Source organism: Xenia sp. Carnegie-2017, unplaced genomic scaffold (assembly GCF_021976095.1).
Source record: "Xenia sp. Carnegie-2017 unplaced genomic scaffold, XeniaSp_v1 HiC_scaffold_6, whole genome shotgun sequence".
NCBI lineage: Eukaryota > Metazoa > Cnidaria > Anthozoa > Malacalcyonacea > Xeniidae > Xenia > Xenia sp. Carnegie-2017.
The window spans coordinates 2,115,326-2,252,309 of record NW_025813526.1 but is presented as its reverse complement, the minus strand read 5'-3'; the positions used below and the strand labels follow the sequence as shown (position 1 = coordinate 2,252,309).

Sequence of the window (136,984 nt, the reverse complement as noted above, 5' to 3'; positions counted from 1 at the left end):
CTTTTCTTTGAGTTCAACTGAACAAGTTCCAATGACGGTATATTGTAGCTCGAAAATGTGTTTATCCCCATGATTGAATGATTGATAAATTTTATCATTATATTCATCAACTATAAAGCATTATGAACGAATAAACATGCGTTTTCTTTGGGACATATAGTCTCTTTAACGCATGTTTCTTTGAGATTTTCAAGGTCAGTAGGAGTGTGATTACCTTCACATAGTCGATTAAGAATCTCTGCAAAATTCTTGCTTTTTCTCTGCCGCATGATTTCATCAAGCTGAAACATTCTGAAGTATTTTCTCCAAAGATTTGGAGCAAGAATATTGTAAGAACTTAAACATTGAATATCTGTGAATATTTAACCATCCATATGTGAATATTTAATTGCGCAAAATAGTTTATTGGATTTCTTTATCAAATTCAAACTTGATAAAAGATTTCTCTCTCGATTTTTGATTTAACATCTTACCTAAAGATCGATATTCGTTATCTTGCAATTCATTCAAAATAAGTGATTTGCTAATTACTAGGTACAGAAGATGGTATACGCAAATTTTCTGCAAGATGGTCAAATGCTTCGTTTAAATCTGGATTTGTATCACGCATCCCTCGTTCTGATCATGTCGTTTATCATCTTGTGTCACTGTTGCAATGTTATCAAAAGCCAATTTCCAAGGTGAATTGACGTCCAATTTCATTTAAGTCATTACCCCGAACAGCATACTGCTCTATTTGCTCGCTAACTCATTCATTTTTGGCCTTTGAAAATATATGATACAATAAACATTGCACATTTTCTCAACACGCCCGAAGACAAGAAGGGTTATAATTATTAATTCTCAAAAAGATTGTCGGTGTATTAAAAGATGATCGTATCGCAAGGATATACTGACGTCCTGAAACATCAAACTTTTGTAATAGTTCATCAAAAGTGATGTCTTTACCTTCCTTAAAACCATTCGGTTTTTTTTTCAATTGCTTTCCACAGTTGTTTGCCGTCTTTTTTAAAAATTGGAGATGTGTCTTCATCAAGTGGATAAGGAATCTGAGTACATCTCATTGGTGATGTGGATTGTACAACCTACAAATATTTTCAGACTTTCTCCTGCAATTGTAAGAATGCCTGTGTGTTTGTCTATATACCACATGAAGTATTTCCCAATCATTTTTGAATTTGCTACAGATAATTATACTGTCAATATATGTCACAACTTCTTCATCTTTATCAACACCAAACACTGGTGCATTTTCAAGCCATATCAACATACGAATATAACGTGACCCCACTGCTGGTATTCGACTCCATAAAACCAATCTTTCATCATGCCCAACGGAGCAAGTTCTCTTCATTAATACATCTTTTAAGAAAGTATAAAATACATAATCAAAATGTCGTGCACCGGTTCTGGGTCACTTTGCATGAGTCGATACCTTTCCTATCAAGTAACATTGTCCAATTTTTCATCACTATAATCCTTGCGATTAATAAGTTCCCAAGAATTTTTTATAAATGACTCCATTTTGTTTCTGCTGATGAAAAACTGCAAAATAATGATGCTGGTCCTAACTGTCGAATCATAGCAAACAATTCCTTTCTGGCTCGTTCAAAATAAGGTAGTGAACCCCTGAGGGTTTTTAGAAATCTAAAACTATCATCGTGGTTCATTAAACTTTGCACACCTAGGATAGCTTACGAATCACTTGATATAGCAGACATAGATGAGATGAACATTATATACGACGTTGTCCAGAAAAAAATCATTGCACTATATGAAAAACACTGCAGGGTTTGTTTAGTTATCCTGTGGTTTTTAAGTGACAATTGATGTATTTATAACTATATATTATGCAGTCCAAAAATGTTGTTAAACCATTCAAACAATACTGTAAATAAAAGTTCTGTTTAGTTATGTAAGGTTTCCAAGTTGACAATTGATGACACATTTTCTGCTATTTTCAAAAAGAATCTTATATGATTTTCAACGAATGAGTTAATGTCTTGATATAAAATTGAGTGATAAAAGTTTACATAAACATTTTTTTACAATAAATGTATGAATTATCTGACTTGTCACAGGTGAGTATTGATCTTGTTGTCCTTGTGTAATTAGAAATCATCGTACCACAAACTGCCACAACGTTGGCCAGTTCCATTTTAACAATAAAACACCAAACTTTGAGATATTATATTTAAATAGGCTTGTATATCAAAAACACCAGCTGTGTTTTTTGACGTTTTTTTGCTACCACCACTAAAATCGGTACAGTTGATGAATTTGAATAAAATGAAATAGGAAGTAGAAATACCTTTGTAATCTTATTTTATTTTCCCAAACTAGCAATGAACTAACCAACACACTAAACGTATTGTTCGCCAACTTTCGCACATCCAACTATCACGGAGGACTACGACGTACAGACAGAAGAACACTATTTCAATATAGCAAAGTGGTCACCGCTCCCACAAAAACTAAAGAGAAACCCAAGAGTTTTAAAAAGAACTGTTCTGGAATTACTTTCAGTTAAGTGCCATTACTCTTGGCTTCAGGGTATTCACCATAGCGATTGCGCTTTTTAAGGCAATATTAATAATATCCATGAAAAATTTCTTCAATTCTTTCGATTTTTATCTTCTATCAGCGAGAAATTATTTTGATCGACCGACTAGTATTTTTCAATTTCGTTAGACATTTTTTCTCCAAAAATATCAGTTTCGACACGTCATCAAAACAAGTACTTTTGGCGGTGCTTGTACTTCGGGATATGTCTAGAGAATGTTGAACTGTATAGACTCGGTCGCCAAGAAAATCGACTAAAACTCGTGCATGCTGTAATAATTGCTTTTTTGAAAATAATTCAACTTTCCAGCAAATGAAATGTTTCATTTTATTGGCCAAACACTTCCTAGTTTGGCTAAAAAAGTCAGTAGCACTTTTTAAAAGAAATTGGCCATGGTATTTCCTATTTTTGGCAGTGGTATTTACAAGAAATTGCACTGCTCTGAACCACTCAGAGCTGAGAATTTTTTATGTATATTAGGTAAGTAAGTTAAATGAGAAAACCTTCACAAGAATGTAATGTCATGTACATAAAGTGTATAAAGTGCGTTTTAAGTATGGACGGATTTAGCATTGGGGTATCAAGGGGTACTTTGGCTAAAGGAAGTGTAGGAAGTAGCGAGACACCACATTTACTCCTACAAAGCAGATATTTTGGTTTGATAATTGGAAACACACTGAATGAAATTAATTTTCTAAAGAAATGAATAGAAAATTTGCTGAAAAATTTGCATTGTAGGAGCAAAAGGTCGGTATGGCTTTGCTACAGGGTGTAGGGGTGCCAATTTCCTAACAAAATTCTAATATACAAAACAAGCAAAAGCAATTGTGATGGGAGTCAAATGCAAAACACTTCCAACAATCTCTAATCATAATGAAGAGTTAACAGAATTTTAAAAGTCGGACATGCTTCGGAAACCATACAGTAGCCACTGAAATCTAATGGAAACTAAAGCCTCCCTGCAAAACCACAGTATATCCATGACTGGTTTTTAGTACACAAAAAGTCATAATAGATGATCGCTGCTGCGTAATGAATATAAGAAAGGATTCATTCCATCGACACTCTTGAAAGTTAAAGCGCAGGCGTAGAATTTTAACTTCAAAACGGTAAAACAAAATTTCCATAAATGATTCTTAGTTGAGTAGCAAAATGATTTTAACAAATTTGGGCACACTGAAAACGAGCTTGCGATTCAAAATGGCGAGAAATTCAAAATTGACTCATAAACCGACTTTAAATATTATCTAAAGGAAAAAAAATTCTGTCTAACTTCATATCCTGGAGAGCATTTGAATGTATTTATTTCTCAATAAATAATTACCTTAAGTTCTTTCAAGGCTCTTCGTTGTTGCTCCTGTAACTGCTCCAAACGCCTCAAGATATTCTAATAAGAAATAACAGATAATTCTAACACAACTACGTCATACATGGTGTGTAGAAGTGAAAAGTTAGGGAAAATGTCGCTATGTTCATCAACGCGCAAGATTTGTGAAAACTTTAGGTAGTAAGAATGTTGGATTTTAAAAGGTTTCAGTGACAATACAATATTGTCGCAAATAAATAACAAGTTATAAAGTTAGAATTTTGCTGTTGAGAAGCTCCATGAGTACGCGAACGCCCAACTTTCAAACTGAAGACGAAAGTTTGCATACGCATTAGGCAAAATTTCCTGAAGCCTTAACAACTTAATGTCGACAATGCTTGCATTACATTCGCCAGGGGTTTTTAATGCTTTTAAACCATCAAAACAAACATCAAATAGCATTGTTGTATGCAAGCGTCACTTCCGGCAAATGGCTTGCTTTTGTTGGCTCACAAATATTTTTTCCGGTCCATTATTTTCCGTAATGGACCACGGTCCAAAACGCGTAATTTTGCAGTCAAACGTAAACAAACTTCGTGAAGCAAACAGCAAAACAAAAAAAAAGAAATGAAAATTGTGTCGAATTTGTGTCGAAGGAATAATATTATAGCGCGTTCAGACTGAGTACCCTGGCACGGTGCTCAGGCACGAGCACCAATGGGAACACAACTTTTTGATGCTGCCTGCGTATAAGTGCATATACAGCTCTGGGCTCAATAAAGAGAGGCAGTACGCAAGTACGGTGCTGGGGCAATGCAGACCTGCCAACCCCAAAGAATACAAAACCTTGAGATTAATGCAGAAAAACCTGGAGATCTGGCAAAAAAACTGGATATTTCTATTCTTGTATACGACATATTTTTAGATTGATTTATTAGGCAAATGGCAATGATTACCTCAAGTGTTATGCACAAAAATTTTAACTCAACAAGACACATGTACTGTGTTTGCAGAAACCTACTTGTGTGCTCTATTATACAGTGTAGTTGCCTTTTTTGACGACTGTAAAAGTTCATTGTCGGATTTCCACTTGTAGCAAGGGATAGTGTTCTCAGAATAGGCTAGTTTCATTGCCAAAATGTTCGACAGTATCCCATCATTGTTCAAATAGGAACGATTATCAGTTTTATTTTTGCGCACAATACTGAAAAGCCGCTCCTCTTCGGCATTGCTGTGTGGAACAATGAGCACTGCCTCCGCAAATCTTAACAGATTCCGAAATCTTTTCATTGACGTTCCAGGTTGCTTCATTTGTCCAATGAACCACCATAAAACATCTACACGATAATGGAACACCTCGTTTCCATTAGAATCAATACATTCAAGTACTTTGGCAGCTTTCCATGCTTCGTCCCCAATTTCAGAGTCATTAAGTGTTTGATAATTGCAAAATTCTTCATAAAGGGTATCAATTGGCACTTCCTTAAACATTGTGCTGTACCTATCAAGGAAATACTGCACACACTCCCACTCCACCATTATCCGCTGAGAGACATCAATCCAAACTGCATTTTGAACCAACTCATCTTTCAATGGAAATTTCTTTAAAATATAGCTAAACGAGTTTTCAAAATAGGAATGGGCAGCAGCATAGAATTTATTCACTGAAGTTTCTGTAATGTCTCCCTCATTCAAAAGCCTAGAAAGTGTAGGCTTAGTAACACCACCAAGAAATATTGACTGGTTTGGTTTGAACATTGCATCGTTTGATAGGTCAAGCTGTTTATGTTCTGCATCTTCAATAAACTTAGGCTGCACAATACGACTTGCAATCTTTTTAACCAAACGCAACATGGCTTCTCTTAACACCTGGATTGTAGGTTCGCTTCTCTGCAGTAGCTTGTTGAATTCTGTGAACAGCTGCATAGAAGCTTGATGGAACAACAAGACAGGTTCCAAGATGGGATTTGAAAATGCAGATTCCAGTGTTTTGAACCTTTGGTCGGAAAAGTTTTCACTCAAAAAATAAGCCTTGAGAGTCGGAAATTTCTTTAAAGCTCTTTCTACGCAACGCTCCAAAGAAAGCCATCGTGTAGACGTGTAGACACATGCTTCAGGAATTTTTGGTAATCCTGGTCACAGAATTCAAAATATTCTGATAGTTTCCCCTTTCTTTTCTAGCTTTTCTCGAACCAGTAAAATAGGTCAATCAATATATCTTCAATATTAATGCCAAGAACGTCTGTAAAGGCATCGTTTGCTTCAGTTGCAGCAATGTGTGCCAAATGGCAGGCACAACCAGAGATAAAGATGTCAGGATTCTTATTTCTACGACCTGAGGCTATTGAGTTATTGCATACAATCATTGCATTAGTGTTATCAACAATTAGGCTGACTGCATTGTGCCAATGCATGGAAACATTCTGAAATTTTTCATCAAAAACAACAAAAATTGCCTCTGCTTTTCCACAGTCTTCACCTCTTGTAGTACACGTATCATAAAAATGACTTTCAACTTGTTTTGATCGATTCATATCAAATATACGAATCGTCACAGGATTCACTTTCTCTAACCCAGTGTCACTTCCTCCATCTATACCCAAACTGAATGGATGGTTCTTGCAATGTTCAACTAAATATGTATGACAGTGAAGACCCAGTGCGTTGTTGATAATGGCAGAAGATTTTGTACGACCTGAAGCATATGATGCAGCAATTTTTCTATCAGGGAAAACTTCTTTGAATAGTGGACCCAGATGATCAGCCGTTGCAATTGGAAGATTATGCTGCACTAAAAAGTTTGTCACCATGACCTCTGCTTTTATTTGTAGAATCTGTGCCCCTTGCAATGTGTTGTGAAATCAATTGGGTATTTTTAGCAGCATCAACTCTCTTTTTATGTGTTACACATTCACAATGCACCTTAACGTCTCTCAGGCCTTGGTGACTACAATTAATATCCCTTGCACAAGGGATGCAGTGAAAGCTGAATCGATCGTTTGAAACTGGTTTTACAGGATAATTTTGAGACCACAATGGATTGAATTTCACTTTGTACTTTGCAGAGCCATCGTACTTCTTACTAGCTTTGCTTGTACTGCATTCTTGTCTTGACTCTGAACCTGAATCTGCATAATCTTCGATGGAACTTGTTAGAGAATTTCTATCATCATGATTACAATTTCTACCATCAGATTTAGTATCTTTGTCGAGAGGTCGGGAAAAATACAGCAAAGGCGGGAGTCTCCCAGCGAAACCGGGAGAATTGGCAGGTCTGGCAATGGCAGCAAAGGGAACACAAAATTTTGATGGTGCCTGTGTATAAGTGCACAGGTCTAGGTACCACGAAGAAAAGCAGTGCGCAACTACGGTGCTGGGGGAAGGGCACCAATGTGAACAAAATATTTTGATGGGGCCTGTGTATAAGTGCACAGCTCTTGGTACCACGAAGAGAAGCAGTACGCAAGTACGGTGCTGGGGCAAGGGCATCAATGTGAAGACAAAATTTTTATAGTGCCTGTATATAATTGCACAGGTCTGGGTACCACGAAGAGATGCAGTACGCAAGTAAGATGCTGGGGCAAGGGCATCAATGTGAAGACAAAATTTTTATGGTGCCTGTGTATAAGTGCACAGCTCTGGGTTCCACGAAGAGAGGCAGTACGCAAGTACGGTGCTGGGGCAAGGGCACCAAAGTGAACACAAAATTTTGATGGGGCCTGTGTATAACTGCACGGGTCTTGGCACCACGAAGAGAGGTAGTACCCAAGTGCTGTTCTCTGGCACGGTCACCAATCTGAACACAAAATTTTGATGGTGCCTGTGTATAAGTGCCCAGGTCTGGGCACCACGAAGAGATGTAGTACCCCCAAGTATGGTGCACGGCACCAATGTGAACGACGACACCTGAGTAACGTGTACAGAGAGGCACGTATTCAACACATTGTTTCAACACATGGTTCCCCTCCTTCTCCTAGGTCCCTGATTGGTTGATACCACTCGTTTAAAACAAGCTGGGCGTACTGTTTCATTGAACATTTTGATTATCCATCACGGCATTTTACCAATTCCTCTGGTTTTCCAATCTATTCTGCATGTGCTGCAACGCAAAGCGTCTTGCTCCTGGTTTGGAGGCCATTGCTTGAAGCCTTGGAACCTTTCTCTGAAGTTACCGTCTCGCCGAAACGTCCATAGTTTGGGGAGGGGAGCTAAGGTATTCATAATAACAGGAAAATTAACTTCACTGATGAGCGTCTAACGATGAAAATTTTTTGAGTGGATTAAACAATCTAACAACAACACAAGCGTCCTGATTGCAAACATTGTCGCAAAGATCGCACTATACTTAATGAATAAATGAATGAATAAATGAATGAATAAATTATGAATGAATTAATGAATGAATGAATGAATGGTGTGACTAATTAAAGGGGGTTAAATTAGACAATTGACACTAATAAACGCGTGGCCCTAAACAGGATGAAAATATACAATAGATTGAATTATATATATGCAGAGACTTTCGTAGAATTAAGCATAAAAATTAAGCTAAATTTCAATAGACTTTAAAGTAAACTGACTCTGAAGATGACTACCGCCAAGGTTGTCGAAACGTCAGTCAATATCAACCAGAACAGTCCTCCTCCGAACTCTACTAATCTGAACGATTTACATCCACAAACATCAAATATACAATACAGAGTTTAGTGACAAATGTTGAGAGAACTAAAACATTTGCTTCAAATTGAAGAAACACAAGAAAATCAAACAACAAATAAAAGTACTAACTAACTTCTTTCTTACCTTAATAACACATCTTTCGCACGCTGCAATAGAGCCGGCTAAAACTTAACGATACTATTGGCTAGTCTCTCGACAAACGGTCGATTTCATTGGGTTGCAAAACACGATTGATGGAGCCATATCACTCTGCTAAATCTGCATCGAAGTCGTGCACACCTAAAATGATTTTCATGGTCCGACCATACCCATTTGACGAGCAAGACGCTGTGTGCCTTCACGAAGAAAGATGCAATTGATTCGTGTAACTATTTTCTTCATGCGAAAGCCATGGTACCATATACCATCATCGGAGAAAAGTCAAATATTATTTAAGAAATAAAAGATGTTTACTGTGCTTGCACAGGCTTATGCAAACCAATGAGACCTTTAGAAGAACTCGAGAGCAGATCACTGCAAGCCCAGACTGAAGGTAGAGGGTTGCACATGCTCGAGCGTTCTCACAAACGTCTCGGAGGTTTGCATAAGCCAGTGCAACCACGAAAATCATCTTTTATTTCTTTTATAAAATAACAATAATGCAAAAAAGACAGACATTTTAAATTTTCCTCTAAAATGTATCTATGATCGATTTGGCAATTCTTTTTGACTGATTGATTGTTTAGATTGATTTGATTGGTTGAGCTCAGATATGTTTTGCACTGGCTAATGCAAACTCAGCCCTAGACTAATCAGCGCACGCCTTTCATTGTGTTTATTTTACAATGTTTTAGATTAAACAGTGCTTAAATGATTGGTAGTAAATGGCGTTTTTCTTTAATTTTTGCAATCACACATTCATTTCATTACAAATGAAATCTATTACTTTTGCAATGAGAGATTGGAGAAAAAGGATCAAATGAAGTGCCTGCATTTTCATTGTTTTCTATATACATGTAAATAACTTTTCCCTACAATGTAAATACAATGTTGAAAAAATAGCAAGGAAGGCTCATTGATATGTACGTTGTATAGCACATGTTATTATATATCTAGCGCATATGTTATATATTATTATGAAACTCGAAGCCTATATAAAGGAAAGCGATACAATACCCTAATATAACATTGAAATGTTATTTCATTGCATTCTTAAATAATGTTTTACTCTAAGTATAATCATCTACTCTTTGTAAAATTATTTATTGGTCAAACTTTTAACATTTCCACTGACATTTTATGAAGTCATGCTCACCTGACAAATGTTAGCGCGTTAACAATAGCAACACCTACCTCCACCGCAGGGACAATGCCCATACTGACTTCTATCTGCATGAATACGGATTTACCACGTGCTGCAAACCCCATATCACATGCAAGCATGAACTTATGACCTCCTCCTCCAGCCATACCCTCGACTTTGGCAATGGTTGCCTGAGGAAAATCACTGATTCGTTGCAACACTTCCTGTAGGTCTAAGAGTGGCTCAAAGAGACGTCTTGCCGCCGCTGGAATGTCCACCAGCATGTGCATATCTACATGACACACAAAGATTTCTGTATGAGCCGATTGGAACACAACCTTCGCGGTACGGTCTTTCTCGAGCAATTCAGCTAACCAATTGAAATCATCGAGCATCGGTTTTATTTGGACGTTAACTTGAGGAAAGTGAAAGTCACCCAAGAAACTCCTTCTTTTACTTTTACATTAAACGTCTTAAATCCTTCTTACGCCATTTTCAAAATACCTTTGAGATGGAATGTACAAGTAAGAATTAGTGAGAAAATTGTTGGTGTCGACAGCCTGCCAAGTCTGGTCGAGCTATATTTAAATTCGTATACTATATAATCAAGCTTCTTCTAAAATGATAGAAGATAGTGATAACATCTTCTTTGCTTATTGATATGGATTATTCATTGCATCTCAACTTTTTACAAGCTTCTCTACAAATGACAACTGGAGCAAGTGGTCAGCGTTTTTTCAAAGTGGTGGTGATTCATTATTTTCATAATTTGCAGAATACCTGCACACTTATTACGTTGCACGATGTATGAACAATGCTTCCATTATGTTACGTAAAAGCTAGAAGAGCATGATTGGTAGTGTATGGGAACAGGGGAAGTTTTATGAAGATTTCCTAACCTTTTTCTAAAAACAGATGAATTGAACTTAATCTACGTGAATTAAAGCCACATTTATTTATATTTCATTTCATGCTCATACAAGTTGTTAAGGCAAACCTTATACAAAATGCGGTGAAGCTAGCCGTAATTTTTGTCTTCCTGCACAAATTTTTCGCACAAAATTATAAGGAATTTGTCAAGAAATTCTTCCAGTCAATTACTAAAAAATATTTGCAGTACATTAATTCAACATTTCAATATAAATTCGATTAATACAATGCACTATTCATATTCAAAAGCATTTTTTCGCGAAATGTTTTTCCCTGCCACGCAACTGTATTAAAGAAATTTTAATGCTTTCTAAATAGTGTGCAAACAGCGATTGCAGTCTCAAAGAGCTGGTTCTATGGAATGCCAGAGCTGTCTTATGCCATAAAACTTTGTTACGTCTTGTTGATTTATCATTATATGCGGTCCATTCGTCATTATATGCAGTGATCGTTTCATTGTATGCGGTCCGCCATCATTATTTGTAGTGATACTTTTGTTATATGCAGTCCATCTGTCATTATATGCGTTCCATTCCTCATTATATGCAGTGATATTTTTATTATTTGCGGTCCATTTGTCATTATATGTAATGCACTTTTCATTATACCTTAACTTATTATGTGGTTATTTTGGTATGTTGTTAATTCATTATGTGGTTATTTTGTTATGTAGTAATTTCGTTATGTGGTTATTTCGTTATGTAGGAATTTCGTTATGTGGTAATTTCGTTATGTGGTTACTTCGTTATGAGCTTATTTCGTTATGTGGTAATTTCGTTATGTGTTTAATTCATTATGTGGTTATTTTTATTTCTTCGTTATGTGATGTCTATGCGGCCATGGACTGCCAACATTTTTTGTTTGGCAGATCGACTGCAAAGTAGCATTCCCTCTACGATAACAAAGCACACTCTTTACAACGCAGAGCTAGGACTGAAAAAGATCAAATTTCAGCTTACTGACAATGAAGAACAAGTAGCAGAAAAAATATGTCTGAAGAGAGCTGTCTGATGGGGGAGACTATCGGATTTCCTCTACTTCGGGATGGTGGTGGTTTCGAGATACTCCACTGCGAATCAAATTGCCGGCACTTGACCATGATAAAATGTCAGTGGTCGGTCAAACAACTTAAAGCAAACTTTGGCAGTCAATCTAAGATCTATGTAAGACCAATACAAAAAGGTCTTTCAACAAAACCTCTCAAACCAGAACCTGTGCTTATTGTTAAACAAGTGTGCCATGGATGTAACAAAGACTTTCTCATGAATGAGTTACGGTCTCACTTGTATACTTGTACCGCTGGACTTTCTAGCTCATCTGAATCCAATACAGTAGATGCTAGTAGTAATACTGTTTTGCCTAGAAGAAGTCAAGAACCGAACATTAGCAGCACAAATCATCTACCTGATGATGTACAAATGAGTTTAAGTAAATCAAATGCAAGCAATATCATCATGCAAGAAAAATAGATTTGACTAGGGTTTACTTGAAAGATGGTGACAATGGATGAAATTAATGGATTAGAAGACATATTTTTTACTTTAGAAGTCCAATTTTATGAAGAGATAATCCCAAAATTGTTGCAATTCTACAGTTGCTGGATGCAGTTAATTGATATTGTGGTGATTTATTAGTTTTACTTCATTTTTATGTTCTTTAAATTCTAGCTAGCACAAGATCGAGGAGGTCCAAGAAAAGAATTTTTCCGTTTGATTGGTTATTAATAATAATAACGTATTATTTCTATTGAATAACCTAACATAGATTAAAAGACAATTTGCATGAAAAATATTGCTAGTTTGGACAACTGGCTTTAGTGATAGTGGCAAAGCCCGCAGTAAAACAGTGGCATACCCAGCTGGATAATTGGGGGTGGGGGAAATATTTGCATGTTCATGTTCTACTGTATTAAATTCATTTGAAATCAATTTTCTTTTGCGGATGATAACATGCTTAAATGAATACTGCTCCCTCCAAATCATCAAGCCTAGATACACCACCACTGCAATAAAACAGGAAAGAGCACTAGATATGTACACATACGCCTTCATTTAATACATTTAAAAGTGTTTATTTCAAGGATGACAAAATTTCTAAACTTTCTGGAACATAAATGCCAAAGTCCTTGTCTTCAAAGAAGAATTTAGTTTGTTATCAAATGTATTTTGTCACCTCCTTTGTACATAGTATCTTGCTTTCTTTTAGCTCTCTCGGTGGTGGGGGTCAGCGGCAACACCTTAACCCTCGACCAGCTAAAAGCAAAAATTGGTCTTCATTCATCCAAAAAAATCTTGGACTCGTGACTTTTGCCTTTTAACTGAAAGTAATCAAAACAGAATGGGGCATTTGAATTTATGTGTGGAGAAGGTGGTGGATATTCACTGCCTCTTTGCCTGATTCCTACCCCATCATATGGATACAATGTCCCATACAATAAGGATATGGTTGGTTCCAACAACAGAATTACATACGCCCAATGAAACAGTCATTGCCTGTTGAAAAAGCTGATTGGCAAGAAGTGTTAATGGTTAGCCCATCGCGACTCCGTCGATTTGGTCAAAAAATTGTACGTTAAAATAGGAAATGAGTTTGTGAGGTGGCAATGAAAAAAGTTGTTTTAGGTCTTGTTTTTTAATGATAATGTCGGGCTGGTGTGAATAAATAAGATCTAATGCAATGTCTATGGTTTCGGATAAAGGGATGTTTGTGAAAAGACTTTGGACGTCAAAAAAAACACGAAGTAGTTGCTGTTGCTGTGGTTTTGGGTGTGTAGTTCGTTAACAAAAGTAAAAGAGTCTGATGTAGTGTAATCATTGGGTATGACAGGGTTAAGTAGAGTGCATAAGTACTTGTAGAGATTAAAGTTATATGAGTTGGTGGACGACACTATAAGTCGAATGGGAGGGGAATTATAGTTTTCTCTATGATTATGAAGTTTGAGGAGACCATAAAATCGAACTGCTTGTGAGCCTCTAGGGAAAACTGAAGAGTATATATGGTTGTCTATTCGCCGTTTCGGAAATGGTAATTACACTGCGAAGACTAGTGACTAGTTGACAACGCACGTTGCATTGTGGTATATTTGAGGGGACGCTTTGCTTTACTAGCTCGTAAACAACTTTGTTTTTTACCTGGGGAATTTATTTCGGTATCATTGTTAGCAAAATACTGAATAGTTGGAGTTGATTTCTGACTGTAAAATAATAAATATAATGGATGAACAGCATAATTGCGCTGAAAAAGATCGAGTTTGCCTTCATTCTGACTGTGACATTGTATTAACTGAGGATGACATACCTGGTACCAAGCTCTATAAGCCAGTCGAACAGTGCTCGATGGCAATATTAAAGAGATGGCTTTCGTGTCGTGGAGCTAATATTACTGGGAAAAAGCTTGAGCTTGTGAACAGGTATGTGGATTTTTTTTATCAATTATCAAATTATGTGCGACTGTGCAACCTCTCAAACGTCTTAAAATAATTGCTTATTAATGTATCTTTTCAGAGTAAAGAATTACATTAACAATGGATTGGATGGACAAGTTGTTGACCCTGACAGTGGAAAGAACTATCGAAAAAAAAGGATCACTCTAAGTACTCCTCAGACGACACCAGATGAAGCATTTCCCATGTCTGGATTCCAAACAGATCTTTCAATTTTACCAAGGGTGAGGTATGCCAACATTTGGAAGTTTCTGATAGATGATGTTGAAGTTAAAAAGCAAGTATCTACTGAAAAACCTCTCGTGAAAGGTTATAATTTCTTCAAGTCTGGCAATGTTCAACATGTTCTATCACAAACAAGAAATGGTTTATATTTTATAAAAAGCAAAGTGCTACCTTCCATGAAAAAAGATAGTTATATAGTCAAAATAACAATGAATGAAAGATCTCTTGTGCAAAAAGCTTTCTGTGATTGCCCTGCTGGAATTGATGGACGCTGCAATCATGTAGCTGCTACATTGTTCTTGCTGGAATCTCTAGATTGTTCTTTAAATAAAGTAAACAATTTCGGCTTGCAAAATTCTGTTACTCCTTGCACTTCAAAGCCTTGCACTTGGAATATTCCTAAAAGAGCAGCTAAAGCTTCCACAATACAGGACATGAAGTTTATAAAGCATAGTTATAACAAGGAAAAATTCAAATCTGCTGAGCACATCTTAATCAAAAAAATTCCAGAGAAACAAAAACCATCAAATGAGGATCTACATTCTTTTTACAAGAAAATAAAGATTCTGGAAGCTGAAACAGGAATGAAGACTGGTTTGAGCTTCATTATTCCAAAGCCAAATGATGAAAATAACTTTGGGACTTCTGAAACTTCTGACTACAATCCTTCATATAGTGCTCATTTAGATGGTACAAGTATGCAGCTGGTTTCTCCAAACAAATATCTACCAATGTCACTAAATGAAATAAAAGCCAGGAGTGAAAGGGTTAAGAAAAGGTTGCTAGCATCAGTGAGTGACCGCGATCGCATAATGGAACTTACTGTCAATCAACATGAGTCAAAACTTTGGTATGATGTTAGACAACCTCGTATTATAGCATCAAAAGTCAAAAGAGGCTTAATAAAACCAACAATAAGTCCTACCAACACCAATAACTACCATACACCAATTCAAACTAAAGCAATGAAGGATGGAATTGAATCAGAAGCTGGCATACTTAAAAAATATGAATTAATTTCTGGAAATACTGTTAGGAAGGTGTGATTTATCATTTCCTCTACTCATCCTTTTCTTGGGGCATCACCTGATGGAATTACAAATGACAACGTACTACTAGAAATCAAAAAGGTCACCGCCAAAGAGAATGAATCTTTCATGGATACATTGTGCAGGTTGTACATTTATAAGAAAAAAAATGGGAAACTTTGCATAAATAATAATCATAAGTATTATTACCAAATGCAACAACAATTGTTTTGTGCTGGTGGAAAAGTGTGTCATTTTGTTGTTTCTAATGGTATTTGGGTTCACATTGATGAAATTTGTTTTGATGAAGTGTTTTGGAATAAGACTCTTCCTAGATTACAGCAATTTTATTATAACCATGTTTTTCCAGAACTTGTATATCCCAATATAAAATTTAATTGTGAAAGGTGGGGCAAAATTGTTCAATTCCCAGCCCAATTGTAATATAAAAGTTGTATTAAATATATTAATTTGTAAGTAATGATCATAAATGTTCAAATTTTGTAATTTTACCATCCTATACACAGAGTTCTATTTACAATAATACAGACCGCAGCATTTCATTTTGTCCAAATCTGATACATTGTGTCAATATTCAACTACCCTAAAAATAATTATGTTATTAAAGGCGGCCAGAAATTTGATATACAAACTACTACAATCCATATGTCTGAGGCTATATTCGCAAGAGAAACGGGCATTGAGCGATCAAATATATGCCAGTTTTTTAATCTTTCCATGCACCTTTCTACATGAATTCGTAAACATGCTATTTTCTTGTTATGTTTGCTTTCTTCTGCAGTAAATTGAGATTTTCTTTTGAGAAAATGAGGTATAACAAGTGATGCACCAATTTCTGCTAGTTCATCTTGTATTAAAAACCCTTTATCAGCCATAACAGCATCACCATAATTTAATTTTTCAAGATAACCAGATCTTTTTATTATTTCAGGATCACTAATTGAACCTGAGAAAAGGTCACTGGCAAATGACACAACACCATTTGGTGTAATTCCCACCAAAGCTTTCATTGTGGAGTGAGATTTGTAGCTTGAATAGCAGGCTGCCTTATTGTTCAGGCTGGAGGGTGATTCCATTGTAATTTCAGTGCAGTCAATTATTGACACAACATCAGGACATAGTTGCTGGAATTGCAAAGGCATAACTGACTGAATGAGTTGTTTGCTAGGCCATTGAATACATAATGGCTCAAGCTCTTGTCTCATGAATCTTAACCAACTTCGCACAATGACAGAAACAGTGGAAACAGCAACCCTAAAACGATGAGCAAGATCTTTTTCTAGTAATCCAAGTCTAAGCCTTAAGAGTACCATAGTGAATTCCTGCCACTTTGTTAACTTTCGTTGATGGCCAATTGCTCGCCCAGAATTTGATGTATTGCTGTTTGTTTGAAAAACTCTATAATGAATTTTGTGTGTTTTGTCTTTCAATAGGTCAAAGCACATTAGGACATGGCTATAGGTAGGAAAGCAAGTATAAAAAGCAATGTTGTCATTGGACATTTTATAATTATCAAGGTCAAATTGAGGCTCGTTGTTTAATTTAAATGTGAGCACCTGCACTTGTTCTTTCAATTGTTTCACTTCCTTTTCTAAGACAGATATATTCCTGTTCTTTTGACGAATCTCTGCCCCTCTGGACTTCAACTTTCCAATCTCTTCACGTAGAGATAAAACATATCTCCCGTTTTGTTGGAATACTTTCCCAACATTCTGTATGCACAAAAACTGAAGACTTTTAGGATTTGTAATACACGGGTTTCCATGACTTTCATCATTTTTTTCAGAAGATCACCTTTGAACATTGCCAATTTCAACATTGCAATTGGAATGATGGCAACCACTATCTTCCGTGTGTCTTTTGCGCTTTCGTTCATGAAAATAAATATCATTTTTTACAATGTCCCTTCTTGTAGCAAGTTTCTTCCTTCGTCCATGGAAACAGTGATGGCAACTGGTTTGTAAAAGATCTTGCTCCTCCAGGAAAATGTGCACCGCAAATTCTCGTACTAGAAGACAGCAACTTTCAGGGGCGGATCAAGCTTCTGGGCTGACCGTGGCCCTGTGACGTAGCGAGCGCCTTCGGCGCGAGCCAACGCTAGGGGGGTCTGGGGGGCATGCTCCCCCAGAAAATTTTTAAATCTAGACTCTCGGAAAAGCGAATTCCGGCATTTTTAATGTAGAATATAACAATATATAAGTGATAATCTCATCTAAAAAAAATTCTAATATCGCCATTTTTTAATTCTGTTCGGATAGAAGAATAAAAATTTTACTTACCTTGTGATGTCTGATGTAAAATCAACGCAGTTTCCGTACTTTTCTGTAATCACAGGATTGTTGCCACAGGAGTGAGAGAAAGATGAAGCATGTTATTTTTGCAGTGAATAACCAAAAGACAGTTCACTACAAAAGAAAAATTCCCCATCTTTGTTGCCCCATCAAATGGTCTTTTTCGAAAAGCAGCGGGGATGCCTTTTGTAACAGCCATAAAGATGGCAAGACTAATAAAAGCAATGTTCAAAGGTGGTCTTCTTCCAACAACAGCAAAGATGTTTATCCAACAATCGTAAAGATTGCAAGATTAATTAAAGCAATGTTCAAAGGCGGTCTTCTTCCAACAGCGACAAAGATGTTTATCCAACAACCGTAAAGATGGCAAGATTAATAAAAGCAATGTTCAAAGGTGATCTTCTTCCAACAGCAGCAAAGATTTTTATCCAACAATTGTAAAGATGGCAAGATTAATAAAAGCAATGTTCAAAGGTGGTCCTCTAAAAACAAAGTAACAAAATGATTTTTGGTGGATGGGATTTTTTGATCTGCCAAATAAGAAGGTGGCATCGCAGCACAACAAAAGATATGGACATAGTCAATTGCACTCCCATCAACAAAATGTCTTGGATATATTGTACAATTGAACATTTTAGCCAACGAATCCCAATTTTCTTTCACTTCAGCATCATTAGTAATTGGGTAGTATGACTGAATAGCACACTGGATTACTATGGGCAAAGCAAACATACACATCAAGGATGAAAAGGTGTAATTATTTGCTGTTTCCACTGCTTCTTGTAAAACTGCTGCAATTTCATTCGCATTTTCTAAAGAGGTTAGAGCTGCATCGGATATACACATGGCAAAGGCATTTTTAAGTGAAGTGAACGCACCATTTTTATGCTGGGACTCGATGACAGGATGGGTAGAATAGTATTTTGCATTTTCAAACATTTCAACACTAGTTAGGAATCTCAAGTAAATAGAGAGAGTCTCATTCCCAACTAATGCAATAGAACATGCATTGAACAGACAATTCCCATTGGCTAAAGTACTAAAAGAAAAATTAGTATTTAAGTATTAATGGCTGCTTTGTTATTCCAAGCTATACCTGGAAACAAATTTGCTAGACTGACTCTGACATTAGAATAAATAAGGGTAACCAATACAGTTAAAGATAGACTAATAATATTGAAATTGAGAAAGTTATTTTGTCTTTGTGTTACTTTGGTAACATCATGATAAAGTCAAAGTCACAGGCAGGTAGTCTAAGATTTGGAACTAGTCTAGGCATGTCGAACAGGATTCAGACGACTTATTGATTCCATCTGCTATAGCATCAATATTCTATATAACCCGTGAAAGAAAGTAACAGTTATTCAAAATGATATGTTAGTTTCTTTAACCAGGGGATAACATAAAATGCCAGGAATACAAGGATAATACATTATTGATTGGGTTAAATTTTAAAAAGGACTAGCTTTGACTAATATTGAAGTAAAACATTTTTTTTAACAGACAGTAACAATTAAAATTATTTAGGCCGTACATTAGACAGACTGAGTATGCAAAATAATGACAGCTTTAGACATATATTTTACATAATACACTAAATATGAATAGCTGAAAATGAACGGATTGATCATATATTTCAGGCCAAGATGTCAAACGTAAATAGAAATATAAATTAATACCCCAATACATGTAAATTCTTACCTAACAGGGACATTGGGTCCTGATCTTTCAATTTGGCTTTCAGGGAACTGCATTTTTGAAAATAAACAAGTTCGTAGCATAATATCGCCAGTAGAATTTATACGACGAAGCCTTTCCTCGTTGATTATTTTAATACAGTGTTGTCTCAAGTTAGACAATTCACCAGAAATAATTTTGCAAGCGTTCTCTTGCTGAAAGGTTTGGACGAGCTTTTCAAGAACATCGATCTTTTCAGAAGTTTCCATTGATCCTAATCGCTGAGTAGAACTAGAAGTAGCGTTTTTTCAAGTCGACAAGAACCGAGCTATTGCATATGACTTGTATTTATTGCGCAATCAAAATACATTCACCGTGGCTCACCGTGGCGCACATGACCAAAACGTTCCCTGTGATTGGCTTGCAACGCTGCACCGTGGCTGAAGGTTACTATATTTAGCAACTATTGCGAAATTTTTTGAACGCTGACCGTGGCTCTTCATTCTGAGATTGCAGGTTCGAATTTACAAACATATTCCGAGCATATTCATGGCGTATTCGGCAAGATTCGAGACGCTTTCGGTGATTTTACAGTTCAGAGTTTAATTGGATGATAATACTATTTTAACAAGACGTTTAATTTGAAGTTTTTGTTCTGTTAACACAAATTTTTGACAAAAAATTACAATATTTATTCAATTTTTGCTTTTGATCGAATTTTGCTGTATTTGAGCAAAATTTTTAATCATGAAAAAGTCAACCCTGGAAAAACTTAAGTGGCAGAATTCTGACCGTGGCTCAAGCCACTTTCGCCATGGCCTAGATCCGCCCCTGACTTTAAGTTGTCGTTCTTGATCAAGATGTCGTACTGTTTCCGAATATTGTGATCGGTTGGAATTCGATGAAACGACAGAGAAGGAGAATTACGCCAGTTGTTATTACAACCAGGTACGCAACAATTCCACTTTCCCATATCAAAAAAGAGGTTTGTTTTATAATTACAGCTATAATTAAATGCCTTACTCGATTATTTATGTGTACTGTAGTTGTTTACGAGCTAGTAAAGCAAAGCTTCCCCTCAAATATACCACAATGCAACGTGCGTTGTCGTCTAGTCACTAGTCTTCGCAGTGTAATTACCATTTCCGAAACGGCGAATAGAGCCTTGTTTTTTGAGATTCCGAGAAAGCGTTGCAGTCTGCCTTTCTCTGAGTAGAGTGGAGTCATTATCTAATGGTTTAAATTTAGGTTTGTTGTTAATTATATTTAAGCATGCATTATTATATACCTTTTGTCCATAATAACTACTCAATTTCCTTTGTCTGGTTTCAGTAGAATGATGTCCTTGTTGTTTTTAATGTTCTTTAAGATGCGGTGTTTTTTGAGATCAGATAGTGAAGGACGGTATGATGAGGTGTAACTTTGTGCGATGTGTATGAGTTTGTTCTTGATATGATTATAATCGTCATTGTTTTTCAGCTTGTTAGTGTTGGTGTAGTAGATTCGTTCGAATGTGGAGAGGATGTCGTCGTGGTTAAGTTTCGGAGGCTTAATGGAGTAATAGAGTCAATTCTTTAGGAGATCAAGCTCTTCAGGTTTGAATGTGTGCGAGGATAGGTTAGTTACGGTTTCTTTATGTGTGAAGGGAAGTGTCTTGTTTCTTGTAAGGTTTCTCAGTTTCTTGTGGTGGTTGTGTAGAAGGTTATTGATTTTCTTGTCGACGTTTTTGGTTAAAGCTTTGTTGAGGATATAAAAGTCATTGAGATTTAAAGCAGTTTTTTAGCAGTTAACTTTTCCAATGTTCAGAAATCAGCTAAGGAAACCTTTCCTTCATATTTCTGTGCCAAGTCGTAAATAACGTTTCCATTATTTTGGACGACAAATTTCTTTATAGCAAACATGTTTTGGCATACTTTATGCCATCTTCAGTGCGAAGTGAATAAATATAGGAAGTGCACATAGTCAAATGACCTGTAAATAGCAATTACTACTTTAGCAGATATTATTCATTTTCTTTGTAATTTTTTTTCTTTGATAAAACCTAACACAAACATTTTATAACACCTCATTCAACTGTAAATAATTATTCATAACTATTCGATGCTTCCGCTTTATCACTATAACATATTATCATGTAAACTTCTTATATTTTTTCACTTCGCACTGAAGATGGCATAAAGTATGCCGAAACATGTTTGCTATAAAGAAATTTGTCGTCTATTTTTAGAAATTTGTTGTTTGTAAGTAAAATTATTGAAGTTTTTATATCTTAAGTGGAAACACCATACTATATTTTTATATTAGTAAACATAAACATTAAGATAAAGTTTTGTTAATTTAAATTGATTGAAGTTTTTTAGTAGCTAGTGTTTGTATAGTTTATTTTACGAACAAGGAAAGTCTAGGATGAATGGTAAGTATTAGCAATTATTTAAACAAAAAACCCGAAATCAACAAATGTGTAAATGTGATAGGTATTTATTATGATTATAACAGAAAATTCCAAAGTTATTAAGAACAAGAGAAAACGGCCGTATCAGCAAAAAATTAAGTGTTCTGCATGTAATAAAGAAATGTTCAATGATAATTTTTCTAAACATAATAATTTCACTAACAAAGGAAAGGGCAAAATTATCAACATCGTTGATCCGTCGCCATAAAGACTTTCATTTGCGTCGTGCAGTGTAAGTTAAAATTTGTTTTGAAATTCATAAAAGTACAGTAGCAAAGGACTTGTTATATAAAGTCTGTTTTAAACTAATTTTTAGAAAAGTATGACGTCTTTAGAGTCAAGCAGCACCAGCCTTAACGAGATAAATGAAACAGCTGTCGTTGTGTATGAAGAAAAAACAAAGAAGACTTGGAGTCATGTGCTGTTTCAGAAAATCCCTTTACTGTAGAAGACAACACCCCTGGTACAAATGAAATAGCAGAATTTGAGGCAATGGTAGATGATAATATAAACGAACAAGTGGAACATTGTGTGGCTATTGAAGAGCCATTATTTGTTGATGACGACACTTCTGTTAACAGTCACGTCGTGGGATTTGGAGCAGTAGAAAATATTTGTTTGCTGAGCGATGATAGTTCAAATGAAGAGGTGGACGCTAAGACTAAAGCATGTAATACAAATGTCATTAGTCTTTCGTTGGTTCAGAACAAGAGTACGAATCTTTTAATACGAATCTTTCAATTGTCATTTATTCATCTGTTAAAAGCAGATTTTTGTATTTAATTTACTGCATGTGTCTTTTTTACAATGTCTTTATACGTTTAGGCTGCACAAAGTGAAAAGTCATCAAACTGTGATTCAGATAACCAAGAAGATATTACATGGCTCACTTGTGCAGGAAAGTTAAGAATTCTATCACAACTTTTTCATCAGTGTGAGAATATTCTTAATGAAGTGATAATAGACACGTAAACGCGAAGCGCTTTTCAGAAAAAGTGAAGCACATAGCAGAAAATACAAGATTTGTCTGTGAAACTGATAAAAATAGTTATATTGTCATCAACAAAGTACAGCGAGATGAAATTGAAATTGGTTGCCCAATTTTAGAGGAAAGCACTAAAATTATATGTCATGATTCAAGTGAAAGGCCACGAGATATGAATGACGATCACAAAAAGTTTCTCATGCAACAAGGACCCTGTTAACGTAGATTGAAGTCTTTTCTTGTAAATCAAACAAAAACCAAAAATAAACCTAACAAATTTAATGCATCCTGGTATGACTCTTTCCCTCATCTTGAGTACATTCAGCGGGAAAATAAAGCATATTGCTTTGTACGCACATTATTTCCAAGTGGGCCAGGACGAGAAAAAAGTGATCCAGCATGGATAAATGGTGTACGATCAAGGAAGAAAATGAGGAGCGTTGATGCAAACCAGAAAGGAAAACTTCATAAACACTAAAGTAGCAAGTTCCATCAAGCTGCTCTGGCTGATTTTGCTCGTTTCTCAATAACATCTAGCCATATGAATGCAATGATGAATGCGAAAACTACGGAAATATTGCTCCAAGACAAAGCAGACGAAGAAAAAAACAAGGAAATTATGTTGATTCTTCTTTATGTGGCTCGCACTCTTGCAAGGCAATCATTGGCATTCAGAGGAGGCAGCGATGACAAGGACAGAATTTTCATTCAGATTGTAAATGTTCTCTCAAAACATTGTCCTGCTCTCAAGCTTTTACTGGATGATCAGCGCCTCAGGCCATAGAGTACAACATGTACAAGCTCAGAGGCACAAATGCTTCATTTGCTGGCTCAATCTGCGAGGGATGAAATTTGTGCTGAAATTAAGTCAGCCGGTGTATTTTCTGTGTCTTCAGACACTACACCTGATACATCGAATGAAGACAAGCTTATCGTTGCTGTAAGATATGTCAACCAGTTGGGCATCCCACGCGACAGACTGTTCTAAATGAAAGAGAGTCTTAATAAAACTGGTGCTACAACAACTAAACATGTCATAAAATCTATAATGGAAAATGAAATCGATATAGATATGTTTGCATTTTAAACATACGAATTCACAACATCAATGTCTGGACGACTTAATTGTGCTCAAAAAGTATAGCAAGAAATTTTAAAACGACATGTGCCTTACATCCCTTGCCAGGGACATCGGTCTAATACATTCAACGAGCATTGTTGCAAACATAGCTCAATAATTACATCAATGTACGAAGCTCTAGAAGACGTATATGTGTTTTTTAGCAAAAGCACAAAAAGAAATAAAATTATAGAAGAAAGTTGCAAAGATGTTGAAAACAATTTCGAAACTTGTCAAAGACGAGATGGGTTTGCAATTCTGAGTCCATTGATGCTGTCTGGAGAAATTATGAGGCAATACCAAATGCTATTGTGAAAGTTATTAAAGCCCAAGATGTAGAATCAAAAGTAAAAGCTAAAGGCGATGGAATAAAAAAGAAATTTCTTAATTTCGACTTTCTTTCTGCTCTTATGGTCATGCGAATCATAATAACAAAACCCAAAATCCTAACCAAACAACTGCAGGAGGAGCTAAATATAGTAGATGAACTTAACCTGATTGATGCTACAGTAAAAACCTTAGACAAATTCGAAGTAACGAGAACGGATTAGACTCGAAGATAGAGGCAATGGTTGCAATTGGAACCAAAGTAGGAATTGACGTAATGGCAGAATACACTCGTCATCATCGATCAAGAAAGCCACCCAAACGAATTGGCGAGCATTAGGAAATAAAAACAGAAATATCATTTAAATATTTCTACCGAAAGGAAATGTACTTGGTTCTAGACTCACTTATTATCGAGTATACAGATAACATTAAAGTTTGCATCGAACAGATAAAATCTCTTAAAAAGTGCTTTCAGCTGCCGCTAAAAAGGCCAAGGCTGAAACAGATAATGAAATGTGTAGTCTTTTTCCACGGGCGGTGAAAGATGTTGATGCAGAAATAGTGCTGTTTGAGTTGGAAATTTTCAATAATATTGAGTCATCACAACTTAAATCAGAACCCAAATCCCTTCAAGACATTGCGTTATTTGCTTTCAAACGCAAAAAAGTCTTTCCAACGGTGTGCAAGGCGTATCAACTATTGCTGACCGCTCCAGTGTCTGTAGCAAAAGATGAAAGGTGTTTCAGCATGCTTAAGATAGTCAAAAACTGCTTGAGATCCGCAATGAAAGATACGCGATTAAGTGACTTAATCGTTCTTGCATGTGAAAAAGATCTTACGGACAATGTTGACTTAAATGGTATTTTAAAAAATTGGGCAACTGCAAAGATGCGAAAACTGCCATTAAAGATTAAATAATACGCTAAAGTGCGTTCTGCCACAAGCAAACAACATATATTACAAAATACATGTAGATCTGTTCAATCAACCCAATATTTTATTATTGCATAAGTACTGTTCCATATGATCTGCAGTGCATCTTGTGTCCTTGCAGGTCAATTTCATCCCCAGCCCCTCTCCCCATTAAAAAGGTGCTAGTTTCGCTCCTGGTTTCATGAGGCCGGTAAGCAACGTAATATTGTTTGTTATTTAAAGTGTTCAGTGCTCAGTGAAACTTTACTACAGCGAGCGAGTTCGTTGTAACTTAAAACTTGTAACGAGGAAAAGCCAACTGAAAATTACACTGTATGCTAAAAAGACAATACAATAAGAAAATATGACGAGAAAATATTCAAGCAAAAACTTTTCTTACATCGGAAGGTAAATTTTCAAACGGTGTCCGACAGTGTTTGTCTTTTTTTTTGTCATTTCAGTGGATTTAAAGTACTTTTTACAGAGCGATAGTCATTTTCATCGATTTTGATACTGCTTGAAATACTAAATGGTTGTCATCTCGATATCAATAACTGAATATCCTTAAAGACTTTGATATGTTTTAAAGGAAAATCGCAGCTTAAGAGCAGATAGACTGTGTGTGACAAAAATATATAGTAGCTATATTTAAGATGTTTTCATTCTATATGTAAATTTTGTTCAATGAAAATTCATACCAACAAATCCTTTTAGTTTACTTGAAAAACGTAATAATACTTTTGCACTGAGGATGATGTAGAATTGAAATAAATACAATTCAAAAGATTTTCTTCATGAAGATAAAACTGACTAGTAAAATGAAATCAACTGAGGTCAAACTAAAGATCTAGGATCCAAAAAAATACAAATTGTTTATAAACACGCGAGAAACACTAGTGATGACGAATGATGACGACAAATATTTTTTGGTTTCAATTTTTGGCTACAGTTATCATTCCAGTTATTTAAATATTGAGTTCACTGTCTTTATATAACTCAATGGTCGAGAGTCTTTACATCGCTTTGTTTTTTAAACCAATCAAATCGTGGTTTGATTTCGTTCATCACGAAAAGGAAATTTCGGGTATTATTCAACGAAGTGATATATTTATGAACAAAAACTATGACTTTTTTTCACATTTAATTTCAATGGAATAGATCTGTTTAGCGTTGGCAAGGTGTAAAAACCATTGATATGTATATTACATGTATCACACATTTCCAATATGGTGAATGCAAAAATTTGAAGCCGGAAGTAGACAGCTATAATTAGATGCGCCGTCATGTTGAACAGTCACACTCATAATAATACTCTATAGTAAAGAACCACCATGGTCTTTCAACGTGCATCAAAAATTTTTTTAACACCATTTAAGGGATACTATCGCAAGAGAATGCTTCTAGCTTCACCTTGAAAGATATTTTAGGGTGCATTGGTACAATGCGCTCCAAAATTCATTGCTATCGTGGTTCTTTACTATAGATTATTATTATGAGTGGGACTGTTCAATATGGCGGCACATCTAATTAAAGCTGTCTACTTCCGGCTTTAAATTTTTGCACTAACGATATTAGGAATGCACGTCCTTGTAATATACATATCAATGGCTATGGCCAATGATTTAGAACCCAATCCTCTAGATGTCTGCTATCTACAGAGTAAGGTGAGGCTACGTCATCTTGAAAGATGGAAAAAGCAAAAGTCAAAATAAAAAATAAGTCAAAACAAAGTTTAAAAAACCCATCCTATATAATATTTTAAGTATCAAACCTAGACTATCAACTTTGCGACTCTCAGCAAAAGCAGATATTAGTCGCAATTATCTTCAGTTTTGCCACCTTTCAAGATGGCGGCTTGCCTGACTTATTACTTTACAATTTCAGCGGAGTCAGATATCTAGTAGATTGGGTTCTAGGTCATTTGCAGTGAACTGTAACATAAACTGGAACCAAAAATCCTATAGTTTTGTCCCCTGATTGGTTGAAGCCAAACATGCAGCTAAATTTTAATCAACTCCCCCTGAAATAAAACGTGCTTTGATCATTGGCTTTGATTGTTTTCTTCGCGACTGACTGACGTTCGTTTTGGATTCTTGCAGTTAAAAAACGTGAAAAAATTATTTGTTTTTTTGACAGATTTTGTTCTTTAAAATAGCATCTACCATACTTAGTGTATGCTAAAGCAAGATATTTTTGAGGAGAAAAATAATCGGCAAGAATCGAGGACGAAAAAAATACAAAAAAGTATTTCAAAATTTTGAGGATTTTATAAAACTAATAGTGTATGATTCACGTCTTTGTACGGTTTAAAATAATCTAGTGATACCTATATCTTATTTGTTAACCTACAATTTTCCTTGTTTATTTATTGTTTCTTTTAACAATACATATATGTATTGTTAAAGGGCCAAATTTGGCCCCTCTTTAAAGGGAAAAAATTGGCTCTAAATTATGGGGCCGTTCTGGGGTCAATATTTTGGCCCCATTTTGGGGGCTAAAATGGCCCTTTTCTTTTTACTGTGTACCAAGCTTACCGGCTCGTTTTATAAACGTGTTTTTTTCCTTTCTATCTTTTTATACTTTACACAGACAGCATAAGAGCTATATGTTATGTATTTAAAATATAATCTTGATTTTATACGTTTACATTATTAAAAAAAGCTTTTTAAAAACTCTTTTTGCGAGGATCTTGAACGTTTCTTAATGACACTGAGCTGTATACATATTTGTATTGTGTGTAATTCATGGCATGATAAATGCTTCTACGTATAAAAACGCATTTTTCTCTTTTGCAAATGGCTCAATTTTTTCTAAGCCTTGTAGGTTTGTGTATTTAACATGGAAAAAAAAAATTTTGGTGGTTTGAACGTTTGGCTATGCCTGGAACTTTCAAAAACTCAGAAAAAGCAACAAAAAATCGGGCGGACATTTTCTGATTTTGGACTTTGCTTTCAAATTTTTCAGGAATACTATGACTTTTAGCCAATTTTTTTCGACAATCTGTAAATTCGACCAATATTCTTTAAATTTAATAGTATTTTGGAAAAGTAACACAAAGTTTACTTTTAAAATTTTATAAATATAAAAATTCCATTTAGTTTACAAAAGGACTAGAGCGACCTGCATGGCTGCCATTCATCTGGCTTCAATTTCCCCCCTGACTTATCGTTCCAGTTGTTATTACAGTTCACTGGTCATTGGCTATGACGGTCAATAAATAATAAGAATAAAATTTGGAGTTTTCTGTCCCTTTGAAGACAGCCATGAAAGATCTACGATTTATCAGAAAAATAAAAGGAAACACTTTGCATTCACTTGATCAGAATGCACAACATTTCCTTTAGAATAAAGCCAGCGAGCGCGATTCGACAACCTTTTCGTTTGATTGTTATATTAATAAATGCACTCCCGTTCGTGTACATTCCTTGTTTAATATTTGTGGAAGGGGCTGGAACAAGTCACTTCTTATCTCACAAGTTCCACTAACCCTTTCCAACAGTCAGTGCCATATATACGCTATATACAATAATAACTAAGTGCACAAATAGTTTTTCCTCGGTAGCTTCCCAGCAGCCAACCAAACTTAACTCAATTTTTTTCATAATACACAACATACGATTTACATTCTCGAACCTCTTTCTTGAAGAGCCTAAAAGAAAAGACAGAGAATACACCATTACCAACCTGGCATACACGTGACCACGTGACAAAAACAGCATTCACTCGGACAAACAAATCGCACAAATTATACGGAGAATTATTACATAAGCGTTCATGTTGAGAAGAAAAAGTGTTTTTTCGCGAGGAAGTACGATGTTTAAATAGTAAAGATAAATCCTTTCGTATCGGTTATGTTATTACATGTACGCTAGTGTAATAACAATCCACATAATTTGTTCGATTTGTTTGTTCGAGTGAATGCTGTTTTCACTACGTGCGTGGTCACGTGAAACGAATATCCAGGGTGGTAAAGGTGCATTCAGAATGAGTACTTTTAACCTTTTGTACCGCAAGATACTTTTTCTTATAAGTTTGATTAGGTTTCTATCGAGATTACTATTGTGCACAACGCACAATTAAGGGTTAATTCGCTTTTCCTATGATACAACAATGAACTAATGTTGATATAACAATAGAAGTATATTTGTTGATGTAGATCTTCCAGGTTAGTAAAGTCCTGAGAAAGACTGTTGGTGTTGACCTTTGTGACAACCTTAGCGATAGTCACTTGAGTCAAGTGTGATCTTTTCAGTTGGTTTTATTCTAAGTTGGCATGGCAAATTGGGATAAAACCCACTGTTTACTCCTCCCTTGACTCTGAAGACGACTACCGCTAAGGCTGTCGAAACGCCAGTCAAGATCACCAACAACAGCCTTTCTCAGGACTCTACTAACCTAGACGATCTACATCCACAAACGTGTAACAAGACTCCCGTGTTAAAACCAATCATTTAACAATAGACATATGTTGATAAAATGATGGACAACGTTGATATTATAATAAAGAGAATTTGGTATAAAACCAGGGAAAGTAGTATAGCATCAAAGCAGGTGGTGTAATTGATTTTGTAAAAAGTATTTCTCTTATTTTAAATCAAAGGTATAAGTAAATCATCTATTGTTGTTTGAAAGAGATTTTTGAGTGCATAGGCTGGGGAAAAGAAATTCTTCGGATAGGTAATTCGATTTTAAGAACATTTGCAATATAAATGATATCACTTGGCGTCGTAAAAAGTTAAACACATGTATTGAAGATATATAGTGTTTTGATGAGTCGCCATGTGGGGTGAAAATCCCATATAGTTAGAAGTATTCATGTTACTTTCGTGCTTTGTTAAGCATCAACACTTTGATGTACTCGCCCAACACGGCTGCTTTGACAACACTTTATGGCTTTCAATACACATGTTTATAATATACAATAAACGTTAAAAAATTAAACTGTTCGGACACTATTTTGCACTAAATTTCAATAATACTTTAAGGTGTGCATACTTTGTGCACAGAATAGATAACGTTACAGAAGGGCCACTGTCGTCGGAGCCTTTGAATATCTTGTTGTCAACTTTTAGCCCGCAATCAGGCATCGCCGCCATGTTGGCAGCAAGATAACTCCAGCAAGTTCGTAATAGAAAATATAGTAATGAGAAACAGTTCGGCGCGTCCTCGACAATTATATGGCTATTCCATTTTTGTTTTGTGTATGCCATCACGAGCAATGTCAAAGAAGGTAATTTTGACAACTTAGGTCGAATCGTATCGTTAGAATACACGTTTTAGAGTGAAAATTTGTTATTGTGGTCTGATGCTTTCGCCGACTTGCCAACATTCAATCATGGTTATGCTTGTATTACGAGTTACAATGAAAAGGATCATCAACTTTGTCTATGGAATTTTCCTTGTAGTAAGTTTGTACAATGTTACAAATGCTTGACTTTAATGTACTTTCGCGATCTTTTATTAAAAGAGGAAAACTCGCGATTTGCAAATTTGATGCCGTAATAAATTCGCATTCTTAAAAAAAGTTTGACCAAATATTGCAGTGGAAACTGTGAACATGTACGGAATGGAACTGGTATCATGTTAAGACTCTTCAAGATGCTCTTTCCAACATTCAGATTTTTGGTTGTGACTGAGAAGCAATCCACGAAGGTGTCTTCAAGTTGCATAATGTAATTTAAATAGCACGATGAAGGAGCAGTCAGCCCACCAAAGTTGAGTTCTTTATATGCCTTGAAATAGCAAAGCAAATTGCCATCATTGTTTATGTTATTTGAAGTCAAAACGTTCATATATTGGAGACAGCTGTGGATTTTGAAAGCTTTGCTTAGCAAATATCCTGAAACATAGGCAGCAGCATTTTTGAGGAATAAATTGTAGCTAATATTTTGTTCTCGGTAGTGATTTTCACCAATAAACAGTGAGTCACTTGGAGCTTTTGCATGAGTAAGTGGCATACTAAATGGTTTCGGCATTGAAAATTGTGTTAGCGGAGTGTCCATATCTTTAGAGCAGTTTCCTTTGGAAGAGGTCAAAAGTGAACTGAAAAAAAACTTTCGAAAAGCTCTGATAAATTGTATTGGCGTGGGATTGTCAGAATTACCTCCTTGCTGGCGTATTGTTCCAAAAAAATTCTCTAAAGCATCTGTGTTTAATCTTCTGGTAAGCAAGAATGCAAAATTATGTGAGGCATGAAGATAGGTCCAGAGACAGATAATAGCCTTTATAGATATAAGCCATCCCTTCAGTGATTTGATTCTGCCTGTGATGTTTTTACCATCTTTTACAACTTTGATTCCCTGGATAAAGGACATTGCTTCTTTGAGAAAAGCAATGTGATTATTGCTGTTGCTTATTGCACTTCTTTGTTCTTTTGCTAATTTCAGTGTGGAACTATTGACGCAATCGAAAAGCAAATCAAATTTGAAAAGCAACTCAGCTGTAACCAAGGCTGATGGTGGTAGTGCTCCAATTGATGAATATGTGCAAATCGATGCAGCAACGGTGTGGCTGAATATTTGTGTAGCATATTTAACTTGAAAATTAATCTGAAAATTAATGCAGCGACAGCGATGTAACGAAAATAACAACATATATATATTAATAGAAGCAAGAGGACAATTTTATTTCCTTACAACGCAATCAATACTTTAAATTATCTAAAACATGACAAATATAAGGAACATATAGTTAAGAGCATCTGGAAGTTAGCTACAATCATACAATATAAGAATTTTCCCAACACAATATGACATTGGCATTAAATACAATTGCACAAGTTTGCAATTTCTCAATGAACATTTATCGAGTGTTCGGGATATGACTAAATTTGTCTGAATTCTAAAGCACCAAATCCAATGTCATACGAAATATCTTTTTTAGTGTAGCACGTCCGTTGATAAATTTCAAATTGTTCCTTCTTGTTTCTGATATTAAAGACGTTTGTAAAGCGCTTCTCCGCTTCCGTTCTTTACAAATAAATAAATACGAATAACCTTGACCACACGGCCACGGCACAGCATTTCTCATACAGGTCTCAATAGAATTGTACACATTGGTTGTACATGAAAAAGCATAAAAATATGTTGATTGTATGTTCCCATTTCAGCACGATGCTGAGGGTAGGTCTTGATTGCCTTTATTAACCACAGCTTTGATTTGGTCGTCTCAGGATAAATATTTCAACTTTTCAAGTAATAACGCCAAGATTTTTGAATTGTACATTGCTACCCTTATTTAGTGTAGCAAGTTTATCTTGCTGCCAACATGGCGGAAGTAGCGCATGCGCATTAAAATTTAGGACCGCATTTTTCGCTAAGTGGCCCTTCTGTTATCTATTCTGTGCTTTGTGTAACGATCGTGTTCTCCTTTTTACGTCACTTCCGGCGCTGAGTCACCTATATTTAAGACCGAAAAGTCCATGATAATGAATTTTCCAAGTATCAAATATATTGCATATGTTCTTAAAATCGATTTAACCATCTAAAGAAGTTACTTTCCTGACGCTGATGTTAACATTTTAATAAAAATGTGAAGAATACACGTCCCAGGATAGCCAAATTCTAACTGACAAAAAAAACTTACTAATAGAGGATACCTTTGCTCTTGCACTTTGCGCTGATGCACCAGGTTCCTCGGATTCGGTGATATCTCTTGACACGACACAGAGAAACTCTGCTTGATCTTCAGCACCATATTGGTAATTACTACCCACACTTATCAACTGTTCAAATTTCCATCCATCAGGCAGTGAAGAGACCATCTGGGTGAGCTCATCCTCGTGGTACTGTATGACTCTGTAGACATGCTTTGTTGAGGTCTTCTAAAACAAATGAAGCATTTAGTGGCAGCAAGATACGCTGAGACTCAGCAATCTATTGTACATCTATTGGCGCAATTGCCTCTTATTCTACCCAAATTATTTCACATCAGAAACTTTCAGACACGCTGATCAATACATTTTGTAGCAATATACGATGCAATACGATTGAGATTGCATAGAAGCGTGCCCAAACACTCACAGTTAGCTCCACGGAAAAATTCAATGGTTGAAAATGGGTGAACTAGGTACACAATGACTGCGGGTAGATAGTACTATCATCACAATGACCAAGGTCATAAGGTATCATGCAGAAAATGACAACAGTCGAATAGAATTGATGTATTTCAAACTGTGACCAGATAATACATTATAAAATAGAAACAATAAAGCGCGTGCGGTGATTGGTCTAGAACCGTGTTTTCATCAGTGAGCTCAATAATTAAATAAGTGGAATGATAACTGAAGCCAAATATTGAAGTCAAAAAAATATCAGTCGTCATCATTCGTCCTCACTCGTGCGTTCATAAATAATTTGTACTTTTTCGGATCTTAGATCTTTAATTTGACCTCAGTTGATTTCATTATACCAGTCAGTTTTATCTTCATGAAGAAAATATTTTGAACGATATTTATTTCAATTCTACGTTATCCACAGAGCGAAAATATTATTACGTTTTTCAAATAAACTAAAAAGATTTTATTCCAAAGCCATCATCAGAGTAATATATTAATCATAACATATTAATCCTAACATAATATATTAGACATAATATATTAATCCTAACACAGTTTTTAATATGCACATAAAAAACATGTGACTTGGACGAGATTTGAACTCGCACCTTCGGGATACTAGTCCTGTCGGGCTACCAAACCCACAGGGATTGGAGACGAGTCAAATCTCTTTTAAACTGCGTATGGACGAGAAATTCTCGCCACTATAACAGTTTACTGGATGGCACTGTGTTTCGACTTTATTCCAAAGCCATCATCAGAGTATATCCATAATACATTAATCCTTAAGATCCCCTTAGATCGTCCAAGTCACATGTTTTTCATGTGCATATTAAAAACCGTGTTAGGATTAATATACTAAAAGGAATTGTCGGTATGAATTTTTATTCGACAAAATTGACATACAGAATGAAAACATCTAATAGCTACTATATATTTTTGTCACACACAGTCAATCTGCTCTTAAGCTGCGGTTTTCCTTTAAAACATATTAAAGTCTTTAAGGATATTCAATTATTGAGATCGAGATGACAACCATTAAGTATTTCAAGCACTATCAAAATCGATGAAAATGACAAAAAATTTTCACTCTGTAAAAAGTAAAAATGCTAGTTATAGACTGAATACTTTTAATGAAACTGGAAATTCAAGATTCTTTTTTCTTCGGAAAAACAGTTTATTAAATGCATTGAAATGACAAAAAAAAGACAAACATTATCTGACACCCCTTGAAAATTTACCTTCCGATGAAAGAAATTGTAATTGAAACAACAAGAAATAATCAATGTAAGAGTGAGAAATAACAGAACAATATTTACTATTATAAGGCATAAGTGTCTTTTAGTGTACTATAATGAATCAATAATGTTAAATGTCAATGGAAGACACATCAATAATTTTTTTTTTTTGGACATCATCATACATTATAATGATGTCTGGTAAAGACAAGAGGTTAGATGTAAGTTCATCTCGTGACACAGAGCGAAGATCAATATCTCGTGGAATAAACTGCAAACTGCGGTATCTTGTCAACATTCTCATTAAATATACACAAACTGATTGTATCTCCTCGCTTTTTTAAATTCTGACAAAAAACTTTCAAAAACCACTGCTTCTTACATGAAGCAACCTTCTGAACCATGTAACAAAGTCCACAATGAGCAATGTGTTGTTTTCTTGACGTTTTCTTGCAATGTGACGACTTTTTTCCCACATTTAAGGCATGTTACGTAGGGTGAAATGGACTCTACTCCAAGTATAGTCACTGGCAGTTCAATTATTGATAAAGTATGAAGGTCTTGTGCAAGTTCTTTGGTGAATTCTTCAACTTCTTTGTAAGAAAACAGCTCTGATTTTTGGGGTATTCAAATACCTGCTTCCTGCGTTATCTTGTTTTAAGCGAAGATTCTGCAATAAATAAGTAGAGCTTTCTTCAAGACAATCAATATAGTGCTTCCACAGATCGAGTTGGATTGACGCAGTTGTGTCCACAATTATAGCATCTTGCTTTTTCAACTGACGATTGAAGTTTCTGGCTGTGGTATTTATAATATTGCTTGCAGTGAACTTAGTTACTTTGGGTATGACAGTCACCAGTTGCTCTTGTGATACTTGGCGTAATGATGCAATGGTGCAAGTAGATGAGGATTGTAGTTATTCATAGTCAAATGGAACTTCAAGGGTGGTGAGAGTAATTAGTGTGGTTTTACCAATAACAACATCTGCCATATTTGTTGGTGGTTCTATATTGCGAAATTTTGACTGGGCTTTTTTCAGTTTGGAACTCTTCTAAGGTGGCTCTTTTTTCTGGTGAAAAGCAAACAGCATTAGTAGTTCCAGTTAGTGTTTGCAAAATCATGTTGAAGTACTTGGAAGTCCCACTTCCAGACACTTTTACAGGTGATACTGCATGCAAATAACACAGCATATCCTGGTTTGAGCTTTTAGTTGGCGCTACAAAAAATATGATGGAAAAACGAGCATTGAAACACTAAAATTTATTTTGAGAATTAATCACTCATTGAATTTTGAAAACATAACTAAACTGAACATAATATAAATAAACTATTACTTACAATTTTGCTCAGTATTCAGAACAATCTTTAAGGAAAAGAAAAGTAGCCTATTAGTACATATGTCATTTACTATATTATCTAGTATAGATTCTGTTTTGATACGAAACATACTAATAGTCTGTCGACCTGACAGGTTTAAGTGCCAAAATATGAAGTTAAGGCTATCTTTTTCTATACGCAAGCCAGGCAAAACGTTCCTATATGACCTTCCTAAAGGAAAATGGTTTTTATTAAAACGTACCTTTTTCAAACAGTGCAAACAAACGTTTATAATGGGATTTTGAAAACACGAGGTTGAATTTCCAGACTTGCGAAAATAATTCTTTCCAGGAGTTCTTCCAAGGTTGAATTTCCAGCAGTTCTTTCGGACTTATCAACATCTATCCATGCTTTTGGAAGAGTTAAGCCCTGGCTCTTATGAATTGTTAGAGCCCAAGCGAGTCTTAGAGGCAGCTTTTGCCTCTCATGAAAACCAGTTTCAAACTACCAAGAGACTGTGATTGGACATATTGGAACACAAAATGGTCTGTCTACATTATAAGCATGACCTCTATAGTTCTCAAACTTAATCATGACTGCAATAGGCAAGTCTGGTGGTTGATGGTTGTCCTGAAAAATAATATCAACAACTGTCTCTGTAGCGTCCAATACAGTCCAAAGCTTTGACCTTTTGTATTTGGAGAACATGTCGGAAAAATTCTTGGTATAACATTTTCAGGCAGCTTTGCAAGTTTGACTTTTACTACTTTGTACGTTGTAGCAAATTGGACGAAGTTCATACTCAAAACGTCTTGTGAACTATCACATTCATGACGATTGGCGTATATATCAAGAAGAGAACGATTAGTGCATGACTCACCTTCTTGAACATTTTCACGCACTATATGTGAACCATTTAGACTTACTGGAATCACATTAAATGATGAACTGTGAAGTTTCAGTGACAACAAATGATGCATCGTCACTTGCGCTGCATAATCTCTTTCAACAAGAGATTTCCTGACGATTTTTAACAACTGGATGAGGCTCACTATTAACATCTACATTTTGAACAACAAAATCGAATGCTTGCGTTAATAAAGGAGATCTTAGTTCACCATTAGCTGCATGTTTCGTGAGATATTCCACACAAGCATAGTGATGGATTACAACTTTGATATCGCAAATTGGCTCTCCATCCTTGGAGTTGAAGCTGTTGATGATTATTCAACCTTGCATCGTTCGTTTAGTTACAACCTTTGTCCTGTAATGATTATCACCGTGTTTAATGTGAATTTTTCAAATTCTAATTTTGTCTCGGCACGATGTTCAAATGAAAAATGAAATCGACATTTCAATTCTTCTTCGTTTGCCTTTTTCGAAGACAGTCACTTGTGCTACAACGAGTGTGTCGTCGAGCCATGTTTACAAAATCTTCATAATCTGATTGTTTCTCATGTTCAGAGATATCTTTATGAGGTCGTCGACATGGATGAACCTCAGGTCCTATCCAAATGTCTTCATCTGGTGGATTTGAATTAATGGTTGATAATAACCAATCAACATACTGACGCACAGTCTCAGCAGCTCTGTGACCAGCTTCAATGTCCTGGTCTAGTTCTATTGTATCAGAATAATCATTTTCATCCTTAAATTCATGTGCTAAGAAACCTTTTAAGGCAGTCTCAGAAAGTTGACACAAACCTGGGTAATTTTTCAGCTTAGCAGTTCCGTGAAAATGTATACTACCTCTACCTTGGTACTCATACCTGAACCAGTGCCATTTTGCCCCATATGTTTCATAATGCCAATGTTTGATAAAGCTTTCTAATCTCTGTGTGAAAAACCAATCTACAAAATGAAGATTTCTTATGACATTTTGTCGCCTTGTCTCATTGGTGGTGTGAGAACTTTTACAATCAGCATTAGCGTTAAATAATGCATGTAACTCGGGCCAATGCATATCTACTGAGGAGAAAGTAAAAAATAATGTTGGCGATCGAACATTTGTAATAATGGCTTTCAGCTCTTCTCGAATCTTATTCCAGTAAGCATTTGAACCTGAAATATTTGCAACATATCTGGAGAGTTTAGACATAAAAACATTAGCACTGCTACTGGCAGCCATTTGACGCAGTTTATCGATGGTGAGATGAGCTTCACCTGGATTTTGCCTCAGGAATATTCTACTTTGCTGTAAAAATTCGTTCTCTTTCAAGCATATTAAAAGCCCAATATGAAAATCTTAGGTGATTTGCAAAACGGTATACCCATTTGCCATTAATAATTTCAGCAAACTTTAGAAGATGCTTTATTCGTTCTTGAAGAGGAACTTCTCTTAAAAGTTCTTGATTTGTACGATCACCTTTTCCATCAGGAAATAATGTTGAAAAAGCCATTGTAGATAAATGTGACATTTGATATTCATTCATTGGCTTATTTTCCACTGTAGGCTATGACATTGGGTCATTTGCACAAAGCTTATGTTTAACAGCTTCAACTTCCTGTTGTTGCTGTTTACCAACAGGTTGATTGATTGATTGATTGATTAAACTTTATTAAAAAGAGGGTAACACGTGACACAACAAGTGTGAAAAACTTGTGGCCCTCATGAAAAGGTGGTAAAAATCTACTCATATATATAGAGTCATTCTAAACAATATCCTCAGAAGGATTATCAGTAGGAAGACACATATGAGGTGAACAGTTCAGCTCTGAATCAAAATCATCATTAGGCAACAGTCGTAAGTTCTGGTGGTGCACCATTTTCAGGCAATGAATTCAATGCATGAATATTAATTAATATTTCTGAATAATGTGGATTATGGTCTTTAAGCCAAACTAAAGCATTATACACTTTATGTTTTCTTACTATCACATCTTTGAATGTGTTGTCTTTGCCTTTTACTTTGATACTAACTACAGTCAAATCTTTAGGATATCTTGGCAAAATTTTTGCAAGTTCTGTGATATTTTGTGGCAAGTTGATACAATGCCCTGAATAACCTTGTTGACTACCAGGTTTAATATAAACTCTCATAATTGCCAATGCCCGAGCAATTAACATTTCCTCAACCCGAGTTAAATTTTGCAGTTCATCTGGGACAGATGAAGGTGTCATTACATTTTCAGGTGAAAATCTTTTGGGATATTTTTTGTCTCTGGAACATCGTGAACACACACATGGTGACCTTCATTTGGATTTCAAGGACTATGCCTCCACAAATTGTACATTGACTAACAATATGTTCCACAGATTTATGAAACTTGTCCATATTATCCTTGGCCCAACATTGCTCTTCTATACCATCATAGGTTGTATGGTCAAATTTATTTACATAATCTTCTTGATTTATTTTATGTTTAGATTGTGGAACTTTAGTAGCCTAGTTTTGTTTTTTAGAGTGTTATCTTTATCAAGTCTCATTTGTCTTTCGATGTCAGTTTCTGCAGACCTTTTTTGTTTTTTAGAGTGTTTATCTTTTTCAAGTCTAACTTGTCGTTCAATGTCTGCTTCACCAGACCTTTTTTGTTTTTTAGAGTGTTTATTCTTTTCAAATCTGACTTGTTGCTGAGAGTCTGTTTCCTGTGATCTTTTTTTTTCTTCAAGACTGTTTATCTTTCTCAATTCTGAAATGTCTGACTCTGTCAGTTTTCTCTGACTGTCTTCTTTTCTTAGACTCACATTTTTTTAAAGTCTTATTTGTCCCTCTTCATCAGTTTCTTCAGATTTTTTTCTACTTCTAATGACTTGATCAGTTCAACAGTGCTTGGATAGCTACTTACATGAATTGGTACAATTTCAAACAAATTGACAAGTTGTTTTGTTGAAAGACAACACAAAAATTGTTCTAGCTCTAAAGTAGAAGAAAATATAATGACAACTGCTGTGCCATTAGGATCTGGCAAGTCATATAAGTCTCTAGCATGAGAGTGAAACATAAAGAAATAATGTTTTATTATTGCCATCATATAGCCTTCTAATATTAATAGAGCATAGCTATGTTTCATGAATGTATTCAAAACTGCTGAAAGAATTGTGTGTGAGACTCAACAACACTGTCAGTTATTACAAGACCTTGAAGCTCCTGTTCATAATTTATAAATCAAATATGTTTTTTCTTTACTTCATGCAGTTCAGTATGTTCTACCACTACGTGTAGTGGAATATTTTCTACCACCATGGGTAGTTGAGTATGTTCTATCACCATGGGTAGTTTAATGTTATTTTGTGCCTCAACAGGCTGTACCACAATGGGTAATTCAATGTTCTTTCGTGCCTCAACAGGCTGTACCACAATGGGTAGTTCAGTGTTATTTTGTGCCTTTAAACGCTTAATACCAAAGGGCATATTGTTTTCAGTGGCCACATTGGGCATTTCAATTCCATAAGAAAAGGAGCTTTTACAACGTAAAATACTAACAGTTTTAGGAAATTGTCTACAGACAAAAGTTTATCCCCTGTATTTAAAGAAATTAAGCCAGTATTCAGAGCTTTTAAATTTAATTTGTCACCCTGCACTAAGATATTTTTCACGGTTGTTTTGGACCATACAACAATTGGTATATTTCGGCTGTTAAAACTGCCAATAAACTCATAAAGGCATATTGCTTGCCTCTAGATTGAACACTAAAACGTTCATCGCCTTAATGTAGATCACCAGCGATTTGTAAATTAACCATATGTTTAAAAAATTCGTCATTTCCGAGTTCAATTTAATACATTTAAAAGCGCATGGAACATAGATACTGCGTGCGCATTGCAAATCTTGCTTCCCGCGTACGCTCCCTCTCATTCTGTAAAAATCCCCCCCCCCCTTGAAAATCCTCCGACAGACGGACAAAAACAAATCAAGATTTCACCAGCATATAAGTCGGGCGAAGGACTGGGCCGAGTCATCTCGCGATTAGTGTGCTGCCTAACTGACGCTAGGCAGCAACCAGAAGAATTTGAGCAATTTCATTGGTCGAGAGCTATGATCTATAAGAGGACGTACGCACGGAATTGACGTCACAGAAAATTTCATGTTTATAACAACAAACAATGGGCGGATATATTTGAAAATTTATCGCAATACCTCCTTAAATGGAAAAATAAAGATATTCACAAAGACCTAGTTAAGGCAGTTGACGTATTTGAGCAAAAAGAAAAGAAAAAACCCGGTTTTCAAACAATAATTGATTTGTACTTCGTCTTCGATAACAAAATTTCAACAAAATTTGATCGGCCATTGCTTGTTTATTTTGTTAGCCAATCACATTTTATCACGTGATTAAGCTAGCCAATAGCATTCCTTCAATCCTATAGGCACGTCAGCGTGATTTTTGCAAAATCAAGACTTTTCAATGTTCCAATTGTTGGGAGACAAAGAAAACTAACTGTTTGACGGTTTAACTTGGGAATTTTTTTGATTTTATTGTATAAAACAAATAGATAACATTTAACCGTTGTCTATACAGTTATAGATACACGAGTATGACGTCAATTGTGATAAAAACCAAAAAAGTGACCACGAGCCGCCGGGGCGACTCGTGATCTTGCACTGATCTGCTCTCGAGTTCTCCCAAAGGTCTCCTTGGTTTGCTTAAGCCCGTGTAAAAAGAGTAAACATCTTTTATTTCTTAAATAATAAGCAATTTTGCTCATGCAAAAGAAGACTTTTTGGGATGAAAGTTTGTGAAACGAAACTGTTCCGCATTCAACCAAAATCTTTTCGTCTCAGTCAGCCGTAAAATTTGAGCTATTTCGTCGATATGCAGTCCTAGAAAAAACTATTTCCACATAACATTCTTTGTCTTCTGTGTCAGACAAATAAAGCATTGAAAAGAGCGAGATCATCATCCTAACAATCGATTAATAATAAAATAGAAACTAATTTAATTAAATCATGCCATGTTTATTTTGAGTTTTGCGTTTGGTTGACGTCATCATTTCAATTTTTATGCGGATCCGACCACCCAAACTAGCACAAAACATATACGGATTCGTTTTTAAACACCGTAGACAGCGTCTCCAAATGCATACGGATTCGATGGATCCGATACACGTGCTAGTGTGGACGGAAGGCCTAAACGTATCAAAATGCATACGGATTCGAACGAATCCGTGTTAGTGTGGACAGGCCCTAACAGAATGCACATCGCAATTTGCGAAGCAGCAATACAATTTTAAGAAGTGAACTTGCTCGGGAAACAGAAATATGCGAAGTCCAAATTGTAACATAAAGATAGCAACATAAATAAATATTATGACAAACATGAATACAAAGGAGTCAAACGCTATTTTGCTTTTACTTGCCATGTTTACATGTAGACAGTAAACAGCAATGTCACAAGGCTTTGACTTTTGCTTTCTAGTCAGGCTGTGATCCTATCAAGCAGGGGCTGTATTGGGGTAATATTTAGGAATCTGTAACAAAATTTAGGAGGGTGAGGAATATGACTAAACCCACAAATGGTTAACGTTGTAAGGAAAATATTGAGTTTGCAGAGAAAATAACAAAATGAAGCGCTCTGCTACGTTTCAACAGTTAGCCATTTTAAGTGAAAATACAGAGCTCTCCACCAGTTTGCTTTAAAACAATGTTTGCATTTGATATTACTAAAGTTTCATGAAGAAATTTTAAGTGTAGATAATTGGTGTTTGCATATTTGTTTACCATAAATTTAAATAAGGTATAGTTGTCAACCCAATAAGTTATAGTGCTGTCGCAGTGTCGCATGATTGCATAATATCTTGAATCAAGCTTCTTCGATTTAATTGTATCACATGGCTAGCCTTGAGTTGAACGTGTCAAAGACAATGAATTTACACATGACGATAGTACTTTTCCATAACTCAGACAAGGCATTAAATACTTGCTGAAGTATTTGTAGAATTTATACCAGGAAGTATCGTCAAATGTTATCATTATGCACTTGCAGTCACTGTTGTCAAAGAGCATCATCATGAAAAAATGACTATGATCAAATGGTCCCATCACATATTTGCACTGTGACTCAAATATTAGATTTCAGCCCCCTAAACAAAATGCTTACCACTCTAAGCCCAATATTAGAAAAACAAATCATTGATAGGGTTGAACGGAGTTTCACTGGGCAATGTTTCAAAAAGAATTTTTGCAACCATTGGCGTCAATCCTGTCTTAATTGGGGGGGGGACCATATTCATATATTCTGCTATGCCTGGTTAATTTCTTTTCAAAACAATTTCATTTTCAAAAGAAATCAGCCTGGCATAACAGAATATAAGAATATGGTCCTCCGCAATTATCGCAGGATTGACGCCTATGTTTGCGATAGTTATGTTTTTCTCACATTTTGTTTTATTTTAACACATTTTAGTCATATGCAAAAACTGCAGATTTTGTCAATACAAAAAATTTGCACAGAGACTGCTTTCATATAGTGTCATTATTAAAACAATGAAAATGGCGAGATGGTTGACGAAAAAACATATCACCTGATTTCGCAAATGATGACTTTTAATCTTCTCTTTAGTTAATTGAATCAATTCCGTTATATTGTAGAACTCTGCCTCCTCTAGAACTCCTACATTAATAAATATTTTCATTAATATAACAGCAATGTATCCATTAAATAGAAATGACATTTGGTGACATTCTCAAAATATAACACGAGAAAAAAATTTGCGCTCTTTCGAAATAATTTACAAACTTTATTTATTACGCAATATTATGTATAAGCCATGAGAATAAAGCAGAGAATCGGGTCCGATTTGGTAATGAAAATTTCTGGAGAAACTTACTTTTAGTTACTCCTGCTAACAATAGTACAAACTTTGGATCAAATTCAATTAAAGATCATGATGATAATGAACTATAGATTATGATAATTGTGAAAGTTGATTACAATGAATGAGGGATAATGATAATAAATAAAGTATGACAATAGTGGATAGAGGATGCAATACAATACGATACGATACGATACGATACGAAACAATACGATACAATAAGATACAATACAATAAAATACAATACAATACAGTACAATACAATACAATACAATACAATACAAGACAAGACAATTCTAAGTATAGCTATTAATTAACGAGTAACGTTTCGTCCTGTAAATGTTTTGTTTTGATTGGCTCTTAGAACACTTCTTTGTTTGAGTTAGCAATCAGGAGGGTATTTCTCGAAAATAAATTGCATCGATGTTTCGCTTTTTTGCACTAGTATTTACAATAAATTGCACTGCTTTTAACCAATGAGAATTGAGAAATTTTTTCAATGTATATTATTAAACAGGAAACCAGTATAATTCATGAAGCAATGGGGTAAACATTGTCAAATTTCTTAGATTTGATAAACATACGGGCAGCAAAGTTCTGTACCTCAGTTAATTTACCAAACAATAGTACATTTTACTCAATACTTAAGGTTGGACAACTGTTGTAAGAAGTGAATTTTTGCCCAAGGCGTACTTTGCCCTGTTAACCTGTGCCAAACTTGACATAACTAAAGGATGAGCCTGTGGCGTGTGATCCAAATGAAAGTTTAGAATCTAAAAATAGACCCAAAACTTTGAAGTTAGTATATTAATTAAGGTGTATAGTTACAAGTTAGATGACGGAAGTTAGCGTATTAATTAAGGTGTATAGTTACAAATTACATAGGAGTGTTCTGGATCAATGGCAACAAAGAGGTTGCATCTTTTATTAGTGCTGTTGTACGGTTTGCTGTGTGTGATGATGTTCCATAAGATGTCGTGGTCAATGTTGCTGTCTTTAAGGGTCCAAATAAGCTTACTGAGTTCGGTCGAGTTTCGTAGTTTTTAGTGGCGGAAAGAGGCAGTGTGATTTCTAAGTCTAGTCTTAAATTCGTTTTCTGTAAGTCCAATGTACGTCTCAATGGGCAGCCTCGATGGTGCTGAGACATGCGAACTCGTAGGAAGCTACCTCCTTTCTCAACTACAACACATCACAACAGACATAGGAATTTATCGAGACGACGCACTTGCCATTTCAAACACCACACCAAGAAAAACAAAGAACATCTTCAACAGCAATGGACTATGCATAACTATCGAAACTTCCTTGACATCACGACTTCCTTGACACCACCTTCAATCTTAACAATTTCTCATGTCAACCTTACACAAAGTCCAACACTTCTCTTCAATACGTCCACAGCGCCATTTGACCAAATAACTGCACCATACCAAAAAGCACTCGACGAAAACGGATACCGATACACACTAAAATTCGACTCAGACACTACTACCAAACGAAAAAACAGACTTCGACAAAATATACTTTGGTACAACCCTCCATTTAGCTAAAACGTCTACACGAACATTGGCCACAAATTCCTTTCATTAATCGACAAACACTTCCCCATAGACCATAAACTGAGGAAAATATTCAACCGTAAGACCATCAAACTCAGCTACAGCTGCATGAACAATATCGAACAAATAATCAACAATCATAACAAACATGTACTGAGAACATCAGACAAAACTAACGACAACACCGCGACCAAAAAGACACGTACAAAAACCGTAACTGCCGACAAAATCAAAACTGCCCACTTAACGGAAACTGTTTACAATCGTCCACCAAGCGCAAGGACAATAACACAACGTACATTGGATTAGAGAAAACGAATTTAAGACTAGACATAGAAATCACACTGCCTCTTTCCGCCACAAAAAACTACGAAACTCGACCGAACTCAGTAAGCACATTTGGACCCTTAAAGACAGCAACATTGACCACGACATCTCATGGAACATCATCACACACAGCAAACCGTACAACAGCACTAATAAAAGATGCAACCTTTGCATCAAAGAAAAATTCTCTATCCTCTGCCAACCATCCAAATCATCCCCCACTAAAGTTGGTATAGTGCAGTGCACTCGCCCCAGCGGCTCGAGGCCACTTTTTGTTTTTATCACAATTGACGTCATACCCGTGTATCTATAACTGTATATACAACGGTTAAATGTTATCTATTTGTTAAATGTGTAATCACTTAATACAAAGATTGCGGCGCGCGGTCTGTTCTGTAACGATGGAATGGGCAGAGTTGTCGTTTGTTTATACAATTTAAGTGATTTATTGGGCCGCCTACGTCCGAGGTCAATGTTATCTGCCGAAGCGAAGCTGCGACGGATAATATTGACCGAGGTTTAAGAATTCTTGATATCATGTGGAAAACGAATTTAATAATGGTGTTATTATTCCCCTCAACTAACTGAAATATAAAAACTGATAAATGTAAAACTTTCGCTAATTTGTCGCTGAAACAAAACAGTTTTTCAAGTTCTTCTCTTTTAAATATGCTGTAAATATGTTCAAAACCAGCTTCGTCGCTTTTTTAGTGTTTTTGACTTCTTTTTTGCTCAAAAGCTTTTGCTTATCGTTCTTAGAAACTGTGATAAACATCGTTGTTTTGATTTTTTTCAAAACCGGCTTTTAATGGCGTCCATATTTGTAGAAACTGTTATATGTAGGTATGAAGTCATAATTGCAGCTATGGAGAATTATCTGCAGGTAGTTGATTAATCACAGCCGAGAATGCTCGCATAGTGAATAATAATTGATGATAAATGATAAAATTAGATAAGAGATGATGAGGTATGATGATGTTGGATTAGGGATGATGATGGATGAAGGATGATGGCAAATGATGGACATATTTTTAAATAGATTCAAAAACTAGTGACCATAAATCTATATGACGAAAAGTTTCAATAAATTTGCAATACAGTTAAGGAATACACCTCCAGAATTAAGATTGTACTTATTAACTTTGCTAAAATGTATGAGTAGGATTCCTTTGTGTCAACATTCAAGAAGCACATTGTACAAGTATTCCCCTTGAAACAGGCAAAATATATATTTTCGAAAACATTTGAAAGATAATGAAAAACATTAATGAATACAACATAAATTTATTGGACCAAAAAAACCTCAATCCAAATTTATTGTGTCATCATGCATAAAATATAGGAAAAAATATTGGTTTGCTTTTACATCATTATTACGTACATTTCTTCAAATATCAAATAATATTTTTTAAGTATAATTCTGTTGGAAAATGTGAAGGGTAACTTTATTCAAAAAAAGAAATCAGTTCAAAGCATAATTCAATGGTACTATACTTGCCTCAATAGATGCATATGACTTGTCAAATGCACAGAAGCTTAAGCCTCTAGAACCGTTTATAAATTTTGTGGTTGATTATTGTAAATTTTGTTGGATAATTAATTGCTGTTAAAGTAATTGATAGTAAATAATAGCACTATCTTTTTTCAGTAAATCACATTTTCAATTCTCATAGGTGGAACATTGTCTTTTGAGCACCTATTTTCAAAAGCAAATTGACAGATCATTTTTGCTCCCATTGACATAAAAGTCATATAACTGGTGACCTAATCAGTTGTTTTTTGGTTCAATACATTAATCATAACACTTACTTTAGCATTTTATAAACAAAAGTGTATCAATTATTTTGATACAAACTGTACATCTTCGCAAACACACATACCTTGCTCTGACATTCCTGAGTCAATAATTAATTTACCATGTCTAAGATAATTTAGTATGGGAGAAAAATATTTTGGATCCCTATCAATCAAATACGCCCCTTGCTCGTCCTAAAATACGCAAAGAATATCAAATAAATATATGCCTCAAGTATTAACAAATAAAAAATAAACGTGAAACAAGTTGAAATTGGTAGCAGTTGTGCTCGTGTAATTGCATTGTAAGTTGAGCTATGTGCAAAAATCATTGTCATACTTTGTCTGTTGGTAGCTCGGGATCCTCCATAATTAATCTTGAAAGAAACGACTTTGGATCTCTGGATAACGTCGTCTTTGTCGTCAAGAAATGCGTACCTCCCACGTTGAGTTTAATCCAACTTTTTGAACGCTTTCTCCCACCTTCTTGATCAGAAGTAGCCATGTTTTCGACTGACCTGCAGGAGACGCTTCACCCGAACACCGCCAGAGAAATTTAGGGATGGTTGTTTTGTTTACTTATATACTTCGTTAGAGCACAATGGCCTGTGATAACGCTTTCGTTCGAAATTGCGAAGTACAACTTTTAGTCTGATTGGTTTAAATATATAGAGACTGGCTTATTTCCTGTATTTTTTCACGGCTGTCGAGATAGATAGGATATCATATTTCTACTCCTGGTAAATATGATCCTCAATCCTGTTATTCCTGTGTGTTCAAATATTTTATCAGTATGTACTGGAAATTTATTAGGAAATTACTACAAGAATCTAAAGTTATTAATTTTCTCTCCAAGTTATCAATCCAAACAAAATTTTAATCACCACCAACTGAATCCATTCGAAAACACAGTTCCATCGAACAAAGTGAAAGCAAAAATGACAGAACGGGAGAAAAATAATTAAAAACAAATCGGCATTTTGTTAATGGAAGTAAGGATCTAGTCTGACGTTCATGAAAAGATGCTCATGTTTATTTTACTTACTGCAATCAAGGTTGCCATGTAGAGAAAGTTTTATGGCGAGGATTTCAAGTTATGGCGTGCGTATCAGCCGGCATAGAAACACGGGAGAGAAAGCCTGCATATATGACGTAAGTAGATTTTGCTATAACCACAAATGGACAAACGTATATTCGTGCAATCAAAACGTCAAGAAAATATGAGACTTTTTCTCGTTCCAATTTTATCATAAGATTCGAGAACAGGCGTGTAAAATTTCCTAGGTAATTAGGATGCAACGTAGCCACGTCTATGAACAATGAGATTATCAGTGCGATTAAATTACTGGTATGATCTATGATGTAATACAAATACAATACTTGGAAATTGACGCCGCGTTATGTCTTCCTAGAAAAGGCATTACGAGGAAGTATGGCAACATAACTTAAACGCCAGATGCACGGTGTCTGTCTTTTGACTGTGACGAAAAATTCAAAAAGTATAGCGCTGAAATGGTTTGTCGGTTGATAAATCGCGTTGTTAGATATGATATGAACGAAGGTATTTATAAATATATATATTAGTTTCATATTAGACTTCACCATGTATGTAAGGACTATCGTGGGATTATTATGTGATGGACATTTCAGTGGGATTTATGAAGTAGCATATTTGAACTTATCGATGATAAAATGTGATAATAGATTACTTTCTTATGAACAGACAAATTTTACGAATGCAGGATACAGACTCGCAACTAATTAGACTCGATCTCGGTGTTGAAAATTAGCAGATGATAACAAAACCCGTTGCAATAAAATAAAATAATACTCGATGATAAAATAATACCCTAAAGTAAAACCTAAAGCAATTCAGCAGGACGTTTGAGGAGCAAAACAACCTTAAACGCGGACGTTTCCTTGTTCTTATAGAAATGACTTGAATTTCTATACTATATATCTATAATATTAATACTATATGTGTTAAAATAACACTAAACTATAAACACATATTTACCAACATCAACAGTTACTCGAGTTTTGACTGAAACTGCCGTAGAGAATATTTATGTAGAATAAGGGAGATATGAGGTTCGGTTTTAAATTTGGATAGCATGTATCGTCGTTATATACACAAGGTCGTATAGCTCGTTCGTCTTCCTGCTGTAGGAAGAAATGATGAGGTCATTAATGATTACACATAAAGCTTTTCATATGAAAGAGAACAATTAAGCATTGCTCAATGTCATTTGCACAAAACTCTTTAGTTTGATTACTTGGAAAAGCCAGGTTTCAGTGCACGTATTGACTTACTTTTATTATTGTTTCCTGTAATCTAACTCTTCTGGGAAAACCCCCTGACTGGCATTCCACACCTGACTCGAGAACTGTTGCACGTGAGAAGAGTAATGATAGTTTGTAAGAAAGTTAGTTTCAAGTCGATGTCTGTCCAAATAACGCGAAAAAATTACTTGTCAACAAATGAGCGTTACTATGTTGATATGTCATTGATAATTAACATAAAATATTACATTAATGCGGAGGTATCGCGTTGTTATAAATTCATATATACATTATATAAAAAGAAAGGGAAACCAATGTGTAGAGATTGGAAAATTGGAGGAATGGCTTTGAGTGATGTTTGATGCATTTCACTTTCTTTAGTGTGGTTTGATTTTTTCAGTTTCGTTGTTTAACGAAACGAGGAAAAGCTAAAGCGAAACTAGGAAGTCACTAACACTGCAACTTTTGTCAACTATAATTATATATTGTTCTGACTGCTTGCCAAATTTGCTTATTCTATGGCATAAGAACGTGTGGAAAAGATGGGATTACATTTGTGCTCAGTTCACACTGTGTATTTTGATTTTCTGGGGCATGCTGAAACGTTTTTAGTCGCTTGTCTTTCGTTTTGTTCTCGATGATGCCAATGAACCGTGGAGTTAGTGAAAGATCAATCGTTATTCCGGAACACGTATTTTAAACTCTGAAAGTCATTTCATTTTCATTACCTCTGACATTATTGACTCAACTGAAGCTAGTAAATCACAGTACAATTACTTAAATCTTTGAAGACATCGTGCCATTGTCTTCATAAAGTTGCTCTAGCAACCGCAGAGTTTACCAGGAACCAACGAGTATAGTTCATGGAAATAATTTGCGTATAACTGTTGAATGTTTCATTTTACCAAGCAGTTTACTTCACACACTTAAGTAAACACCTTGTTGCTCGCTCATTGTATTTAAGTAAAGTATTTCGCGATATTTGCTATGGTATTCGATATGAATATACGGTTTTGCATGAAACGTTTTAAAGATACATTGGCAACCAAAAGCAAAGGCAAGTTACAAAATTGAATGCACTAAAAGTATTTTCCAAATGATTTTTGCGTTTCCATGATTCCCAAGACAAGTAACCACGATACTTATTTTTTTTCTTTCTTTAGAATTGCGTCGAAAAGAAAGATTAAATGAATATTATTCGCGATTACAAAGCCACGATTGCATAAGCAATCTCTTTCGGGTATCGCTGGCTCGTGTTGAAGATAGTTGCTGGTATTGGGGTACAATAAGCAACAAAGAAGCTAGTTTTGTTCTTAGGAATTCTGAAGAGGGGACATTTTTGCTCCGGGATAGCTCAGACTCACGATATTATTTCTCGCTTTCCGTGAAAGTCCACGAGACTATTTTGAACATTAGAGTGCTGTATTCGAATGGAAAATTTATGTTTGATTGCTTTAAAACTCGACTAAACGACATTCCGAAATTTGATTGTGTTATCAAATTGATAAGCTACTACGTTGCAGTTAGCCAAACGGAGGACGGACGAAGAATTTTGACAAAGAGTGCGGAACATGGTGAAACAGAAATAAGGCTTCAAAAACCGAGGTTCAGTAAAGTGCCATCGCTTGAACATTTGTGTCGACGTGTGGTTAATAGGTCGTGGAACAAGGATGAACAATGCTCCCTTGCTTTAACTAGAGGAATCGACAAATATATAAGACAATATCCATACTCCATATGACATGTTGAAATCAAAGGAACGAACTTACTATGTTCATTTACACGCAGATTGTTAATTTACTCACAGAGCGTTGGAATGGATGTTTTTCTGAGAGTAGAAGAATCCTAAACGGAGCAGCTGTCGAGAAGCACTTTCACTTGTTATATGCATTCAAAACTTATGACATCATTGTTTCTTATTTTATACGAAATGTTGCAATTAAAACTTTAACGCGGTACTTCCAGCTTTCGCCCTATGCGGAATAAATAATTACAAAATTAGGGTTGTTTTAGAAATATTTTGCCTTCATATTATCGCATGGAACAAAGTTTATTGAAAAAATGTTCCGTTTGCAACCTTTTTCCTTAAAAAGCCATGCACCATCTCGTCCTTATAGTCTATCCTTTATATCGTTTATGTACGTTGTAATTATCGATGTTTGATTTATTTATTAATTCAATGCTAATTTATTTGTGTATGTATGTATAAATAAATTTATAAAGATACTTTATTTTGAGGTGAACGTATCTCGATCTGCTTTTGAAAACATCAATGATTTGTCGTTTTGGCCATGACAAGTGAAAATCTTTTTTTGCAATCTTTATTTGTGTAGGTCTCGAATTGAATTTTCAAACAAGTCATATCGATAATAACTAATTTTCACTTTGTATTGAATGATGACATAATCTTCTTTCATTATCGTTTTTCACAAAGTTAATAGATGGCCCAAAAACGCATTAGTGAAGTTAACGGCTATCCACTGACGTAAAATTTTTCGATCAAAAAAGTGAAATCTGCTTTCTTGTAGAGAAAAAAAGCGCAATTCCTGTTAGAAGTAAATCATTCCGTGCTGTATATTTGAACATGATCTTCATCAACGTTTTAGTTACGTCATCTGGTTTGTCGTTGACGTTTAATCGTTCACTAAGTGCATCGCCAGATCATTTCTTAGTGACCCTTGTGAAACAAGGGAATAGAAATAATAGTAGCTATACCAATCTAGTAAACTAGTAGAATCAGAGCAAAGTAGACGAGTTTATGTCGCTGTGGTAAATAATACTAGGAAAAATAACCTTTTATTGCTCAATGTGGCATTCATGCTACTTTTTACGAAGACAAGGATGAAAGATGTATTTAGTACAAATCAATTTCGAAAGCCTACTTTAGATAAAATAAAGTCAGATATTTTAAACCTTCTAGGCAATTGCAGCCAATGTTGTGTACACGGCACTCTTATAATTGTAGAAAATACGTGTAGTTACGCAACACGACATATATTCTAAAAAAACGTTGTCTGCTGTTTTGTGCAGACAGCGTGGTTAATTCAGTCAAGTTCGTTACGATCTCAGATGTAATGTGAACCTGACAGTGTACTAAAATTTGGCAAAATCGTGTTTTTTATTTAATTTTAAGAAATAAATGCAATCACATGAGAAGAACCATTTGGCTCTTCTTTCGACAACATCATATGAGTCAAATAATCAAGGGTTAAATTATTTGTCTCTGTGCCTGTTAATTTTTTAAAGGAAAGTTCTAGAACATCAAATAAACAATAAATGTTTAAATGAGAACAGTTTATTAAGATTCGTGGTTGTTTTGTATCAGCGTCTTTAGCGCTTTTTATGACGTGTAGATGATATAGCAACTACGGCGCTCATTCTAGGGAGGTGTTCATTCGGGGGCGGCACTCAAACAAGTAAACACGGTATATGCTTAGTACATTCACATCGGCTCTAGCCAACAGATGATGCATTGAAACATTGGCTAAGTACACAAAAGATTAAATGATGAAAATTCTCTTTAAGCAAGCCATATTTTAATACTTGCGGAAGATTACCAGAAGCTAATTTACCTTTTGACGTAGAAAAGGATGTCAGTTCACATTCTAATCGCTTGTTCTTCTGGGAATTGTAACGCTCATTGTACATAATTCCCGTGGTGCAAGATTCGAATGGGTAAATTAATATATGAAAAAAGCGTTTGAAGATTTTTTTATATTTGAAAATCGTGGCAATTTTTCATGGGCTTTCGCTAGCCTTTAACGCATGCTTTTGCAAATCATAAGCTATTTACTTTTTAAAGATATAATTCGAGAGGATATTTCCCAGGATTTTGAGGAATTCCACGAAAAATCAATTGGATTTTTAAGACTTGTAGAGATCATTTAATAATTTTTGAGATTGTAAAATTTTCTAAGACTGTGTGGGATTTTTTGATGTTTTCCCAATTTGTACGAAATTTTTTGAAGTAATATACCCTTCGCAAGATTCCAGTACTGCCATTTGATGAACTTATACATTTGATACTTAGTCCTAAACTGATTGTTTAGATGAAGCTGTCTCCAACAATTGATAAAGTCAGACTGAAACCAAAAATTATATGATACAATACAGTTGATTCTTGCGTTAAATAAAACAATAATAAATTGAAAAGTTGACACACAGGTGAACTACTTGGTGGCGACGCCGAGCATAAGTAATTAAAGAATTTAAGAACTTCGAACTACGTACTATATGTGAACAACGCACATACTTGTCTTGTGCGCACTTAAAAACTTATAAGAATGGCAAATAACTTCCGGAAGACGATAATAATTTCTTTATTTCATTCATAGCGAATTATAATATCAAAGCTTCTACAATCTTATTTATTGTGATTATGGCTTTGGAATAGCAGAGATGGTTCAGATGTCGAATTACTTCGATTCAGATCTGATACTTGCCATTCTAGAATGTGAAATGTTGAACGACCAAATCGTCGCTGACCTCTAGGCGTCGCAGGAGCAGATTGAAGTATCCTTTCATCCTTACAAGGTATGCAATGATCAGAATGAATTACGTCATTTATCGATGGTATTTCCAGCGAATCTGAAGCAACTTCAATGACATCATCTGCTTGGGCATCAGAAATATCAAGAACGCTCGCAAGTGCGCGAGCCTGATCACCAGAAGTCTGGGTCAATAGCAAACAAGATTCTGGCGCAGCCATGCGATGACTATCTGAGGGAGTGTGGGTTGACCCATTCACACTTATAGGCTGACCATTGATTGGTCTTTCATTTGATGCTGAGTTTGACTTCAAATCAGATACAGCGACTGCTCCTCCAGGTCGACTTAGAAAACCACGTGGACTCGAAATAGAAGGTGACGCCAATGAAGGGCGACTAATCGGGTACAACTGCTGCGTTGGCGCAGCCATTACCGGAAGTTCCAACAATTGCGCAATACGTTGTAGCTTTATATGACGTAATGATGTGCGTCTACGATGTAGGCGTTGTTTGGCAGACATGCAACGGATGTAGTCATCGAACATGAACTTGGCAGTCATGAAGGGTCTACGAGGACCACGCGTGGACCTCGCAAAAGGCTGGTGTATTGTTATGAATAAGGAGCGACTGTCGTACTTGTCAGGTGAAATTTCTACATCCTAAAAGAAAGATTTAAATATTGATAAAAATATAACTTTGGAACCTAAGTATCCATAGACACAAACTTATTGTACGAACATCAAGAAAAACACTACGTCTTTAGACTTAATTTACAAGTTGAAGCATGCACTTATATTGCATAAATTGCTTATGTCACGTCCAGTTAAAAAGTACAACTAGTTAATAGTAATAGCATCTGATTGTCAAACACAAAAAAGGCAACCCTGAAAGGTCAAGGAAGATCCGATTTCTCACAAAATATATTGCAAGTGTTCTTAAATCCTCAATTCTAACAAAATCAATTATTTTCCCGATGCTGATGTAGGCACTTTAAACAACTTTCAATTTCTGATAATTGACCATTTTGACAAAAAAATGAAAGCAGCAGGAATCGCACCTACATTAAATCGACAGTGAATCTATGGCGGATCAAAGCTCACTTGCGGGGTGCAACATTGTTCAAGCTAAAGGTGCCAGGGTCTCGGGATATGGTAGATTTATAAGCTAACAAATACGTAAGCGAACATTGCTTAATGAAAGTGCTATTAGTTTTTATGAATTTTTTATAAAGTTAAGTAAATTACAAATCCTAGTTGTATAGCAATACAATGCTCCCTCAAACAAAGCTTCATGAATTATGTATCCAAAATTGCCAACGACGAGTGAATCAAGGGCAAAACATGACAAAGGAAAATGTAAAGGGACCGGTATTTCAAACAAAGATTACGTTTTCCCAGGATATGCAAAATCTTAAATGAGGTTACATAGTAACCGAGGAATATAAGAGGAATCAGTTGCGAGTTGGGACCGAATGAGGTAGGAAGGTTTATAAGTAAATAAGTATAAATGACCTGACCATTATTCAACGCATTTGTAAGCGCAGCGTCTTAAAAAAAATTGTCTTTTCTTCTTTTGTACATCGAAATGTTTTCGATGTGATAAGGTGCTAGTATGTGGTGGTCAGGCCTTGAATACGAGTTGTTCTATTTGGGACCTGCATTCCAAGTAACCGAAAACGTGTGCCAGGTTTCTCAAAATTGCACCTAACCATAAATAAGGTAAGTGTGGTAACGATCGATAGTAACGTAATATTTCAAACGCAAAAGCTGTAGATTAGGATGAAAAGGAAAATTTCTTACATCAATTGATTTTGCATGCTTTGTATTGCTTCAAAAATAAACTTTTTTTGTAAATTGAAAACAAACTTATAAGGAAAGTTTAACCCAAGATTATAACGGTTTATCATGCTTTTTACAACCTTCCCCTACATTATTGAACAATACATAAAATAAACAATGGAATAATTGGTACATAGGCAGATCTAGGACGATAATTTTAAAATTGACAACGATCTAAATAAAATGGAACATAAAATTATATCAGCAATAATTTCTTCAACATCTAACGCGATTAACCTAAAAATCAAGATCAGATGAGTCTCAACAGGGAAATGGTGTTAAGGCACCACAAGAGTTGTACAGTTCGCTGGCATACACTAAGACAAAATTACGGAAAGATTTACAGTTGGAAATACACATACGCTACATACCTGCAAGAGTGCAACAAACTTGACGACGCCCCATCCGAGTCTCGTGGTATCAGGTTCCACCAAAATAAACTGAGCTTCGTCGATCACCAGAAATCGACGCAGACTCCTAAACGATAACAATCAACACCGGAATTTCGTCACGGTCGACAAATGAAAGAAACACGTTTGACAAGTAGACAAACTTGCTTTATGTACCTGCTTTCTTCGACAACTGTGCAGGATATAAGATCGCTATTGTCTGAGATGCAAAAAAATCATGTCGTTTTATGAAAGTCAATTGAAACGCGTTTTCGTGCAATTGGAAACTTTCCTCATTGACCAAGTTTTTCTATCTTTATTATTACTCATGGCTTTCTTCCTCCATTCTTTCTCAATGCACTCAATCTTGTCGTTAACAATCAATGCTTTCAATATTACACAAGCTACCTTTTGTAACTCGTTTCATTCTCTCACACTTCCCGTATCATCTATGTTATACATTCACTCATGAATCTCCCAGTTCTATCTCACAGAAATATATAACTCTCAGAGTCTCACTCTCTCCGTTACATCCAAGTTAGTTGAGTTCCTAACAACCTTCTATACTAGACTTCTATAATCTCCCCCCCCCCGTGAATCTCCTAATTCTTTCCCATAGAATGATTTAACTCCTACTTCTTTTGCTGAAGAGTTCTATTCTTCACATCGCTCTGTCCTTCATATCTTCCCAAGGTAGTTGAGCCCCTAACTTCCTTTCACATACACTTCTATCATCTCGCACTTTTCTTTAACTTCCGGTTTTTTTTAACTTATGTCCAACCTCTTCCTTTCAATCCCTTATTCTTCATCCTGGTACCCCACGTCTTTCTAAGTCAAAATTACATGCATCATCAATTCAAAAATTTACTACCTTTTATTCTTCACTCTTCCAGTTGCTTACTTTGTTCTATCAGTTACTTAACCCCAGTTTCCTCTATCTCTATCTTCTGCTATCCCTTTAGCCCTCTTATCACTCAACTAATTTTATTCACAATCCATCGCAGGCCTCACTCTCTTTCCTGACTCTGCTCACGATTTGTAGTTTACATTCACAGTTCAATTCAATGTCTCTTTTAGGACTTACTGAGATCGAGAACCTCGCTTTCGTTAACGGAATATTCGACTTTAGAAAGTGGAAGCTGCCGCTCCGGTTCTCGTCGAACGGTCAGACACAACTCGCGAACCATGAGAAATACTCGAATTATCTAAAGGTAAACAACAACGATAATTATTACTAAAACAAACAAACAAACAAAGAGCTGTTAACAACTATAACAGATACTTGTAAAAATGATTCATACGTGTAAAATAAGATGAAATTAAGCACGTGTTAGAAATTTAATTGTATTTAAATTCTTGGACGATGGTTTTTGAACACAGCAGTACGAGTTAAAAATTGACAAATATTTGAAAAGAAAAATATATGAGGAAAAGACAAAAAAGATATGTAAAAACTACACATATACGCAAGCATTAACAAATTTACATGTAACCAGGTAACCATTCGCTTTCCACTCCAACAATGCAAATGTTACGTTCATTCACTTGAAGAACAATGAATGGAAATAATTGTCCAAAGAGTGAACAACAATTCTGGCTGACTTCACCAAGAAATACTCGTGAAAACGCATGGAACGCATGGAACAATTTTTATTTTTATCAACGAGATAAAGAAAACTACGAGACCACTTTACCAAGAATCATTTATAAGTCACATTTGTCAAAAAACTCACTCTCTGTGCGTGCTCCACTTCACCACAAGCAAGGCGTTTTGAGAACTCAATACCAGTCAGCGGTGTAGCTGTGACAGGAAGGAGCAAGGAAGCGTCCATCATAAGACGCTCGACATTGAGTGGCTTAACCTAAAATGAATGATGGAACACGAGAAAAAAACATGCAATTTGACAACTCCCTACCATTAATTCATTATGACCTTAACCGTAAACCCTTACACCACTGCCAACTTTAACCATTCAAATGTAGTAAAAAATGTATAAATTATGCGGACACCCTAGAGGACCAGACCGGTGGCGGATTCAGAGTACGTTAAAATAAATTACTGCAGCACATTTTGGCGTATATTTACATTTTTAAGCATCTTAGAGGGTAACCCATTGGTAAAATTATATTCTTTAGAAATTAAAATCCAATAGTGCTTTTCTGAAAGTAATTTTAATTTAAAATTGAGGAGCAATAATTTATTTTGACGTACACTGGATCCGCCACTGGACCAGACTACACTTCGAGGTGTCAGTTAAACAAAGTTTCTCGTTACCAGGCACCTCCCAAAGGACATAACCTAAATACGTCTATCAAAAACTAAAGGGTGTGGGAATATTTAGAAACGATTTCAGTTTAATTAACAGAATAACAATGTTCAAAGACATTTAGTACATCCGTATTTTGTTCTCACATAAATGTCGGAATAAAGATGGCTGTTTGATGTAAAAATTTTAATTCCAGCGTAACGCAATAACAAGCAGGCTTTAAACATTTGACAAACATTTCCATAATTGTGGCAACGATGTGAGTGACTAACGTATTGCCGGTAAAAATATAAAATACTCGGAAAAATTTTGTACGTAAAGTTTTTGCGTTCCACTAATAGAGATATCCATTTGTTAAAGTTTTGGTGAATAACTAAATTCGTGAAATGTCTGTTTAATACAGGGTGTACGTTAAATGCACGGCTTCTAAATACATATTGACTGCAGTTACAAATTTACGATGTTTGGATGATTCCTAACATAAGGCATGAATAATTGATTTTTTGTGAAATCGATGGTTGAAATTAGCAAAAATACCAAAAAACTGATGTCTTAAACTACATACAATTTCCAATTTAAGCAAAATACATGTACCTTCATTTGTCGATATTCAGCTTCAAAGGTATCCAAAAAAATATCATCGCTCTAAAAAATGAATTCGCACTATGATTTGAATGTCATCAAAGCTTCAGCGACATATAATGCAAGTTTCGCGCTCTCGTCAATACGTATCATACTAACAATAGAGTTGCCTTCATGACAATTATAGCGCCAGGCCATTTTAGTGTACAGTAGGGTTAACACAACTATTACATAACATAGAATAGATTACTCAAAGGCAGAAATGTATGAATTTGCATTCTATTACGGCTTATAGACAGTTTCCTAATCACATCATTAAGTAAAAACTTATTCAATACTTTATGCTTGATATAAGCTTATAGGCTTAAGTAGAGTATTCCCACTAAGGTTTTAGATGAAAGACGCAAAAACAAAACAACCCTTACCCAAACTTCAAAAATAAATTTATTGTTATTTGAGAGCTCAAGCTACCCAATCCAACTTACTTTATAGTAATTACGTAACTCCAATGTGCACGACTCTCTTACATTCTACAAAATGTTTATAAAATGTTTATAGCTACATACTATCTCAAAAAAATCATTCACAAAAATTAGAGTTTTTCAAATGTCTATGACTACACATACAAGACAAATACAATTATATGATAAGATAGTCACGGATAAAAATTGAACTCGTTAAATGGTAAAAATACAGTCATAAATTACACCACAACCCAATCTTAAAGTACACACGAGTCAAACCGCAAAGAGGTTCGTGGTCTTTATTAAGTAGACACGAGTCAAACCGCAAAGAGGTTCGTGGTCAAATGGCAGTCCATTACGTCATTAGTGTGCTAGTCATTAAGTCACGTGATGTGCACAAAAGTCAAGTGACCAAGAGGTCCTCAAAACAGTAACATTTAGACGTACGTAGTCTCGACGTCGTTTAATCTACCGATATGTATTCTTCAATGCAATTTTACCTCGAGTAATACCAAATGCAAATCTTTTAGGACTGTCATTCCTGGGTTGCCGTTATAAACGATCAATTTCATCAAAATAATACTCATTTGTAATGTGACTAAGCGAACTTTACTCACTAAAAGAAAAACTGAACATTGAAGTTAAAAATTACATGAGTTTTCAGTAAGCGCTATGTACAAAAACGCATCCAAACTGATCAAAAGTAAAAAAACTGACAGTGTTTATACGTTAATATTTCGCAGTATGCCAAATTGTTGACAAAGGATGACAAAGGATGCAAACACAAAACAAAATAAAATTTCGAGCTGTGCATGTTCATCGATACGTTACAAGCTCTTGTAGCTAATCAGTCCATTAGATACGAAAAAGACCAAACATCCAAACAAAACAATACAAAAAACAAAAAATGGGGCGACTTTGCAATAGGTAGCTAGTATCTTTCATAGAAAACATTCCTCTTGTACAAGAACGAAAATGCTGCAGTTTCTAACCACTGATGCATATATAAATAAACCCGAATGTATTGTTGCGTCTAATTAATATGTTTTAAAAGTAGAGTTTGTGGTCTTTTAACCGTGTACGGTAAAATTTAGATAAAACTTTTCACAGACAGACAGCATTTGTCGTTCAACAACCTAACATACCATTTTTTGACGCTTGTTCCATAATAGTTATCAAAGCTGTAATCAGTTCATCGTTGTATTGCTTTGTGAGCTGAAATAATGGAGAAAAATAAAATATAAAGAAAAAGTGAAAACACTTCATATTAAACTTCAGGACAACAGTAGTTCGTTTGCAGAAGATGAAGGAAAACGATTATTAAATGGGAATTTTTATGTGGAAGTAAAAGTAAAAGATTAGTATAAAATAATGCACACAATTGTAAATTGTTCTAACAGCGTAAGCGGCAAATTGACGTCATCACCAATATTAAAATGTTCAACGCGTCATGGTCCGTTTTAAACGTCGAACTTCAAATGAGAAAACGATTATATTTGTCTTAGATGCATTTGGAGCATGTCAAGTTCGAAGTTTCAAACGGGCTCAAGAAATAGTTGACTTGACATGCGTGAAACACTGTATAGCGAATTCGCGGCAATATTGTATTACTAAATTGTTTTTTGGACTGTCTCTATTGAAATTGAGCAGTTTTTCGTTTAGATATTGTCATATTTTTACGATGTGTTCATGTATTTTGTGAAAATTTAATTCGTTTATGTTGTAAGAATAGTAATAAAACTTGCCTGGCCAGGTAACAGTCCAACACTTTTCAGGAGTTCAACGTCCACGCCTGTATAAAGAATTGAAAACAACTTCAACTCCGGAAATTAAATTTAAACGCTTGAATTTAAAGTTTAAATTAAAACGTTAATTGGGAAGGTGTGTTTGTTCCTATGTTCAGTTGGACCTGAATGATTTCTTTTGCAAAGATACTCACTTCCACCCAAACCCAGCCCAACTTGTTGGCAAATATGATAGCAGATCGTTGTATTTAGAGAATAAACAATTTTTTAATTTATTGTAATGGTTCAGTTATTTTATGAAGTTAATAATCATTGGAAAAATTACCATTTACACTCTATATGAACCCTATTTTAAATGCATAAAGTACACAGCCACCGAAAAATATCGCTTTAAATGGACGATTTGCCTTGTTTATGTTTTGTTGGCAATAGAAGTTAGTGTTAGTTTAACGAAATATTCGCAGAGAGAAAATAAGTAAAAGTTTATTTATTAAGAAAAAAAACAAGAACGTATATATAACGTACAACTGAGCCAGCGATTGTATAGAGCTGCGCCCGCAATGTCATATTAAAGTAATACTTGATAAAACTAACAAAATATCATAATGCTGAGTGTACATTTAATCAATTCAACACTCCCACTCACTCAGCATCATACTACATTAAAGTAAGTCCTAGCTTAGAGCGAAGTTTCTCAAATTTTCCTTGTGGCAATGGTTTTGTAAAGATGTCAGCGATCATTTCATCTGTTGGACAGTAGTTTACTTGAATAGTTTCATCTTCAACTTTCTCACGAACAAAATGTAATTTAATATCGATATGTTTTGTTCTTTTATGCAAAACAGGGTTTTTTGACATGGCAATGGCTCCTTGGTTGTCTTCGTTTATTGTCTTCGGATTAGGATCATTAATTTTCAGGTCTTTTCGAAGTTGCCGCAACCAAACACACTCTTGTGTTGCCAAGCAAAGAGCGATATACTCAGCTTCGGAGGTTGATAAAGCCACGGTCGGTTGTTTTCTGCTTGTCCAACTAATCGCACCATTGGACATTAAAAACGCATTGCCAGACGTAGATCGTCGGTCTTCTGAATCTGCAGCCCAATCAGCATCCGAATATCCTTCCATTTCTTTACCATTTGATTGATACCGCAAGTGCAATTTTATTGATCCTTTTAAATACCGAAATACTCGCTTAACGGCAGTTAAATGCCCTTCAGTTGGAGATGAGTTGAACTTTGACAGGGTATTTACGGCGTGAGCTATGTCAGGTCGAGTTGCTATAGCTGCATAGATCAGACTTCCTACCATCGATTGATATTGTGTTGGGTCAACTGATTTGCTACATCCGTCGTTTTTCACTAACTTCACATTGCTGTCCATTGGAGTGGATACGGGTTTACAGTCTTGTAGTTTGTATTTGTACAGGATCTTGTTGATATACTGTTCTTGGCTTAGCATTAGCGAGCCATTCTCTTGTTTATTGTTCACTCCCAAGCAGTAATGGAGCTTTCCCATATCTTTCATCTTGAATCTTGCAGACAGACTTGCTTTCAGATTTATCATCTCATGTTCACTCGCCGTCAATAATATGAGATCATCCACATGCAAAGCAACGATTGTAAGATGAAGATTGATTTTGCGAACAAACACACACGGATCAGCAGCGCTTTGTTCAAATCCCTGAGAAACATGAATTCTTTTAGAGACAAATTCCAACATCTTGGGCTCTGTTTCAATCCATACAGAGACTTTTTAAGGTGACAAACAAGGTTTTCTTTTCCACGGACAACAAAGCCTTCTGGTTGTTCCATATATATATCCTCATCTAGTTTCCCATTTAAAAACGCAGTGACAACGTCCATTTGATGAATAAACATGTTTCTTGAAACAGCAAATGCCAAGAGAGCTCGAATAGACGTGAATCTGACAACAGGTGAAAATGTTTCTTCGAAGTCAATTCCATACCTCTGTAGGAAGCCTTTTGCAACCAAACGCCCTTTGAATCTATCAATTTTGCCGTTTTCGTCATGTTTCACTTTGAACACCCATTTACACGAAATCGTTTTTCTACCTGGTGGTAGAGGTACCAGTTCCCAGGTATCGTTTTCCATTAGTGATTCATACTCTGAGTCAGCAGCTTCCTTCCACTTTTGAGCATGTTCGCTTTCAAGAGCTATTTTCAAGGATGTAGGCTCTTCAACCTGTGTTACATAGAGTGCTGTATGGGTTGTTGTCGACACATTGGCGTATTCATCATGATAATGAATTGGCGGTTTCTTCTCTCTTGCTGAACGTCTCAGCATAGTAGACTTCTCTGTTTCCTCTTTCTTCAGGTACAACTCGTTCTCTTGGTCCAACTCTAACTGCACTTCATTGGAATGCCCAAAGTCTGTTTCCCTAAAAATTATGTCGCGACGAATGAAGACTTTCCGTTTGTTTTCGTCATACAATCTGTATCCCTTTTGTTTCAAACTGTAGCCAACAAATCGCATTTTTTCAGCTTTTGGCTCCAGTTTCGGACGTAGTGAATCTGTAACATGAGCATATGCAATGCAACCAAAGACGCGAAAGTTAGAGACATCTGGTTTCTCACCATACCATCGCTCATATGGTGTAACTCCTGTTGCAGTTGTGACAATTCGATTTCTGATGTATGCTGCAGCTGAAATTGCTTCCCCCCAGAAACTCTTCGCAATTCCTGCATGTAAGATCATCGAAAGAGCAGTTTCCTGGAGCGTCCTGTTCATTCGTTCAGCAACACCATTTTGTTGCGGTGAATGAGGAACGGTTGTTTCGTGTCTGATTCCCTTTTTCTTGAGATAATCTTCAAATTCGTTGGACAAGTATTCACCTCCATTATCAGTTCGTAATGTTTTAATATGGCAGTCTGCTTGATTTGTTACTGCCAATTTCCATTCTTTAAATTTTGTCAGTACTTCTGATTTACATTTGATAGGGTAAACACTTACACATCTTGAGTAGTCGTCGATAAATGTCACAAAGTATTTTGCACCACCAAAACTTTCTGTATTCATGGGTCCTGCGACATCGCTGTGTACAAGCTCTAGCCTTTTTGTTGACTTAACTCCTCCCACTGCTTTGAAGGGTGCTCGATGTAACTTTCCCTTTACACAGGCTTCACAAAAGTCTAGCTTGTTTGTCCCAGAAATGTCAATACCTGTCACAATAGCTTTTGAAACCATTGTCTTCATCTGAGGTAAATTCATGTGACCCATTCTTTGATGCCATAGATTTATTTTTTGATTTGATGTTTCCGCCACCGATGCTTGCTTTCTTCCTTCCTCAACTTTGCAGTCTAGGCAATACATATTACCAGCAAGACGACCTTTAGTAATAAGTTTTCCTTTAGCATTCTTTATCCAGCAAAGTGTGTGAACAAATTGTACTACATTTCCTTTTGCAGTGACAGCTCGGGCACTAAAGAGATTAGCAGTTATTTTGGGGACATATAGGACTTTTGCCATTGTTGACTTTCGTTGATACTTTTCTTTTGGTCCAAGGATCATCATGATTTGTATTTTTCCACTTCCACAAGCATCAACAGATCGACCATCTCCAAGAACGACGGGTTCTGGCACTGGGAATTCTTTATAGTTCTGTAGCAGTTGACGGTTTGATGTCATATGTTGCGAGGCTCCTGAGTCGATGATCCAGTTGTCAGCACCTTTTACTGTGTTCAGACCAACGGCAAATAGATTTTCACCAGAATCAGTATCTCTTCCACAATTATCCTGCACAGCCGCTGCAATATGTCTTGAAGACATGCCATTAGTTTTACAATCTTGATTTCTTCGATTCTGACGTCTCTTGTTACGTGGGCAGTTTCGAAGGATATGGTTCTCTTCTCCGCATCCATAGCATTTGATATGCTTTCGAGGAGGCTTGTTGTGCTGTAGTGCAGACTCGCCTTCACCAAATTCTTCACCAGTCAATTTACTGTTGTTTTGTTTACGTTTCTCTTCCTCATTGATCAATGCTTGATGCAATTGAGTCAAATTTAGATCATCTCCTCTTGCAGTCAAAGCAGTCACGACGGTATTATATGAGCGTGGTAGACTAAGCAGCAAAGCGACCATACGTTCATCCTCGGGGATGGGGGCTTGAATAGCTGCCAACTGATCAGTAATTACTTTCATTCGACGGAAGTGCTCATCCAATTTATCAGACTCTTTCATCTTTAAAGAGAAAAATCGTTGTTTTAGAAATAGCTTGTTCGCCATAGTATCACGCTCAAATCGTCCTCTCAGTGTGTCCCCATATTTCTTTTGGAGTTTCACACCCAGTTATCAGGTATATAAGATCGGAGTTGATCGATGTAACTAACAGAGCTTTCGTCTTTTTCTGTGCTTTTTCAAAGGCTGTTTGCCTCCCAGAGCTACCCTCTGATGTGTCAGGACGTGTCAGAGATCCATCGACATGGCCAAATAATTCCTTAGCTTCCAATATGGCTTTCATTTGGTATTTCCATATTTGCCAGTTTTTTGCGCCTTCGAGTTTATCAATTGACAGTTTGTCTTCCTGAGCCATTACAACACAATAAATCGCACACGATTAAATTTTACTTACTTTTGCCTAGCGTTAGCAATGTCTGTGCCCATAACCTGTTAGTTTAACGAAATATTCGCAGAGAGAAAATAAGTAAAAGTTTATTTATTAAGAAAAAAAACAAGAACGTATATATAACGTACAACTGAGCCAGCGATTGTATAGAGCTGCGCCCGCAATGTCATATTAAAGTAATACTTGATAAAACTAACAAAATATCATAATGCTGAGTGTACATTTAATAAATTCAACAGTTAGCTCTCGTCACTTTAATGTGTGTCTCAATGCTATTACCGTACTTTGTATTATTGTGAAAATGTTAATATGGTGAAGTGAAATTAACAAATTTGGTCCGAGTGATTTATTAGTAAAATCTCTTACCTTGATTTTTTATCAGGGAATGGAACATAGAAAGGGTAAACAAAGCCTCGCGATCATCTTCGCTGCAGTCCAATGACTTTATCAAGGTTTGAAAATATGCCCTGCAAAATAAGAGCGACGACCTCTTAGCAAAAAAGGAAGACATGAACGGCCATCTTTTATCCCAGACCGAAAAGACGATCCCCGAGAAATTTTGCAAAAACGCCGCGTGCAAAAAAGCTTGGGATATTGACAAAAATTTTATAATAAGTACCTGCTAGGTGTGAAACTTGATGAACGAGAAAGCAAGCTCTACAAAAATAAACAAACACCTTAAGTTGGACCCAAGAGAACACAGAGCAAACTAATTATATGCCAGGCAAATTGTATTTTACAACAAAATACTTTCACTAAAAGTATTACACAGCATCTTTCAAGTTCAACATTTGTTTCATATTTTTCTGGGGGGTGGGGACTTGAGATTAGCTGCTTTGACAAGAGGAGACATGGGGGTCACAGCAAAAACATTTGGCAGTTTTAAGCACTTGAAGAGTCCAATAAATCTTTCACGCAGCCACCGAATGAAAATATACTAAGTAAAAATTCACAAAAATGTTATTGAGCGAATTTTATTTTTCAAAGTGTATCATTCATCTAAGTTGCGTTTTGCTTCTTCATTTTTGATTTGAAAACTTTTTGACCGTGCAAAAACAGCATATCATCTTCGTAAAAAAAGTCCAAACCCAGGGTTGTAGGAAAATCGATAATTGGGGGAAAGTCGTATCTCGATGTTCTTATGGTCATGTCAAAACCCGTTCACACGAAGCCGGAATAACGCTGTCTATAGTGGGCAGTGACGTTTTCAAACGTATCAAAAAGATGGATTTATTATCTTCAAGAAAATTTATACATTTAATGCTATGTACTGTTCACTTTGAATCAAAAATATTTGAGAAATGTCACGAATACCTACCTTTGGAAGTGGAGGTTCAGCATCAGACATCTTGATACTGTTAGGAATAGCAGATTCTTCGGTCGTAAATCCTGGAAAATATAAATACATACCAGCATGTCGTATGGTGAAAACTTTCAAATCAATATGTTATTTAAGACAAACATTAGGATAGTTAACTAAAACTCCAAGATCGAATGTCTTAATGCCTTATTTCACAAACCTTTCACTTCGGATGATGACTGCTTCGTATTCAATAATAAACCATCGCCATCATCGTCATCTCCAGTAACATGACCAAGTGGAGTATCGCTCATAGAGACAAGTTCTGCATCACCTAAGCCAACTAAATATACAATTTTGTAATAAGATATCATCCGTAAAATCTTCCATATAATTATATATAAAAAAAAACTGAACAGTTAGAAAAAAAAAGTGAAATGCATCAGTGCACAAAATTTACAAAGCCTTTGGCGGAAATATAGAATGTCGGACTGCCAATGGTTCATCTGACGGTATAGTGGTCATAAACAATAACACCGTTGAGCATTGTGTTACCGACAAGCACTTTTGAAACAGGTTGCGCACGAGTGTTTACTTATTGTTTTTATATGCAGCCCAGTATGTAGAATATGTATAGTGCATTTCAAATAAAAATTGGAAATAATTCAATTTTATTCTTAAGCGTTGATTATAACATGTGTTTTATTTATTTGCATTGACATCAAGTATCGCAATAAAATTCCTGATACGTGACCATTCTTTTCCAAGCTACATAAACATGAAGCTGGGCAGGTAAACTAACACTATACTTTACTGATATCGAACACACCAGTCTTACAACGACGTTATGTAGGGGAGCTAACAATGAAGGGTTCGACGACGTTATGTAGGGAGCTAACAATGAAGGGTTCGACGACGTTATGTAGGGAGCTAACAATGAAGGGTTCGACGACGTTATGTAGGAGCTAACAATGAAGGGTTCGACGACGTTATGTAGGAGCTAACAATGAAGGGTTCTATGACGTTATTTAGGAGCTAACAATGAAGGGTTCGACGACGTTATGTAGGAGCTAACAATGAAGGGTTCTATGACGTTATGTAGGGAGCTAACAATGAAGGGTTCTATGACGTTATGTAGGGAGCTAACAATGAAGGGTTCGACGACGTTATGTAGGGAGCTAACAATGAAGGGTTCGACGACGTTATGTAGGGAGCTAACAATGAAGGGTTCTATGACGTTATGTAGGGAGCTAACAATGAAGGGTTCGATGACGTTATTTAGGGAGCTAACAATGAAGGGTTCGACGACATTATGTAGGGAGCTAACAATGAAGGGTTTGACGACGTTATGTAGGAAGCTAACAATGAAGGGTTCGACGACGTTATGTAGGGAGCTAACAATGAAGGGTTCGACGACGTTATGTAGGGAGCTAACAATGAAGGGTTCGATGACGTTATTTAGGGAGCTAACAATGAAGGGTTCGACGACATTATGTAGGGAGCTAACAATGAAGGGTTTGACGACGTTATGTAGGAAGCTAACAATGAAGGGTTCGACGACGTTATGTAGGGAGCTAACAGTGAAGGATTCTATGACGTTATTTAGGGAGCTAACAATGAAGGATTCTATGACGTTATGTAGGGAGCTAACAATGAAGGGTTCTATGACGTTATGTAGGAGCTAACAATGAAGGGTTCGACGACGTTATGTAGGAAGCTAACAATGAAGGGTTCGACGACGTTATGTAGGAGCTAACAATGAAGGTTCGACGACGTTATGTAGGGAGCTAACAATGAAGGGTTCGACGACGTTATGTAGGGAGTTAACAATGAAGGGTTCTATGGCGTTATGTAGGGAGCTAACAATGAAGGGTTCGACGACGTTATGTAGGAAGCTAAAAATGAAGGGTTCGACGACGTTATGTAGGGAGCTAACAATGAAGGGTTCGACGACGTTATGTAGGGAGCTAACAATGACGTTTCACGTCGTAGCGTTTGACAAACATGTTAAAACTGAGCCAACTAAATATACGTTTTCAAACAAAATAGCGACTGACTAGAAAGATGTTGTTTGAATGATATCCCTAAAGATGAGCAATTCTTATCTGAAGTTTTGAAAAAGTTTATTTGCTCGTGATAAAAGGAAAATTTGACTTTTTTTACGTGCCAATTAAATTGGTTGAAAAGCTGACGTGTCAGCTTTTATATGGTAATAAAAATCATCACATGCAAATAAAAATTGGCAGAAGTAAGGAATTATAGCCGTCCACCAGCTATTTTTCGGGAGTTTTATTTTTCTAACACAAAGCCAGTTACACTTGTCAAATGTTTGACATGTCGTTTGCATGGGCTAGAAAGTTGTTATAGAAAAAATTTTCTCATAAAATTTGTTAGTGTAAACCAGGCTTTTGGAGCGATCGTCAACCCGTATAGGCATCATGTAAACGTATTCCAAATAAGAGACGATCAATTAGCTACAGTCGAAATTTTGAATTTATTTCATAAACCACGATTTTAAAAGTGAACAGCAAAATCCACCAATATTGAATCGCATTTGGCACTTTCAAAAACTACCTATTCAGAAAACTAACAAAAATCGCAAAAAATCAATTGCACCTTTAGGGGAATCGGACAAATTATCATCATCTGAGCGCATCAGAACCTCATTATCAGAAACGTTGTTATCTTCCTTTGGCTCCATTTTCCGTCGCCCCAAACGCCTTTCCTCGCTAACGCGATATTTTTCTGAAACGCCATCTAAGACAGAATAGTGCAAAATAGAAATAAAATATTTGGAAATCAAGATGAAACGGTGGTCTGAAAATCTTGGCTATCTCTAACCTTTAGTGTAAAACTTTGAGTTGGCGACGTGTCTTGAACGTTTTCTGGTCAATTCGCTAAGACGATTTGTAATTGTATAGCCTTCGTTATTAATACCACATGCAAGTAATGCCTCTTCCAGACTGTCGGAAGGCGCTACAAATGCTCGAACACCATTTGAAATGTTGGACTACATCGTGATAATATGAAATATAATGAAAATCATTTATTTATGGTTGCAGTTGGAATACGTTTTAATAAAGTGAACTTTCATTACAAGCTTGTTTATCTAAAGATTACCTTCAATATGAACATTTTTATCTAAAGGTATTACCTTTAGTACAAACATGTTGATCAAAATACAATCTTCACTACTAACATGCTCATCTATAGAAGACCTACTATATGGGAAGAAAAACATTAAACTTATTAGCTAAAAAAGTTCGATGTTTAGAAAACCTAGATGTAACTAAAGGACACATACCATTGAGTTCTTTTAATAACTGGAGCGCCTAGGTGGACTGGGACCTGACGCCAAAACATGGCGGCAATTGACCTATTTCCGCTGAAATGATCGCTTTGCAGAAAAATAATATTCGCGACCTCCCCCTGATGTCTATAGTTAATTATATAGCATTTCTCTTATAATGCCAACACTTTTATCGTTCAATTGTTGGACATCGTAGTGTCCGCAAAAAGGAAAATGTTGCTTTAACAGGTGAGATATTTGTTTTGTTTGTTCATCAAAAACTGAAAAGCAATTGAACTTGAAAAGACATAAAATCCGACTGATGTTTTCCTCCTTTTTTTAAATATCAACATATTTCTCCACTTATTTGTTAATGTGTGAAACGGTAAATTCACCAATCTATTTGTAAAATAGTTTCCCTGACGCGAAAAAAGACTCTGCTCTTTTCACTCAGTGGATACATACTATGTAGAAACGACGAGTACCAATGAAGTAGAGCGGAGTTTGTTCTGATCAATTTGCTGACAACGTGAAGAGATAATCAGATAGCAAAATGTTTCTGGAATATAGTGTAGTACCAGTACCAACACTATTTCATAGAGCACCATGAAGACAATTGGAAGATGCCATTGACCTGGCAGAGTCTAACTGCAAAATGATAAGGCTGAATACAAGGGTAAATGATTTATAGCCTTCCCTGTCCAACAGTTGATTGAACTTGTACTGATTCTATGGATGAAGACAATGAATTTATAAAGATGCCTTGAATGCATGGAAAGTGAATGTCAAGTACCAAATAAAGATGACAAGGTTCTGTGTGTCTTGATGCTTGATGAAATGTCATATAAAATGGTCATAAAGCTTGTGCTTATGTCAATATTTGATACTGAGATGGATGATGACTAACTGGAACTGTACAATCCAGTGTGTTTTGTATAACTATATGCTAAAATCATGTCATATCTTTATTAAAATATTTTAGTACAGTGTTGTTTGTATGTTACTTATATGTAATGCATGCCAAACTGAAGCATTAAAGATTCAGTGATGAAAACCTCAGTGCTATAATCGTAATTTCAGTTTTTGCTGAAAAAATATTTTGAGCTTATTTACCTAATAAAGTATAGAATGGACTTTGCCATTTGCTTTATTTCCTGACTAATTAAACCAGGGAATGTTTTGGCTTTTCCAAGTTTTTCTTCAATTTTTTCCTTCTTAATTCATTTCATAATATAAATGAAAAGCAGGTAGTACAGTTTAATAACTTTATACTTTTTGAAAAGCTTTTAAGCTTCTAGCATTAAAGAACACAAAATGTGTTTAATTCATTTGGTTTTATTGCCTTGTTTTTACATGTGTACATGCACTTCATCATTCTTGTATAAACAACACCAGATGTAGCATACTTAGAGGGAAAAATCCCATAGCAACTGGTATTAAATATGGGTATGATATTTGTTATTGAAGTGAAAGCTGTATTAGTCAATCAAATTCTGAACTCACATGGCTAATATGCAAAACATAAAAAAGAGAAAAAGTAGAGAAGTATTAAAAATACAATTGTGTTTCATGTATGCAAGTATTATAAATACAATTACAACTTAAGTGTTTTAATAATTCTTTGCATTTCTGCCCATTTCACAAATAAATACAACAAAATCAAATATGCTACAACTTTACAACTATTTGATGCAGTTCTAGTTTAGAAAACCATAAAAATCTCAAAGGTTCTTTGTATACAATATTTTTTTCATTATTCATTTATTAAAGGCGAGATGCATGTACAAGACTAAATCCTACAATTGTTGCGAAAAAGGCCATCACATGAAAGAAAGTAAAAAAGTAACGAAGATGAATGACCTAACATTTCTTTCGTGATCCGTAGAGATAAAATATGTTATATTTTGTTTCGTGCAGACTACAAACTTTGATCGAGCAAACATTAAACGACAGTTACGACGCGCAAATCTGCATTCATGTGTGGCCAACAAATAGCTCGTTCGTCGATAGTTATTAAAGGCATCCCTCATAGAAGCCAATGCCTGGCAACCACAGACTCGCTTTCATGAATTTTATGTTTTTGCCGCGATTCTCATCATAAAATTGCTTGCCAAATATGCGAAAAACATATACCTTTTCCCTCACTCTTTCTTAAGGGGAGTGAAATTGTGAAATTTTCTGCAAAGCGGTCATTTTCGGTAAGTCTCAGCGGAAATAGGTCAATTCCTCCATTTTTTTGGCAACAGCCGCTAATTAAAGCCGTGTTAGAGATAGCCGCTCCAGTTATTATAGAACTCAATGACACATACGTATTGACTCAGTCGGATTACTTTTGTGAAGGGTTAAAATTTCCATAATTTCTTAAAAGCACGATGGATATCAGACATTTTAAATGAACGACGAGTTTTTTTTATCGTAAACATGTTTCGGCAGGCTTATGCCATCTTCAGTACATAGAATAAAGGTGATTGTGCTATTTACATGAAAATTAAAATTTGCTAATTAAAATTTGCTAATCTCTTACTTTGCCTGAATTGCCCGATGAAATTGAGGAGTCACATGTAGAAGAAAATGCTTCATCTCCTTGTAAAATGACATCAGTAAGAGTGGAGACTAACGGCGGATGTTTGATGATAAGAAAGATCTGTATATGTGAATAAAACCACTTGTTAATAGATGTATTAACTAACACTACAAACTGGGGCCGGTAGTATAAAGCTCTTAACTACTTTTTAACTACACTTTTTGCAGTTAAAAAGTAGTTAAATTTAACCACGCGGTTAAGTCGGTTGTATAAAAAAGTAGTTAGCGCTAATTGCAGTTAAAAGGTAGTTAAAGTTACCTATGCTATGGAGCATAGTTAACTTTTGAAAAAACAGTTAAATATGGCGGCTTAGCTTCTCAAAGACAATTACGGGCGAGATGTTGTTGATCAACAAGGTTTTACCTCGAGTTTTTAATCACATATGTATCTTCCATGGCAAAGGCTTTTAGAATAAAAGCTTTATGGACGGTGTACTACATTCGTCAATGATGTAAACATCCCAAGTTTTGCTTACGAAAAACAGCCAACAACTTACCCCATAACAAATCCCTTTTTACACAAGAGCAATTGCATTTTGTATTGTCTTTTCTTGCGTCCGGTAGCTCTTTCAACTCATAAGTGAGACTGTCAATTGAGATAGAGCCACTTCTTTAAGATTAGTGCACATAACTCGCTGACATTGTCTTACAACCACGTACAATTCGTTCAATGACAAAAAAAAGAAAGAATGTAATTCAAGCAATGAATCCTATAGCCTTGGATGTATCAAATATTCAAATTGCGAGTTTCCCTATGCATTTTGCTTTATTGAATATCATATGCATCATATAAACTCATTGCTCTATGGAAAATAAGCTAAATTATGTTAAAACAAAGAGGTACTACAGTATAAATATTGTGGTAACTATACCAATGACATGAGCTTTACAACAGTTTTTATTCATGACTACTCTTTTGTGTATCAGCTGCATGAGATACAATGATGTTAGTTTCTTAAATACATAAAACATTTCATTAGCATGCAAGGTGAAGGTCCATGTTGCTTGATATATATACATTATCCATTGCACATGGTTTATAACACAAGCAGAAAATATACATGACAGTCAATTAGTGGGTTTTATTGATATTTCGTCATATATTTCCTATGTAAAAATGTTTATTTTTAATGTACTTACAATCTTGGCTGCCAATATTTTTCTAAGAAGCAGAAAGCTCTAGCTACTATTTGATGATTTAAAAAGTATGAAAAAAAATAAAACTCCCAAGCTTTAGACAAAAATAGGCTAATAAATAACAAAGGCATAAGTAAAAGTTTCATAGCTAAGGCTCATTAACAAATATACCCTAGAGTTTTATAACTCAGTTTTGCAAGGCAGAATTAATAACAAATAAGTATTTTGTGTATAGCTGTGAATATAACATGTCACAAGCAGAGAAAAGACAGTTGCTGGATTACGTTGCAAATAACTATGATGACTCTAAGAAATGTTTTCTAATAATAAAAAAGTCCATCACTGTCATCTTTTACAAATATGTGTGACTTATGTCTGCGCAGACACATTTCTTTCAAGCATTTTACTCAGCTGTTATAAAGAGAAACGAAACGACCTTTTCTTTGTTACCCTCAATCTCTCAGTTTTAAATTCTGTAAAAGCAAGGCCATTTAAATATTTAAATCCTTGCAACATTTCACGTCCTAACCAAAAATCTGGGGCCGGTTGTATAAAAACGTAGTTAACTTTAACTATAGTTAACGCTAACTACAGTAGTTAACTCCTTAACTATAGTAACTTAACTTCCCTACTTAACTGCGTTGCACTAAACGTAGTTTGCCGGATAGTTAAGTAACTACGTAGTTAACTTGCGTGGAAATTGCGTGTAGTGTTGTTTACATAAATGACATAAAGTTTAATCAATTCACGCTTTGTAATGGCGGGCAAGTGAACTAGAAAATGACTTCAAAATCAAGAAAAATCTCTTGGCTTATGTAAAAATCTTAAAATATGGCAAACTATCATCGTTTTTACGGATGTTGATGATGCAAAAAGAAAATTTAATAAACGATTCACGGTGACATGGTAACCGGATTTTCTTGTAGCATATATTTTATACTTTTCTCAAGAAAATCGACCCTTTCCTTCTGTGTAATACAGAACGATGTTGATGAATGATATGAGTCTCGGCAAGGACTGCTTTATTTCATGTACCAATTGTATATAATGGACTTGGGCAAACAAAACAATGAACTCTTCTCAAATTGATTCATATTGTTTTATGTGCAAGGATTTAAATATTTAAATGGCCTTGCTTTTACAGAATTTAAAACTGAGAGATTGAGGGTAACAAAAGAAAAGGTCGTTTCGTTTCTCTTTATAACAGCTGAGTAAAATGCTTGAAAGAAATGTGTCTGCACAGAAATAAGTCACACATATTTGTAAAAGATGACAGTGATGGACTTTTTTATTATTAGAAAACATTTCTTAGAGTCATCATAGTTAGGTAATCCAGCGACTGTCTTTTCTCTGCTTGTGACATGTTATATTCACAGCTATATACAAAATACTTATTTGTTCTTAATTCTGCCTTGCAAAAACTGAGTTATAAAAACTCTAGGGTATATTTGTTAATGAGCCTTAGCATTGAAACTTTTACTTATGCCTTTGTTATTTATTAGCCTATTTTGTCTAAAGCAGTTTTATTTTTTCATACTTTTAAATCATCAAATAGAAGCTAGATAGAAAAAATATTGGCCCAAGATTTAAGATGAGTAATCGGCAATGGACTGCTTTATTTCATGTACCAATTGTATATAATGGACTTGGGCAAACAAAACAATGAACTCTTCTCAAATTGATTCATATTGTGTTTTATGTGCAAGGATTTAAATATTTAAATGGCCTTGCTTTTACAGAATTTAAAACTGAGAGATTGAGGGTAACAAAAGAAAAGGTCGTTTCGTTTCTCTTTATAACAGCTGAGTAAAATGCTTGAAAGAAATGTGTCTGCACAGAAATAAGTCACACATATTTGTAAAAGATGACAGTGATGGACTTTTTTTATTATTAGAAAACATTTCTTAGAGTCATCATAGTTAGTAGCCACGTAATCCAGCGACTGTCTTTTCTCTGCTTGTGACATGTTATATTCACAGCTATATACAAAATACTTATTTGTTCTTAATTCTGCCTTGCAAAAACTGAGTTATAAAAACTCTAGGGTATATTTGTTAATGAGCCTTAGCATTGAAACTTTTACTTATGCCTTTGTTATTTATTAGCCTATTTTTGTCTAAAGCTTGGGAGTTTTATTTTTTTTCATACTTTTTAAATCATCAAATAGAAGCTAGAGCTTTCTGCTTCTTAGAAAAATATTGGCAGCCAAGATTGTAAGTACATTAAAAATAAACATTTTTATATAGGAAATATATGATGAAATATCAATAAAACCCACTAATTGACTGTCATGTATATTTTCTGCTTGTGTTATAAACCATGTGCAATGGATAATGTATATATATCAAGCAACATGGACCTTCACCTTGCATGCTAATGAAATGTTTTATGTATTTAAGAAACTAACATCATTGTATCTCATGCAGCTGATACACAAAAGAGTAGTCATGAATAAAAACTGTTGTAACGCTCATGTATCTATACGTATTATCATTGGTATATTTAGCACAACATTTATACTGTAGTACCTCTTTGTTTTAACATAATCTAGCTTATTTTCCTTAGAGCAATGAGTTTATATGATGCATATGATATTCAATCAAGCAAAATGCATAGGAAAAACCGCAATTTGAATATTTGATATATCCAAGGCTATAGGATTCATTACTCGAATAACATTCTTTCTTTTTTGTCATTGAACGAATTGTACGTGGTTGTAAGACAATGTCAGCGAGTTATGTGCACTAATCTTAAAGAAGTGGCTCTATCTCAATTGAGAGTCTCACTTATGAGTTGAAAGAGCTACCGGACGCAAGAAAAGACAATACAAAATGCAATTGCTCTTGTGTAAAAGGATTTGTTATGGGTAAGTTGTTGGCTGTTTTCGTAAGCAAAACTTGGGATGTTTACATCACTGACGAATGTAGTACACCGTCCATAAAGCTTTTATTCTAAAAGCCTTTGCCATGGAAGATACATATGTGATTAAAAACTCGAGGTAAAACCTTGTTGATCAACAACATCTCGCCCGTAATTGTCTTTGAGAAGCTAAGCCGCCATATTTAACTGTTTTCAAAGTTAACTATGCTCCATAGCATAGGTAACTTTACCTTTTAACTGCAATTAGCGCTAACTACTTTTTTATACAACCGACTTAACCGCGTGGTTAAATTTAACTACTTTTTAACTGCAAAAAGTGTAGTTAAAAAGTAGTTAAGAGCTTTATACAACCGGCCCCAGATAATATAAGAGACAAGAAAGACCGTTTGCCGAAACAGAAAGTTTAAGAGAATACCGGTATGTCTACATGAAAAAGTAAGATTTTGTCTCGACAACGCGAGATCTTGGTTTACGCCAGTAACGAGACTTCAATTCCCATATAAATGCTTCATTCCGTCTACCTGGACATATATACTGTTGTACAACTCCTATATCTAAGCAATCGGATTCTCAAGCAAGACGAGACGTTTTTGCTTAAATAAATTATTCATCCCGCCAGCCTGTAAATTGTTGCAAAGACTTGTGTTCCGATTATTACAGTCTTCGCTGATCACAATGGAACTGAGCTTTGTATATGTTATTTAACATTTTCTTTGAATCACCTGTGACAATAAATACAGGGCGAAAAGCTTGCACACTCCCGGTCTTTCGTTCTAAAGAATTGAAAATAAAGACATAAAAATACAGCACAAATATAGTCCCTAAATATAGTGAACATGATAACCATTTCATTTTAATGCAAATATTTTAGTTGGGAATAAATGTTTCTACTCTTTCTTAACAAACAAAAACACTTCAAAACAACCGTTCCTCCAAAAGAGCGTTCACAGGCTAGATATTATTGACAAAAATAACCGTTCCTCCAAGAGAACGTTCCTAGGCTAGAAATTATTGACAAAAATAACAGTTCCTCCAAGAGAACGTTCCTAGGCTAAATATTATTGACAAAAATAACCGTTCCTCCAAGAGAACGTTCCTAGGCTAAATATTATTGACAAAAATGACCGTTCCTCCAAGAGAACGTTCCTAGGCTAGATATTATTGACAAAATAACCGTTCCTCCAAGAGAACGTTTCTAGGCTAGATATTATTGACAAAACAACCGTTCCTCCAAGAGAACGTTCCTAGGCTAGATATTATTGACAAAAATAACCGTTCCTCCAAGAGAACGTTTCTAGGCTAGATATTACTGACAAAAACAGCCGTTCCTCCAAGAGAACGTTCCTAGGCTAGATATTATTGACAAAAATAACCGTTCCTCCAAGAGAACGTTTCTAGGCTAGATATTATTGACAAAACAACCGTTCCTCCAAGAGAACGTTCCTAGGCTAGATATTATTGACAAAAATAACCGTTCATCCAAGAGAACGTTTCTAGGCTAGATATTATTGACAAAATAACCGTTCCTCCAAGAGAACGTGTCTAGGCTAGATATTATTGACAAAAACAACCGTTCCTCCAAGAGAACGTGTCTAGGCTAGATATTATTGACAAAATAACCGTTCCTCCAAGAGAACGTTCCTAGGCTAGATACTATAGACAAAAATAACCGTTCCTGTAAGAGAACGTTTCTAGGCTAGATACTATAGACAAAAACAACTGTTCAGAGCAACCAGCACTTCATCATGTGAGTTATCAGAACGTATGATCAGTGGATTTTACGTGACGACATAGCAATCTACAATAACTACCTTAAACAGATGATGATGTAACTAATTTTTTTATCCCATATCGAAAAAAAGCTGAATATGTAATGCTGCAAAAATAAATTAGTCACCTCTTCCAAGTCGTTATCGACAAATGAATGAACGTATAGCGGTATGATCAAACGATCCAGTAGGTAATCCGTGAGTATCTCGTTCAATTCAACAATATTTAAACAAAGTATGTCGTTGATGTAGTGAAGATGGTCCAAATGATCAGCAACAAGATCTTTTAAACGTTCACAGTGTAAATGACTAGTGTAAGGTAACATAAACCTTTTTAAATAAAGTTTTACTATAATGATAATTATACACTCACACACACACCACAATACAAAAAAGGCAGACTATATGACTACATGTGTAGAAAAACGTTGAAATGTGATCATGAACTCACTCTGACTCGGAAATGGAGCACTTCTCGAGTTCCATCGCATGGTTGCCAACAAACCAAATAAGGTTACAAAAATATGCACCTGCTGTCTTGTTCACGATAAAATTCAGCATTGCCTTGTCACTCACTGCAATATTCACTATGATAATTAGCATAGCACAAAATTGTTTCCAATATTTGGTAAAAAAGCATTGTTTTTCCTATGTTTTGCACAAACGTCCATGAGTAAAAGTTACTCTATAATTGAGTCACTGTTGTTGTTAATCAAATTTTTGAGTTAGACCTACGTACAATTTGAGTTATTGCAGCGTTACTCTTACAAATGAGTAAAATGTTTTCGGTGTAAAATAGTATATATCTACTCATTATGAAGATTATATTTTAGCTACTCGGGTATAATTTACTCAAAAATTCTTGTAACTCTTAGCATGAATATAACAGTTTTACTCAATATTTTGAGCAAATAGTAATTTTTACTCAGCAGCCAAGTTAAAATGTTATTACTCTCTTTCCTGAGTAAGCAATGGGTATGCGTGTACTCCTAAATAAGAGTTGACGTACACTCGCAATTTTGAGTAACTCAGGAAATGTTCGTATTTAGAAGACACCATGCTCAATAAGATTTCTCTCACAATTCTTTCAGTGTTTATATCACACAACCACTTATCCCCCCTCGAAATGATTTCTGCCTTTGGTGCCATGTTATAGCCCGACTGAGAAAAAAACTAACCAGGCACACTTTATCTTATCATTCGAAACGATGATTTTGTGTTTTGAGCATTTATAACGCAGTTGAATAGCATCGACAGAAAGCGAATGTGTGGAACAGTGGAAGTATGCTTAAATTTTTCGTGTTATTATTACTCCGAGTATACCAGTAGGGAAACCGGGGTTTTAACTTTGCCAATTTTTTTTTAATTCCTTCGGTGTCGAGAATTGGCAAGTACATAATAGGCAGTAAAAAAGAAATGCTCGGCCATTGTCCAGTAATGTTGGATATAATCATAATTATCATGCACACCAAAGAATGATGAACGTAATGGATAGCATGTTTAACAGATGAAAAACTGTAGCTAAAGCAAAATGAGGTCCGTTAGTTGTTAAATATACTAATATTTTTTGTTGAGTAACTTATATGTAACGTTTTCGTTTTTGTTCAAATTTTACCTAGTTAAAATATTTTTTGTTAAAATATTTCTTGTGCTAAACTTCTTTTTGACTGCTTGTGAAAAAAAAACGTTGGGCAAACATTGGACAAATTATGTCCTAATTTTGCATTTCTGTTTCTGTCGAATCACCGAAACAAACAAATCCAGTACAATTTTCAGTAATACTAATATAAAACAAAGACGTGGCTCACAAAATGTAGTTGTCAAAACTAATTACGTCATCATCAAACTCTCTTCGTTAACAGCCCATTTCACAAAATATACACGTAATGTAGCAAAATTTGTTCAAATGTTCGTTGCGAAGTGTTGTACAATAATACTTAATAATAATGAGTCCATTTAATAAGGATGTTGATCTTGGCTTTGCAATTTTATTGAATAACAAATGAGCTTTGAGAACAACATTTGAACGTTCGAGCAAACTTTGCAAGGCACGCAGAAAGATATAAGGAATAGATTCTACAAAAAGTCATTGTTTTTACCTCGAAATACATTGAGTGTCAACGTTCTCACAGCAATTCGAACCATATTTTCTTTGTGATCAAAAAACTTCAATGCTTCCGTGAACAATGCAAAGTCATTCTTTCGCTAAAAAATGAAAAGTAAAACAGATAGTTGAGTTAAAATTAATTACGCATGCGAATATTTTTAGTAAGATCCACTCAAAACTTTGCTTGTCTACAGTAGTGTAGCCCCAGACACAAAATTGCAGGTTCATTTTATTTCAAAATAGAAAACATTTTTCGTGTTTCTGTAAAGAGTTATAGAAGCCCGCAGAAAGGTTTAGGAGAAAAGAGAAATTCCGTGAAGAAATTCCGAGAACTGCGAATGTTCTAAGCAATTTCAAGTTTCTCTTAAACTTTCAATTAAATGTGACGAAGTATTTTTATTGTATTTTTACACTAAAAGCACATCAAAAAGTAACTAACCTACAGTATTTCAGTCTTACCTCATTGAAAAAAAAATTAATAACATGGCAATTGAGTTTCAGCGAAAGTGTCTTCAAGAAAGAAATATAGTAGGCTAGTATCTGTATAAAGAAAGAACATGTAATAAGCCTTTACTGACTTTAAGTTAACAAGTGAAGACATAGAGTACTGTACCTCTTCGTTAGAAAAATCAAATCTGTGAATAATGATAGAATTGACGTGATTATTTGATAACAAGTAATCTAAAATAAGCAAATGCACAAAATATGAGAATAAAATTCATATTCGTAGGATAGTATGACTATGTAAGGAAGGTGTTCCCACATATATATAATCTTTACAAATTCCAATTGAAGATTTGAAGGTAGTTAATAGCCGAACAGGTTATAATACTATAAAAAATCTTCAAATCTTCTGCCTAAAGGTGATAGACCAAGTACGTGCCTAACGCTAATTCTAGGATGCGAAGACAACGACCGACGACAGGAAACATGACAGTGAAACAGGAAAAGATGGAAGGAGATACGACACTGACTTATATTTTACTCACCACTAAACCGCACAATACACTATGCAAATAAGCCCGTGCCGTATCTATACTAAAAACATGGAAGCCAAGATTTTTGTTATATATTATCATAGGTCCAAACATATTTAGATGTTTACGAGCATGTTTGTAACCGACCGCAAATTTTGACTTTCTTGAATGTCTCGGACCTTTTAGATTTAACTACTGTCAAGTTAAACGTAACGTAAAAACGTCTTACGCCAAAAAAACAAAGACAGTTTTCTGGAAAACTCAAGCAATTTAAGAAATTTTCGTCTGGTTCTGAACGAACTTAAACTTAACCCAAAGTGAAGGATTATGATTAAACAAATATTATAATTAATGATTTAATAAACTTTGTAAAAACCTTTTCTTTAACTCTGTAGATAACTGAAAAAACAGCTATTTAATTTATTTGTGATTTGCCATTGTTTGTAATTGCATTTGTACTCACAAACATTCCTCGTGGAAATGAACTATGGTTGGCATGGCCAGCATGGATTTAAAATCAAGGTTTTAGATCCAGTTGAAAAAATTTGCTTGGGAGTTACATAGAGGATGCTTCATGTCAAATAAAAGGGCAGACACAGGTGAGCCACAAATTAATTTGCATTTTTGCAAAATTCTTCCTAACTATTAACACACACAGAGAAAACATTACTATTACTATTATCTTAGATACCGACTTACACAGTGAGGTTTCATGGCGAATATTTTCAAATAATATGTTCAATGTCTGCATTAACTGCACACACACATATGCTCCAGGATTTTGATTCAAAATTTTCAGGAAAAATAAAAGCATGTTCTTCTCAAGGAAGAAGCTATAAAGGAAAATATGTTCTATCAATGAAATTTATTGCTTTCAATAGATTATAACATTTATACATGAACACGAGCCTTTGAAATTTCCCACCTCTCCCCAATTATCTATGTTCGTACGGCATCTTAAGTGCTGACATAAATAATCTTGATCATTTAGTCTAGAGAGTATGTCGTCTTTAATGATTGTTAATGCTCTGGGGTAAAAATGATGTTGATCAATAATTATGTATGTATTCTAAAAGCACACTCACATCCAACTATTCAATGGCAACCTCATTTGTTCATCAATGTCAAGATTTTTATTAAAATATTTCAAATCAAGTAATTGTTGCAGCAAGAATACCATCTTTGAATAGTTAAGAGGTGATTTTGAAGACATATTCATAAGGCCATATCTAGAAAGTTATAAGGCTTTCAAAAGAAATCAGTCAGCCACAACTTAATAAATGACTACAGACCCATCCCCCAAAATTATCATTCTAGCTATGGCCCTGACATTCAATGAGTGTGAAAGTGTTTTTATAGAATACAAGTGTTAATAGTGAAAACTTTGGCTTCTCTAACACATTCAGTTTGCAAAGTAGATTGTTCTTGGCAAAGATCGTTTAACACTCTAGTGTAGGTGGTGCATACAAAGCAATTGATTGATTAAAAGCACTCAAAACAAGTTGCTTTCAAAATTTGTTCAATAAAAATAAATGTACAAAACAAACTTTTGGTGAAGGATATATTGGGAGTGGGGGGCAATAAATATACACAGTGAGTGCAAACAACACTAACAAGTAACAACACAAGTGCTTCTGGTGTTGAATAGTATAGCGAAAAGAAAATTCTTCATGTGAAAAAGACATGCCTTTCGTAGTGGATCGTCAATGAAAACTTACTCGAACACCGTGCTGTCATTTTGGTCACCCCAGATAAGAATCTCTGCGATCGATCTCAATGTTTCAACCAACAATGAACGATTTTGATCTGTTACAACAGAATTCTTCGTCAAGATATAATGATGATATCTAAATCATTCGACAAAGAAATATATTAAGCCTTTAGAAAGGCAAAAACACGTTTTTCAAACAATCTAAATGGCGAGGTCAACACATTACTTTAACTGCTCTAGCGAGTGAGCTTTTAGGCTTCCAAATCACTTCCGTAAACCAATTTCTCTGTCTCTGAAGCATCACAAAGCCAGGCATCAACGTAAAACGTACTCATTCCATATCGTAACATTTACACAGCCTCAACTGAAAATGTTTAGAAAATCCAACTTCGTGTTTCGCATTTTTGCCATATATATTATGCTTTCGTCTTCCATCTGTGTACGAGCCTTCGTTCAACCCGCACGTTATGTTTCGCTTTACTTGACGTAAAACGAATATAAATATTCCGAGTTAAGCGTTTTTCGATTTTTTTAAATTTCTCGTTATTTAACTTTCTCAGTTAATGGTGGAGTAATTTTTTCGTAAAATAAAACAAAATGCTGTCACAAGTCGCTACTGCTTCACACAAGATTTTTTCTCACTTGCATTGAATTTTTCTCAATTTCTGTGTTCGCTCGCTGCAACCAACATTAGCACAAGTTCTTCAAATGGATTTTTAGATTGTTTATTAATATACCTCCATGATGACAAATCATTTCTTCCGCACATTTCTTTGATGACGATTCCATTAGGCATCATCTAAGTTGTTCTTTTTTTAAATAACAAAATATTTATTCCTTCTCTTCATCAATGCACTTTGCCCTTCTTATTACCAGTTAAATATACGTAATTAGGATAAAACAGAAAGAAATACTAAAAGTTATGTCCAATTCTACCATGCTCGTTATGAAATGCTTCATTAAATGAAAACCAAAATACGTAATCATAGCCATTAGTATAGATAAAGATAAAATTTAGTTAGAGTTATTGCTGGAGTCTTGTTATTAGAGTTGTTATTGAAGTTTTTCTATTTGATAAGACTGTTGGTAGATTGTTGTAAGCAAAACTTGAAGCCTGAAGTAGATCTACCCATGTCAAAGTAGGGGATGTGGCTGGCAACCCACTTTTGTTTTGTCACAAAACAAAGCTTTTTGCGATGTGTGTCTTCTAAACCCAGAGCATTTTTATGACAGCTCTCCGACGTAATTTATTTACGATTTAATGACACATATTTGTGTGTATTCAATAATTTATATGTTCTACCTAAAATAACGGGTGAACGTTTGCTTAACTGAATGAACCATTGGCAATATATTTTTCTAAAATTTCCAGTGTTTCCGACGGGCTTTTCACGGTATGACCTATGGTTCTTTTGTCCACGAATATTTCATAATCGTTTCCACCCTAAAAAATCATACATAGTATAATAAATCACTAACGGGAATGGGGAAGATTAAAATTTTTCTTCTCATAGTGATGGCTGAGATTTCACAATCATTTATTGGAAAAATTGAGTATGGTACTAGCTACATATTAAGTTTACATTATTGACTTTGATGTTTGTCATTACTGAAGATTTAATTATTTTCGCGACTATCATTTATGGAAATGAAAGCATATAATCGATTGTCGCATCGCCTTGAGCTTTTCGTTCAACTTTTGATTACAGTCGATCATCGCCACACTACTTTTTTAATGTCTAATTTTACTAGCAGGGAAATGTAATGTGGAAAACATTGTTGAAAATTATAGTCGATTTTCAAGTTTGCATTTATAAATTTCTTGCATTTAGAAAGACATGGACGAACATGTTTTTATAGAAAGGTGGGGAAGGTTACACTTTCATCCCTCTCAAAGAAAATAATAGCTTATGCACATTGTTATAACCTCCCAAGTTTTATCTCCAAAGAAATGTACTTCTTTGTATTCTTCATCGGCGAGATGATTCAAGCAGTACGTCTTATCCCAACCGATAGGAAAGACGTCAAAACTTATCTGGCCACCAATGGAAAACTTCAAGTTGAAATCAGCAAACTCTTTCTGCAGCAGGCTGACGAAGTCCTTTCGAATGTTATGAACCTATCAGAAAATCATACATAACAAATCGACTTTCAACATTAAATCACGACTAAGGAAGAAAGTTGTACTAGACTAAAAGAGAAATCTTAAAACTGGAGTTTCTACATTGGAAGTAGCAAAGCCAGCCCTTTTTTCACTGGTACAATGCAAATGTTTTTGTGTTTAATCACTGGAAAACTATGAATGGAAAACTATAAATTTTCTAAAGAAACGAACAATAACTTTGTTGAAAAATTAGCATTGTAGGAGAAAAAGATCGGGCTGGCTTTGCCACTGTGTATCAGATCACTTATGACGTAGATATTACACTGATGAAATATATAAAAACTCGCGTTTTAACATTAGATAATCAGACTCGAGTGCGTGAAGACTCCATATTCTACATTAGTTCACTTCTGATAAAAACATGCAATAAACTGAAATATTGGGAAAAACTCGGAATATTAATCAAGGATTGAACGTAATCTCAATTGAAAATTGATCAATAAATCTCCACCTAACATTCATCAGTTCAGCTCATCATACAAAGAAACGACCAAAAAGAACGTGAATGCAATAAATCACCACTGAATCACACCAGCTAGCCTATAATGTACCAATTACCCTGCGTGCATGCAAATCTTTCAACAAACCTTGTCATATTTTTCAAATTCAACACGTTCATCTTGCGAGCAGTTACGGCCGATCGGAGAGACATTAATTAAACCATTGCGGAATTCGATAAATGTCCCACTAGGAAAACAAAAGTTTCCAGAATTGAGAGATATAGGATCTTTTACATGAAGACAATAGGCAATGAAAGTGAAGTGTTCTTGAATGTTTTGTCAAAGTTTTTTTTTCAAGAAATGAGATTGATAGTTAATCTTGATATCCATGGTTGTGACGTGGCCGGCGCCATGAAAAGGTTGGCGCAATGAAATATAAACTTTTGATTATTGTCAGTTACAACTGCCTAAAGCACACAGCTTCCTAACAACTGTCTTTACTAACATCTTTAGCTAAAACATATCGTAATTTTAAACGCTATAGAATGAATCCTACCGTTTAACAGGGATGTTCAGTTCAGATATATACTTCAGACAGAAATTGATGAACTTCTGAAGTTTTTCTTCGCCGATATACGCTTTTATAGTCTGGTTTCAGCAAAAGAAAAATTATTGCAAAAAATAAAATCAGTTAAAGGGCAAACACAAACAGTACCGTCTCTTTCATCCAAGTCTCTGAAACACACAGCCCTCCCATACCTGGGCTGAAGATACCCTTACCTGTGAGGAGCAGAGTTGTCCACGTTTGTATGCTACCAAACCATTTTCAGTGAAGACATAGTCATAGTCTTTATAAACTGAAACAATGATCACCTCTATCATTATTTATTCATCAAAACTAGCATGTAGCACATACACATTGTACAATGAATTTATATGATACATTTATAAATTTCTGATACAAAATTTACCCAGCCATAAAAATGAAGAAATACCTTTCGTCTTTGCATTATTATTTATAAAGTTGAAACCCTTCCCCAGCAGTGGAGTCACCAGCTCAATGATTGGGGTCTGGGATAATATTCATGAAATGCATATTTTATTATAATAAACTACTTTGAAATCAATATTTTTTTAAATCATAACATGCATATATGAATACATCTCCCCCACATTTATTGAGATGTGTCTGGGTGTGTCTCAGTGCCACAGAACAGAAAAATGACAAGGTTTTATCATCTATATTATTACATCTGAAGAAGAATATTTTTCTCTCGGATGCCCCATGTAATATTAATCTGGAATAACAAACTTGAAAGAGATAGGAAATCATTCTCCAAATAACAATTTAAATTTATGACTAACTAGTGCAGGTAAAAAAAAGAGAAATGATCCAAAATTCTATCAACCCATTGGTAAAGTGAACATTAGTAAGTACTATATAAGTACTATACAAACTTTCCCCTCCACCAAGTTGCTCTTGTGCTTTAGCATAATCAGAACCACCAACCAGTCCAACATCAACTGTACCACGAAGTTTTGCTAAAAAATTTTTCATCTCCAAAGTAATCACCTAAAGAGACATCATGGTAAAACACATAAACAATATGATTTAACATTCTCCACTTTCCATCTCAACAAAATCATCTGACTTACAAGATATAAACATACTACCAACACTAATATCATTATATTGGTTCAATTGCACTGGAAATTATCCATTTAGTAATGATTAAGAAAATACAAGGTGCAAAATTCAACATCCATTTTTATAAAGTATCTGCTGTTTGAAATTTTCTGTTATTTTGAGGTATATGAAGTACTTTATAGTAATCAAAATAGTAATTGTACTATATGCAAATATCCATTGTTAACCACAACAGCAATGCCAGCTCAAAATTGGATTTATTTTGATGCATTAGTATTCTCAACTTTCTTTGGTATAAAATAAAGGGCAGGGTTGACCAGACTTGGTATTTTTATTACCAGATCTGATCTGGTGGACTTACTTAAGTGGCTCCACCCTGATTAAATAATTGTAACGCTGAGAAGGGGGCATTCTGCCAAATTATCCATGTTTGGTCCCACTGATCACTGACGAAGGGCTTAGGCAGTCATAAGACTCAAGCCAGTGTGAAAGTAGGTATGTTTGTAGTTCATTAAGAGTTGTATGAACGAAACCCCTCGTCGAACATTGGCACAAAAATGAACGAGAAGCCCAAGCAAAATAAAGAAGTCTGAAAACATAACTTACAAATACAGACAATAAGCACAATGACTAAAACTGAAGAGCAACAACTGCTACCTTTCGAGGAAGAGTTAAAGTCCCATCAATATCAAACAGAAATAAAATATCATTTCTTCTCAGAGACATTCTTCAATCAAAATAACAACTTCACTCAAGATGAAACAAACGAAAAGTTCGTTTGTCAAGTGCCACGTTTACATATTTCATTAACAATTGCTTCCGGTAGTTCATCTGAGTCTGAGCGAAACCATCGAAGAGAATACACAGAAGGGCAACTCGCGAGTGAAACGGTTAGCACTATTTTCCACCCAGCAAACCGCCCTTTACTTTACACAATCGGAAATAAATTAAAGATGGCGGCTAATGGGAAAGAACCAAAAGCTAAAAGGAAACCATGCATGCACTGGTGTTAGGTCGTTTTGAGATGGCGAGTAATTTTATATTTTTATAATACAGTTTTTAATATCAACATATGAAAATATTTACAGATAAATGTTGCAGTATAAATTTTCATGCAACCACCTTAAGTTATAAACTTATAATCCAGGCTGGAAAATATGTCGTTTTTCGACGATTGTGTAAAATATTATATAAATATTATATTGTGTAAAATATTATATTGTGTAAAATATTATATTGTGTAAAATATTATATTTCAAAATAAAGGGCGGTTTGCTGGGTGGAAAATAGTGCTAACCGAGTGAAACGCGTGGCAATTTTTTTGTGCGCATGCGTTAGGTCCGCCATTCACTTTGGCCAGTTTGCGGTTTCGGAATAATAGTCGCCTCGTACGTAAAACATTTAGGAAGATCATGAAAGATTGCGACAAAACGTGATAAAAACAAGGTGAGAGATCATTATTTCATTGCTAACAAGTACGTAAAGGCTTTTTATTGGTAAAAATTAACCGCTTCAATGTAGCTATAGTTGTAAATATGGTTATATGTATGAAAGTATGAAATAGAATCACTTGCGTTTTCGTCAATTCTAAATTATTATTATCGAATTGTTTGAAGTGTAGTTATAAAGGTATAATTCCGAAAATGACGTTCACACTTAATTGTCGAACGCTGCAATATTTCACATTGCAACATGGTGAGTGGCGTAGCTAGCGAAAAACATTTGGTCGGGCTCACGAGGCGCCACCATGGTTGGCGCCGAGCGAGAAAATTTTCCGAATTTAGACTCCCCTAGAACGTCGGAAACGGCTATCTTAGAAAGCAAATGCGTGATATTTATGCAGGAAATAGAACCATTTTGGTTAATTTAAATTGCCGAAGGATCTTATAGTAAAGCAGAGAACAGTTCAAAAATAGTTGCAGATATGTGATTTATTTTCTCAACACCACATACATAAATAGATACCTATGTACATCTTGTAAAGAAACTTTGACAAAAGAGCCGAAATAGGCTCAGATTTGTCATCAACAACTATCAAAAGTTGTGATGCCGTTCATTGTCGTGCTGAAATGACAATCATCATTGCCTGCATTAAAAAGTTCCCGGAAAAATTCTCACATGCCATGGATGTAAGACATCATCAGCTTGCTATTAGCCATATAAGAATACCTATTTGTATAAGAAAGCAAGCCTTCGTGGTTTTTCAATGAACTTCTTTACTTCCTCATCATGCAATGTGTTGGCGTCTTCTTTCTCTGACAGTATGTCTTTGTGAATGGAAATCCTGCAAAGAGAACTAAAACGTCCTTGGCTCATAGTATTTCTAAGATAATTTTTTTACCCTCTTCAAACAAGAAAATGACCTCTCAACTGAAGCACTTGTAATTGACAAAACCCCATTTATCTTTAACAGTTTTACAACTTCTGGAATACTAGATTGAAGATGGAACTGAAAAATATATTTCAATAGTTCATCGCATGAATCACGGTGAAAGTCTTTATCTCTGTAAATAAAACAAAGTTTGCTAACTAGCATTGGTATGTCAAACATATCACCATAAACCTCCTTTAGAAGATTTATCTTTTCTGAGGGCACTTCACCTTTCCACATCTTAAACACCCTAGGGTTAACAAGGTCTAAAAATCTAAAACGCTCCATATCCTGAAATTGCTCAGTCAGCATAGTCACAATTGTGTCAAGAATTTCAAAATACATTTGTTTGTAATTATGCCGTTGGTCATACCTGGTTACTGGTGGTCCCACTTTCTCAACAAGCCAGGTTGTACACCTGACAATATTCTGTATCATTTCTCAGAGAAGCAAAAAGGCCTTGAATCTCTCAACCCTACTCACTCCATAATGAAAGTCAGTGTCCTTGTCTTGCAAGATAGAATAAAGTATGGATGACTGCTCAAGAATTCTCTGGAAAACAAGTACCAAGAAACAAAACAAGAAGCCATTAAGGTAGCCAAGTAAACCAGTAACCTTACTTTACGTTTCATCATCCCAACCTATTGGATTATCAGTAAGATTTTCAAATATGTCTATCAGTTTCTCATAGTTAAAATGCAAGACATTGATGTCATGAGCCCTATAATACCATCTTGTGTCACCAGGACTAGGAAACTCAAGCCTATGGGATGATAGTAAAGCTTTTCTTTTGGGGGAATTGCTAGTAAAGGTGCAGAAAGCACTAATATTAACAAAGAAAATCTCAACAGGTGAAATGGAGGATGCAGCTTGACATAATACTAGATTTAGTCTATGGGCAGCACAGTGAACAAATTGAGCATAAGGATAATCCTGCTGAACCTGAGTTCGAACACCATTGAGATGCCCAGACATAACAGATGCACCATCATCTGTCCAATAAATTTCTCTTTCACATTATTATATTGACTTAACTTACCCTTAACCACTGATGATATAGCAGTTGCAGTCCTATCACAACTAACATCAACAAACCCAAGCTGTCTTTCAATGACACTTTCCCCTTTGTCCATTCGAACAATTACACTCAATTGTTCTTTGGTAGAAACATCAGTTGCCTCATCAACCTGTATACTTAAGAAAGTGCAGCGATCTATTTCCTTTAAAATCTCATCCTCTATTATTTTATCATGACAATCAATCAAATCATTCTGAATATCAGGAGAGACTCCAGTAAACCGCCCTCCCCCAGCAAGGTGGGTTTCAGCAAGCCTGCCATGTAATCGCCTTTCAAAAACAGAATCCATCTTGGCAAAACTTTCAAGTAGCTCTCTATAAATTCCTCTATTCATGCTGCCACTAGATTCATCATGCCCCCTAAAGCCGTCTGCGTCCATGAAGATGACGATCCAGTGCAAAACAAAAGACAAGGCCAACAGAACAATGCATTCTTTTCTGAGCTACCACAAAGCCAATCTTTCTTCGAGTATCAACTTTCCTGAAAGCTTCTATTGCCTGTAGTCGCTTGTAAATTTGGAATTGGCCGCTGCTTTACGAGTATATTTTGCTCGCCTGATTGTCGAACAGAAAATGGTTTCTTTTGTAATTCACTTATTATATCAATTTCATTAGCCGAAGCCATTGTAATGTAAGTTATCACGATTTCCGAACGTATAATTCGAAAGCTCAAAATACAAGTAACGCTTTTGAAAATGAGCCCGACTAGATGTTGTTAAACGTTTGAGTGTGTTCACAGCTACTCTCAACCAATCAGATTACAGATACTCCCACTATAGATTTTACTACTTGGTCGGGCTGAATTTTCAGAGCCCGACTAGATGTTGCGAAACAGCGCATTTGAGTTTGCTCGGTTGCTGTCAACCAATCAGATTGCAGATAATCCCACTATAGATTTTACTACTTGGTCGGGCTGAATTTTCAGAGCCCGACTAAACTGCGTAATGCCTGGCACTAGAAATGACTGTGGATTATTCCAAAAAGAGTCGCAGAATTTAAAATTTTCGCAAATCCAATTTTAAAGAAACAAATTTTTCATTTTTGGGAAAATATTTGGTAGGGCTGGGCCCTACCAGCCAGACCATAGCTACGCCACTGAACATGGTACTGCCAAACTTACTATGTAAAGTAATATTAACCAAGCAATTCAATAATCATTCGTGATGCTTGTTTATGAATGATAACTAATAATAGTCTAATAGACCTTTAGTTTTTAGCAACATTCAATTCAAAGCAAGGGAGAGTTTGTTTTATCACTTAAGCATGAGTGAATAGTTCAATATGTCAGGCATTTTTGATATCAAAGATTATTTTTTGAGGTATACATTTTTTACCAATATTAATTATTATAACATTGTTTCAAAGCAATTTGTGCTCTGTTTTGATTTTTGATTTTTTTTCTAGTTGCTAGCCAAGTGATTGCTTGATTCTAAAGTTAGGATTGTGTTGCAAGTGACTTGTACTGTGTATTATTTCATCCAAAGACCAACAGTGCTGGTATTTTTAACAATGAAGTTATTTAATTTTTAAATAAAATGTATAGACTGGTATTATGTATTCTATATTCTGTAAATTCTACTGCATAATATACTCACATTTTAAATTCAAACTGTTTTGTGATTGTTAAAGCTTTTATACACAGTATTGATCATCAAGGGCAAAGACCTGTTTTTGGACCTGTAATCAGTGTAAAATGAATATAGTAAAGTAAAATTTTTATTTTTTTAATATATTTTTACAACTCAGAATGCCATGATAGAATAAGTTTCAAAATGTTTTTCAATTATGAAAACCTTTTCTAATCACTAATGCCCCCCAAAAATTGGGAATAAAGCAAGTTGTGGATGTTTCACCTTTTCATCTGGAAACTATGCCATTGACCTAGACTTCATGCTGCCTGAGTATTCTATAAATGCTGCAAGAAAAAGTGAACCAAAAGAAAGCGGTTCAAGTCATTCCATCTCTACAACAGCATGCCGTAGCAATAAATTGATCCTTACTGACTACGTGAAGCTAAACAGTTGCAGCTAATATCATGATAGACAATATGCGTCAGGTTTTCTTCTCGTGAAGTGTTTCAAACTCCGCATTAGTCTTAAATGCACTAATGCTCTTTCATAGGACTGAATTAGATGATAACAGGCTGTCATTCTGACACTTCAAAGCATTTGTACAAAGCAAATCAGCCATTCCGTATCTTTTACTTGTCTGCAGTACATTATAAGACTTAAAGACGTATTTAATGAGAAATTGACAGTCCAAACAAAAAGCGCAGTTGTCGGTGAAAATATTTTAGACACCATGAAGTCCATATAGCACTAATACCAGTACGCCGTAGCATCCGAAAATGCTAAAAAATTGTTTGTAAGAATGCGCATTTATTACGCCATTCTTTTGCCAATCGCAATTGTGCAATAGCTTATAATCAAAATGCAAAACAAAGCCAATAAGTACGGTGGCCCACAAGTGTCACGGCAAAAGTTTCTTCTTGCAGTGAAACTATTTTACCAACTACAAATCTTTCATCTTTTACGGCAAAACTTTTATATCTCACGGCAAAACTTTGTTTCTTTCGCGTCAATTCCACTAATGTGAATTTAGCACCAAAATCAGGCCACAATTGGAAATTTGAGATTATATGAAAACACAGAAATGAGATATAACATGAGTTGATTTTCCTAGGACACTTTCTCTTGCTTTTACGTCGATTTAATCGATAAAGATAGTTGTAATAAGCTTTATCACAATACATTCACGGTCCAAACGCCAACTGAGTCAGGGTGCATTCCATGTCCACGCTGCGCCGAATGTGCGGCAAGGAAATTACTTGCCTATGCCAACATCAATATTGCCCATTTCATTTGGGGCTGACTTGGCCATGCCGGTCGCCGTGTACACTGTACAGCGGTGCTGGGACAGATTCATGTAAGCTATTTTGAAAATTTCGTCCCTGATATAATAAACAATGTTTTAAAATAGAACAGAAAATCAGTATTTATAACTGCACCTTATATTTAAAAAAAAAATTCTTGGCTTTTACATGTCATTTTTTGATAATTTGTAATAATACTCAATGTTCGCTGATTAGTTGCAACATGGAGTAACGAATACTTAAATACATTTTAAACTATGATTTTGCTCTATTGTACAACTAGAGTATAACTAGAGTTGAATGCATCAATGCAATTTCAAACTAAACTGTGAAATTTTGTAACAAAACCGTGAAGAAAAGAAAACTAAACTGTGATCCTTCTGGGCCATTCGGGTTATCAAGTGAAAAAAGAGAAAACCATGATTTCTTTTCAGTTTTCAAATTTTCTTTGCGTTAAGAACGGACAGTGTCCACGTTCAGCATTAACGCGGTCTACGACTTTCGACACGGCGTATAGTTTTGCACATTACAAGAAATATGGGCTGATGCAATGAGGTCTTAAGTTATCGTCGCCTTGAAAGTATAATGCAAATGCTTCCCTAATTACGTCTTCACAGTGTTGTAGTGAAGGCAAGAAACTTTCGTTCTACGTACAAGTGTTTCGTTCAATTGATCACCTACTTGCTGCTGATACCGCATAGCACTGTAGAAACTTTTGGCTATCGCCTCAGGGCCACCTTTTGCTAATACGATGTCTAGAAGCGCACAGGAGGGTGGCTTTGCAATGTCATACAGTTCTTGGTTTGAATAAAATGATTTGAATACCTTCTTTTCGCAAAGTTGTACTTTACGAAGTGTCCCATCCGAGAAACGCATAAGAAAAAGGCTGTCAAGCTAAGTCAAGTTTAAGTCATGAATTTCTACCAATGAAAGACAATCAACAAAATTTTAGTGTTTTTGCATTTACTGCTTCAAACCATTCAGGGCAATATTCTGTTTCACACTCCTTCCTTTATGGCTTTCTTAATCAAACCTATGTATAGATGTGCCATGCGAGGATCAAAGTTGATTCTAGAAGCTTTAACATGGGCCTTTCTAAAGCTACATTCATTATCTTTTTACATTCATTCAAACCATACTGTTCTATCTCGCCTTCAGAGAGGAAAAATACGATTTTTTCTCGAAAATACGGTTTATTCGCATAATAAACTCACAAGGCAGGCTGCGTCAAATATTTCAAGCGTTGACATTGCATCGTTACTTGTAATAGAGCTGATTCTTTTTTCTAAGGAATTTGTGAACTCTTCTACAAATCTTTCTCGAGCGTTCTTAATTTCAGTTTCATCTCTTTGTTGCCAGTTAAATCAACGATCGCCAGATGCTTTCTCGTTATCTTGCACGACCAGCCACCCTTCAAGAAGCGTAACCCTTTGAATACACAACCCGCCTGAAGATTTGCCTATCTTTTTAATCGTGGGAAAGCATCTTCTCTATTTGCTGCATTTCTAAGCTTTTCTTTTGGCTTTTTTCGCCAAAATTAAGGGTCAGCTGCCACCTATTCTTGTGACGCTGGATGCTTGTTTTATTCACACGGCAAATTTTGGAAAAATTTTCCTCCAATTTTCCCCTGAGATGAAGCTCTAAGCATTCTAAACACACATATTTTACCTTGTTCTTTTTATCCGTTTCATCAACTCGTTTCATCACGGAATGCATCCTGGCAGTGAACTGACGAATGCCGTCTTGTGCCGTGTTTTTTTGATTAAAATTGTTGTTTAAGTAAGAAAAGTGAAGGTTTTTCCAATGTGAATTTTGTACTTATTAATGTATATGCATTTCATAAAACACCAAAGCATACCTTTCAATCGAAAACGTTATGGATGTATTTCATTATCGGGATTGTTTTTACTGGTTGTATTTTGTATTGAATCAGAAACCAGGAGGGAGTGAATGATAAAAATAAGTTTTCAAGTGGAAGTTTTTCACCCAAAATTTCCTTTTGGCATCCATGTTTTTAACAACAGTTCCCAGGCCCCTTTTTCCCCTCCAGGTAATTTAATAGAACTGAATGATTCGAACACGGTCATCGACCAACCAGAGCACGCCTTATACACATTTTATTTTATAAAGTTGTTTACTATTTTAGTCATTTCATTTGATTCCCATAACTAATTTTGCAACTTCAACATACAAATCATAAAATTGGATTGAGTTATCAAGTTAAAGGAAAAATTTTCTAACTAATGGTTTCACTGCCAATCAACGATTCGTTGACATTCGCTTCTAACGTGAACATGAACTGCAACATGCCTCTCTAGATGTTGTATTTTCTTTGTTCTCTTTTCCATACAATAACCGTTCCCTTAAAAACGTTAAATAACTTTTTATGTTGTAGTAATGATCAAGGTTAGTGACGTAGCGGCGTAGCTAGAATTGGAGTTTTCAGTTATGGTCCTGCGATAAAAAATTCACATCATTTTCATGGTAAAACAACGATTTAGTTGTGTTAACAAACTTAAATACTGAATTGCACAACGTGTTGTCTTAGGTAAATTTCAGTCAGGTTGCTAGTTCTAAAAAGAACTAATGAAACCAAAAATTAAGATATAAAATCAAATCATACGAACACAACGCATTTCGGCAGACATCTCATCAGCTATAAAAGTCACCTCCCTGTTTGGGGATGTCATCATTCTATCTAGTCTTCATCATACACAAAAATGGTTTTTATTTCAAAGCAGACGCAGCTTTTGATATGCAGTCTGTTGAAAAGCATTGTGTGATTTAATTTGTATTTTAATTTTGGTTTTCAGCAGCTCTATTACCTAGTTGTCACTTACCATGACAAAAAACTATTCAAAGCTATTGTCATTATAATTATTCATTTCTTTAAAATCTGTTGTTTTCGTATGGAGTTAACACAGAAAAAATAAATAACAAAACAAAATTTGTGTTTTGGCTACGCGAGAGATCAAGAGTCAGTTCCCAGAATGTGATGTGCCCATTTAGTTCTATAAGTTCTTAAGGCTTGAGGTAGTAAGGAGAATTCAAAAGAGTTTTACAAGGAAACAATCAAAACTCAATATTTCTTCTTCGATTGACGTCAGTAAATAGAATTTTTGCAAATAAGACCAAAAAGTCCTCGCCTTCTCACATTACATGCAATTAACTTCATCACAGTGCTTTAAAATACTCAAGAAAAATTTGTGCAATTTGCAATCGTGCGAGCACAATTGAGCAATGTTGGGTCCAACAGCCATAACACATCCACCACAATCCACAAATGGCATACAGTACCTCAGTATCACATGACGCCAGTAAGCTTTCGTCGTAATTCCAGCAAACATCTAGGACTGGGGCAGAGTGCCCTAGAAGCTTGTTCACACATGACTTCTCTTCTTTTTCAACGTCAAAAAAGTACACAGCCATATCTTCACTACCTGTGACTATAAAGGTGTTTGAGGACACGTTAAAGTTCATACATTCATATTTATGTGAAGAACAAACTTTTCTAAATCAGACATGTTTCGGCATACCTATGCCATCATCAATGCGAATATGTAAATTGCTCTTTCGTTTTACGAATCAATTGACTTTCATATGTTAATTACAAGTAAATATTTTTAACACTGTACTCATCTAATTTATCTGTAAATAACTTATCACTATTTAAATAAATTAAGTATCACATGTTTTAACAAAAGAATGCCGAAAACATGTCCGTATTAAAAAGTTCTAAGTTGAAGAATTTTCATTTCAAAGCACCAAAGTTCTCGGTAGCATATTAGTTTGATTTGTTCTCAATTCTAGACATTTTATCAACAAAATCACATCACACCTATACAACGTCGACGTATCATAAACCAACCTACATGGGACTATTGACGAACTACTTCAATTTCACACCACTTTTATACAAGACTGGATTAATACGTACACTTATAGACAGAACATACAAAATTAACAACAACGACAATGGCTTTCAACAAGAACAAAAAACATCACATCTATTTTATTACGCAACTCTTTCCCACTACACTTCATCGACAAAACTGTCAAACGATATCTCCATGACAAAACTAATATTAACTGCAAAGCAAACACCAAAACATCCGATATAGTAACCACGACCAACAACAATTAACAGTCCATAAAAACTCTTTACTTTGAACTACAGTACATCAGACATCATTCACGACTCACACAGCGCAGACTTACAAACATCATCAAACGATTCTGCACTGACATTAACATCCGACTAATTTTCACTTCCTTCAAAATGAAAAACTACATCCCATTCAAAGATTCTATCCCTGATTCTATTAAATCTATGGTGGTATACCAATTCGATTGTGCGGGATGTAATTCCCGATACATTGGCGAAACTTCCCGTCACTTATCCACCAGAATCAGGAAACACACCACAAAAACTCATATATTATTCGACACCTTTTAAAATTTACTTCATGCAAAACTAACTATTCATCCTCTTGCTTTAAAATAATCGACACTACAGATACTGCATTCGCACTCAAAATCAAAGACGCACTTCACATTAACAAAACTAACCCTAATCTCAACGTTCAAGTTTTTCGTTTTAACTCTATATTCAGCTTGTAAATACTTTCATCGTTAATTCTAACCACTATTTCATTGTAATATAATAATCTATTCATTAGTGTATAAATTGTATCACAGTATTATATTACTCTTATATATATTCATCACCTACGTAATACTCCTTATAATACTGAAAATGGCATCATGACATGGTGAAACATGTTTATTTAAAAAAAACTTCTCGTTTTTATTAAATGCGAAATAAAAAATACAAGTGACTGAAATTGCAATATTTAAACATTTCAAAGCACTTTTTGAGGGAAATCTTTTTAAATATCAGGTTTATGTAAAACAACAACACTTTCAACAACATATGCAAGTTTCGGCTCAAAATAATTTAGATCAGCAGATAAATTTCTTACCCACCGACGCATGCTCCTTGTCTAAATGACATGAGAGGACAAAATGAGCTTCGAATACCCAGACGCTCGTGGCGAACTTGAAATGATCTTTTCAAACTCAATGCACCCTCTTCGTTTGTCACTCTAAAAATATTCAACTGATAAAATCTATTGAGGCAGAATTTTGACATTTACTCCGTGCAATACTGAAGAGTATCACACCAAATTTTGCAACATGCAGTGATGCAGTTTTCAGATTGCAAACCAATTAATGATCACTTCCAAAGTAGAAGTGTGTTATTCTACTTCTATCTAAAGATATTTAACTTAGCTCCATCACGCATAAATCATGATTATGGCATAACATTGCTAAATCAGCTTTAGGAAGTAGTGGTTTTCGTCGATAGTTAGTCGTATATATCTAAATTTGCCATCTTTGCACTTTTTATCTACACATGTGTTCATGAAAATGATGTATTAGGAACAAAATTTTTAAAAATGCAAAAAATGGATGGTTTTTAAAATATTACTATGTGCAATGTGATGTAATAACAATATTCGTTGCGGAATTAAATATCCACATGGGGAAGAGCGCAAACACAATTCTCTATTGAAAAGCTACACTATGTCGTTCCAAATTTTCTTAGCCATGTGCGAAGCAAGAGGATGGAGAGTCACCATGCAACATAAGAAAGCTGAGATTGAGATTGGTAAGAGAAAAATCAACGGACAAAATATTTATTCTAGTGAAAGTACATACAAAACACAAACTTTTGTAACATTCCTTTAAATATTCCATACATATAATGAAACATGAGCACCAACCTATACAAGCAAAGATTATTGTCGGCTACATTTATGAGGAGCGACGGATCCCTTGCTTCACGGTTAATCCAGCTTCGATAAGATATAGACGTAATACAGCATCCATAGGCGACTACGATCCTAAAAGATGAAAATATGTTACTGAGTATTGTCTGCTCACTGCTATATAGTAGAAAAGTGGGGCATCAGTCGGTTACATCATAATGCTGGTCTCTTGCCAATGACATTTAAATTCGTGAATATAAAAAACATGGTACTAAAAACAGTATATACTTACTAATAATATATACCACTGCCATATATAGACCTGTATACATACAATGTCACTGCTATATATAGACTGTCAATTTCACTGTCATATATAGACATATACTCAAATATGCTTGCCAAGTATGCCATTTAATTTTCCGACTTTTAGATAGAAAAAATAAAAAAACCTGAGTTAGGAATAATTGTACTGTTATTAAGCTATGAAAAACCCTTCGACTACGTAAATATTTCATGACTGAAGGCAAAATTTGAAGCGACGAATGCAACTAGTCTCAATTATTTCCACACATGGCCAGAAAAAAAGTGTATTACGTCAGTGCACAAAATACAGGACTTTACCCCAAGTGCACGAGTCCGAAGGACGAGTGCAATTTGAAGTCTTTGAAAAACTCACGAGTGCATGTTTTCCAAATTGCACGAGAAACCATGCTATTACCTTTACAAATAGTATGCTTCAGTGCAATTTCCATGCAGAGATTGGGAGTGGGCATTTAACCGATATTGGAAAGTGATTTTGTTTGGATGTACGGTGGCTCACAAGGGCCACCACACAAAATAAAAATATTAATACACACACAAAATAAAAATACACACACAAAATACATTATACACACACAAAATAAAAATACACACACAAAATAAAATACACACACAAAATACATTATACACACACAAAATAAAAATACACACACAAAATATGATTGCGGGCACTTGCAGTGTCGGATTGTCGGACTATCATATTATCAGTTTGTAATTGTTGTAAATTGTCATGTTATGTTTTGTAGTGTGTGAATATACAGTATGATAAATTGTAAAATGTTTGTCATATATTACTAGACAAATTGGAAAATACGTATATAGTTATTAAACTGTGGTTTCAGTGGAAATCCTGTACGTAAATTCAAAATACTTAGGAGCACTTTTTCTACCCAATGTGGCATTACGTACAGGATTTCCACTTAAACCACAGTTTAATAACTATATACGTATTTTCCTATTTGTCTAGTAATATATGACAAACATTTTACAATTTATCATACGGTATATTCACACACAACACAACATGACAATTACAAACTGATAATATGATAGTCCGACAATCCGAAACTGTATAATGTGTATAATGTATGTATTTTATTTTGTGTGTGTATAATGTATTTTGTGTGTGTATTTTTATTTTGTGTGTGTATAATGTATTTTGTGTGTGTATTTATATTTTGTGTGTGTATTAATATTTTTATTTTGTGTGGTGGCCCTTGTGAGCCACCGTATGGATGAGATGAAATGTCATGTAAAATGTTGCAATTTACTGTCATAATTTCCTTTTCTAAAACATTGTAAAAACCATCTGTCATTGTATCTTTAGTTTGGTACAGTCAATTGTTATAAGAGTATAGTTCTTACCTCTTGCCCTTCTGTAATCGTCCAGTAGCAATATCAAAGCAAAACGACAAGATACATCCCTGTAAAACAGTGAGGTACATGTAAGCTTAAAGCCCGCCGCACACTGGTGAACTTGCCGCACGTACTTGTTATTCGTGACAAGTGTGATCGACAAAATTTCCTAGTGTGCGCGGAAGTTTTGAATAACATTTGTCATTCGTGACAGATGAGTCCAATATCAAACGCGTATGCGGCGGGCTTTAAGCGATGTGAAGACATGTCATTTGAAGTGATGCTGATGTTATCAACACAATGCTATAGTAAAATAAGTGAGTATACGTACTGCATGATATTCAGCATTATTTACAATTATAAAATAAAAAACGCGTAATTAATCAAAGAGAATTTCAAATTCTGAATACATGCCAGAGAAAAAGTTGAAACATCTGTTTTTAATTTATCTGTTTTGCATTATTGTTATGTTATAAAAGAAAGAAAAGATGTTTTTGGCGTTTGCACTCGCTTATAAAAACCTCGGAGATATTAGTGAGAGCTCTCGACGTTCAGTCTCGAGCTTGGACTGATCTGCTCTCGAGTTCTTCCAAAGGTCCTCTCCACTTGCAAAAGCCTGCACAGTAAACATCTTTTATTTCTTAAATGATAGAATTATGAGAATTATAGCATGAATATTTTAGTATATCAAAGCTAGAGGTTGACAAAATAATCTACCAAGAATTAAATTTTTTGAACATATCATTGTATGTAATATAAATAAACGGATGAAAACAATGTTTATGTAATAATCACATTTATTTTTTACTTATGTATGCGAAACGATATTTTTGGTGCAATCTGATTTGCTGCAGTAGCGGGCAGCTTTTTAGGATATCTTGACCGTGGTTCAAAAGTGAAATTGAAATTTATAAAACTTATTTAAAAGCCATTTAAATTGTTCACGGAGATAGAAAAATGTATTCATACGGTAGTTATCAAAGATATTTGGTACAAAACAATGCAATTTCAGTACAAACAAGTCGGCCATTTAACAACGCGAATTTCTTCGTTAGGAAGAATTAAAAAATAAATGTTATTTACCGTTAGGTCGGTCCCACCCATTAGCTCACACACACTTTTTAGATATCATAAAGATATTTTTTCCGTACGGACATTCAGCAGGTAAATAACATATATGTCTTTGAGCCCGGGAGTATCGTTACATGTTTGTAGAAACATGTATTTCTTTGATAGATACAAGCATTTGCAATCATGGTGGATAGAAATGAAACAATTGTACACTATCTTGACAACAATGAATCCCAAACGCACCTTTTCGTCACCAATCCACAATATGGTTCCCGTGGATTCGAAAGCCAACGACAACACAGCGCCTGTTGTGCGACAAGTTCCACCCTAACAAAACAAGATAAAGTTTTAAAGGAATGGTATCAATACTTACCCTCAAATACTTCGTTGCATACGCTAGAATGCGGTAAAGATTGTAGATATCGACTACACGTCATAAATACTCCCTATCTTTAAACTGTACCTTCACATTCTTTCCAGTTGAAGTATTGTATACTTGAACATGTGCTTTGTCGTTACCAGTCTGATATTCGCAGTTAAGAAACACATAAAACTCAATTTTCTAGGCGTACATAAAACGGTTTTGCATTGTAGTTGCGCAATGCTTATATGTCCTTACAGTTCACCTTTACAGCACTCTTGTGCTTACTAATGCACTTATGGGTCCATTCTCATTTAAGAGTTAGGCGTGCACCACGAGAAAATAGGGAAGGAAGGTGGCAATTTTTTTGAGCATGAAATTTTTTTCTGGCGACAAATTTATGCAAGATATTTTTTTCGCCAATTTGATCCTGCACGATTTTTTGTCTCATTCTGTTCTATGGCTATCCAAAATGGCATGCATTGCTTATCTTGATTTGTATTCAGTACTCATCAAATATGAAAAAAGTGTGTCTTCACTAGCAGTTCAATTGTGAACAAATAAAAGATTTATGACGAACTGGAATTTGTCATAAAATATTGATAGCCATGAAACTTACTTAAAAAAAGTGAAATTTTGTTGAGGCCTTTTCATATAAAAGTTCCCCTGGCAACAAAGAAAAAGACAAGAAGCCTATGAAATACTGGTTTTTGATAATCGTCAGTCAAACCGTCATCTCTTGCAAACAGAAATAAGTTAGTGAAGGAGAGGTAAACGAGAACTTTCAAAAAGAATACGACAATCATGTTGTTATTCAATGGTTGAAATCGACAAGAAAGAACAGGACAAAGATAAGCATCGCTGAAAACACGAAGACATTGACCTGAACTTGGACTCCACAGTCGTGACGTGCCATCTATTGAGGCAGAAACAATGAAGTCATTTGCCACGGACCAATCAAAATCTAAACAGCAAAACAATGTTTCCCATTAGAAATCTGAAAATAGTTTTACGTAAGTGTGGCGGCACATCTGAACAGACCTTGGTGGAACTTTCATCCGTTTAAATACCTTTTTATGGCAGCTTTGTGTCCGCGAAGAAAACAAGTGACAGACGGAGGAGTCGGAAGAAGGTCGCAAATCGATAAAGTGCCGTCGGATGAACTGCAGGCAAGTTTATGTTTTTCGTCGTGCGCAAATTTAATGGAAGTGACTAAAATGTACGGCAATAAAGAATCCGAAAAAGATAATTCAAGTAAAATTACTATTTTGAAAAACAATTGACTCGGGTTTCAACATGTAATCGCTACTTATAACGATCATCCCCAGTGCAGATACTAGCAAAAAAAACATTAATTAAGCACTTAGAAATCGATACCAGATCTAGAAACTCTCTGAAGTACAAAAGAATTAAAATTTCAACATCAGATCACTCCTTATAAAAACACTAGCCTAGAGAATAAAAGGACTCAGGTTTCAACATCAGATCACTCCTGATGAATACTAGACTACAATGGATAAGGACTCAAGATTTAACAACAAATCTCTCCTGATGAAGACGCAAGATGTAGTGTAAGAGGACACAAGCTTCGACCTCCAATCATTATTAATGAGGACTGGTACAAAAATATCGGATCACAAAAAAGGAGGACATCCAAAAACTAGAAATACCCTTTTCACACCTGCTTCAGCATGCTGATCGAACACGTGATGCATGCCTGCAAATGCGTAGTTTTCACCAAGACTTTTATCACCAGCCATTTTTCTAAAACAGAGAAACCGTCATTTTAATTACTCGATTTGCAAGAAGCGATGAATTTCATTTAAGGGACAGAATGAAATAAAAAATTGTTTGTAAAACATCTTGCGATATTTTTCCGACAAAATGACGAACACACAAAACGTTATATGTGGTCATTACTCATATGTCCAGCTATACCCGAGGACAGCTATACACTCAGAGCCTCGGACGGATACTTTTTCTGTGTAGCATATTGGTGCCCACTGCACATGCGCAGCGGCTACCCAAAAATGCTTTTGCATTTGTTACGTTGCTCTACAAATGCATAAAATAGCCTTTAGCTACGAAATGTCAGTTTTTTATAAATTTCACTTGGAAAGGTTATTTACGAACCCTTGCCACATGGCTCATGCTTTATAAGCCGTATTGATTTTAATGGCTTCCCCAGCGTAAAATCCTTAAAATATTTTTGCTCTATAAGCGTATTCAAATAAAAACCTCAGGTTTTCAAACTATGATACCTTTGTGAAGAATCAAGTCATGAAATCACCTGCTAGCCTCGGCCTTCTTCGTGGGAACGACACCATGTAGCGGCAAATCCTCGTGCATCGTCATGGTAACATTAGGAGGAAGGAACTGAAAAGAGCCATTGCTTTGATAGCGACGGTGTGTCTTCACTGGTGTACCATGATCATTGCCTTGTACGGACTCAAAACTTTGCTATTACCAAAATCAATAAATTTTTAAAACAATTCAAACACATTAAATAAAGGGTTTAGTCAAATGACCTAAGCCATACAATTAGTTTGCCGTCCTATCGTACTAAATCGCCATTGGCGAGTAATCTATATCTTCTATCGGTAATCCTGTTTCTTGAACATAAATAGTAAGAGAACAAGCGTAAAGTTGGATAGCAAAGTGTACCGCGGACATGTAAAATATTTTACATACTACCGTTTGCGTTCAAGGATTGAGTGCTAAAAATTTTTTACGATGTTTCCGTGTCTGAAACGTTACGTTTCCTTGTCGTTTACTGCATGTCTTAGGCATGAAATGCTCACCTGTTAAAGAAAACATGTCAACATTTGACAAGCGCATTAAACAAGTTTTCCTTGAAGAAACAACATTTTTCCACGTTTGCGTAGCACGTCGATCTTCTACTTTTACATTTTGTGAGACAATGTCCAAGTTCAACGTTAAAGGGAGGGATTTTAAATCAGAATAGTTTGAAGTTCTCACTTGACTGACTATAATGGAAGATTTCAATTCTTCAGCTTCAAAGTAGTCAACTTGACGTTTATCGTTGCATCATTGCGAGAAAAAGAAAGGAATCTTCTGAAAAGAATCTTTTCTGTTAACGTTACTGATGAACTTCAGGATTGCCTTCCACCTAATGTAATCTCATAGCGAATTCGTAAACACATTCTAAAAATCTCATCCGAATTCGGGTCTGCTGTTAAACAGCGCTTTGCATCTTGTAGGTCGGATTCATCTTCATCGTTAAAAAAGTACTTTCATCACCTCTGTATTGTAGACCCTTGTTTTGGGTGTCAACTCTGTCCATTAATTCACCAGCTGTCTCAGCAATCATTTTTTAAATTGATATGAGTTAAGTAAGTGAAACTATTTCTTTGGATGGAATGAAACCTTGTATCGTGAAAAAGTTTTCTCCACAAAAAAAGTTCATACGGTTGAACATATTGTCTCAGAAAAATTTAAAAGTAGAAGATATAAACGTGTTGCGCAAAAGTGGAAAGATGTTTTTTCAAGGAAAACTTGTTTGATTGGCTCGGTGAGCTCGCACTCCATCAATGCTAGAACAAAATCGTAGTATGGTGACGCTGCCTCGGAGGTATGTGTGTGAGCTTCATTATTTGATTTGCACAAAACGCTAAATTTTGGAGACGTAATTAAAATCCAAGTCAACAGATGTCTGCAAATGTCAGCGTCGAAGCAAACTGCGTCACACAATAAATACGCGCACCTGATATGAACATTTATATAAATTGATATATTTGTTTACGAGGTTCGTGGTTATCCGTATTAAAAAAAACGACGCGGATGTATTGCAAAAAGTATGAGCACTTTGCTCATGTGATTTAAATATCTGACTTCTGTGGAATTTTTGTGTGAAGATGATAGGTCTAACTTTGCTATGTATGATTTGGTAAGCAGGCACATGAAATACAGCGGAAGAGGATATATAGGGGGATGAAGGAAGATCACAACACTGCACCCTCCCAGAATGAAATTCTTAGATGCTATCTTGTGTATGACAATAAAATGAGTAATAATTTGCATATTTACCTCAACTGACCCAATACGACTAGGTATGCTGGTACTTCTGCTTCTGCAATGGATTTTAAACTATTTTAATAGAAAAAAGGTATAAAATTTAGCGACTTCTTTAACCATGTTACCTTAGAGATTGTAAATCCGATATTGGTCCATGCTGTTTGCTTAATATTAACTTTCTCACATGCAAGTACTGACGACGGACACTGTGGTCGATCTAGCACAAGAAGAAAGAATATAAAATTGAGATATGCAAAATTTTGTAGTGAAAACGCATCGTTGAATATTTTACACAGTTGAAATGCATTAAACATTTTATAATGAAAGATTTTAAACAAAATTGTAAACAAGATTGTAAACAAAAGAGATATAACGTTAGGATGTTCTGCGAGTTAGGATTCCGGGAAATTACATCTAAGGGTTAAAATTATTCCAAAACCTTTCTCAAGTTTGCCAAGCCTCAACTTTTCCGTCATTTATAGCCCCCTGTGGCGGTGGAAGATATTTTGCATTCAGGGGGGGGGCTGAATAACAAAAAATGCGTTGGGTAGGGCGTGGCACTTTGACTTGTAGTTGACGAACTCACCATCAATATCATTTTTTGCTTTTCTTGCTTCGGACTAGTAAAAAAGCTATTTATTTTAGACTGCGCCATATTGCAATTGCATTTACGCCATGTTCTAATAACAACTTTGGCGCGATTTTCTTCCAAGCATTAACTCCCAATACTTCAAGTAAATGAAAGTCTATAGGAGAGGCAAACTTTCAAAATGGCTGATAGTATTGAAGAGTCCATCTATGTCGATGATTTTCCCTTGTGAAACATAAACATATATTATGTGGAAAATATTGAAGAAGGTACTGTACTCTTTGAAGAAGGTACTCTTTGATTTAGGGGGCTTAGCCCCCCATCTGAATTATTGAGGAGGACAGCCCCCTTACCCTCCTTTTCCTCAGCCCCTATTATACAGCCATTGAAGGCCATTTGTGACGTCATGACCTTGGTGAACGTCACAGTGTTTATTAGTAAAATTGCAGTGGTGTTGTACTGTTTTGATTATCATAATGCAGTCCATCGTTTGTTACATGATTTGATTATTTCACAGCATTAATCATAAATGAGTGAATTAAAAAAAAGATCTTTAAACTTTGCCAGGAAAGATGTCTTAAAAAAAACCAACAAATACTTTCTACATTTTCCAAAGCTTGTCAAAGGCAAGAAAGCAACCATTTTATTGCTTGGAGAAGCAAATACAAAACATCATCACCTTTTATGCTTGTCCGAACTGAATAGTAAAGTGTTGACAGAGTCACATTCCGGCATTGATTTCCTTAGAGTTAAAGCTTGTGATCATTGAGATCACTGTGATCCCAATCCCTGAGAGCCTGAACACTAACTGTTTGCACTTTATTACCCTGAGCATGCATCAGGAGTGAAAGCAAAACAATTTCTGTGTTTTTCTATTGTAAAACATTTTCAATGATGCAATGGTAATAAATAAATGAAAATAGAAATATGTGTTTATTATTGTCAGTCCATATGTCCTGGTTCTCATGGCAGTGTACTTAATTACAGCAAAATTGAACATCTTTAACCACACCTAGTGTCTGTTCATTTGACACTCTGCTGATTTGACAGAATAATCAGCAATTCGGCATAATTTCCCTACGAAATCGTTCACATGAATTGATACATGCAAACCATTCATATGACATGTGCAAGTTAGTACAAATGCCAAGAAGGAAATATCTCAAGCCAAAATTAATAATTTCTAAATAAATGCTTTTGATTTCTAATGTAAACTAGTGAGGATACGTTGAGTTGGCAGGCTAAATCATAGAAAATGGTATTTGTTATTAAAATAAAATTTCCAGTGTCATCAAAAACAGCTTTCCCATACTTTTCCAAAGAAAATTGCTCTGTCTGGCAAATAGGACCCACACATCGAAATATATACAAGCCTTATGCATTTAGTTTCAAAATAAAGCATATTTACATATCACCTCAAAATATCAACTACCTCTACATTGCAAAAAAACCCTATATATAATGCTAGAAATTTTTCCTACATCTTTATTGGCAATCTCTCGCAGTAACTGAGTTCTTCTTCTTATGTACAAAGTCCCTATAAAGATAAACAATTGAACATAACATCCAGTATCATTCCACCTCACCTGGACATTCCAACGTAGGTAAAACAAACGGTTGGTTAATAATGTCGCACTTACTGTGCTGTGGATTCACTTGAGCTCGATACGTATTAAATATGGCATCCAAAGCAAGAATTTGTTGACAAACATTCATGCTTCCAATACGAATATATCAATAACAGCACTTTCCTTACTATTTTGAAATTGGCACCACATTCAACACAACAATCAGCACAACTATCAGCACAACTATCATCACCACATTCAACTAAAGTTTATCATTCAAAATGATAAGTTGAATAATCGTCTTTAAAACACATTTTCCATCAAATACAACAGTAAAAAACAATTCTTAACTGTTTATGACTATTTTACTGTCCTTAAACATCACAAAAAAAGTATAAAAGCCAAGAATTTGAAGAAAACAGTAAGCTTCAATTTACAGTGTACTTTTCACTTCTCTTATTTAGCGTATAATATAAAAACTACACGGTAGAATTTTTTAAACATTTGCATAGTACTCATATTTATATTGTCTAAAATATATCCAAAATCTGGAAAGTTCACAAAATTATAAATGGTAGAAAATCATCTACAAAGTTGGACGACACAAATGCGCGTGATATAATCTTATATAATTAAATTCCTATATCCATGTATTTTGCAAACAAAGGCCTATAAGTAAAAAACTACAATGTGGAATTTTTTTAAACTTGGCAATATTGTAGATATTCTTATTTTCTATAAGGTATCCAAAATCTGAAGAGTGCACAAAAAATTAAAGGGATTAAAATTCATTAAGAATGTATTCTGGTATAAACTGTGAAGTAAACGCCACATTCGACAAACAGCTCAAGAGCTAAAAACTACACGGTAGAATTTTTTTAAATTCAAGTATATTATAGAATTTTATATTGTCTAAATTATAACCAAAATTTGGAAAGTGCACAAAAATAAAAATGGTGGAAAAACATCGACAAAGTTGGGTGACTCAAATGCGCGTGATATATAGAAAGTTAATTATATGAGATTATATTACGCGCATATAAGTCATCCAACTTTGTCGATGAATTTCTACCATTTAATTTTTTGGTGCACTCTCTAATTTAAAAAATTCTACTGTGTAGTTTCTTATTTATAGGCCTTTGTTTGAAAAATATATGGATATCGGAAGTTAATTATATAAGATTATATTACGCGCATTCGTGTCACCTAACTTTGTCGATGTTTTTCTACAACTTAATTTTTTGTGCACTCTCCTGATTTTGGATATATTTTAGCTAATATAAATATGTACAATATGCAAAAGTTTAAAAAATTCTATAGTGTAGTTTTTTACTTATAGGCCTTTGTTTGTAAAGAACCGGAATTCTTAACTTAATTATATAAGATTATATTACATGCATTCGTGTCATCCGACTTTGTAGATGATTTTCTACCATTTCTATTTTTGAGAACTCTCCAGATTTTGGATGTATTTTAGACAATATAATTATCTATATTCTTGCTAAGTTTAAAAAATTCTACAATGCAGTTTTTAAATTATACGCTAAATAAGAGAAATGAAAAGTACACTGTAAATTAAAGCTTAGTGTTTTCTTCAATTTCTTGATTTTTATACTTTTTTGTCATGTCTAAGGACAGTAAAATAGTCATAAACAGTTAGAATTATTTTTTATGGTTGTATTTGATAGAAAACGTGTTTTAAAGACGATTTTTCAATTTATCATTTTGAATGATAAATTTTAGTTGAAATTGGTGATGAATGTTGTGATGAATGTTGTGTTGATTGTGGTGCCCAATGTGGTGCCAATTTCACAGTTATACTTCCTTTCATATGGCAAAGGAGAAATAAATTCAGCAACTGTACCAACGATGAACAGATCCGAGCAACGTAGAAATAGTCATTTTGTTCATGTATCAATTAATGGTTGGCATTCGCGTAACTTACGAATGATATACTGTTGGCTCAACGCACAGAAAATTAGAAAAAACTAAAATGATAGGTCATATATGGTCATACGTGCGTGTGGGCTCATATTTATGTGGATACAGCGGTCTTAAAACACTGTTTGTCATTGACATCTTTTGTGACCATGTTTATTGTTTGTCACATAAAAAGAGAATCCCATTACAAATATGAGTATTTGTAGACGGAAAAAGTTAAAAAATAAAAGACTTTTATTTGAAAATGCGTTATTTCTGATTTATGCTTGTCTAAACGTCTAAACTGCATGTAGTATTTTTTCTGCACTACTAAAAAGTTTGACATTAGTTGTATTTTTTCATGGATTGTAGGGGTGCAACATTGGCCAATGGGATGATGCAATAAACCTGTCATTAGCAAGCTATCAAATTAATCATATGATCAGATACTCAGGGATGGCCAAATAATTTGTCAAATTTTTAAAAACATTTCTATCAACCAATCCATAACAAGTCGCACATAACTTCATATCATTAGCCACCATTAATATGCTTGGAAATTTTGACTAAGCCTTCAACATGTTGCTTGGCAATGTGTGTTCCTTGGCAAATCAAAGAGAAATCCTAAAAAGGGAAGTGAAGAGGTGAAATCAATGAAATTGTCAAATGAAACTATATCAAAATGAATGTGTACTAGAGGACCTTTTCAGCAGCATATATAGAGCCTTCATGAGGTTGCCCTGTTGCAACCTCTGAAAGGTATGTGATTTGCTCTTGAAGACCTTTTTCAATACTCTGAAAATATCAATGGTTTAATTTCTGACTGCAAAATGACACAAAGACTGATCTTTTATGACTAACAAACATGATAACTTACAAAATGTGAAAAATAACACCACTACTATCCCAAAAATAAATGAAACTGTCCAAAATAGACAACTGGAGTCCTTGTTTTTATACATACAGAACAAAACAACATGGAAATATTTGTCACAATGCATTAATATGCCCCAAAAAACATTATATTGGACTAACATAATTTTTAATTCAATCCTGATCATAAATGGGAAAATTTATTTTGACAATTTGTGTACATGGATTGACTACTACATTTATTTGATGTCACGTTACTCTCATTGCAAGATTGCCCTATGCATGTGAATATCAATTAAACTTACCGATTACCAAAAATTTTGTAAGTGATTCAAGAAAATACAACAAAATACAACAATTTTGATCTGTACAAAAAAAACAAGGGTTGTGTTGTGCTGTTTCAGCCAAGCATACCAGCCAACATTGAAAAGTTTGTACACTACAAATCTGAGATTCAAAATTTGCAGGCATGAGCACCTACTTTTCTCAAAATTGTGCATCGTAGATCTCAAATATATACTTTACAGCATTACAAAACATATTTTCGGGTTCCAAAGCCAGTTGAAAGTATTTCATAAGTATAGCATAATTCCAAAATATAATGAAACAGGGATGGATTAAAGGTTTTTTTGAAAAAATTTTTTTCTTTATTCTTTAATTCAATTAAAGACAATTAAAGACAATTAAAGAAAACTTTTCGAGAAAACCATTAAAACTTTAACAAAATTTCAAACAAATTGTCAAAAAGGAAATATTTATTCCTGAGCTAAATATTCAATAGTGCTAAAATGCAAATATGAATTATAAATTTTTTACTTTGCTGTGCCAACATCTTGAGACTAACAAGTCACCAGGCTCTGTATTCTCATCAAGACAACCTCATATTACATAGTGAATGCACAAGTGAACCACGGAGAAAATACGCTATTATTTAATATTTTAATGTAACATTGGATAAACACTATTTCAGACATAAGAGCATAAATAAGGAACATTAAAGACAATTTTTAGTTTTGATTCAAATCTTCTTTAATCATTAAAGAAGATTAAAGAAAAAATGATTAAAGAATAAATGCCATCCCTGTAATGAAATGATTGAAATCTACGAAATTCGTCAAGTCTATGCTTAAGTTTTACCTGAAGTGAATTTAGAAACTGTTGAGTATATGTCTTGAAAGTTTCTTCACTGGGAATTTCTTTTGAAATTTCTTTCAAAGCATGGCCAGCATTTGAAACAACGAGCACAATTTCCTTAGAAGTCAAAGCATATAATTTACAGGTCTCAAGAAAAAGATGTAATGGAATTGACACGCCATGCTTTATCGCTGAAACCCTTCTTACTTTTCAATTTCCTGAAGTTGTCTCAAACGATCTTGAGATTGCGAAGCAGACATGTTTGACGTTTTACAAAACAAACCTTTGCATAATTAGCAGTTAAAAGATGTACTTTTTCATAGTATTAACGTGCCAGAGCTGTATAACTGCTCACTTTAAAGTAATTATCCTTAACGATAGGAATTTTATATTGCAAGGTATTTCCACTGATCTGTATATTAATTACCTGGGCGGGAAACCCATTGAGCTCTATAAGACCTGGAGGGGAAAAGGGGCCTGGACCCATTGAGCTCTATAAGACCTGGAGGGGAAAAGGGGCCTGGACCATTGAGTTCTATAATAACTGGAGGGGGAAAGGGGCCTGGACAACGTGGTGAAAAACATGGCGGTAATGGCGGATTTTGGTCATTGAGTTCTATAATAACTAGAGCGGCTATCTCAAGCGCGGCCTTAGATATCTGATGACGCCAAAAAAATGGCGGATTTCGTCCTTTGCCGCTGAGATTTACCGAAATTGACCGCTTTTCCGAAAATTTCACAATTTCCCACTCCCTCCTGAGGAAAGAGTGAGGAAAATGTATGTGTGTATTTGGGATTCGGCAAGCAATTTTTTGATGAAAATGAAGGTAAAACCTTAAATTCATAACAGCGAGTCAACTGTGGTTGTCAGTTGTCTGCTCCTAAGAGGATGCATTTATAACTATCGACGAAAGACCTATATGTCGGCTACACATGTATGAATTCAGATGTGAGTCCTTTTCTTACCAGCGTCAAACTTGTTTGATCGATTAAACTCTTTAGTCTATACAAAAAAGTATATCATAGTTCATCTCCACGGTTCACGAGAGAGAAGTTAGCTTATTTGTTATCATTGCTATTTTGCTTCTTTTCATGCAATGGGCAATGCCTTTTTTCGCCACAGTTGTAGGATTTTTACTTGTTTCTTTAAAAAAGTACATATTAAATCTCTGGATATGTACGGATTTTCTGTAATTGAGTTTCATATCAAATTTCAAAAAGGCTCAAGTCTGCATAGGTTTGGTAAATGAAAACAAACAATATTGTATAGAAATTACTTTAAGTAACCTTTTTGTGATGTTCTGAAGTGCAACTGCATCAAATACTTTTAAAGTTGTAGCACATTTTGATTTTGTTGTATTGATATATGAATTGGGCAAAATGCAAATAATCATCAAAACACTTATGCTTCCAATGGTGTTTATAATTCATTTGTAGTTTTAATACTTCTACCTTTCTTTTTCACTTTGTTTTGTTTTTCCTATATTTGCAATAAAAGTGCACTATAATTTGAATGATTAACACAGTTTTCACCTCAATAATAAATTTCATAAGCAGTTGGTAGTGCATTTTGTTCTCTGAGTATCCACATCTAGTGTTTTGTTCATACAAGAATGATGAAGTGCAAGTAGATATGTCATAGCAAGGCAATAAAACCAAATGAATTACATACCTATAGTGTACTTTTATGCTAGAAGCTTAAAAGCTTTTTTAGAAATTAGAAAGTTATTGGATTATATTACCTCTATATCATCAATCTCATGATAAGAAATAAGAAGCAAAAAATTAGTAGAAAAGCTTTGAAAAGTGAAAAACTTTTCTTCAAAAAAGCAGCAATAATGCATATGATAAATCTCCATTCTGTACTCTAATAGGTAAATAAGCTCAAATTTTTCTTAAAGAAACATAAGAAATATATAAGAAATATACAGTACAGTAACTTTAAAGGTTTCATCACTGAATCTTTAATGCTTCAGTATAGTGCATTAGATATTAGTAACATTCAAACAACACTCAACTAAAATATTTTGATAAAGATATGACATGATTTAAACATTAAGTTACATAAAACCCAATGGCTTATACAGTTTGAAGCTTCACATCTGCATCGAGTCATCATCAATCTCAGTACAAATGTTTACATAGACACAAACTTTATGGCCTTCCATTTTACATGTTTGTGAATTGACATTTCATTAAGCATCAAAACACACACAACCTTCTTGCCATCTTTCTTTGGATCATGAACTTTAACTTCAAAGCATTCAAGGCATCCTTAGTGAATCCATTGTCTCCATCCATAGAATTTGACCACGATCAAATTAAATAACTCTGGATAGGGCAGACAATAAATCAATTATCTTTACAGCATTATCATTTTTTAAGACTCTGCCTGGTCAATAACATCTTCCAGTCATCTTTCTCCTTGATCTTCCCTGCATGTTGTCAGCAAATAGAACATAACAAGCTCTGCTCCAAATCATGGGTACCGTTGGGGCTGATCATTTCTTTTTGATACTCACAGAGCAAAATGTGTGCAGGGTCTTTTTTGCTTTAGGGAAACTATTTTGCAAATAAATGGGTAAATTTACGATTTCATGCATTAACAAATGACAGAAAAGTATGCAGAATTTTATAAACAAAAACAGGAAAACATCAGTATATTTGGCGTTCAAGTCAGTCTTAAAAAATACGATCTTTAATATGAATTTTATGGCTTTTCAAGTACATGTATAATTGCTTTTCAATCGTTGACGGACTAACAAAACAAACAACTACCTCACCTGTGAGAAGCGATATGTTCTTTTTTGTGGAAACAACGACATCCAACAATTGAACGATTGAAGTGTTGGCATTATAAAAGAAATGCCAAAAAAGAATCGTCACAGAATATGGAACTAACGATATCCATATTCTGTGATATCGTGTTTGTTTTTGAAAAATTCTTTATAATTTACTATAGACACCAGGGGGAGGTCGAGAATATTATTTTTCTGCAAAGCGATCATTTCAGCGGAAATACGTACTTACCCCTACGACTTAAGTCGACTGGAAATATATTATAAGTAGGTATGTAATTTTTTGAGTTTTTTTGGTAGGATTGATTCTTGGTGTCTTATAAGGTATTATGATATTCTGATAAATCTACTGAGAACTTATGAGGAAAACGTCTTGAAATAGGAGAGCAAAAGAACGAAATTCAGAAATTCTATAATCATGTTGCTGGTTCTGTTTTGAGCCAAGATATTAGAAACTGGATTGTCATTGACAACCATGGATCTGCTACTGAACAGAACTACATTAATTTTCCATTGAAAATACTATTTCTTAAATTAAAGTGCATTGGTTTCTCTAACATAACACTTTCCTTATTGCTGCATGAAGGCAAACCTGTTTAAATAATTATAATGTAGGTGAAGATATATAGCATGTTGTATAATTGTTATTGCACAGATATCTATAATATTATGGCCTTGTGTAATGTATGTCAAGAACTTATTAATTCTCAAAAATGCCAACCTTCTTGCACTACTTTTCTCTTGTGTCCTTACAAATTACAGTTACCTATACTTATTTTTTCTAGGTTCAAACAACTTGACAAACTTTTGAATTTTACATTATGCCTTTGAATTTTTCTTTTTGTCTTTTGGTAAAAATATCAGTGAATGACTTAAAAATCAAGTTTATCTAAAATAGTATTTTGTACAAAGTAACTATACATAATTGGAGGCAGATGTGGCTTCTTTTACTAGATTGCTACTCTTATTCATTTAAATGATATCATAATTCTTCAAAAGACATAAAAAGTTCTTTGCCATCAATTTTTGCTTCTTCCACATTCAACTTCATTGCAACCAATGCATCTTATGTGAATTTTTAATCACCTGGAATTGAAAAACGTATGGATTTTGTCCGATGATGCAGTACTATATTTAATGTTTCATGCATGTCATCATAAGCTTTTCTTGAGCAAATATTTCAAGGTAGGAGCAAAATTTGGCACGTTATTGAACAAAGTAGTTTTCATCTTGATTTTGATGTACTAACCTGTTTACTACACTGTATAACAAACAATTCATTTACAGAAAAACCAGATGGCATTTATAAAACTTTTAGCATAAAGCAAACCTTTACACACCATCATCATGATTGTCCATAATCTGTCAAATTGCCCAGGCTAGCTGTTTAATACAGGTATTTTTTATTGTACGACATGTACCAAAGAGTTCATTAATTAATCCTGCAGTGCATTTCTTTTCAATACAGCTCTGTCCTTAATGTTTGCTTCATATTTTCAGAAAAATATCATGAAAAAAATCCTCCATTTCAACTCAGTTGAAACAAGGAGTTTTAAGTTATGCACATGTCGATAATGTTAGTCATTAAAGAACTGGTTGCTTTGCCTCGTCTAGCAAGCGATTAAGTAAAGAACAAAAAAGACTGCATAAACATAACTTAAATTATAACTTAGGAGTAAAAACATTCACAAAATATATACCATCACACTTCAAGTATTGACTTAAAACAAAACAGTGAACACTTTAAATGGTAAACAATCTTACGTTGCTCACCGGTGTCATGAAATGTTTCCTTTTCTGGCATTACTTCAGCATCCGTACACCAAATAAGTTTGCAGCATGTTTTAAAAATAAAATGTCTAAAAGTTTTTGTGCTTGGCATTCATATTTTATATAATCGCAATTGTGGTTATCAAATCTGGGTGGGCGAAAAAAATTTTATTTTATGAGCCCGCGTCTTTCCGCTGACTTTGACAACCAAAATCCGCCATGTTTTTGACCACGCGGCCGCGGGCTAATAATTTATAGTAATTTGGTTGACGTTTCCCCTCCAGGTCTTATAGAACTCAATGGGAAACCCTATGAACTCAAACACAACTGGAAAGCTAACTTGGCCGCCATCGTCGAAGCCTACATGATCGCCGCCATTGAGGGTACGAAGGCGAAATACATCACTTCGAAATTGCTGGATTAAAATGAACAGACTGCAAACAATAAAGATAGCGAGGGAAAGGTTTCATTGATGCTAATACTCTTATAAATGCTGCTCAGTAGTTCTATAAATTCACACAAACATTGTAATAATGAACTTGGTAATGATTACATCAAAACTAACATAAAAGAGATGCTTTGTACAATATATGGAGTTAAGACTTTCTTCTAAGATCTAAACTTAAATTTTTATCCAAGTATAGGTTATGATTATGGCTATAAAAGTTTAATCTAGATTTCCTCATCTGACAACCATCCACAATTGTTATTATTTCAGGTGACCCAGGATTCACTACATTAGTATAGTTGCAATGAAGTTGAAGGCAGAAGAAAGAGAAATGGATTGGAAGAACTTTTTTGTCTGATGAAGATGAACTGGAAATAAATAAATTGAATAATTCAAATAAAGTTCAAATCATAAAAAGTTTCCAATTGCAAAGTGGGAAGGTAAACCTGTGCAGACATGTGATCTTGCAAAAATCTCTTTGTTGGTTTTTTGATTCGTTAAACAAGTTATTTTACCCAAGTTTGATTCTTATCAAATTACACAATGTCAAAATATTACATATAATGCACCTTAATATTTATAAACCTTGTTAGATGTTGTGAAACTACTATTTCAACATTTTTGCTTGTATGCCAGCAATATACAACGTTTTCTCAGAGAAACTAACAAACAATTGTTTATTTTGCTGTAATTTCATTAAAAATTGATGTAGTTCTGTTCAACAGTTGGTTCACAGATGTGGTGAATAGTTTAAAATTCTGTTGTATTATGATATTTTGGCTCAAACTATTTACAACCAACAACAACAGATTTACATGTTAATTGATAATATCATAGCATTCTGAATTTTGCATTGTTCTTTCTTCTAGCTCACCAAGTTCCAGTGGCGTGGTGGCAGGGGGGGCAGGAGGGCCAGGGCCCCCCTAGCTGTTTATTTTAGGGGGCGCTGAATTGGATACGAGTAATCAAGTTTTAAATATGGGCTGTAAAAAATTAAAAACGCATTTGAAACAGAACAATTATTTTCCCAGTTATATATTCAGTGAATGAAGTTAACTTTAGGGAATTAGGGAAGAAAGGAAGTAGACGGACCAAAATGAAACCTTGTCAGGGGGTCGATTAAAGAATAAGATATTGATGAGCATTCTAGAATTAGATGTTTCGTCTGTGGCCACAACGCGTGCATGATTTTGTCACGATGACTGTAGACAACATACATGCAGGGGAGAAACTAGAACGCTAATTGGGGGGATGAATATTCTTATATTCAGCTTTGCCCCGCTGATTTCTATTGAATTTAACATCGCCAACAAAAGAAATCAACAGCAAGGCAGAGCTGAATATATGAATATTTACACCACCCCCCAGTTAGCATTCTAGTTTCGCCTATGCATACACGGCCAAACTGTCCTCTTAAGGGGCGCAACAAGGCCTAAAATGTGTAATTTTTTGCCTATCTTAATCAATGTTTTTTGCTTCCCTCACAGACAGTAATCGTTACTGGCATTGTATCTTATGATTAATCCGAGCGTAGTAATATATTTTTTAAAAATGACAGTAGTGCAGTCATCGGTAAATCGCTATCATAAATCATAGTCTAACGTGAAGTAGCCCTTAATGATACCGCAGCATGTACTGTGTAATTGTTGGTATTGTGTTATTTACATTTTCATCGTTACGACGACACATTTGTCATTTTCAGTAGTAAAGCAAGTTATTATACGGTAAAACTTTTAAATCACTTAAAGCTTCTTCGTAAATGTTCAAGATTCATTTATCCGCAGTTATCGAATGTGAATAACAGCATACATTTAATTGAAATTAAGATATTTTTTAAACAACAACATTTGAAGACCAATTAAATTAATGTCTCAAAATGCAAAACTCTCATTTTGAGCTTCCATTGCTGGCAATACAGATTTAATTCACAAAACAAACATTTCATTTGATAATTCCATTTGTGTGGGGAATCTATTTTAATATTATTTATTGTACATCATGGATCATGGGGCAATGTTAAAGACTAACTACAATGTCTAATTCTTTCAACACCACGAAGAGAAAAAAGTCGGGTGCTGAGTATCGGAGATTAAAGAAAGCTAGATTAGAAGAATTTTCGAAACTTGGGGGAGTTTTGCTTGATTACTTTAAACCTATACAAAATTACCCACCATGCATTTTGTTACAAACAACAGAGGAGTTAGAATTAAAACTCAGGTAAACGCCGAGCATAAGTGAAGACCTTAAACAAGTGCATGCGCAAGAAATGTCTGAGTCGACAGATGTAAACGATCAAGATGAGCATACTTTCAAATAAATAAAAAGCAATGATTCTGTTGGTGAATGCCCTGAATTTGACAGCTTTGTTAATTCAAATGAACGTAACGAAGGCGAAGGCATCTCAGAATCTGCTGAAAATGAATTGAATCGAAATATTTCTATTGATACGAAAGAAAACACTTATGTCCCTGGGACAGTTGTTGGTCTTAATCTTAGCATTAGCGAAAAAAGGCGTTTACTTAAAATAAATCCATGCCAACCATCCCAGTTTGCTTTGAAACAAAGGAGGATAGTACAAGGAGATCGCACTCGCTATTGCTCCCAGCAGGTTTTTTTCCACGATGATGGAACAAGACGAAAATGGATTTCCTACTCTCTAAGTGAAGACAGCTTGTTTTGCATACCGTGCATTCTGTTTACAGATTTAACGTCTAGGGGAGAAAATATTCGGTCAAATCAAGGAAGATCTTTTGCAAGCATTAGTTTCTCCAAATGGAAAAAGCAGTATATTAGAATTCTGGAGCATGAAAATGCAATTCTCATCTAAACGCAAAAGTTGCAGAAGCTCTTTTCCTTCAAGAAAACTCAATATCGGATCAGTTTCATCACCAGGGGAAAATCGAGTCTGAAAGACGTAAAAAGGAAGTTGTTTTAAACAAAACAGTTTTGAAATGTGTGATAGATGTTATTATGTTTCTTGGAAGACAAGGGCTTTCCTTTAGGGGTCACTGTGAATCACTGACAAATTTCTATCTTAATACAGAAAACTTTTTGGAAACGCTTAAATTATTGTCAGAGTACGATGAACCCTTCAATGAGCATCTTGAGAAAGTTCGTGATCACCAAGTGAAGCAATCGACAAAGGATGGTGGTAAAACTGATGTAAAAGGAATCAAAGGACGTGGCTCATGGCTAACGTTTTTGAGCAATGATATTCAAAATAAGTTAATATCATTGGTAAAGAAATATCTTCTATAATTGTACAAAAAATACGAAACTGCAAAGCATGGGCATTGATTGCTGATACAACACCCGATATAACTCATACAGAGCAATTGAGTATATGCGTAAGGCTTGTTAATGAAACTGGCGAGTGTTCTGAACACGTTTTGTCATGCCCAAAAGCAATTGGAACAACTGCACATGACCTATACACTGCTATTACAACAATATTACAATTGCATGGAGTTTCATTTGAAAAGCTTGTTGCCCAAACGTATGACGGAGCATCCAGTATGAGCGGATGTTATAATGGTTTGCAGGCAATTGTAAAAGAGAAAATCGGAAACCACATCATCTATGCTCACTGCTATGCGCATACGCTAAATCTCGTCTTGTCCGATTCAGCTTGTGTTGCTATTGATGTCATTACTCTTTTTGACTCTTTCGAAAAACGGCACGTTCTCTTTAATAATTCTCATAAATAACACGAATTGTTTCAATTGGTTCAAAAGAATGAAAACCTCAAAATTTTTTCGATTTAACGTCTTAATACAGTTCGATGGAATGCAAGAGAATTTTGTCTAAACGTATTTCTTTTAAGGTTCAAGTGCATCATGCGAGTGCTCCAAAAAGTGGCTGAGGAAAGGTCGTTCACTGAAAGCCAGCGAGCAACAGCAAATGGATTGCAAGCAGCTTTTCAGACAAAGCAATTTGTTGCGACTGCCTGTCTTTTCCAAGAAATTTTTGGAATTATTGGACCTTTAGTCGATATCTACTGAGCGTAAATGCTGACTTTGGAAAAGCAATGGATATGGTTGCTAGCTCAATTTCTAGAATTCAAATCACACGTAACAAACCAGAAAAAATCATTGAAATGTCCGATACTTTTGCGTTAGATGTCGAATTGAGGTCTACACGACCTCGTCGTCGACGACCAATGGACGGAGAACAAGCCAGAGATGATTTGGCAGATTCCCCAAAAGCACAATGGAGGCGAGACACATTTTATAAAGTGCTAGATTCCATTCAATCTTCAATGAAGAATCGTTTTGAAAAGAATCGACCACTAATGAAATCATTGGCTTTATTCGCACCTAATCAATTTGACGAGCTCTCGAGCAAGTACAAGACACCTCACGGTCTTCAATCTGCAGTGAAAGCCTTTTGTGATGTGTATAAGATAGATTCCCAAAGATGCGCTACTAAACTGTTAAGCTTTGCAGAAACATTTAAAAAATTTCACTGTTCTCAGTTTTCAACTCAAAATGACCATGATCATAATGAGCAGAACTTTGAAACTATCGATGATGGTGATGGTGATGATGATGATGAAAATCATTCTGATACTGACATAAGTAAGCATTCGAATAATGCGTCAATTACCGAGAAGGCTAAAAATCCGTCATAACTAGATGCCTTGAAGCTGCTTTGTTTTCCAATGTACAATTTAGTCGACGCATACCCAACATTATGCAAAGTTTATTCAATTGCAGTGGCCATACCCATTAGCTCAGCAACTGCTGAACGTTCTTTTTCTTCGTTGAGGAGAGTAAAAACGAGAATTCGATCTACGATGGTACAGGAACACCTGGAATCATTGCTTTTAATGGAAGTTGAAAGGGAAACTCTCCTTTTTATCGACAAAGATAGAATCATAACTTTACTCGGGAAAACCTCCCCAGCGCTTGCAAAGGCATTAATATAAATATATTTTACTATGAAAAACAAATAACGTAACAGACATATAATTGCTTGATGATACTTGGTTTTTTAGTTACTTTCTTTTTTATGAAGATTCATGTTTGTGTTTTATAAAATAAAAATAAATGAAATACTTGAAAATAGCTATAAGAAAAGGTGAAAGGGGCGCAAAATTTGTGTTGGCCACCGCAGTAAAAACACTGCCAAGTTCAAGATATTTTTTAACATATCCTCGGTAAAAACTTTCTGAATTTCATTTTAGTTTATATACTGATAAGACCCTACCAGTATCACTCTATCCTAGCAAAGTTTACTTAAAATTTAATGACTACAAACTTTACACTTAGACTTCGTCAAGATTTATCTAGCATTCTGCTTTACTGATAATACACTAGCCAGTAAAAACTTTATACTTCGTCAAGATTTAGCTAGTCCAACATTTTTTGGCTCCTTTACGAGCATTGTTTATCCATTTTTGTTGAGTTAATCGATAAAGATAAGTGAGCGAGCGAAGTGTTCATACTTTAACATCTGTAAGACATTCTCCATCCCACAGAATGCCGTTTATATTGATTAACAAAAGTTTCTTTACCGCAGATTTTTTTATCATTATTGTGCGTGTATTTCATAAAACCCAAGGCATATCGTTCTAGGCTCCGTTTCAGGCCCCGTTTCCTTTCCAGGTAATTTGATAGAGCTCAATGGGTATTTCACATTCTCAGGAAAAGGTTATCTGAAAATTGGGAAATCAGTGCAGTTGCGGATCTAGTGTACCTACGTCAAAATAAATCATTTAAGAAATAAAAGATGTTTACTGTGTTTGTACAGGCTTATGCAAACCGAGGAGACATTTGGGAGAACTCGAGAGTATGGAAAGCCGTTCCGGCCAAAAGCGTATCGAGTTTAAAAGAGGATACCGAGTCGCAAATGTGCTACCGAGAATCACGTGCAACATGGCCGAGTTTTTAAAGATGAAAAACACTGTTCCGAGAAATTTTACTACCCAGAATATTTCAACAAAAAATAGCCTATCGAGAACAAAAAGAGGTGGAAAGGATCTCTCACAAACAGCAGGCGACAATAACTGAAGTCTTAAAACAAAATGGCGGTCAATAAGCAAGCGTCAACAATTGAAATACCTTCTATTTTAAAGAGACTGTTCTTCTTACTGGCCCCTGTGATCATTGTGTCCCAAGACAAAGAACTAAGCTGTATTTAAAAAAGCACCAAGATATTGTCTGTTGAGTATAATTTAGCAAAGAGTGGTCAGAACAACAAGTGGTACAAAAAGTAAAAAGTTTATTTGGGCTAAAGTTAATGCATTACAACTTTGAATTTCTTGAATCAGTCTATACACAACTTGTACCACCCACATTACCACCTGGTGAAACATATAACGGAACAATGTTTTTCACAGTATTTAAACATAAAGTGGTGTATGTTAGACCATCAGTTCAAATTATTCTTTTGTCGCCTACTAAATCTACTAAGAGGAAACATGTTTTAGAGGACAGTAATGATCATTTGTCAAGTTGGCTGATGAAGGGCATAATGACACTGATCATGGAGCTTCTTCGCATAAGTGCATTTATGGAAAGTCAAATGATTCTCGAGAGAACAGCTTGCAAAGTGTTGGAAGGTCAATTTCTCAGAATGAGAAGTTTAAAATAATTGACGCAAAAAATTCAAAGCCATCCATGTTACCCAAGAAATGTATTAGTTGAACTGAATTGATAGTAACACAACATGGCAAATTCTTCGCAAATGCCAAAGAGTATTAAATGTAAATCACTAAAATGTTCACTGTTTATGTTAAATTTATTAAAAACGTACTGATCCTGGATGAAATATGCTTTGGACTTCCTCCACAGTATTACTTGATGCTTTGGACTTCCTCCACAGTATCACATGTCACGACCCGACATTAACCAGACTTCATTCTCTTCAAAACTACCTTCGTAAACTTAACAAACGTGGTGAAATTACTGACGAACAATTTGACTCTCTTAAACCTGTTACAGCACAATTTGGTAGAGCACATGGTTTACTAAAGACAAACAAGAAATATGATACTTTACCAAAATTCAGACCAATAATTGACACTACTAACACTCCTCACTACAACGTTGGCAAATTTTTATCTTCCCTTCTTTATCCTCTCACTCTAAATTCCTTTTCCCTTTCTGACTCTTTTGACGCCGTAACTAATATTAATAACATTCCTAAACATCTGTTCGCTGAAGGCTATCAATTTGTTTCATTCGACGTTGAATCCCTTTTTACCAACGTTCCATTGTCTCGCACAGTCAAAATCATTTTAGACCGCATTTACGATGAACACGTAATTTCAACAACTTTAAAAAGTCTACATTAAAAAAAACTCATATTAGATTGCTGCAACAAAACTGCCTTTTCTTTTAATAACACCATTTACACCCAGAAAGACGGCGTTTCTATGGGTTCCTCATTAGGACCTGTCCTTGCTAATATAATTTTAACCGAATTTGAAAAATTAATAGTTTCCGATCTCATTAATGATGGCACAATAAAATTCTATAACCGTTACGTTGATGACACGCTTGTTTTAATTAAACCCTCCAGTATTTCCGCTGTCTAATCGAAATTTAATAGTTTTGATGCCAATCTCACATTCACAGTTGATACATTTCACGATGGCATAATTCACTTTCTAGATATAAAAATTTCAGTTGACGGAACTGACATTTACCGAAAAGACACCCACACTGGTCAGTACTCACACTTCTCTAGCTTCGAACCTTTTCATCGTAAAATTGCATGGGTAAAATCTCTTTATTACCGTGCCTTCAAAATTTGTAGCAATAAAACACTTTTCAACAATCAAATTGAAATAATCAAATCTTACATGTTTTGGAACGGTTATCCTAACAGCGTTAAAAACTTTTTGTTTAAAAAACTAAAATCCAAATACAATGATTCTATTTCCGTTGACAACCGCTCTTCTATAGATGATAATCTACCTAAAATCTGGGTTCGTATTCCTTATCTTGGCATGCGTGGCGATTTCCTCTTAAAATCCTGTTTTAAGAAAATACAAAAACATCTTTCTCAACCGGTGAAATTTATTACTATTTATGACACTAAAAAACTGTCCTATTTTGTCTCTAACAAGGACAAACTTCCTTCACTTTCTCGCAGTAATCTTATATACGAAATAACTTGCCCTGGTTGTGGTAAAACCTACTTCGGCATGACACAAAGATGCCTGTCTGTACGGCTCAGAGAACATGCAACCAGACTCTCTTCTAGTGTAGTTGGCCAGCATTTCTCTGAGTGCGAAAACGCTCAATTCCTGGCGACTCTACAAAACCAGTTCTCACAACTCAATGATCTCCCTCTACCTCCCAGAACTCCCTCTCTTATAGAAAACCTTGTATTCAACAACTATAAAATACTTCACTCAACCAAATCTAACAACTACCACATTCTTGCTTTTCTTGAAGCACTACTCATTAAACATAACAAACCTTTTCTAAACACGGGACTTAAGGCTAGCAAAGAATTACAACTCTTTCTTAATTTGTAACACACTCATTCTACCAGTCGGGTCGGCAGTTTCAATTCTTCCTTTTGTAATACTACACCTCTTCCAACTCATTGTAAATATCACACTATTTAATTTCTATTGCTTATTTCCGTTTACTTATTTCATGCGTTGTAAATATATATGTGTATGTATGGTTTTAAATATCATTCTGTCTGAGGATGACTTTGTAATAAAGTCGAAAATTTACAGTTTACTTCTCGTCTTGTTTTGATTCACATTTTGCAATCTCAAGATGTCTTGTTTCTTCGGAATTTGTTTTATATTATACTTTTTTAAATTGTCGGCTGGTCATGGTTATCAGATATCTAAGGCCTCGCTCGAGGTAGCCGCTCCAGTTATTATAGAACTCAATGATTGGCACCACATTGGGAAGCACCACTGACATGTGTATTAGACTAAGTAACGCATCTCTTGCGAAAATTAAAGCGGGAAGATCGATCATTTGCTACTGGCTTCATGGGGGGTATCGGTCAAACTTTACTATACTTTTGTATTACAAAATCACAGTTTTTGCGTTTTTATTCCTTTTTCAAACTTCTCATTAAGGCAAAATTTTTATGCCATGTAGAGGAAGACTGGTAGAGAGTTTTACCCTGAAGCTCAGTTTTTTGCTTTGTAACGACTGAAAAATAAGATGGCAATTTGTATTGAAATTTGAAAGTTGAAGGTGACGAGGACAATTTCAGCCGTGCGAGGCATTTTTAGAAGATGAATACTTAAATTACAAATTTACAACAAAGTAAGAACAAAGATATTTATATCTTCAACATATTCATGAATATTGAAGCTGTTCACATATGAACTGGTTGAAAACTTTGCTTCGCATAATTACAACAGAGGTACTTTAAATTGCATATTTTGATGATGTACATCTCGTAAAGTTTAATAATACCGTTTTCAACTTGCAAAATGTCTTTCTGATTATTTTTCTATGTCGATTTGTTTTGTTTCTTCACTGATATAATAAAGAAGTAATTTGAAATTATTATGATATTAGCGATGTGAATAACAAAGTGTTGTTAAATAAGTAAATTTGTAGCAATCTTCGATAAACATCATTGCAGATGAAATTTTGGAAGCAGTAGTAGTATTTTGTAATATTTCTACATTTTTTTAAGAAGCAGCAGCATCACATAATCTCCAGTTTATTTCAAAACAATACAGGTCGACCTCGTACCATCTCAATTTTCTGCCATCATAAAGCAAAGAAGACAAATTTTTTAGGATTAAATATTTTTGCTGGTCGTTCTGTCCCTTTCATAAAAATTTTGCTCGAATCAAAAGTTTGTGGAACTTATAAAACGAAAAAACTATGATTTTGTGATACAAAAGTATAGTAGAGTGTGACTGATACCCCCCACGAAGGTCATAATCAGATGAGCCAACTTCTGACTCATACATGGATGCGTTATCCAGTGTAATTTTTTTTCTGCATGTTTAAGAATGTCTGTGCACCTGTCTGTTTACTAGATCAAGTAATTTTGATTGCTGTCTGTTTTAGAACATCTTATAACGCAATCTATATAAGCAACAACATCTTCATCTTTGTCAACACCAAACACCGCGGTGTATTTTCAAGCCATATGAGCATATAGATATGAGGGGATCCTCGATCATTGTTGATATTCAACTCTATAAAACCAATCTTTGATTTTACCCAAAGGAGCAAGTTTACTCATCAAAACTTCTTTTAAAAATGAGTTGAACTGAAAGTCAAAATGTCTTCCACATGAAATAGGATCACTTTGAATAAGACGACACTTTTCATCCCAAGGTAGGTTGTTCAGATCATCATCACTGTAAGGTTTGTGATCTAAGAGATGATCAGGAATTCTCAAAAGATGATGACATTTTGTTTCTGCTAATGAAAAACTGCAAAAAGTGATGTTTTTCAACTGACGAATAATAGCAAAAAGGTCTTTTTTCGGTTTTTCAAAATATGGCGGTGAACTTCTCAAAGTTCACAGAAATCGAAAATCATCATCATGATTTATTAAACTTTGTAAACCTTCATTTGTTTCTAAATCTCCAGCAGTGAGTGTTCTATTTCCCATCTTGTTTTTGTGCAAGGCAATTTGTGAATGTCCTAGTAGCAATTTAATTTGCATTTTTTTAAGCTATATAAAATATATTTTCGCATTGCAACTCGTCTATCTGATCTTCTTAATGCAGACTTACATACTTCACTGTAATGGACACTTTCTATTCTGTGCTTTTCGTCTGGTCTTTTTTTGTCGAAGAAAAATTCCTGGATAAACCATTACTTCCGAATATTGGTCCCGGAATACGCTAAATGGTCTGTTACCCTCACCTATTGCAACATTTTAAATTGCTTCACGCTCAACTTCATTTACAAAATCGGGTGGGTTTAACATACTGTCGGTTGCTCCAACAGCTTTTTCCACTTCATCTTCAATCTATTCATCTTCAATCTATTCATCTTCATCTTCAGAAGTTCTCTCTAAAGATTGATGATTTTCGACCATAGGCATTGTGGTATCAACATTAACTTCATGTACAAGACCTTGTAATTTGTTCAGCCAGCTTGCATCTACCACTACTCCTTCATCTTGTCACAAAGAACTGCTGTGTACTAACCAAGCAGCTGCTTGCATAACTTTGTTAGGTCTAACATTCAGAGAAAGAGCAAACGTTTTGTACTGTAATCGTCGATTTAACTGAACTTTAATAGTCCCCGTATTATCTGAAAGTATAGGTAGCGTTTTTACAGTACTATTCACATCAGCTGGCACGTTAATTACATTTCCAGTTATCTTCAGTTGATCACCTCATGGAGCTTGAAATATTTTTTGAAGGACTAAACGAGGAGCAATAAGTCGACACTCTAATTTATTCAAATGAAAAACTCGGCTTTTCAGGGAATTTCATTCCATTTGAAACGGCGCGAGGTGGAACACTGTGCTTCTTCAAATGATTGCGACAAGTGTAACAAAACCATTCAACATTATCAACACTAACTATGTTGCGTAGCAACTTAGATGAGTAAGAATTAGATAATCTTAAACGTTCAGCAGGTAAGACACTGTGCTTATACCACAGCCAATCACAACAACTACATATATACAATGGTCCTATTGATACAGATTAAAACTTTCTTATGAGACTATGAACATCATTGGTAAATTCAATTACGGTGCATTTATGCATTGAGGAACTTACGTCATTAAAATCTCTTAATCTCTCGACATCCAGTGTATGTGTAGCTTCTTTTTGTTCACGCCGTTTTTTACTTGCATAAGGTCTTTTACTTTTACGGTCCATAGCCAGTCTAGCCTCCTATTGCTCAACTGTCTCAGTCATAATGCATGATCTCTTTCGTTCACGAGCCTTGGTTAATCTGGCTTATTTTGCTCAACTGTCTGATTTTGAGAGCGAAATCTTTTTCGTTTACGAGCCTTCGGCAATCTGGTTTCTTTTTCCTCAAGTGTCTCATTTTTAGTGCACAATCTATTTTGTTTACTAGTCTCTCCCAATCTGTCCTTTTTTTGCTCAATCGTCTAATTTTGAGGGCGAAATCCTTTTTGGTTCATGAACTTTGGCCAATCTGTCTTTCTTTTGCACAATTGTTTCTCTTTCAGGGCTTAATATTTTGTTTCACGAACCTTGGCCAATCTCGTTTTTTTTGCTTTTTGTTTCTCGTTCAGTGTGTAGTCTATTTTGTTCACGAACCCTAGCCAGTCTGACTTCCTTTTCGTCAATGGTCTCATTCCAAATGCACAATTTCTTTTGTTCACGATCTGTAACAAATCTAGCTTCCATTTGCTCAGCGGTCTCATTTTTTCTTCGTATAGTTCCATTTTCCTTCAATTTTTCTAGTCTTCAAATTCGGACATTTGTAACTTTAGCTTCAAGTGGTGTAGATTCTATTACTTTGCTCTTTAATCAATTTACACCTTTTAGCTCAAATGGGACTGTGCTTTGACTATTCTGGCTGAAGCAAGATGTTGAAGAAAAATATAGGACAAGATTTTGTATATTTTCAACTGAAACTAAAATAAAAGTACCCAGTGGTGATGGCATTCCTTTAGCTTCTCTTGAATGTGAATCAAATACTCTAAATACACGGGTAAAAGGCATTATTATAGTTACAGTATTCATACCAATATTAAGTAAGCAGCTACGATAATTTAAGTTAACAAATACTTCAGTTAAGGCATATGCTAATGTAACATAGGGATAATTATTCATATTCATTTTTAGTGCACCTGAGAATGAATCACCATAGTATAATTGAAAAGTTTGGTTTTCTATTTCTACATACTCTGGGACAGCTGTTAATAACAAATAACTCTTGTTAATACTTTTACTTATTATAGTATACAGATTGTTTCCATGAACTAGAATTGAATTGAGAATGGATTTATCCCAGATATTTACTGACTTTATTTCTTTATAACGTATGGTAAATGACGACTTTGCTACACATTGTTTACCAGCATTTAACCCAAACAATACATGATTGCCTAAACTATAGTCTTCATGAACAATTAATGTACTATCAATTACTTCATGAATAACTTGAGGACCTAGATTCTCTACAAAATCATTTGAAAGTCTCAACAACAAAAGCACATATATACTTCATGGTAAAACATTACCTGTGCACACCACCAATTTAGTTCTATATTTATTTATAGGACTTTATTTCCTGCTTGAGATAAGGCAGATAAACCACATTCATAAAAAACAACAACAAAAGCTCATTCCAAAACCTAGTGTTTAACCTTGATAAACTATCTCTTCCATCAATATAAGGCTTATAAGATCCTGTCCTAGCACGGCATATTTCTAGGTCCACACCCATTTTGTTTACTACAATATCAATATGTTGTCAACAGTTTTTCAATACATTTGTCAGAGTTTCACAGCTATATACTAAGAGCATAATATCAATTTGTTGTTAATGGGTTTTCAATAGTTATCTAGAGTCTTTCTGAATTATAGCAAGTTTTTGTGATTTGTTTGAATACCTCTCCAACGCGCATGCAGATATTACGTGGCACGCGACTTAGCTCACGTGTTTACATCGTTTAATTTAAAGTTGCAATAAATATGTCTTCATATACACATAAAACTATTAATTAGAATTGTTACAGAAAACCATGTTTTGTTCGGTAAATAATAGGTTCGACCAAAGAGCGGAGCTCTTTTCTTTATCTCCATAGTATTATTAAAAATATTCTGTACCGATTACAAATAATGTTGAACGTTTTGACAAGCGAATTCTTAGAATATTCAAAGTGACTATAGAGCAAACATTTCGCATTTAATTGTATTTCCTGATCAAAGTTTGACTCGGTTTGACCATTGAGTTCTATAACAACTGGAGCGGCTGTCTCAAGCGCGGCTTTAGATATCAGATGACCCCCAAAAAAATGGAGGAATTGACTGAATTCCGCTGAAATTTACCGAAATTGGCTGCTTTGCAAAACATTTTGCAATTTTAACTCCCCTGAAGAAAGAGTGAAAAAAACTATTTCAGTACTTGGCATTTGACAAGCAAATTTATGATGAAAATCAAGGTAAAAAACTGAAATTCATAACAGCGAGTAAACTGTATTTGCTAGCTGTCGGCTTCTACGAGCGAAGATTTTGATAACTACCGACGAAGGAGCTATTTAGTATAAAGCAAATTCCGAAAAATAAGACATTTTGAAATATCAAAATATGAATCAAAACAAAAGGAGAAGTGAACTGTAAATTTTGCACTTTGTTTCAAAGTCATCTTCAGAGAGAATGATGTTTAAAACCATGCATACACCTATATATTTACAACGCATCAATTAAGTATGCTTAATGCGTTGTTAATATATATGTGCATGTATGTATATATGTAATAAATTCGAAAATTTACAGATCACTTCGCGCCTTTGATTCAAATTTGCAATCTCAAGATGTCTTGTTTTTTTGGAATTTGTTTTATACCATATTTTTTTAAATTGTTGGCTGGTCATGGTTTTGTTTTTTTTAAGGAGCTATTTGTGGCTACAAATCTACGGTGGCCTACGATGTTGTACAACTCAAGTAAGATGTCCAACTGGCCACGCCATCAACATTACCAACACTATCTAAGTACAACATAATTGATAAAAATGATTTGACTACTTGCCGATATCTACATGAATTGATTTTGAATGATGGCAATGATTTCTGGTGAATGAAATTTTGTTCACAAGACGCTTCCCACCTGAGTGCTATTTATGCAAGCCTTTTGGAATCTCTTTCATCAACGGGTTCTTTTCTAGGCATGATTGCCTTTGCTCATCCTGTTAAGTAAAGCTCTATCTGACTATGAAGTTCATCAGATGTTTTTTGGTTTTTGTTTATCTTTTCATCACAATTTTAGCAGATCATTCGAGTAAGTGCATTTGTATTAATATCATCAAAAAGAGGATTGTTTTTTCTTTTTGATTTTTCCGTATTCTTGCTAAAAGTGCAATGTCGTTTTTATTACTTAAATGAAAAGTCATGGTGTGCACAGTTTTACAAGTAGATGTTTTAATGACAGTTATCGTCAAGTTATGAAATATTATTATATGTATGACATGATAAAAATGATAAAACACTCTCCAAAAAACATTATCTTGTAAACTCTAGATTTGAGTTATAACAGCATAAGGCAAGATTTGAAGCAATATTTTGACGTTATTTCAAAGATGAGTATATAGCTATTTAATTACATTGGAAACAAAGTCGAAATACTGTTTTAAATCTTGTCTTTTGCTGTTATAACTCAAATCTTCATTTTAAAAGAGGATGTTTTTTGGAGTGTGTTTTAGCATTTATACTTTTGAATTAGTTGGCTGGAAAAGGATTACGACATGATATGATTTGTGTATTTTTGTGTTTTACCTTCTTTTTACATATTTTTTGGCAGTTTCTCTTCTTAAGCAGAGCTCTAGCTTGACATATTGGTCGGTGGTGCAGCTAGTATTGATAGTTGGGGGTGAGAGAAACAATGTTTGTATGCATGTTATAATCCGCAAAAGACTATTAAGATCAATGCAACTTACTACGTTAGAACGTGAATATAAATATCGGGCATGGCTGCTTTTATAATCCTCCTGTACACTCTCTCTTAAAGAAATAGAGTTTTAATGAAATAAATAATGATGGTTATATTTTTTATTTACATATCGTAACTAACTGCTTGCAACTAGCCACTACACGCATGTAAAAATATATTTTTGATACCTCAGTTTTCCATGGTTATATCTTGTAGGTAAAACAATGGTATTTGGATGGATCATGCTGCGTACACTAGTGCCTCCATGAAAGCATTTGAAATAGCCTAACAAACTCAAAAAACTGTTAATCTTATTGATGTAGAGTGTTGAATATTGAGAAATTTAATCACAAACTATAATAGTGGCTTGTGACATTAGTCTTGCTTACCCCCTCCAGCCTCTCCTCGAAATCCTAAGTAAAGTTTCTATGTTGAACTACATGTGCCATATTTTAACTCTATGTGTTCCAACTGCATTTTAGCAATGTCATTTTTGTCAGGTAGCTATTTTGAATGTTCTTCTCGGTAGCACAATTTTCTGTGAAAATGGTTATTATTTGCAAACATTTACTGTCAGATGAACAACTGGAAGACCAGCTGTCCATACCATCAAAGGTTTTTAAATATCTTGGGCGCTCGTAGCTTCAGCGACGTTTTGTTATTTGTTCCCTTTTTTATTCATCCTGTATGTTTCTGGGCATTAATTTTGATATTGCGTGGAGCATAAATATAAGTAATAATTTACAAATACATTCCCACAATAATAAATATCTGAGTCCCAAAACACAGATTGAATTAATTAGTCTTCTTTGATGTAAGCACCACTAACTCATAATCGGTGAAATCAAGTATTTTGCTGCTTTTGCTGTTATTGCGGGGCACCACTCCAAAGGGTAATTCATCATTACGAAATTTCTCTCGTTATTTTTGATACATCAAAAAAGGTTACAAAACAAATGTATATGCGGAGCATTGCTTCTAATCTTCCTTGCTAATATATTTATTTGCACTAAATTTCAAGAACTTAATTTACAATTTTTTTTACGAAGAGTACCATGTATGTGCTTTCGGAAACTGACGAAAGAGATTGAACAGCTATGTTTAATATATATTCAATGTTCTTCTAGAAATCTAGAATTATGAAGAGGACCGTGATGCTCAATAAACAGCGAGAAATGTATTGAATAAAATACATTCAGATTTTATTTCTGTTTTTTACTCTTAAAGAGCCTAATTTACAAGATTTAAATTGTAATTCTACAAGTTCAAGAGATAAAAATTTCAAAAATGATCATTTCTAAAGCTTAAAAGTGTTGAAGACAAGAGATAAAATGCTGCAAATATGCAATGATTGAATTGCAATAGATGGCTTAAATCACAGCTGTGGTACAGAAGTATTTATTTTTTCTTTTGATAGCCATTATGATTTTTCCTTGAAGCACCTCTTCGGTGACCTCCAAACAACATGGAGGAAAATTTAGATAATGCTGCTTTCTCCACAATTAATCAGCACTCCTTTAAATATGTTTAAATTCAGTGATACTTTGGTCAGCCATACACTACAGACACTTTTAACTACATTTTGTGCATCACGAAGTGCACTGCTAACCACACAGGAAGAGAAAGTGTGCAGCTTTCTCCGACAACATTCCGTACCAAGACGTATTATTTGTATAAATGGAAGTTATTGGAAGGCCCATTGAAAAGAATGACGCAAAAAATCTCGCTGCTAAGTTTCTCAAAGATTAACGCCTTGCACCCAACCTTTTTAAAGGCGTTCCAGATTACATTGACTATTTCAGTTTTTTGTAGCTGGTAATGAGTGCAGTTTCAGTAAGTTATACATATTGTTAAAAATTATTTAAGATCTACAACTAAAAAGACTGCGTGACTCTTCAATGATTTCAGCATTCTCACTCGATGTTTTGAGGAAATGGCCGATTCTTGGTCGGAATTTAAGGCAAGAAGAGTAAAATTGTGACAGCCTAAATCAAAAAAATCGCATGCACCTTTTCTGGCTCGTAAAATACAATCATTGCGTACAGTCTTTAGCTGAAGTTTATAATAGTTAGATCGGGTAATTAGTTTTTGTTTTTGTTCTAATAATGGGCTTGGCATAATCATAGTGTAAAAACACCTTTCTGTCGTTAGAGCTTCGTATCGTATTTATGTCCTGGGGTTTTTACTTTCATTTTCAGTCTTATTTTACTTTCATTTTCAGTCTAAAAATTTGCGTATTATTATTTGCAGAAATAGTAAAGAGTTAAATCATTAAATTTTTTAGTAAAATGACCAAGAAACACCACTCACCAATCTTAATGCTCAAGGCACGTCAATGAATCTCGGTGTGATAATAAGGCATATATTGATTCATTAAAATAAAGAAAACAAAACGCAGGCAACGTGTTACGCAAAATAATCACGTCTTCGTGTATCTGACGAAAATTAAAAGGATTTTACAACTGTTTTCAGTACAAACACAAAGAATCATCATCTGTGATTTTTAAGCAAGCGCTTCTCAATACAATTTTCATTTCAGCCAGTGATCAAAACTGAGATAATCATTCTCTAAGTCATTTGTTGGAGCCATTGAATTTAAAAGATGATTATATCTTTACTTGCACATAGATGCTGTTATTTGGAAGGCAGTGTTCTAGTTCCGTTAAAATCAATTTGGGAATCTTCTATGCACCAGTTGAAGATATATGCAGAAGGGAATTTATCTATCCATTTCCATTATTCTATCCACTTAATTCTTTCCTCAAAATTACTAACAAACCTCGTATACTTTATCTAAAGTTTATTTTTACTGAATTAAAAGACATGAATCATTTCCATTGGGTTTTTTTTCTATATCATGAGTGAATATTATATGTCTCCTTTTCAGTTGGAGCAAAGGAATTTTTGTACACAATCGCTGTGACCACTGGAATTAAATCATATAGAATTAGTTTTTTTCGCCTGGATGGTCCTGGTACCAATTGTAATGTCGATGTCAAGATTCATGGCACTTCTCGAGAGACTGGACTTTTAGAATCAACTAAGTCAATTCGACTTAAGAGAAGTAAAGAACATTCTAACAAGTTTGAAAAAGGACAGTAAGTGTCTGTAAAATATTGACTTTTCTCAGAGGAAGATCAGTCGACGTGTTATCAGTCACCGTTGTTTAGGATCGATA

General features: G+C 34.9%; 8 protein-coding genes, 2 long non-coding RNA genes and 2 pseudogenes across 13 annotated transcripts; 3 read left to right on the top strand and 9 right to left on the bottom strand.

Annotated features, from left to right (window-relative positions):
• Window positions 1-7,896: 7,896 nt before the first annotated feature.
• Window positions 7,897-10,324, bottom strand: LOC124458364 (annotated as a pseudogene).
• Window positions 10,325-13,973: 3,649 nt separating this feature from the next.
• On the top strand, window positions 13,974-15,474 carry LOC124458362. The gene is made up of 2 exons (XM_047008391.1): window positions 13,974-14,170; window positions 14,265-15,474. Exons 1-2 carry the CDS (start codon window positions 13,974-13,976, stop codon window positions 15,472-15,474), a joined length of 1,407 nt encoding a protein of 468 aa, XP_046864347.1.
• A 596-nt stretch (window positions 15,475-16,070) lies between these two features.
• On the bottom strand, window positions 16,071-16,790 carry LOC124458361. Its single transcript, XM_047008390.1, has one exon. The coding sequence runs from the start codon at window positions 16,788-16,790 to the stop codon at window positions 16,071-16,073; it is 720 nt and encodes a 239-aa protein (XP_046864346.1).
• Window positions 16,791-28,618: 11,828 nt separating this feature from the next.
• Window positions 28,619-47,926, bottom strand: LOC124458498 (BTB/POZ domain-containing protein KCTD5-like). 3 transcript variants are annotated; one of them, XM_047008501.1, is made up of 5 exons: window positions 47,632-47,926; window positions 47,378-47,486; window positions 43,318-43,406; window positions 32,829-33,066; window positions 28,619-28,893 (listed from the first exon to the last, which is right to left on the bottom strand). In XM_047008501.1, the coding sequence occupies exons 1-5, from the start codon at window positions 47,794-47,796 to the stop codon at window positions 28,727-28,729; spliced, it is 768 nt and encodes a 255-aa protein (XP_046864457.1). In that variant the 5' UTR covers window positions 47,797-47,926; the 3' UTR covers window positions 28,619-28,726. The 3 variants fall into 3 exon arrangements, with proteins under 3 accessions (XP_046864457.1, XP_046864459.1, XP_046864458.1); XM_047008503.1 differs by having other exon boundaries at window positions 32,842-33,066; XM_047008502.1 differs by having other exon boundaries at window positions 32,829-33,063.
• LOC124458497 lies at window positions 34,530-36,073 on the bottom strand (annotated as a pseudogene).
• A 777-nt stretch (window positions 47,927-48,703) lies between the features above and the next one.
• LOC124458500 (suppressor of cytokine signaling 2-like) lies at window positions 48,704-51,841 on the top strand. Its single transcript, XM_047008504.1, has 2 exons — window positions 48,704-48,852; window positions 50,738-51,841. The coding sequence occupies exons 1-2, from the start codon at window positions 48,804-48,806 to the stop codon at window positions 51,313-51,315; spliced, it is 627 nt and encodes a 208-aa protein (XP_046864460.1). The 5' UTR covers window positions 48,704-48,803; the 3' UTR covers window positions 51,316-51,841.
• A 2,028-nt stretch (window positions 51,842-53,869) lies between these two features.
• LOC124458496 (protein CLEC16A homolog) lies at window positions 53,870-84,126 on the bottom strand. The gene is given in 27 exon segments (XM_047008500.1): window positions 53,870-54,720; window positions 56,271-56,376; window positions 56,466-56,508; window positions 57,373-57,493; window positions 58,022-58,150; window positions 59,150-59,200; window positions 59,623-59,667; window positions 60,102-60,217; window positions 60,747-60,816; window positions 61,347-61,393; window positions 66,294-66,394; window positions 66,547-66,584; window positions 67,246-67,316; window positions 67,448-67,570; window positions 69,844-69,984; window positions 70,069-70,237; window positions 73,041-73,160; window positions 77,839-77,889; window positions 79,014-79,194; window positions 79,337-79,460; window positions 80,985-81,090; window positions 81,452-81,532; window positions 81,606-81,673; window positions 82,669-82,802; window positions 83,688-83,816; window positions 83,907-83,933; window positions 83,935-84,126. Coding segments are annotated over 27 exon segments (3,237 nt in total). The 5' UTR covers window positions 83,997-84,126; the 3' UTR covers window positions 53,870-53,937.
• Window positions 84,127-84,490: 364 nt separating this feature from the next.
• Window positions 84,491-88,793, bottom strand: LOC124457652 (phosphomannomutase-like). The gene is made up of 7 exons (XM_047007869.1): window positions 88,590-88,793; window positions 87,743-87,857; window positions 87,065-87,141; window positions 86,841-86,932; window positions 86,432-86,531; window positions 85,608-85,799; window positions 84,491-85,124 (listed from the first exon to the last, which is right to left on the bottom strand). The coding sequence occupies exons 1-7, from the start codon at window positions 88,656-88,658 to the stop codon at window positions 85,008-85,010; spliced, it is 762 nt and encodes a 253-aa protein (XP_046863825.1). The 5' UTR covers window positions 88,659-88,793; the 3' UTR covers window positions 84,491-85,007.
• A 442-nt stretch (window positions 88,794-89,235) lies between these two features.
• Window positions 89,236-93,128, top strand: LOC124457653. The gene is made up of 2 exons (XR_006952710.1): window positions 89,236-89,378; window positions 92,785-93,128. It is a non-coding gene; the product is annotated as an uncharacterized LOC124457653 (long non-coding RNA).
• Window positions 90,292-90,703, bottom strand: LOC124457654. Its single transcript, XR_006952711.1, has 2 exons — window positions 90,677-90,703; window positions 90,292-90,553 (listed from the first exon to the last, which is right to left on the bottom strand). It is a non-coding gene; the product is annotated as an uncharacterized LOC124457654 (long non-coding RNA).
• A 3,224-nt stretch (window positions 93,129-96,352) lies between the features above and the next one.
• Window positions 96,353-109,546, bottom strand: LOC124457932 (WD repeat-containing protein 13-like). 2 transcript variants are annotated; one of them, XM_047008074.1, is made up of 15 exons: window positions 109,400-109,530; window positions 109,241-109,296; window positions 107,296-107,387; window positions 107,183-107,225; window positions 105,426-105,595; window positions 104,817-104,899; window positions 104,209-104,347; window positions 103,933-104,101; window positions 103,238-103,297; window positions 103,018-103,101; window positions 101,713-101,771; window positions 100,039-100,158; window positions 99,239-99,357; window positions 97,550-97,698; window positions 96,353-96,614 (listed from the first exon to the last, which is right to left on the bottom strand). In XM_047008074.1, the coding sequence occupies exons 1-15, from the start codon at window positions 109,473-109,475 to the stop codon at window positions 96,567-96,569; spliced, it is 1,467 nt and encodes a 488-aa protein (XP_046864030.1). In that variant the 5' UTR covers window positions 109,476-109,530; the 3' UTR covers window positions 96,353-96,566. The 2 variants fall into 2 exon arrangements, with proteins under 2 accessions (XP_046864030.1, XP_046864031.1); XM_047008075.1 differs by lacking the exon at window positions 96,353-96,614 and having other exon boundaries at window positions 97,658-97,698; window positions 99,235-99,357; window positions 109,400-109,546.
• A 1,859-nt stretch (window positions 109,547-111,405) lies between these two features.
• On the bottom strand, window positions 111,406-119,777 carry LOC124458359 (mediator of RNA polymerase II transcription subunit 11-like). The gene is made up of 4 exons (XM_047008388.1): window positions 119,772-119,777; window positions 113,258-113,371; window positions 111,950-112,042; window positions 111,406-111,871 (listed from the first exon to the last, which is right to left on the bottom strand). The coding sequence occupies exons 1-4, from the start codon at window positions 119,775-119,777 to the stop codon at window positions 111,782-111,784; spliced, it is 303 nt and encodes a 100-aa protein (XP_046864344.1). The 3' UTR covers window positions 111,406-111,781.
• Between the last annotated feature and the right edge of the window lie 17,207 nt (window positions 119,778-136,984).

What these genes read in the sequence shown, in the direction of transcription:
- LOC124458498 (XM_047008501.1), bottom strand. Translation starts at nt 47,796, where the DNA reads ATGGCTACTTCTGATCAAGAAGGTGGGAGAAAGCGTTCAAAAAGTTGG. An exon ending in GTCATCATTTGCGAAATCAG is followed by an intron (nt 33,067 to 43,317) that starts GTGATATGTTTT and finishes CATTTGTTTTAG; the next exon opens with AAGACCTCAACAAAGCATGT. An exon ending in AGCAAAGGTATCCTCTATTA is followed by an intron (nt 28,894 to 32,828) that starts GTAAGTTTTTTT and finishes CTTTTCTTTTAG; the next exon opens with GCTCTTCAAGAAAGAGGTTC.
- LOC124458361 (XM_047008390.1), bottom strand. Translation starts at nt 16,790, where the DNA reads ATGGTACTCTTAAGGCTTAGACTTGGATTACTAGAAAAAGATCTTGCT.
- LOC124458359 (XM_047008388.1), bottom strand. An exon ending in AGTTTCTAAATTCACTTCAG is followed by an intron (nt 112,043 to 113,257) that starts GTAAAACTTAAG and finishes TGATATTTTCAG; the next exon opens with AGTATTGAAAAAGGTCTTCA. An exon ending in CTATATATGCTGCTGAAAAG is followed by an intron (nt 111,872 to 111,949) that starts GTCCTCTAGTAC and finishes TTCCCTTTTTAG; the next exon opens with GATTTCTCTTTGATTTGCCA.
- LOC124457652 (XM_047007869.1), bottom strand. Translation starts at nt 88,658, where the DNA reads ATGTCTCTGAGAAGAAATGATATTTTATTTCTGTTTGATATTGATGGG. An exon ending in CTGAACATCCCTGTTAAACG is followed by an intron (nt 86,532 to 86,840) that starts GTAGGATTCATT and finishes TTGTTTTCCTAG; the next exon opens with TGGGACATTTATCGAATTCC. An exon ending in AATTTGAAAAATATGACAAG is followed by an intron (nt 85,800 to 86,431) that starts GTTTGTTGAAAG and finishes ATTTTCTGATAG; the next exon opens with GTTCATAACATTCGAAAGGA.
- LOC124457932 (XM_047008074.1), bottom strand. Translation starts at nt 109,475, where the DNA reads ATGAATGTTTGTCAACAAATTCTTGCTTTGGATGCCATATTTAATACG. An exon ending in CAACTGGAAAGAATGTGAAG is followed by an intron (nt 103,102 to 103,237) that starts GTACAGTTTAAA and finishes TTGTTTTGTTAG; the next exon opens with GGTGGAACTTGTCGCACAAC. An exon ending in TGGCGTCATGTGATACTGAG is followed by an intron (nt 96,615 to 97,549) that starts GTACTGTATGCC and finishes AACGTTTTTAAG; the next exon opens with GGAACGGTTATTGTATGGAA.
- LOC124458500 (XM_047008504.1), top strand. Translation starts at nt 48,804, where the DNA reads ATGGTTTGTCGGTTGATAAATCGCGTTGTTAGATATGATATGAACGAA. An exon ending in TAGATATGATATGAACGAAG is followed by an intron (nt 48,853 to 50,737) that starts GTATTTATAAAT and finishes TTCTTTCTTTAG; the next exon opens with AATTGCGTCGAAAAGAAAGA.
- LOC124458362 (XM_047008391.1), top strand. Translation starts at nt 13,974, where the DNA reads ATGGATGAACAGCATAATTGCGCTGAAAAAGATCGAGTTTGCCTTCAT. An exon ending in AAGCTTGAGCTTGTGAACAG is followed by an intron (nt 14,171 to 14,264) that starts GTATGTGGATTT and finishes GTATCTTTTCAG; the next exon opens with AGTAAAGAATTACATTAACA.